This window comes from Salvelinus fontinalis, chromosome 18 (assembly GCF_029448725.1).
Source record: "Salvelinus fontinalis isolate EN_2023a chromosome 18, ASM2944872v1, whole genome shotgun sequence".
Classification (NCBI taxonomy): Eukaryota; Metazoa; Chordata; class Actinopteri; order Salmoniformes; family Salmonidae; genus Salvelinus; species Salvelinus fontinalis.
In genome coordinates this window covers 21803895-21938510 of record NC_074682.1, presented here as the reverse complement: position 1 = coordinate 21938510, position 134616 = coordinate 21803895, and the positions used below count along the sequence as shown (strand labels likewise).

At 44.2% G+C, this 134616-nt stretch overlaps 2 protein-coding genes across 5 annotated transcripts; both read left to right on the top strand.

Moving 5' to 3' along the window:
- Nucleotides 1-23737: 23737 nt before the first annotated feature.
- Nucleotides 23738-83236, top strand: LOC129815146 (plexin-A2-like). 4 transcript variants are annotated; one of them, XM_055868576.1, is made up of 32 exons: nucleotides 23738-24225; nucleotides 36440-37783; nucleotides 38944-39126; nucleotides 50844-50978; nucleotides 55949-56049; nucleotides 61246-61369; nucleotides 61861-62014; nucleotides 62210-62306; nucleotides 64561-64675; nucleotides 64841-65041; nucleotides 65584-65680; nucleotides 66018-66217; nucleotides 66955-67106; nucleotides 67949-68066; nucleotides 68217-68353; nucleotides 70236-70403; nucleotides 71199-71292; nucleotides 71451-71690; nucleotides 71804-71947; nucleotides 72762-72996; nucleotides 73136-73278; nucleotides 73420-73688; nucleotides 75159-75225; nucleotides 75445-75591; nucleotides 76241-76400; nucleotides 76543-76646; nucleotides 77781-77877; nucleotides 78008-78201; nucleotides 78306-78475; nucleotides 78589-78801; nucleotides 79444-79594; nucleotides 79805-83236. In XM_055868576.1, the coding sequence occupies exons 2-32, from the start codon at nucleotides 36563-36565 to the stop codon at nucleotides 79898-79900; spliced, it is 5727 nt and encodes a 1908-aa protein (XP_055724551.1). In that variant the 5' UTR covers nucleotides 23738-24225; nucleotides 36440-36562; the 3' UTR covers nucleotides 79901-83236. The 4 variants fall into 4 exon arrangements, 2 of the variants coding, with proteins under 2 accessions (XP_055724551.1, XP_055724552.1); XM_055868577.1 differs by lacking the exons at nucleotides 61861-62014; nucleotides 62210-62306; nucleotides 64561-64675; ... (21 more) ...; nucleotides 79444-79594; nucleotides 79805-83236 and adding an exon at nucleotides 61517-61850; XR_008753398.1 differs by lacking the exons at nucleotides 55949-56049; nucleotides 62210-62306; nucleotides 64561-64675; ... (21 more) ...; nucleotides 79444-79594; nucleotides 79805-83236 and having other exon boundaries at nucleotides 61861-61950.
- A 33007-nt stretch (nucleotides 83237-116243) lies between these two features.
- Nucleotides 116244-134391, top strand: LOC129815145 (hematopoietic progenitor cell antigen CD34-like). The gene is made up of 8 exons (XM_055868574.1): nucleotides 116244-116389; nucleotides 127030-127137; nucleotides 127294-127505; nucleotides 128007-128087; nucleotides 129872-129992; nucleotides 130086-130138; nucleotides 131583-131732; nucleotides 133320-134391. The coding sequence occupies exons 1-8, from the start codon at nucleotides 116302-116304 to the stop codon at nucleotides 133464-133466; spliced, it is 960 nt and encodes a 319-aa protein (XP_055724549.1). The 5' UTR covers nucleotides 116244-116301; the 3' UTR covers nucleotides 133467-134391.
- The last annotated feature ends 225 nt before the right edge of the window (nucleotides 134392-134616 follow it).

Sequence of the window (134616 nt, the reverse complement as noted above, 5' to 3'; positions counted from 1 at the left end):
TACTTCAGGGAGTGCCTCACATAAATACATTACATGACTAAAAGTATGTGGACACCTGCTCGTCGAACATCTCATTCCAAAATCATGGCCATTAATATGGAGTTGGTCCCCCCTTTGCTTCTATAACAGCCTCCACTCTTCTAAGAAGGCTTTCCACCTGATGTTGGAACATTGCTGCGGGGACTTGCTTCCATTGAGCCACAAGAGCATTAGTGAGATCGGGCACTGATGTTGGGCGATTAGGCTTGGTTCAAAGTTGGCCTTCCAAATAATCCCAAAGGTGTTCGACGGGGTTGAGGTCAGGGTTCCGTGCAGGCCAGTCAAGTTCTTCCACACCGATCTCGACAAACCATTTCTGTACTGACCTCGCTTTGTGCATGGGGACATTTTCATGCTGAAACAGGAAAGGTTCTTCCCCAAAATGTTGCCACAAAGTTGGAAGCACAGAACCGTCTATAATTCTGTAGCTTTAAGATTTCCCTTCAATGGAACTAAGGGGACTAGCCCGAACCATGAAAACAGCCCCAGACCATTATTTCTCCTCCACCAAACTTTACAGTTGGCACTATGCATTCCTACAGGTAGAGTTCTCCTGGCATCCGCCAAACCTAGATTTGTCCGTCAGACTTCCAGATGGTGAAGTGTGATTCATCACTCCAGAAAACACATTTCCACTACTCCAGAGTCCAACACCACTCCAGCCAACGCCATGGAAAGCCATTTCATGAAGCTCCGTGATTAACAGTTATTGTCCTGACGTTGCTTCCAGAGGCAGTTTGGAACTTGTTAGTGAGTGTTGCAACCGAGGAGAGGCAATTTTTGTAACTCCTAGACATTTCCACTTCACAATAACAGCACTTACAGTTGACCGGGGCAGCTCCAGCAGGGCAGAAATTTGACAAACTGACTTGTTGGAAAGGTGGTGTCCTATAATGGTGCCACGTTGAAAGTCACTGAGCTCTTTAGTAAGGCCATTCTACTGCCAAGGTTTGTCTATGGCGATTGCATGGTTGTGTGCTCAATTTGATACCTGCCAGCAACGGGTGTGGCTGAAATAGCCGAATCCACTAATTTGAAGGGGTGTCCACATACTTTTGTATACATAATGTAGATGCTTGCCTTGCATGGCTCAAAACTACAAAGCTCAAGCTTGGTCTGTCTGCAAATTCAGAGTGGGGTTCACAAATTACTACATACGATACGAAATGTAACATATCATTCTAAATGGAGTGTCACGGATTTACGTACAGAATAATATGCAGGTTGTTCTACGAGCAATACACAGGAGTTATACATTTATAAACACACATAAAAAGATTTCCATCTCTTTGGAGATTGAATTTAATCTGCACTGTGAGATTCTGGAGGCGTTATCTAAAACCTCTTAAATGTAAGTAAATGTAATCGAAAATGTAATCTAAGTAAACCCCAAAAGTTATTATTTATTATGAGAGGGCCATAAACAATAACTAGTAATGCTACCTACTCCAAGAAAGTTTAAAATCTCACGTTTCTGGTAAAAATAGTTATAAATTGCTGAGGTGTATTCACGTTTGAGGTGCACAGTACAACTATGATAAAAATATGAAATGTTTTATATGATGTATTTCATATTCAACAAAACTGCATGAATAAGTCTTGAAATGACTTTTTTCCCCAAATATACAGTAGTATAATCATTTTATAAAATGACTAACTGTAAGATTTCACCCTCTTTATCACTGTAAAATACATATTTGTATATTTAGTGTTAGAGAAAATGTACATACTACAGTATTTTCTAAAGGTCTCTCTTGATCAAAACGTCTGCACCCATCACTGTGAATGTCTCACAGAGCTCTTGCTTGGCTTCCTGAATTCGTTAGAAACTCTGTCTATGACAAACAGAAAGTGTTTTCCATTTAAAATCTATGAATTATTTCAGATTACTGGCTATAAATCGATCTCTGAATGTGCTACAGCAACGAAACCACTTTCTTCTACTGCGTTACGATGTAAGGATTCCAGGCACATGTGTTGTTAGTGGTTGTGATGTAGGGTCCAGCTAGGAGTTGATGGACAGTCAGAAGAGCAAATTAAATGGTAGGAGGGACATCTCAGCTTCAAATGGTGTCAGATTTCACATCCTGCTTCATACAGGCAGAATAGACATACTCCAGTGTCATGAGAATCATGGCTACCGCTCAATGCAAGCCATTTCAATCCAAGGTTTCCACAGATCGATTTATAAGCAAAAATGTTGGTCAGAACAGGTACCAGAACCATGCAGATCCCCTAAACAGGTTTTAATATTTACCCTTTTCATACCTGGACTTTCATGTGCCGCTTAAGCACTGTGCCTTTGAAACAGTGCTGTAGGTACTCTAGTTGAACACCTTCCCTGCCAATAGGCTTTACAGGGGATTAAGTAGAGGACAAAAACAAGAGCACAAAGCTAAAGAGCCTGCACCGTTCCAAGGCTGCCTGCTTCATTAAACAGACTCATTCTGATAGCGTCTCTACATAAGAGGCTTATTCTGACTCAGTCCAAGGCTGAACTCACAGGAGCATTCACAGAAAGTTTTCTTTGAAACCCAAGATGATTATGCACACTTCATAGGTTTGTTGACTGTGTGAAGAGTGTTAGGCATGGAAATGGATCACAAAGCTGCCTCCTCACTACCTTGCCCAGTGGAGTGAGAGTTTTAAGCCTTATTTATTCAAGGTGATTTTTCCCTACTATAACTCAAAAGAAAGAGAGACAGAGTGCACGAGAACAGTGCAGCAACTAAAGGATTACCAATAGTCTTTGCAATCCGGTCTTTAGGACACACCTGAATAGGAAACACCTCAGTCATGTTCTGTTGAAGTCAAGCGTTGTGAACACTATGAGTTGGACGCCATTATCCAGATACCTTTGCAATAACATGTTATAGACACATGTAGGCCTACATGTACAGTGTTTGCCCATCTCAACTGAGCTAAGCCACATATAATAGATTATATTAACTGGTTTTGGTTGTCTTTGTGCTGCGTGTCTAACCTAACTAATCTTGATGGCCGACTAATCGCTCTTCACCAAGATGCTACACTAATAGCCATGAACAGCGTGGGGTTGAAGATCCTGAGCTTGACTGACACATCTTGAAATAATGACTGCTATTCTAATTCTGGTTTATGTGCCAGATATGCTTGTACTCCTCCTTACCCCTTACTATGGCAGAGCCACACACTAGCTTAGAGCACACTGTTTTGTTGTTGCGCATAGAAGCACTTCTAGGATCTCCGGCAGTCAAAGAGATAAAACACACTTGAGGGAATCTTGTTAGAATGTCAAATCAAATCAAATTTGATTTGTCACATGCGCGAACACAACAGGTGTAGACCTTACAGTGAAATGCTTACTTAAAGCACTGTAGGTTAGGGGCTTGTAAGTAAAAAAAAGTAAAACAAGTGTTCAGTAAAAAATAAAAAATAGGTAAGTAAAAAAATTGAAAATAGAAAATAAAAGTAACAAATAATTAAACAGCAGCAGTAAAATAAAAGCAAGGCCATATACAGGGGGTACCAGTAGAGTCAATGTGCGGGGCACAGTTTAGCTGAGGTAATTGAGGTAATATGTACATGTAGGTAGAGTTAAATTGACTATGCATAGATTATAAACAGAGAGTACAGCAGCGTAATAGAGGGGTCTGGGTGGCCCTTTGATTAGCTGTTAAGGAGTTTTATGGCTGTGGGGTAGAAGCTGTTAAGAAGCTCGACTTGGCGCTACGGTACTGCTTGCCATGCAGTAGCAGCGAGAACAGTCTATGACTAGGGTGGCTGGAGTCTTTGACAGTTTTTAGGGCCTTCCTTTGACACCGCCTGGTATAGAGGTCCTGGATGGCAGGAAGCTTGGCCCCAGTGATGTACTGGGCCGTACGTGCTATCCTCGGTAGTGCCTTGCGGTCGGAGGCCGAGCAGTTGCCATACCAGGCAGTGATGTAACCAGTCAGGATGCTCTCGATGGTGCAGCTGTAGAACCTTTTGAGGACCTGAGGACCCATGCCAAATCTTTTCAGTCTCCTGAGGGGGAATAGGCTTTGTCGTGCCCTCTTCACGACTGTCTTAGTATGTTATGGACCATGATGGTGTGTTGGTGATGTGGACACCAAGGAACTTGAAGCTCTCAACCTGCTCCACTACAGCCCCGTCGATGAGAATGTGGGTGTGCTCGGTCCTTCTTTTCCTGTAGTCCACAATAATCTCCTTTGTCTTGATCACGTTGAGGGAGAGGTTGTTGTCCTGGCACCACACGGTCAGGTCTCTGACCTCTTCCCTAAAGGCTGTTTCATCGTTGTCGGTGATCAGGCCTACCACTGTTGTGTCATCGGCAAACTTGATGATGGTGTTGGAGTCGTGACTGGCCATGCAGTCATGAGTGAACAGGGAGTACAGGAGGGGACTGATCACGCACCTCTGAGGGGCCCCCGTGTTGAGGATCAGCGTGGCGGATGTCTTGTTCTCTACCCTTACCACCTGGGGGCGGCCTGTCAGGAAGTCCAGGATCCAGTTGCAGAGGGAGATGTTAAGTCCCAGGGTCCTTAGCTCAGTGATGAGCTTTGAGGGCCTCATGGTGTTGAACGCTGAGCTGTAGTCAATGAACAGCATTCTCACATTTGTTCCTTTTGTCCAGGTGGGAGAGGGCAGTGTTGAGAGTAATAGAGATTGCATCATCTGTGGATCTATTGGGGCGGTGTGCAAATTGGAGTGGGTCTAGGTTTTTTAATTTTTTTATTATTATTTTTTCACCTTTATTTAACCAGGTAGGCGAGTTGAGAACAAGTTCTGATTTACAACTGCGACCTGGCCAAGATAAAGCATAAAGCACCTCCCGACTGATGTGGCGTACTCCTCAATGCCATCGGAAGAATCCTGGAACGTATTCCAGTCTGTGCTAGCAAAACAGTCCTGTAGCTTGGCATCTGTTTCATCTGACCAGTCATTGGCAGCAGAGAACTGGAAGGAAAGGCGGCCAAAGGAAGTGTTGGCTTTGGGGATGACCAGTGGGTGGGTGTTGCTATGGTGACCAGTGAGCTGAGATAAGGCGAGGCTTTACCTAGCAAATACTTATAGATGACCTGGAGCCAGTGGGTTGGCGACGAATATGTAGTAATGGCCAGCCTGACGAGAGCATACAGGTCGCAGTGGTGGGTAGTATATGGGGCTTTGGTGATAAAACGGATGGCACTGTGATAGACTACATCTAGTTTGCTGAGTAGAGTGTTGGGGGCTATTTTGTTAAAGACATCGCCGAAGTCAAGGATCGGTAGGATAGTCAGTTTTACGAGGGTATGTTTGGCGGCATGAGTGAAGGAGGCTTTGTTGCGAAATAGGAAGCCAATTCTAGATTTCATTTTGGATTGGAGATGCTTGATGTGAGTCTCGAAGGAGAGTTTACAGTCTAACCAGACACCTAGGTATTTGTAGTTGTCCACATATTCTAAGTCAGAACCGTCCAGAGTAGTAATGCTAGTCGGGCGGGCAGGTGCGAGCAGCAATCGGTTGAAGAGCATGCACTTAGCATTTAAAAGCATTTGGAGGCCACGGAAGGAATGTTGTATGGCGTTGAAGCTTGCTTGGAGGTTTATTAGCATAGTGTCCAAAGAAGGGCCAGATTGTACAGAATGGTGTTGTCTGTGTACAGGTGGATCAGAGAATCTCCAGCAGCAAGAGCGACATCATTGATATAAACAGAGAAAGGAGTCGGCCCGGCTATTGAGTCTGCCGATGAGAATGCAGTGATTGGCAGAGTCCAAAGCCTTGGCCAGGTCGATGAAGACGTTGCACAGTACTGTATTTTACCGATGGAGGTCATGATATCATTTAGGACCTTGAGCGTGCCTGAGGTGCACCCATGACCAGCTCAGTTAACAGATTGCATAGTGGAGAAGGTACGGTGGGATTCGAAATGGTCGGTGATCTGTTTATTAATTTGGCTTTCGAAAATTTTAGAAAGGGAGGGCAGGATGGATATAGGTCTATAACAGTTTTGGTCTAGAGTGTCTCCCCCTATGAAGGGGCATGACCGCGGCAGCTTTCCAATCTTTGAGGATCTCAGACAATACGAAAGAGAGGTAGAATAGGGGTTACAACAATTTCGGCAGATCATTTTAGAAAGCGAGGGTACAGATTGTCTAGCCCAGCTGATTTGTAGGGATCCACATTTTGCAGTTCTTTCAGAACATCAGATGTCTGGATTTGGGTGAAGGAGAAGCGGGGGGCGGGGGGGGGGGGCAAGTTGCTGCAGTGGGTGCTGAGAAAGGGGTAGCCAGGTGGAAGCATGGCCAGCTGTGGAAAGATGCTTATTGAAATGATCGATAATCGTAGATTTATCGGTGGTGACAGTGTTTACAATCCTCAGTGCAGTGGGCAGCTGGGAGGAGATGCTAATATTCTCCATGGACTTCACAGTGTCCCAAAACTTTTGGGAATTAGGCTCAGTCAGGGACAGGTTGAAAATGTCAGTGAAGAAATTTGCCAGTTGGCAGCGCATGCTCGTAGTACACGTCCTTGTAATCCATCTGGCCCTGTGGCCTTGTGAACGCTGACCTGTTTAAAGGTGTTATTCACTTTGGTACTGAAGAGCGTAATCACACAGTAGTCTGGAACAGCTGGTGCTCTCATGCATATTTCAGTGTTACTTGCCTCAAAGTGAGCATAGAAGTTATTTAGCTCGTCTGGTAGGTTCTTGTCACTGGGCAGCTCGTGGCTGTACTTCCCTTTGTAGTCTGTAATAGTTTGCAAGCCCTGCCTGTACGATTCAGTCTTAGTCCTGTATTGATGCTTTGCCTGTTTGATGGTGCGTCGGAGGGCATTGCGGGATTTCTTATAGGCTTCCGGGTTAGTGTTAATGTACACTCCTCTACCCTTTAGCTCAGTGAGGATGTTGCTTGTAATCCATGGCTCCTGGTTGGGGTATGTACGTATGGTCACTGTGGGGACAACGTCATCGATGCACTTATTGATGAAGCCAGTGACTTTTATTTATTTATTTTTTATTTCACCTTTATTTAACCAGGTAGGCTAGTTGAGAACAAGTTCTCATTTGCACCTGCGACCTGGCCAAGATAAAGCATAAAGCACCTCCCGACTGATGTGGCGTACTCCTCAATGCCATCGGAAGAATCCTGGAACGTATTCCAGTCTGTGCTAGCAAAACAGTCCTGTAGCTTGGCATCTGTTTCATCTGACCACTTTCTTATTGACCGAGTCACTGGTACTTCCTGCTTTAGTTTTTGCTTGTAATCAGGAATCAGGAGGATAGAATTATGGTCAGATTTGCCAAATGGAGGTTAAGGGAGAGCTTTGTACGCATCTCTGTGTGTGGAGTAAAGGTGGTCTAGAGTTCTTTTCCCTCTGGTTGCACATTTAACATGCTGATAAAAATGAGGTAAAAATGATTTCAGTTTCCGTGCATTAAAGTCCCCGGCCACTAGGAGCGCCTGTTTCCTGTTTGCTTAAGCCTGTATACAGCTGATTGAGTGCCGTCTTAGTGCCAGCATCGGTCTGTGGTGGTATAGGGACAACTACGAAAAATATAGATGTAAACTCTCTTGGTAAATAGTGTGGTCTACAGCTTCTCATGAGATATTCTACCTCAGGTGAGCAAAACCTCGAGACTTCCTTAGATTTCGGGCACCAGCTGCCCCTTGTCTCACCAGAGGCCGCTGTTCTATCTTGCCGAAAAAGCTTTAAACAGCTTTATGTTAATCATATCGTTGTGCAGCCACAACTCGGTGAAACATAAGATATTACAGTTTTTAATATCCCGTTTGTAGGATATACGTGCTCGTAGTTCGTCTATTTTATTATCGATTGATTGTAAGTTGGCTAATAGGACCAATGATAAAGGTAGATTACCATCTCGGCAACAGAATCCTTACAAGGCACCCGGACCGTCGTCCACGATACCTCAGTCTTTTCCTCCTGCGAATGACGGGGATGAGGGCCTTGTCAGGTGTCTGTTGTACTGTACATCCTTCCCGTCCGACTCGTTGAAGAAGAATTCCTCCAGTACGGGATGAGTAATCGCTGTCTTGACATCAATAAGCTCTTTTCAGTCATAAGACACAGTGGCAGAAACATTATGTACAAAATAATTTACAAATAACGCGAAAAAACATACACAATAGCACAATTGGTTACGGGATCGTAAAACCATTATGACATGTGATGTGGTGGTGGATATTGAGCAAGGCAAATGCTGTAGGTTTAAAAGGCTCTCCTCTGCATGGAGTCAAAGTCTTAAAAAATGTGTCGTCACTGTCTGTAGGATAACTCTCCTGTAATATTACTATTACTTAACCTATCTGCAATGTAGCCATGGATTAATTAGTCCAAATAAATGACAGAAGAAAATGAGAGAATTGGCTCCCTCATGTACTAATATGATGTTCAGAGACAACATTAGTTGAAATGGAATGAAATATGAAGACGTTTGTGGATTTTTTTTCTACATCAAAGATACATCATATTTCTCCAATGTACACTCCCGTTCAAAAGTTTGGGGTCACTTAGAAATGTCCTTGTTTTTGAAGAAAAAGCAAATTTTTTGTCCATTAAAATAACATCAAATACAGTGTAGACATTTTTAATGTTGTAAATGACTATTGTAGCTGGAAACGGCTGATTTTTTTATGGAATATCTACATAGGCGTACAGAGCCCCATTATCAGCAACCATCACTCCTGTGTTCCAAAGGCAAGTTGTGTTAGCTAATCCAAGTTTATCATTTTAAAAGTCTAATTGATCATTAGAAAACCCTTTTGCAAATATGTTAGCACAGCTGAAAACTGTTGTACTGATTAAATAAATAATATAACTGGCCTTCTTTAGACTGGTTGAGTATCTGGAGCATCAGCATTTGTGGGTTCGATTACAGGCTCAAAATGGCCAGAAACAAAGACCTTTCTTCTGAAACTCATCAGTTTATCCTTGTTCTGGGAAATGAAGGCTATTCCATGTGAGAAATTGCCAAGAAACTGAAGATCTGTGTACTACTCCCTTCACAGAACAGCGCAAACGATCTCTAACCAGAATAGAAGGAGGAGTGGGAGTCCCCGGTGCACAACTGAGCAAGAGGACAAGTACATTAGATAGTCTAGTTTGAGAAACAGATGCCTTGCTTGTCCTCAACTGGCGGCTTCATTAAATAATACCCGCAAAACACCAGTCTCAACGTCAACAGTGAAGAGGCGACTCCGGGATGCTGGCCTTCTAGGGAGAGTTCCTCTGTCCAGTGTCTGTATTATTTTGCCCATCTTAATCTTTTATTTTTATTGGCCAGTCTGAGATATGGCTTTTTCTTTGCAACTCTGCCTAGAAGGCCAGCATCTCGGAGTCTGATGTTATTTTAATGGACAAAAAAGATTTCCTTTCAAAAACAAGGACATTTCTAAGTGAACTCAAACTTTTGAACGGTAGTGTATGCATCTGGTGAATTTGACATGCTATAGCAGTAAATGTTGCATTCAGCACATACAACAAATACATACAATCACAGTAGGTAGCCTATTGGTAATGAGGGTACATTGATTGCCTGAAGCTTTCAATCTCTGCCATACATTGTGGTTTTCTTTCGCTGAAGGGAGAGGAGAGGCCACAAATTATAACGGTTGAGAACATTCCCCATGCGGTGTCCAATGAGCAGCAGCAAAAGTTCAGGTGTTCCAGTCAGACAATAACAATAGCACTGTCACAACAGTTGCTTATTATAAACTTGACCCAAGTCCTCTCGGGTCAGCGGTGCTGTTCTTCTTATTTCCTCTCCTCATTCCCCTGACACACATACCATTACACCCTCCATCCATGCCCACATAATCCTTGTCAGCATTTAATTTATTGACCAGTTAGACCAGCACTAATGTCTACCTTCCAGATGCCCGTTGTGACCTCCACTGAGTCGTTAGTCTTTATCTCCCTTATCACGAACTCCTACTCCAATCAATACGATGGCAGGCTCTTAATCACAAGTAATTAGACAAGGTAACTTTGTCTTTATCACATTCAACTTGGGAAATGCTCTTGTGTATCTGTCAGGGCGATTTCATTTTGTGTGAACATTTTACCGTAAGGATCCAGCAATCACCAGCAGACACTGTTATGGTAAATGAGCCAAAGCAGGGATCAGGACCCCTTCACAGCACAGGATCGAGATAGTGACTAAAGGTCAACATAGAAAGTCAACATACAGTATATTCACTGCATGCTGAGTACAGTACCTATCTAAAACAAGCATTTTATGGAACACATTCTACTGACTGTTCTCTCGCAGAAGAAAGCAATCTCCTAACATCTGAAGTAAGGTACAGTTTTCTAATCTAAACCACAACTACACAATGTTGTCTGTTAACTCTGAGTGAGTAGAGTCAGAAACTAGAATGATAAAGTCTAAAGACGAATCGATTGGAAGGTATTCTCATTGTCACAAACCATCAATTGGTCAGACACTTAGACCTGGTTACAGACAATACATTGAGAGATGATTACTCTTTCACTGGAGATACTAAGCTTTTGCTGTGTGTCACTATGTTGTGCTTCATATGTTTGCACTGACGAAGACCTCAACGCTCCCATTTTAAATCATTTTTGATGGAGAGGGATGAAAGTATATTTCCTTGGAAAATACCACAAACTGGGTTAAATCTCAAAGCTGCCCAAAATCTGCCCAGAGACCAATGAGAGATACCAGAGACACTCCCAACTGTCTGGAAACAGCATGTTATGGATAGCACAGCAAGATGAAAATGACAGCCAAAAAATTGCAAAATAAAGTATGTACCATGTCTCTAATATTACATTCTCACTATGTGTCATTGCATCTAACGTCATCCTTTCAGAGAAAAATGATGCTCCCTGCTGGAATCCATTATGAAAGGTTGCAAATAGGCTAATTTGTAGCTCTGACGGCAGTGACACTAGACTTGGCAATGGGAACCGTAATAGAGGAGCTGCAGCAGTGCCAGTCCACTGACTGCTTTGATGAGAATACCATGGCTGAGAAAAGGGGTAGGTACGTTTTCTCTGTAAACGTTGACAAATTAAGAACAGAGAACCTTTGACTTTTTATCATGCTAGGGAGATGCAAAGGTCACTGCACACAGCAGTTTCTTTCCATTTCTTTTCCCCTCCCCTCAAGACATATTTTGCTGTAATAGCTTATTGCACCGGGAAAGGATATTAGGTGCCAGCAACACACACATACTATACTATTACCTCTATGTGAGCCTGTTCATATGAAAGGTCACTGTAGAACGAAGGCACTGTAAAGAGATAGTTGTTTAAATTATTTTATATGAAAGAAATGCATCTCAAAATCACTTGGTTCCGTTGAACTACAGTAGGCATATATACATGTTGTGGAAATTAATAATCATTATCATGTTTGAAATAAGGTTCACATATTCCTCTGTTGCTTTGCTGTCTGTGGCCTGTCTCTGTGTCATATCTGCATTCTTTCTTTCGGATGTTTACTTTAATCCTCAGAGTCAAAAGGGACAAACTGCAAATAGCCTGTAGAGCAGATTAGTTAAAGGATACAAGTTTTCAAGAGGATGTGACTGTGTAAAATACTACCCCAAGCATGTCAATAATGAAGGAAGTAAACAAAGTCATTGTGATTTTATTGCCGTATTACATCTCGTAAACACTGGCAGAGCATGACTGTCTCATTTAAATGTTAATATAATTCCCATCATTCATAATGTAATGTGGTCTCTGGCATTTTCTGTTCATATCTGTAGCATTGTATATGACAAACCAATTTACAAGGATTTGGACACATTGCTTCAGCATTGTATCACACTACTACAATATAATAGATCCAATATATTTCTCAGGTCACAGAAAGCTATTCATATTCAGCACAGTATCTTCTTTCTGTCTGTTCAATTGAATCCCTGATATCATCTTCGCTATGGGAGTTTTCCTTTGAGCAACTATAAAACTATAGTGCACCCTAACCAATCATCATACCTACTGTATGTAGGAAAGTGCCTGTGAGATTCTCCTCTGCTGCCCATCCTCCCCAAGAGGTGAAATAAGTGGAGCATTTAAACAGAAGGAGATGAAACCAGTGGGGTGGGAGGCCATGCAGTAATAGCCTTGGGGAAAATACTTCTGACAGATGACAGCTCTGAGGAGACAGAGAGGCAGGCTTAATGTTGGTATCTCTGGGACCTTTCCAGGCATTACCAGAGTGCCCAGAGTGTAGCACGTGATACTGATTCTCTGCTGTCTGCAATGTTTCCCTCCAGATCTCTACAAGGCCTCTGTCGTTCCTCCAGACCGACAGCTCTACCGTCATCGGACTGTAATTCAGCCCCTAATGCCCCAATCTCTTCATCTGACATGGGTATAGCTGGTGACTAATGATCCCTACTCTCAATAATGCATTGAAATGGTTCCCTCGCTGTTGGGTGGCTTAACCTTTGATGAGGCTCTGGCAGATCTCAGGGCATAACAAGGATTAGTTGATTCATGAAAGCCATTGTAAAAGAAAGGTTGCATCAGAGGATGGTCATTATTTAGGGAATTTAAACAAATGCACAAGCCCAAACAAATGAGAAATGAAAGCTTGAAGAACAGTAGTCTGATTCAATTTCAACATCTGTTTAACAAGAGTGCAAATTGTATTATGTCTCAGAGAAACTGCCAATTTAGAGCTATTTAGAGACTGGCATCCATAATAAATATTACAACTTACAACCATTGTTGCAACTGTACAATGTCATGTATGCAGACATCATACTCTGAGTAGGGCAACAACAAGGCTTCATAGCTACTGCAAAAGACTATGAATGTGCACAGATATTTACATTAAGTCAACTACATATCATATCAGCCCCCCCCAAAAAGTCCAAAAAGTATCAATGCATATTCAGTTGAACAGACACAACTCTGAAAATGTGTTGCAAAGCTAAAAAAATGGTCAAGTTGATATCACAATGAGTCTCCTGGCTGTAAACCAGAAGCACTATTCGAAAAGTGCATGTAGCCCTTTCCTGCAGTGACCTAGTGGCCTAATTGGTTGAATGTTATTAATATTTTTCAGAATTTCATAATTCATAGACATTCTTTTTTTTAAACCCGCTGAAAATCCGGTGTTTATATGTCAAACGGTTTTGCTATATTTCAGTCTTTTGTGATGTATATAAAGTGTAATATTTGGATGTAAACTCAAAATGGAATACATTTCAACTCTATATCTGACATGGTACAAGTGTCTTCTTTTTTAAAGCCCATAACCATGTGTGTGAGGTGTATACTTTTGTTTCAAAGTAGATTTGTTTAAGACTACCAAAAACAATCTGTGTGAACCTGATTTAGCCCACTGCAGTAAAAACACACCTAACAGAACTTTGTTTTCTTCCCCCCCGATGGGAGGTTTTATAAATTCATGACAACACCGTGTATATGTTTTCACTCCCATCGTCCTCCATATCTGACGTCCTCCAGACGCACCTCTGGACAGATTGTGTTTTGAATGACAGATGAGAGGAAATGATTCATTTATCAGACAGGGCCCAGGCTGTAATCCCAGGTGCCCTGGTGATCAGACGGCTGATATTACACATCCTCCCCTGGCTGACGGTGGAAGCTGTTAATAGGCCTGTCAATAGATGTGCAGCGGCCTGGCAAAATCTCAACCTCTTCTATAGGTTATCTTTCCTCCCTCCATCCCTCCTCGACTTCTCTTGATGACAGCAAACAAGCTGGCTACCTTTGAAAAATTGACATCCTGTCCTAAAGGAAAGGGGGATATTTAGTCAGTTGTACAACTGAATGCCTTCAACTGAAATGTCTCCTTCACATTTAACCCAACCCCTCTGAATCAGAGAGGTGCGGGGGGTTGCCTTAATCGACATCCATGTCTTTGGCACCCGGGGAACAGTGGGTTAACTGCCTTGCTCAGGGGCAGAACGACAGATTTTTACCTTGTCAGCTCAGGAATTCGATCCAGCAACCCATCAGTTACTGGCCCAATGCTCTAACCACTCGGCAGACTGGTCATCCACGCCACCTAATTCAAACATCAGTTCAAAAAGCTGAGCGAAAGGTGGGCAGTTTGGAATGAGGTGTGAACAGGCCTAACAGATTTCAGGCCTATAATGTTTTATTTGGAAATGGAAATATGTGTTTGCACCCCTGGAGATATGTGTTTGCACCCCTGGAGTGAGGATTTTCTTCAGCTTTCTACAGCATTATATGTGTGAATACATGTTGTGTGAAACATCTCACGTTTCTGGCCACTGTACCAGTTTTGTACATATACAATTATTACAGTGAACAGACAGGTAATTTCAGAGCAAAAGTAACAGGAAGTTATGTCGACAAAGTGAGCTGTTGTCCATGGTGCTGAAAGGGAACATGTGCTAAGTGCACTGTTTTCCCTCACCAAAACACAATTAGAGCCACAGAGGGAGTCAGGCTCTCTACCTTATGGCAGAAATGTGACCATGACAGACACATTGGTATGTATGTCTTCCAATACAAGGCACCCAGCTTTCGAAACCAGGTGTATTGAAGCCAAACTTTAGAATGGGTAGACCTCAATTATGGAGCAATGAAATAATCTAATAAAAAGGCTGAAGGTGGGCGATAATAGACAGCAGTTCAATCAGAGAGCCATTGTCAAACTGTAGGTTTTTTATACAACACAAAATTAAAATCTCCTCCAACTCTTCAGCTTTCAGATTTCTGTGGATGACCTTAGTCACAATTTGCATTGGAGCAATTTATAGTCTCAATGATGGGAGATGGAGGTTAAATGAGTCTTTACAGAAAGCAGCTTCCCTTCCATTACTTTCCAACATGGCAATATTCTATAAACCAGAGTATCTATCTTTCACCACATTTATTTACAGCCTGAGGTGTGTTTCCCTCAGTCCTGTAGAATACACTTCTTTTATTTGAAAAAAAGGCAAATTTACCAGGCAGACGCATTTGCTTTTAACCAATATGCAAGATGCAAACGAGTTCCAGGAAAGAAGGTTCATCGCTTTTTAGTCCCATTTGAAAAGGTCTGGATGTTGCTAGTTTATAATGGAAGAGGAAATTGAAGTGTCTTCCTAACTCATGACATACAAACAGAAAAAGGTAATTTTATTATCCCAAAGTTTATATTATCTGAAAGCACACGATAAAGTATTCGAAACCTTTTTCAACATCTTCCCTGAGGCCATTCCATGAAATGGTCAGAACTAAACCATGTGCATTAGGCAAGTCACCAAAACCATTTGGCTTCTGATCACAAACCACTCTGCAGGATGTGGGGATGTGCTGACTTGGCTGCTCTGTTCTAGTCCACCTGTTCACCAGGGAATGACCTCCAGACTCAGGTAGCAGATCACAGGGGGACTCATCAGCATCATGAGCCTATTCCAGATGAGAGGAGGGGAAAGGAAACATTTGATAAAATAGTGATGAAAGGATAGAAGACAGGTGGAAGAGGGAAAAATAAGTATTCTAAAGTATAAAGTCAACCTTACCTTTTTACACTTAGCTTATTGCCAGCTTTGCCCAACATTTACTGAAATTATGAACGTTTGAGTACCATACATGGATTATGAAGGCAGGAGAACATTGATGCCAGTACTCCAGCCATTCAGAAACACTTTAAACAGAATTAATGCATCTTTTGTTTCATTACCGTCCTCCAGATCTGTATTTACTCCTTTGCTGGGCACAAAATATCAGCTACATTTCTGCTGTTGAAAATGCACGAGTGACGGGAGAGAAGGCTGTTTGAATATTACATTCACAGATCATTGGTTCTCTTTCTTCCCCTCTGGAGCCAATGGGGTGTCATGTTATATCATGATAGGAGACAGGAGCAGGAATAAGAAATAGTTGTTTTTATTCTCTACCCAAAATAGAGTACGTCATGAACATGAAGCCCAAAACAATGCCAAGGTACGCGTGAGGTGAAGGTGTGCCACCAGTACCACCAGTGTGCCACCAGTACTTCTCAGTCAGGCAGGCGATGGTACAGTCTATCCCAGGAGGACCCGACACAGGCGCCATGTGCGCCCAGGTAAGGAGGCGGTCCCGCACACCTGTGGGCACGTAGGCGCGGTTCTCTGGGCACTGTGCAGGTGCGGGTTTCATACACAGGGTCTCCCGTATGTCGGTGTTCACGTCCCACACCACTGGTGCGATGATTCGGAATGGAGGGATGATGGGGGTCTCCTCTCCCTGCCTCTCCTCTGCATCATAGAGGCGAGACAGGGTGTCCGCCTTCATGTTCTTCGAGCCTAGCCTACAGGAAAACGTGAATTGGAACCCGGCGAAGAATAGAGCCCACCTGGTCTGTCTCGGGTTTAGTCTCATTCGCTGGCCTGATGTACTCCAGGTTGGGGTGGTCCGTCCACACCAGGAAAGGATGTTTGGACCCCTCAAACCAGTGCCTCCACGCCTTCAGAGCCTTCTTGAACTCCAAAAGTTTCCGGTCCACTATGTCGTAATTCCTCTGGACGGGGCTCGGCTGTTTGGAGTAGAAGGTGCAGGGCCACAGCTTTGGAGGGGTTCCGGTGTGCTGGGACAGCACTGCCCCGACTCCTACTTCGGAGGCATCCACCTCGACGATGAAGGGGAGTGAGGGGTCTGGATGTGCCAGCACGGGAGCAGTGGTAAAGCGTGCCTTCAGCGTCTCGAACGCCCTCTCCGCCTCCGTCGTCCAACGAAGCCGCTGGGGACCTCCTCTCAGCAGGGAGGTAAGAGGCTCGACCACTGTGCTGAAGCCCCGGATGAACCTCCGGAAATAGTTGGCGAACCCCAGGAATCGCTGGACTGCTTTCACGAAGTTGGTGATGGGCCACGACCTGACTGCTCTGACGTGTTGCTCTTCCATTCTCCACTCCCTCCGTGGATATGAGGTAGCCCAAAAAGGACATGGACCGCTGGAAAAACAAACATTTTTCTTATTTAACATATACAGTTGAAGTTCGAAGTTTACATATACTTAGGTTGGAGTCATTAAAACTCGTTTTTCAACATCTCCACAAATTTCTTGTTAATTAACAAACAATAGTTTTGGCAAGTCGGTTAGGACATCTACTTTCTGCACGACACAAGTAATTTTTCCAACAATTGTTTACAGACAGATTATTTCACTTATAATTCACTGTATCACAATTCCAGTGGGTCAGAAGTTTACATACACTAAGGTGACTGTGCCATTAAACAGCTTGGAAAATTCCAAAAAATTATGTCATGACTTTAGAAGCTTCTGGAGCTTCTGGCTAATTTACATCATTTGAGTCAATTGGAGGTGTATCTGTGGATGTATTTCAAGGCCTGCATTCACACTCAGTGCCTCTTTGCTTGACATCATGGGAAAATCAAAAGAAATCAGCCAAGACCTCAGAAAATATTTTGTAGATTATCCTTGGGAATAATTTCCAAATGCCTGAAGGTACCACGTTCACCTGTACAAACAATAGTATGCAAGTATAAACACCATGGGACCACGCAGTCGTCATACCGCTCAGGAAGGAGACGCGTTCTGTCTCCTAGAGCTGAACGTACTTTGATGCGAAAAGTGCAAATCAATCCCAGAACAACAGCAAAGGACGTTGTGAAGATACTGGAGGAAACAGGTACAAAATTATCTATATCCACAGTAAAACGAGTCCTATATCGACATAAGCTGAAAAGCCACTCAGCAAGGAAGAAGCCACTGCTCCAAAACCGACATAAAAAAGCTAGACTACGGTTTGCAACTGCACGTGGGGACAAAGATCGTACTTTTTGGAGAAATGTCCTCTGGTCTGATGAAACAAAAATAGAACTGTTTAGCCATAGTGACCATCGTTATGTTCGGATGAAAAAGGGGGAGGCTTGCAAGCTGAAGAACACCATCCCATCCGTGAAGCATGGGGGTGGGAGCATCATGTTGTGGGGGTGCTTTGCTGCAGGAGGGACTGGTGCACTTCACAAAATAGATGGCATTATGAGGTAGGAAAATGATGTGGATATATTGAAGCAACATCTCAAGACATCAGTCAGGAAGTTAAAGCTTGATCACAAATGGGTCTTCCAAATAGAGAATTACCCCAAGCATACTTCCAAAGTTGTGGCAAAATGGCTTAGGGACAACAAAGTCAAGGTATTGGAGTGACCATCACAAAGCCCTGACCTCAACCCTATAGAAAATTTGTGGGCAGAACTGAGAAAGCATGTGTGAGCAAGGAGGCCTACAAACCTGACTCAGTTACACCAGTTCTGTCAGGAATAATGGGCCAAAATTCACCCAACTTATTGTGGGAAGCTTATGGAAGGCTGCCCGAAACGTTTGAACCAAGTGAAACAATTTAAAGGCAATGCTACCAAATACTAATTGAGTGTATGTAAACTTCTGAGCCACTGGGAATGTGATGAAATAAATAAAAGCTGAAATAAATCATTCGCTCTCTCTCTATTATTCGGACATTTCACATTCTTAAATAAAGTGGTGATCCTAACTGACCTAAGACAGGGGATTTTTACTAGGATTAAATGTCAGGAATTGTGAAAAACTGAGTTTAAATGTATTTGGCTAAGGTGTATGTAAACTTCCGACTTCAACTGTAGATGATGCTCTAACAGTCTTCCCAGCACAGACCTAGCCAACGAGACATGCTGGGTGTGGTCAGCAGAATAGACCAAAATGTTGTTATAAACCACAAGGCCCCATCCCAGCATGTCCCGGAACACTTAGTTCATAAAGGATTGGAGGACTGAAGGAGCATTAGATTGTTGGGATGCGGGGTAAAGGATAGCTGAACTCAACAGTGGCTTTATTCCGTTTTCGATAGTCAATGCAGGAGCGCAGTGCCCCATTTTTCTTCTTAACAAAAAATAATTTTGAGGAGCCTGGTGACATAGAGGCGGCTGATAAAACCCTGCTGGAGGCTCTCCTGTACGTAGTTCTCCATGGCCTCGATCTCCGCATAGGCGAGGGGGTAGACATGTCCTCTCGGGAGGGCTGCGTCAGACAGCAGGTCAATGGCACAGTCCCAGGGGCGATGAGGAGGCAGGCGTGTAGCCTGGGTCTTAGAGTAAACTCAGTGCAGATCCTGGTATTCCTCTGGTAAATCCCCTTGAGGGGCGTGGTCCGAACTTTCCACCATAGTGCTGTTGACAGACACCGCGAGACACCTCCCCTAGGTTGGAGCAGGGGAATTCCCTGGCTTGTCACCTCCTCGCCTATTAGTGAATAGAGGGCAGGTTGGGGAGAAATTACAATTTTCTCCACAGTAGGAGCAGTGGCCCAGATTCCTCCTTCTCCTACACGCTGCCTCGGGCAGGTCTTCGTCTGGACCTCAGGACGTTGTCCAACCGGATCGCCATGCTGATGAGCTGGCCGAGTGACAGGTTGTCATCCCGGCAGGTTAACTCCATCTGTACCTCCTCCCGCAGTCCGCTGCGGAAAATGGTGACCAAAGCCGACTCGTTCCATTCGGTGGAGACCGCGATGGTCAGAAACACCAGGGTGAATTCCGAGGCAGTCCTAGATCCCTGGCGTAGTCAGAGTAGGTGCTCACCCCCCTCTCAGGAGGGTGAAGCGCTCGTAGGACTCGACCTCGGGTCCTCCTCTTTCCTAGTCCAGTGCCTGTCCAGTCAGTGCTGAGATGATGGTGGCAACCCTGTCTCTCCCGGAAACAGCCTCGGCGTAGCGAGCGAGGTACAGGTCGCATTGCAGAAGAAATTCCTTGCATCTCGCTGGAGTGCCGTCAAAGCGCTCCGGGAGGGACAGGGGTATTCCGCAAACCGGCTCAGATGGGACGGAGGCAGGTAGTGGTGGTGTGGGGCCTGGTGCCAGAACCGGTGCTGGAGACTGAGGGGACTGCACATGCCCCTCCAAACGCAGGATGGTTGCCAGTAAGCTGTCCATGGCGCTGCCGGGTCAGGAGAGACAGTCCTTGTGATGCTGGATTGTCCCTACGATGGTCGCCAGCTCGGCCTTTCCCGTTGTCTCCATTAGATGGGTTGATTATTTTGTCACATTGTATAATGATAGGAGACAGGCGCAGGAATACGAAATTGTTTTTTACATTTCTCTTCCCAAAATAGAGTACATCATGAACATGACGGGGATGAATCACAAAACAAACAAGTATATATATAACACAGGGCTGTAACCCAAACAAAGCGCTAGGAGTAAACCTCTAATAAATACACGGGATGAGACCCGTAATAACAAGTGCACACTAACACGCTAACACGAAAGCCGTACAGGTACTCACAAGACCAACAGACATGGAACAATAATCAACAAGGACAATGGGGAACAGAGGGCACATATATACACATACTAGGGGGAATGGGAACCAGGTGTGCATAATGAGACAAGACAGTCCGGGGCTGGTGGTAATGATCCAATTCAGTGACGCCTAGAAGGGCGGTGACGTAGACCTCTGGAGCTGGTGAATGGAATGAGCAGCAGTACCGGGGGAATCCGTGACATGGGGGTAGTAACATGAAGATGGATTAGATGCTGGATCCTAAAATACCTTACTACTGCAGGTAGAGTATGTTTCCCACAAAGTGTCAATAATCTTGAGAATGTCTTATTCTCAAGCTGCAGTTTTCTTAGTAGTCATTGTTTACGTGATAATGCCCGATAAGCCGGTGTTTGGAGGATATATTGGCATGGGTTTGTCTCGGGACGGCAAACCGTGCAAATGTGTCCTCTAAACACCGGCTTTGAGGGCATTATCACTTTTATTTAACGGGTTACCAACCATTCAAATAATGATTGACATATTTTAATTAAAAACTTTATTTTTATGAATTTATTCATACTTTTTCATCCATATATCCATGAAAATGATGTCAGCTGATTCATGATTTCGACTGGATGAGAAAGGTTGCCTGCCTGTCTGTCTCGTCCCGACTCCCGACATGTTCAATACTATGGGACAGCTGGAGATCGAATTTGAATATCGAAACAATGTTGCAAATGTCGGAGAGACAGACAGCAAGGTTTATACAAATCTCCACTGTTGAAAACTAAATGTTAGTCTAAAAGAAATGTGAGATAATATAGATGCTTTTTATATGTCTAGATGCTTTTTATAGTGGAGATCAAGTTTATAACTGCCCTGGCTGGGCTGATGAGACAGTGGATTGTGCAGTCAGATGGAACAGAGTATATAGGCATTATAACGTCATAGATTTAGCTGGTGGTAACTTGTGGAATAGACACTGGCAGGAATGCACTTTTAACCAATCAGCATTCAGGATTAGACCCACTCGTTGTAAAAAAAAGTTTATACATACGTATGTATACGCTGGATACAGTGCATTATTACCATAGTTCAGGTTCTCTCTGATGTGGTAAGCTCTTCGTGTTCACAAGGCAGCTTCATGAATATTTAAATGTCATATGTAGCTGTAAATAATGCAAACAAATAAAAACACAGTACACATTTACTAGGCAGCCAACAGTAAAAAGCTGTGTCCCCTTAAGGTACAGGTAACTGCCAAAATAAAGAAAACACTTAAATGAGCGATACAAAGTATATTGAAAGCAGGTTCTTCCAAAGAGGTGTGGTTCCTGAGTTAATTAAGCAATTATCATCTCATCATGCTTATGACAGTTGCCCATTATTTTGGCTACAAGAAGAGATCTCAGTGACTTTGAAAAAGGGGTCTCAAAGTAGCATAGGGGGTTTAAAAGTGTGTGTGTGTCTCAGTCGCCAGATCTCAACCAAATTGAACACTTACAGGAGATTCTGGAGTGATGCCCTAAACAGCGTTTTCCACCACCATCAACAAAACCCCAAGGGATGTAATTTCTCATGGAAGAATGGTTTTGCATCCCTCCGGTAGCATTCCAGACACTTGTAGAATCTATGCCAAGGTACATTGAAGCTGTTCTGGTGGCTTGTGGTGGCCCATGCCCTATTAAGACACTTTCTTGGTGTTTCCTTTATTTTGGCAGTTACCTGTAATTGCCTTCACTATGACCGCAGTACAATTGTTTTCAAACATGGCAGTACAGTACAGCTTCCTGCTTGGTACATGCATTTCATTAGGTTATCAAGTTTATTAAAGTAGATTACTTTTCAAGTAAGTCTCAGCATGTTTGAGTGACCATAGATAATTGTTTTCCAGCTGTTTTCCAGTTTTCCAAGATTCAAGTATCATTTTTATAAATGTCTTGTTATATTCCTAAAATGATGGATGTGAAGTGAACAAAGTATGAAACTAATTCAGTGTGTTGGTTTAGCAGTCCTCTTAGTCTTGTTCATTTTAACAGCTCAGGTTTTTCTTGTTATTATCCATCTGTTATGACAGCTTGATTGAGCAGCCAGTCAGTTCAATACAATTCCATTGTACCCCCTTCGCTTTTCTCTTTTATGATAATATATTTCCATGCAGTAGATTGCATCTAGCTGTTCAATTCTGTCACTACACGTGAATGGGGTCATAAGCAAAGACATCTGAACAATGCTTTGTATGGCAGACACATAATAACAGTATTAATGACCAACATGATCACTTTGCTGGGCAACTGAATTACAAACCATGATGAAAATGCATGATGTACTTCTTGTTGTCCATGTTTTCCCCCTTTGAATTCAAAGACCTCTCACATCACCATGATGGGTTTTTGATACAACAATGGAATATTCAGACACAATGACTAAAATAACTCAAGTACCAGTCCTGTCCAGCTCATATTCACAGGTTATATTAAACAGGCAGACAGTACACAATTGATGCGGTTGAATTTGATTATTATTATTCTCTCTATTCCCTATATTCACTCTCTTGTTACTCTGCCAACCAGCTTTGTACTGAATAACTCGTTATATGTTCAACTCCTTCCTGTTCTGAAACCTTTGTGTTTTTAGAGTGCTCTGGCTGTCTGTTTTTCTCTGTGTAATTGGGGCTCTTGGCTAGTTCACCTGGAGTGGGCCAGTGGGGGAGTACCTGCCATCTGTACTGGTGTGGGGGAGCCCAGCCAGCCCACCGGCCACCTAGGGGCCGCTCAGCACCACCACGAGGGTCTGACATCTCTATCGTCAACCGCTGGGTAATGAGGGCCAGACAGCTGGCCGACTGACAGGCTCTGCTACTGCCTCAAGGAAAACTGTCCGAAAGGCATTCTGAGCTTTTCAGCAATGTAAGCAGTTCTCTGGTCAAGACACTCTGGGTTTGACTTTGAAGTGTATACAATGGCACCCACTGCCTGTTTATTATTTAAACCATGGTTGATTTTACCTCAAAATGTGACCTTATTCTGTATTTGATTAATATTGTTCGGGTTATGTCCTCTCCCAGGCTGTGTCTATAGTAGAATAACTCCACAAGAAATGTTATCTTATTCACAAAATTGCCTCTGAGGGTAGTTTATGTACAATTTCAAAAGAGATATTCTAGATGGTCTCTACTAGTCTGATTAGAAGCAAGGAGAAAGAGTACATTGAACAAGTGTGGTTGCAGCAATGAACCTACAGATGTCAGTGTTTTAAAGGGAAATGTGACATTTACATCTCCATATAGAGAATGCAGTAAAAACATATATATTCGAACTTGCTCTGATATTAAAATAATTCACACACCCCTCCCCTCCAGTTTATCCTCGATAGACACACTTGAGAACAAGAAACAAAGAAATATGAAATGTATTGATTGATTCTGTAATTGCAGTCTTTCTAGCTTTTGTCACTATACGCATGAAGTAAAACACGCAATGCAACTGAGCACAGTATGTGAATGTGAGAGCATGAAATGACTCGGTCGTGTGGACAGACTTGTCGATGAAGCCAACGCTCACTGTCTCCCGAAAAAATATTGCACTGAGCCCTCGCGAAAGGATGACGCGAGGGAGGTTTGGTTCAATCCGCACACACTGTACGTGAGATGAAAGTTAACTGATGAGAGTCCTGTCTTGAAGCATACCACCGGCATTCAAACACCGAATGGAAACGTGAAGAGTCTTTTGAAATGTGCAATTGGGGTTGCGAGTTTAGAAAACACGTAGGCTAAATGTCCATTGATCAAATGAGAGAACTGTTTCAGCGTGATACATGAGAATCAAAATTGTCGCATCCTCAACGTTTTTTTCTCGGTATATGGACATTGCGCGCATCACAGCTGACTGTGCCATTGTGGGGCATTTTCCAACCCCAAAGGAAGGACACTGAATTCAGCAGATCCTTTATTCATTCAACACACTAGACACATCATGACTGAGACTTTCTACTCCTCAAGGTGAGTACAATACTAAGATTGATAATTGCAACCCATGAGGACGAAATTGCAAAGTTGTGTTACTTTACGCGACCAGGGCGCATTGAAATGACAAGCGCGCGTCCAAAATAAATGAGCTACCGGTACATTCTTATTGTTCGAAATGTATTTACATACCGGTATATTATTTCAGGGTGTAGGCTATTCAAATGGTAACAATTCCGTAGATGTCATGTTGAATTGAATTATAGGCTACTGTGATATCATCTCGTTTTCCCAGACAGTGAGCAGCTGATGGGCACATAACGCACGCAGCACGCATATGCTTCATGACTTATTTATATGGATATAACGTATCTGACTATCTGGAATATCTCAGATTCTGATAAATTCTCTATGGAGTCGCTCTTTAGTGGTACTGCACAACCATGGACAGATTTCTCTATAGTGGCATCATCTGGTATGATCATGAGAACACCAAGATAAGACCTCTGTGGGAAATGGGTTTTTGAGGCAGGCACTTTACTTGATTGCCAACTGTCAGGGATTCTGGGTTTAGGCAGCAGCAGCACACACAACCTAAATATCCTTTCATGAGACATCATTGTAAATACGAATTTGTTCTTAACTGACTTGCCTAGTTAAATAAAGGTTAAATACAAATAAATAAAATCATCATACTCATCATCATCCTTAAAGGGCATACATCAAAATGTGCATCCTCATAGAGATAAAGGCATCAGGTACGACCAAACCAGCTGTGGAGAGAGTTATCTAATCCTGTTGAGAGGTGTTTGGCCATTATCTGTAGTTGTATGTTGTTTACTGTAGCTTCGGTACACATAGCCAGCCTTGGCACAGGAGTGAGAGCAGAATCATTGGGTTGATGGAGACAAAGTGCAAAGCGGAGAAGAGCTGGAGCCTAAACAGCCAGAGTAGATGCAGCCGCAGTGCAAACTTCCACAATGATGTTTACCAAGCTCATCTCATCTTTGTTCTGTGTGTGTGTATTTGGGAGAGGTATTGGATTTGGTGCCTTTTAGACTCTCCCAGTCAAGCAAACCAGATGGACCCAGGGCTCTCTGTGTTCCTGCTTATCTCACTGGCCAGTTGGACTGAATTTATTCAGATGGTCCCACCAGAGCTATAAAGCTTCTCACAGAGAGGGAGATTGGCCTCTCTCTGTTTGCTCACTAATGCCAGGCCGCTACTTTATCAGTTGCTTGCTAAATTTAGAATTTAAATGGGTCTTTATTTTTGTTCATTTTTTATTGCTACACTGTAATATAATGAGATTGCATTTTCCTTTGGAGGTGACTCAGAATTGCTTCCATTACTGTATTTCTCTATATATTTATTTGCAAGTGCCAATGGCAAACAGAGTGCTATTTTGCTGCAGCACAACTTTCTGTAATGTATTGATTAAATTAGACTTTCTGTAATGTATTGATTAAATTAGACTTTCTGTAATGTATTGATTAAATTAGACTTTCTGTAATCTACTGATTAGATAATATGTAATATCTGTCATGGACTCTTTCGTTTTCATTGCCTTTCATCAGTCATGAGTTCCCTTCATATCTTTAGATTCAATGTTGCAGCACTGCCTAGTGTGTTCTTTACCGAGGTGACATGATCCCCCTTTGGGAAGGATTATTAATTTAAACAAAGAATATAGATAAAAGAATGCAGTTCACTCACATATGAGATATATTTAGCGTGGAGTGATAGCCTGATCAAATGTTGACATTATATAGCTATGGTTGTTGTGTGATCAAAACATCATCAGGAGCAATGTGGGTCAGCGGCAATGCCCTGTACTCTAGTTGCAGTAGTAAGTCAGGCAAATTAGTGTATGTAAAACAATTACACGGTGTGTGACTGCACAGCAGCTCACTACCCAGAGCTGGAAACTCCCCCGTTGCCCACGGAGACACTGATTAAACACAACTTCTTAGATGCTACAGCCTGAGGAGAAGAGCATATGTGAAAGAGGGAGCGTCACAAAGAAAGGCAGGGAGAGAGAGTATGAGAGTAAGAAAGATAAATAAAATCCCCCAAATGAACAACCATTTCTTGTAGCTGTTGTGCTCCCTCTTCTCTTCTCTCCTCAGTCCTCCCTCAAGCACCTGTTTATTTAGAGCCTGAGCCAACATTGAGGTAAAACGACTGCACATGTATATTCAAAGTAGTGGAGAGTGTGGGAGGAGAGATACAGTTGGAGGGAAACAGGGAGCTCACCTGCCATATGGTTCCTTTGGCAGTACACTGCATGCAGGGATTGCTATCTTGCAATATGGCACAATGCCTCCAGATTGTTATCACTATTGTCAAATGCTGCTGTCATAGTGCTATTGTATTGGATGATCTCTTACAGGCTACTTCCATGTTGATTTGTAATCTCTGGCACTTTGTGATGGCATTGTGCCAGTGTAAATGGGTGAGCATTTTAGATATTAAGTGAGACACACTGATGAATTAGTGAGAGAACGAGACCAATGACAGGAGATTGAATAGATGAGCAGGGTTGAGAACTAAGAGATAAGAGCAGAGATAAAGAGATATACAGGACTCTAGGAGGGAATTTGACAGTGTCAGACATGTAATGTGAGGAGGAAGCAATTCCGTATATAGGGGAACGTGATTTGTGCAGCAAAGTCAGTCTCAATGCTTTTATTCCCTGTACCATGCCCTTGACTCAGGCATTAGTGCAGCGTTTCAAGGTAGGGGCAGGATGGACCCTCCATACCATGGGAAGAAGCTAGGCTGATGCTTTTATTTGCAGAGCTCTGTGTGAGCCACCTCCTTGGCCTTATTTACACTTAGGATTAAATCTAGAATGGGGGCTGCCGGTGCACCGGAGACTCCAGAGAGGAAGTTGTGAATAGTAGACAGCATGAATTGTCTCTCCTCCTCTTCCCTGTTTGCTGTGTTTCTCTCTGGGCTTCCAGCGATTTTTGTCAGCAGTGAAGGTAGCAGATGCTCTGTAAATCTTTGATCGTAATTATTCGTGCCAGCTACCTCCATCATTGGCGTCCTCCTCCCTACACAGCCATATGGGCCAGTTGAGGGAAACTGAGGAAACATACAGGCTTGGTCTGAATCAGTTATTATTGGCTTTGTGTGCATGTCCATATAAGGGTGTGTGTGCATGTGTGAATTTGCGCTTCATGTGTTTCGTTCTATTGTGTATGTTATTTCCTCCTCATATGCTGTATTCTGTACTTGGAAGCCTACTTTGTATATGGAAGTCTATTGTCTATCAGTTGAGAGAGCAACATCTGCACTGCTATGTTTCACTTTTCTATCCTGAAGGATTGATGCCAACAAACCTTACACAGTATAGCAAACTATACAGTCATACCTGATCTACAGGGACAGTTACAATAACTGTAGGATGTCGTAAGCAATACGATAGCAAAACTCATGGCAGAAACGGACTGTCATATTGTACCAGCACAAAACTGTCTGAGTATCTAGCTGAGGGAACACATCCAAACAGAACTCTATAGTTGTTCCTTGTCCCTGTCCCAATCACACTGGAGAAGAGAGCTTGTATTTCCCTGGCCTTATTCCACATTCCCATCAGCTGTTATGCCAACAGTGCACTCGTAGCCTTACTCTTCTCCTTGTTCTTTTTCTAGTCACTACCAATGGGCGTGTCGTAGCAGCGTACAGACGTGCTCTGGCTACAGCAGAACATAGTGGGTCTCTGTCTTTCACTGAATGCTGAATTCTAGAAGACCTGGTATTGAACTTGGGCTGCACAGGTCACTTTGACTTCCCCCTTTGATTGTTATCATACAGTACATACAACATGAGCACACCCTGATTCAAAAGCCTGTTTCAAGTCACCATTAGCCAGTAGAGATCTACAGTGAAAGGTACGGAAGACAGAGCCCAGGGAAGTTAATTTATGAATGAATCTGACTATGGCAATATTGGGATGCTCTATATTTCCATACGGACCCAGAATTCTGCAGTGTTGCAGAAATGTCTATTTTATCGCTGTGCATAATGCCATGCATTGTCAGAGGTCACTGATTGTGTTTTGGCAATATGCTTGCAGAGATTCCTTTCTCCAACCTTGGTTCACCACCCTGTGGTTTTTATGAGCATAACATTCTAGATTGATAGAGTGCTGTTTTATGGTTCCCCATAGATGTCCTCTGCTACCCTGCCATCATTCTTAATGCTTGGTCTCTAAAGCTAGCAATCTGAGAATTGTTCACTGAACAACACAATTGATATAAAAATGATTTTATGTGTTAACAAACAATCCAACAAACTATGCTATCAAATACAATTATGAACAGCCTGAATTTATTTGAAGAGGGATATGGTCACTAAATGGTAGAATTCACTGCTTGTATGCCTATCCAATAATCACAGTATTGAGTGGTTTAAATGAACATCCATGTGTCATTATAGCCATTTTAGAGCCGAATGTGGGTTTGTAAGAAGACCAATAAAAGCAGAATCTATAGCCCCGGGCCTGGCCCTCCAATGAGACCACAAATAAGACACGGAGGAGTGATCACAAAACATTTATTTTACCATAAACCCCACAGGTCCCATGTGATTAAATCTGACATTCGTTTAAAAGTCATCGTTAACAAAGAAGGCATTTTCATGTCCTAATTCCTCTTCCCCTCACTGTAGGTACCAGTGTCAGCCTCCGGCTCTGGCTCGCTCTCCCCCCATCTCCACCACGTATGACCTACTTCTGTCTCCGCATCATTGTAAACAGATCTACTAATTGCTTTCATTTATTCATTTGGAAGTCAAGTTCTGTTGGGGCTGGCGCCCTCCCAGTTCATTCATGTGTGACGTGTACAATTCTCCCCTCCCCCCATGACTCATCCACATGGATTTGTGGCAGACACCACGGCAAAGGTATCCCATCAGGCCTTGTGATTTAGCCAATGATTAAATGAGTGCCATTTTGAGTGTGAGACATTTTTGCAGTGTCCCATTGTGACTAACCTAGAAGTGTGGCACATGACAATATATCCAACAGAATGCATTGACAAGCTCATAGAAGGAATGAAGATATCTTTATGGGTATATGGCTTTGTAAAGTTTTTGTCAACGCCCCTGATATTCCACCCTAAAACCTAGAAGTGGGGAACATTGATGTTGAGCAATTCTCTGGAGGCAGTGCAGGTTTGATATGACCAGATCACATACCGATGTTAATTTGATCACTCTTTTGTTTGTCCTTGTTGCTAAAATATGCAGAAGAGTTTCATGATTTACATAACATACTTTTACATAACATACTTTTCATGTAGCCTACCTTTGACCAGCTAATAGCCTAACCATCGACCAAGCAACATTAAGGCCTAAACCTGTTCAAATCCTGTTGCTGCAAGATCATTTTGCTGTGAAAATATTGGTCAAATGAAGATTCTATATCTGTACACTCCTGTGCCTCCAACCTGTGTTATTACTCTGTTTTGTCCAGCCTGATCAGACTAGGCCACAAGACACACAATTTTCATCACATCTGATGTAATAACACAACGCTATTGTTGACTCAGTGTGAGAACATTGTGTCTGTCCTGCAGCCTGAAAGATGGTGTCAGAGTCTGTCTGATTCCAATCTTCTCACATGTTATCAGCCTGTGCCCAGCAGGAGCCTCAAAGGCTGCTGCAAATGGAACGCATCACACATAAGACACTGCAGAGTTTATGCCAGAATGTCACCCCAAAGCTGAAAACATAGGCACAGCCCTGTGGATCTTGGCGGGGGTCTTAAGGTCAAATAAAAAATGGTGGCATGAAATTTTGACTCAGATTGGTGCCCGCCACCGTAGCCAGAGGCCTGAGCATGTTCTTCTATGAGTTTGTGTGAATGAGTCACGTCTGGGGCTGAGGCTGGGGTTGGCAGGAGCGTATCTGACTGACGAGGCAGTGTATTCAGCAGGGAGGGCTGCAACCAGCAAGATGCTGTCTCTATAATCTAGGGTAAACAGAGCAGCATTACTGCACGCCTCAGACGAGACTGAATCGAGAAGAAAATAAATAGATAGGCTGCTGTTGCTTCCTGCTTCTCGCCCACCTTGTTATGTTTAACTTGATCTTCACAACACTGAATTCACCTCTGTAGGTCTCTGTATTGCGGAACTAAAATTGAGGGATTACCTATCATTTTGCACAGAGACAGGCACAACACTTGAGGCGCAACTAACATCTTAAAGCAAATTATGTTGAGGTTCATAACACTGAAGTTTGTCATATGATTTTGTATTGGAATGATTTAGAATAAAATATTGGATTTCCCAAACCACTGAACACAGCAACTCAAGGTGGTCTCCCATGATATTGTAAACTGGGAGCTTAATATAGAGTTTGAAATGGGGTGTACTCCTGGGGGGATAAAAATGATTAGTGACAATCCATTTGCTTGCGGAACCTGTTAATGGAATTCACTCTGCATGTACAACAATTAAATGCTGCATAGAGACAAACCAGATTGCCCTGAAGCCATCATAAAACAGAGCTACGACTCACACCTGTGTGTGAATCCTGTAGCAGGGCCCAGTGACTCACTAGGCTAAGGTTATTTATTATATTTCACTACAAAGACCAACTGAATACAGTATGTTATTATATCAGAATAGAAACTAGATCAGGAAAGTCTCAGAGTTAGGGTTCCAAAATGTCAATCAATTCCCTGGTTTTCCAGAAAATCTGGAATTTTCCAACCCTGTTCAGAGTGTACATCATGTAGATGTGAGAAAGGCATTGTCAGGAGTTAGCATCTCTTGCTCTCCCTCCCAGGGGCCACAGGATTGAACTGTTATGTGGATCCTGCACAGTACAACCTGCCAGGGCAATGACACATTTTCTTTTTTATCTGGATATAGAGAGTTTTGACATTTTCCTTCTAACATCCAGCCTTAAATTTGTAGCTGACATGTATTACAACCAAATAACTGCACGATGACAGGATGACAACATAACAGGGCAGCAATGCCGGTGACAGTATGTACATAGTGCATAAAACACCTTCCTAATATTGAGTTGTGTCCCCGACCCCATTTTGCCCTCAGAACAGCCTTAATTTGTTGGGGCATGGATATCTCCAAGGTGTCTAAAGCGTTCCACAGGGATGCTGGCCAATGTTGACTACAATGCTTACCAAAGTTGTGTCAAGATGGCTGGATGTTCTTTCGGTGGTGGACCATTCTTGATACACATGGGAAACTGTTGAACCGGAAAAACCCAGCAGTATTGATTGCAGTTCTTGACACAAACCAGTGCACATGGCACCTACTACCATACATCATTCAAAGATACTTACATTGTTTGTCTTGCCCATTGACCCTCTGAATGGCACACATACACAATCCATGTCGCAATTGTCTCAAGGCTTAAAAATTGGATTTGGATTTAACAATTGACAAGGGATCATAGCGTTCACCTGGATTCACCTGGTCAGTCTTTGTCATGGAAAGAGCAGGTGTGCCTAATGTTTTGTACACCCAGTGTATAATTGTCATCAGTTTGAGAGTGAGTATATAATTGGATATATGTTGTATGTTGTAGAGAACAGGGAGAGAATACACAGTGTCTGCCTGCCAAAGGGACAAGAGGAAACAGGGACACTCCAGTGATTTCCCCCCTGACGTCTTTGAGGGAGGGACAGATGGAGAGGAGATGCTGGAGTGGAGCTGGAGAAAACCCAGACACCACCGTGTCAGTCCTCCAGTTCTGTCTGTCCTCTCCATCCCTGGCTCCTACACAACACACCCTGCCGGACACCCTGTTATTAGTTAGCAATAGAGTGTAGCCATGGCCACTGCTGTTCACTGCGAGGACACAAATTACCATTTTTATTTAAACTTTATTCTAAACAGGAAGTCTCATTGAGGTAAATTATCTTTTTTCCTATCTTAAGGGGACCTGGTACAGAGAAGGCAATTGTCTCGTGTTCTCGCACACCCCGAGAGCTTCTGGTCAGCGGGGTGGTGGCACCGGGATCCTCATCTCTCCCAAGTGGTCATTCTCTCTTTCTCCCCTTACCCATCTGTCTATCGCCTCCTTTGAATTCCATGCTGTCACAGTTACCAGCCCTTTCAAGCTTAACATCCTTATCATTTATCGCCCTCCAGGTTCCCTTGGAGAGTTCATCAATGAGCTTGATGCCTTGATAAGCTCCTTTCCTGAGGACGGCTCACCTCTCACAGTTCTGGGTGACTTTAACCTCCCCATGTCTACCTTTGACTCATTCCTCTCCGCCTCCTTCTTTCCACTCCTCTCCTCTTTTGACCTCACCCTCTCACCTTCCCCCCCTACTCACAAGGCAGGCAATACGCTTGACCTCATCTTTACTAGATGCTGTTCTTCCACTAACCTCATTGCAACTCCCCTCTAAGTCTCCGACCACTACCTTGTATCCTTTTCCCTCTCGCTCTCATCCAACACTTCCCACACTGCCCCTACTCGGATGGTATCGCGCCGTCCCAACCTTCGCTCTCTCTCCCCCGCTACTCTCTCCTCTTCCATCCTATCATCTCTTCCCTCTGCCCAAACCTTCTCCAACCTATCTCCTGATTCTGCCTCCTCAACCCTCCTCTCCTCCCTTTCTGCATCCTTTGACTCTCTATGTCCCCTATCCTCCAGGCCGGCTCGGTCCTCCCCTCCCGCTCCGTGGCTCGACGACTCATTGCGAGCTCACAGAACAGGGCTCCGGGCAGCCGAGCGGAAATGGAGGAAAACTCGCCTCCCTGCGGACCTGGCATCCTTTCACTCCCTCCTCTCTACATTTTCCTCTTCTGTCTCTGCTGCTAAAGCCACTTTCTACCACTCTAAATTCCAAGCATCTGCCTCTAACCCTAGGAAGCTCTTTGCCACCTTCTCCTCCCTCCTGAATCCTCCTCCCCCTCCCCCCCCCCTCCTCCCTCTCTGCAGACGACTTCGTCAACCATTTTGAAAAGAAGGTCGACGACATCCGATCCTCGTTTGCTAAGTCAAACGACACCGCTGGTTCTGCTCACACTGCCCTACCCTGTGCTTTGACCTCTTTCTCTCCTCTCTCTCCAGATGAAATCTCGCGTCTTGTGACGGCCGGCCGCCCAACAACCTGCCCGCTTGACCCTATCCCCTCCTCTCTTCTCCAGACCATTTCCGGAGACCTTCTCCCTTACCTCACCTCGCTCATCAACTCATCCCTGACCGCTGGCTACGTCCCTTCCGTCTTCAAGAGAGCGAGAGTTGCACCCCTTCTGAAAAAACCTACACTCGATCCCTCCGATGTCAATAACTACAGACCAGTATCCCTTCTTTCTTTTCTCTCCAAAACTCTTGAACGTGCCGTCCTTGGCCAGCTCTCCTGCTATCTCTCTCAGAATGACCTTCTTGATCCAAATCAGTCAGGTTTCAAGACTAGTCACTCAACTGAGACTGCTCTTCTCTGTATCACGGAGGCGCTCCGCACTGCTAAAGCTAACTCTCTTTCCTCTGCTCTCATCCTTCTAGACCTATCGGCTGCCTTCGATACTGTGAACCATCAGATCCTCCTCTCCACCCTCTCCGAGTTGGGCATCTCCGGCGCGGCCCACGCTTGGATTGCGTCCTACCTGACAGGTCGCTCCTACCAGGTGGCGTGGCGAGAATCTGTCTCCTCACCACGCGCTCTCACCACTGGTGTCCCCCAGGGCTCTGTTCTAGGCCCTCTCCTATTCTCGCTATACACCAAGTCACTTGGCTCTGTCATAACCTCACACGGTCTCTCCTATCATTGCTATGCAGACGACACACAACTAATCTTCTCCTTTCCCCCTTCTGATGACCAGGTGGCGAATCGCATCTCTGCATGTCTGGCAGACATATCAGTGTGGATGACGGATCACCACCTCAAGCTGAACCTCGGCAAGACGGAGCTGCTCTTCCTCCCGGGGAAGGACTGCCCGTTCCATGATCTCGCCATCACGGTTGACAACTCCATTGTGTCCTCCTCCCAGAGCGCTAAGAACCTTGGCGTGATCCTGGACAACACCCTGTCGTTCTCAACTAACATCAAGGCGGTGGCCCGTTCCTGTAGGTTCATGCTCTACAACATCCGCAGAGTACGACCCTGCCTCACACAGGAAGCGGCGCAGGTCCTAATCCAGGCACTTGTCATCTCCCGTCTGGATTACTGCAACTCGCTGTTGGCTGGGCTCCCTGCCTGTGCCATCAAACCCCTACAACTCATCCAGAACGCCGCAGCCCGTCTGGTGTTCAACCTTCCCAAGTTCTCTCACGTCACCCCGCTCCTCCGCTCTCTCCACTGGCTTCCAGTTGAAGCTCGCATCCGCTACAAGACCATGGTGCTTGCCTACGGAGCTGTGAGGGGAACGGCACCTCAGTACCTTCAGGCTCTGATCAGGCCCTACACCCAAACAAGGGCACTGCGTTCATCCACCTCTGGCCTGCTCGCCTCCCTACCACTGAGGAAGTACAGTTCCCGCTCAGCCCAGTCAAAACTGTTCGCTGCTCTGGCACCCCAATGGTGGAACAAACTCCCTCACGACGCCAGGACAGCGGAGTCAATCACCACCTTCCGGAGACACCTGAAACCCCACCTCTTCAAGGAATACCTAGGATAGGATAAAGCAATCCTTCTGCCCCCCCCCCCCCTTAAAAGATTTAGATGCACTATTGTAAAGTGGCTGTTCCACTGGATGTCATTAGGTGAATGCACCAATTTGTAAGTCGCTCTGGATAAGAGCGTCTGCTAAATGACTTAAATGTAAAATGTAAATGTAAATGTCTCCGAGCTAAAGGCTTTGAGCTGGTCAGAGGCTTCCGTACCATTCCACTGGGAAGTTGAATGTTCTGTGAAGCAGTGAGGCTACAGTAGAGAGCTATTGGTCTGGCATCAGACAGGGCAGAGCATGTGGCGTGTGGCGGCTCCACAGCCTTAGAGAGACAGCTTGGCTAAGTCTCTAGAGCTGCTGGGACTCAGACAAAAGAAGCGGGTGCACGCAGATGTGGGCTCCTAATTTACAGTCCTCTCCTCCTCGCATGGCACTTTTATTACTACTATAATGGACTGGGATGAAGTGAGTGCATGTATGAAGCCAACAATTCTACCTCATTGTGATCAATGTTCCCTACCATAGATTAATAAGGACTCATATAAAAAAGGTAAAAGTGCAATTTGTTCTCCAGGTCCAAATTTACTAACAAGGTCATCTCATCGGTGTGAGATTTTTATTTATTTAGACAGATGCAAACTCAAAGCATACAGCACATGATGAATAGATTGTGAAAAGAAAGAAAGTCATGAATAAAGATTTTTTTTTACAAGGCTTTCACTCTCCTTTCTCTAATCCACTCATCCATCCATCCATCCATCCATCCATCCATCCATCCATCCATCCATCCATCCATTCCATGTAGTATTCTAGGGGCATTGTTTGTCCCCTGGTTGAAGTAAAATATGCTAATGAAGTTAAAAGGGGAAATGAAAGGGTTGATGCTGTCCGACTCTGAATCCTTAATGATTCACCGCCAAAAGGCCTGATTAATTTAGGAATGTCAGCCGTCCTGGAAAGAGTGATTAATTCCTGGAGGATTTAACCATTTAGGAGAACAAGAGGGAGGGAAGGAAAGAAAACAGGCAGCTGGAAATATGTAAGCATAATTAATACATTTGGATCCTATTTAATTCGCTGTCTAAACAGTATGTAAAGCACAGAGTCACTTTTTGTCACTGCTTTGTATAAGTAATAGGCTACAGACCTCCCTGGTCGTCACAGAGAGATAATGAGCCCCTGCAGATAGGGAAAGCAGAGAGACCTCTCCTGCTAATCTAGCACTCTGTATTGATTGCAATGGGGATGGAGATCTACACTGCTCATGTGAAGTGATTACTGGAATGACATGTTCTGTTGATGTATGTTGTGTCTGAGAAAGCAGAGTGGGAGGGAACAACAATGGTGAAACCATTTCAAGATGCTATTTATCAGTGTGATTTTGTTCTGTCTCTGGCCTGTATCTCTTCTTAGCCCTGTCTTTTATAATGGAAAACACTTGTTAAAATGTCAACCATGTAAAATTGGAGGGAGGTTATTCATATATTTATTTGAACCAAAACCTTATATGAATAAAACCCTATTTTATGAGTCCTTGCTAAAGATTTATGAAATGTTTATTATAACGCCTTTGATTTGTTTCTAAATCATTCAAAGTATTCTAGGTCATCTCAAGTCTAAAACAAACCATTTATTTTCTCTTTCAGGATAATGTGAAGACCATTGTTGCGGATATCAACTAGAGTGCAGCCTGACTGAGAACAGTCTTATTCATTCCTGCCCTACAGCACTAGACATTTAGTCTGGACTTGCCATCTCTTAGAAGTCCTATGGGGATGGGGACGTGTTTGGATATAGGATGCATTTACAGCGGAGGTACTAAGGGGCAGTCATGGTCCCTGACGTGGTGGCTGTTGGTCTTGATGCCCATCTCCCAAGCAATGTGCCAAGGCCAGTCCCAGTCCCTCAACACCTTCCAGTCAGAGAGAAGGGAATGGACCCTGAACCACCTGATTGTGCACAAGACCACTGGCGCTCTCTATGTTGGTGCTGTGAACCGGATCTACAAGCTATCTGCCAACCTGACCCTCCTGGTCTCCCATGACACAGGACCTGAGTACGACAACAAGGCCTGCTACCCTCCTCTTATAGTGCAGCCCTGCTCTGAGCCCCTGGCCTCCACTGACAACATCAACAAACTGTTGCTCATAGACTACTCCCACAACCGCCTGCTGGCCTGTGGCAGCCTCTACCAAGGCGTCTGTAAACTAATGCGACAGGACGACCTGTTTATCCTGGTGGAGCCCACCCACAAGAAAGAGCACTACCTCTCCAGTGTCAACCAAACAGGCACCATGTATGGGGTCATTGTGCCCTCCTCTCAGGGCCAGGACGGCACCCTGTTCATCGGCACAGCCGTGGGTGGGAAGCAGGACTACTTCCCTACCATCTCCAGTCGTAAGCTGCCCCGTGACCCAGAGTCATCTGCCATGCTGGACTACGAGCTCCACACTGACTTTGTATCCTCTCTCATTAAGATCCCCTCTGACACGCTAGCTCTGGTGCCACGGTTTGACATCTACTACATCTACGGCTTCGCCAGTGGGAACTTTGTCTACTTCCTGACCGTGCAGCCAGAAACCCCAGAGAATGGGATGCCTGCTGGCAGTTCCCCAGGTGACCTGTTCTACACAAGTCGCATCATACGCCTCTGCAAAGGGGACAAGAAGTTCCACTCTTATGTGTCTCTGCCAGTGGGCTGTGTACACAAGAGAGAGGAGTATCGACTCCTACAGGGCGCCCACCTGTCCAAGGCAGGGAAAGTACTGGCCAGGTCCCTCAACATCAGTGCCCAGGATGACGTCATCTTTGCTGTGTTCACCAAGGGCCAGAAGCAGTACCATGAGCCCCTGGACAACTCAGCCCTGTGTATCTTTACCATACGAGACATTAACGCCCGCATCAAAGAGCGCCTGCAATCCTGCTACCAGGGAGAGGGCAACCTGGAACTACATTGGCTGCTGGGAAAGGATGTGCAGTGCACCAAGGCGGTAGGTACCTGTAGCTACCTGAAGAGGGCTTTGCAACCAGTCCCTTCATTAGCATCCAGCAAGCCAGGGGCTGACCAGCACTGGCTCCTCTGATGTGGCATACAGACACATTGTTCAGACAGTGAAGGTGACAGTTTAGATAATTGAATATTTAAAGCTTTTTGATTACCCCACAGCCTTGATTACACCAACAGTAGCTGATAGGCCGAAAGGTAGCCGAAATCCAGTTACAGAGTCCTTCAACGTTTTTATATTCCACAAGAGCAACAGAGAAGTAAGCGGGGGAGATTCATTTATAATTCTAATCAGAGGAGTTTTATATGCGGTTTTGATTCCATTCAGAGGTTTAGGCTCTCCCTACGTGGCGCAGTGGTCAGAGCAGCATGCTTCTCTTCCGAGCATCTTGAGTAAGCGCCAGTGCTGGGTCATTTATTTAAAACATTTTGGTGAGTGCAGAGGAAGGCGTTCTCAGGACCTTTTCAAACGTCCAAAATTGAAGTCAGCCTTCTCTCTCTCTCTGTTTCTCTCTCTGTCTCTCTTTCTCTGTTAGTCAGTATGATAGGAGTATCTCAGCATTCAGAAAAACAGGTAACAAGGACATCCATCAAGGTTGTTATTCAGCAACTCTCACACATTACTGCCTCTTACCCCTATCATCACTGTTCCAGTGCAGAAGAAAGAAGATTCTCTCGAGAGGTGCAAGAAATAAAGTACAAATGTGTTGCCCTAAAAAGTGAGATTTCTATTCTGCCTGACAGGCCATTAGTGGAGGTTTGAGGTGGGTTGTGCTAGATGTACTGTAGCAGGACTGCTTAGCTTGTGAGCCTCTTTGATGCTAAATCAAAAGCTGACATCTCTGGGGCTGTGTGTTTGTGTGATGTCAGATCAAGCGATTTAAAATCACAGAAACCGGCACCAAATACATAGTGTTTTCATGTTTGCCAAGAGCAATTAAAATGATCAACAAACACACTCTCCTGGCATTGTTGACAAATTTAACAGCCCCAATATCTTTTGAAGTCGCTGCCTTGAATACCATGGTAATTGCGTGTAACAAATGTGAAGATTATTACAGTAGTCTTTTTGAGCTTTCTTACTCCTTCTCTTGCTCTCTGTCGTCTCACCCATCTCTCCCCGTCTTTCCCCATCCCTCTCTGCAGCCTGTGCCTATCGATGATCACTTCTGTGGGCTGGACATCAACCAGCCCCTTGGGGGCTCCCAGCTAGTATCTGGCCTGACTGTGTACACTGAGACCAGGGACAGGCTGACCTCGGTCATCTCTTACGTCTATAACGGCTACAGCGTGGCCTTCCTCGGCACCAGGAGTGGCAGACTGAAGAAGGTAAGCATGGGAAATACACTGACAGATATAGCAGGGGGATTCTTTCTCCACAGTCACATACAGTAAGCAGCCAACAGTTAGAGACCAATGAGGGTTTATCAACAGGAAAAATAAACCAACAGCCAAGACTAGCAATATCATAGATTCTAGCCCCCTGGGTTTAATCGTTATGCAAGAGGCACAAAGCAATTTTGACAGTATTTCGTTTCTTCAAGAGTCTCTCTTGATTTAGGCCTACCGAGTGGCGCAGCAGACCCTGGTTCTTTCACAGGCTGTGTCACAACTGACTGTGTTCAGGAGTCCCATAGGGTGGCGCACAATTGGTCCAGCGTCGTCCGGGTTAGGGGAGGGTTTGGCCAGGGGGGTAGACCGTCATTGTAAATACAAATTTGTTCTTAACTGACTTGCCTAGTTAAATAAAGGTTAAATAAAACATGTATATATATAACTGTATTGACATAAATCAAGATAGGGAAAGATTATTGTATGGATGAATGGGAACATTGTGACATTAGCCAGTGTGCACAGTGTCAGCCTGTCTGGCACACATGCAGGTGGACTTGGAGCAGAGGCTCACATAACTAGACAAGAACTCCTCTGCTTTCTCTTCCCTCCCTCTGTGTGTGTGTGTATGTGTGTCTACACCTTGGGTCTATGTAAGGACAGGTTTTGTCATTACACTGACATGATGCAGACTCCATGGTTCCCCCATGGAACATCATGTCTGCACTCCTATTCCATCATTCCGAGTGGAAATGGGGCATGACAATAAATGCCATTAGGAGATCAGTCAGGCAACAATGCCATTGGAAAGGGCAGGCTCACTTGACATGTCTTTTATCAATGGATTAGATATGTCTGTATGTTTGTTGTTGGAGTGTGGTCTTCTTGGGTAATTTCCTTCTAGATTGGCTTCTGTTGTTCCATTGTCTAGCCTACTGTGTTTTCCTGGCTCAAACTCAACACCAATGCCGAGTATGCCAGTAATCCACCAGTGTATCACCAGTGACAGTAAGGCTCCATTCTAATAAGATGAAATAGTATAATGCACCTTTGTGTCAGCATGTTATGGCTTACTTTGGCATAGTTATGCCCTTACCAAGACGAGGGCATTGACCTCTGTAATATACAGTAGGTGTTGCATGGCAAAACACGAGAAGGACATGAATGCATCCAATATTCTCCTCAGTGGTCAGCTATAATCACTTAGTAGTATTTCCTTTGGATTAATATGATAAGCACACAGCTCTCACGAATGGTCTCAAGTGCAGATACTGCATTCATTATAGCTTTTTGAGAACTGACCAAGTGAGGACACTTTCCAATGGGTATGTACTAAATTACTTGAGCTTTTCAAAGACAGCTTCAGAACGGAAAGGAAATATTTGGTAATTGAAGTGATTAGTGGAGAATCTCAGACAGGAAGATGGGGACTGGCAATGAAGGTGTGTTTGAGTCTCTATTGAAAATATTTTCATAACGGCATGCTTTGAACAGTAGCCTCAGTAAAGATATCTTCACAGCAGATAGACAGTTCACCACAAATTAAGTTCTAAATAGCAAGAGACAACATTCATGTTTAGATCCACAACATCTCAAATACAAAAAAAAGATTATAATAATGATAGAAAATATATATATAGTAACACGAGGAATAAATACACAATGAGCAATGATAGCTTGGCTATGTACATGGGGTGGCAGTACTTTGTCAATGTGTTGGGGTACGAGGTAATTGAGGTAGATATGTACATATAGGTAGGGGTAAAGTGACTAGGCAACAGGATAGATAATAGACAGTAGCAGCAGTGCATGTGGTGAGTGTGGAAGTGTGTGTGTGTGTGTGTGTGTGTGTGTGTGTGTGTGTGTGTGTGTGTGTGTGTGTGTGTGTGTGTGTGTGTGTGTGTGTGTGTGGCGAATGTGTGCACATGTAATGTGTGAGTGAGTGTGTGTGTGTATATGTGTTGGAGTGTCAGTGTCAGTATGTGTGAGTGTGTGGAGAGAGTCCAGTGTGTGTGTGTGTATGTATTGGAGTGTCAGTGTCAGTATGTGTGAGTGTGTGGAGAGAGTCCAGTGTGTGTGTGTGTATGTATTGGAGTGTCAGTGTCAGTATGTGTGAGTGTGTGGAGAGTCCAGTGTGTGTGTGTGTATGTATTGGAGTGTCAGTGTCAGTATGTGTGAGTGTGTGGAGAGAGTCCAGTGTGTGTGTGTGTATGTATTGGAGTGTCAGTGTCAGTATGTGTGAGTGTGTGGGGAGAGTCCAGTGTGTGTGTATGTATTGGAGTGTCAGTGTCAGTATGTGTGAGTGTGTGGAGAGAGTCCAGTGTGTGTGTGTGTATGTATTGGAGTGTCAGTGTCAGTATGTGTGAGTGTGTGGAGAGAGTCCAGTGTGTGTGTGTGTGTGTATGTATTGGAGTGTCAGTGTTAGTATGTGTGAGTGTGTGGGGAGAGTCCAGTGTGTGTGTATGTATTGGAGTGTCAGTGTCAGTATGTGTGAGTGTGTGGGGAGAGTCCAGTGTGTGTGTATGTATTGGAGTGTCAGTGTCAGTATGTGTGAGTGTGTGGAGAGAGTCCAGTGTGTGTGTGTGTGTGTATGTATTGGAGTGTCAGTGTTAGTATGTGTGAGTGTGTGGGGAGAGTCCAGTGTGTGTGTATGTATTGGAGTGTCAGTGTCAGTATGTGTGAGTGTGTGGAGAGAGTCCAGTGTGTGTGTGTGTATGTATTGGAGTGTCAGTGTCAGTATGTGTGAGTGTGTGGAGAGAGTCCAGTGTGTGTGTGTGTATGTATTGGAGTGTCAGTGTCAGTATGTGTGAGTGTGTGGGGAGAGTCCAGTGTGTGTGTATGTATTGGAGTGTCAGTGTCAGTATGTGTGAGTGTGTGGGGAGAGTCCAGTGTGTGTGTATGTGTTGGAGTGTCAGTGTAAGTATGTGTGAGTGTGTGGAGAGAGTCCAGTGTGTGTGCATAGAGTCAAAAAGAATCAATGCAGATAGTCTGGGTAGCTATTTGGTTAACTACACACTAACTATTTAGCAGTCTTATGGCTTGGGGGTAGAGCTGTTCAAGAGCCTTTTGGTCCCAGACTTAGTGCTCCGGTACTGTTTGCCATGTGGTAGCAGAGAGAACAGTCTATAACTCGAGTGGCTGGAATCTTTGACAATTTTTAGGGCCTTCCTCTGACACCGCCTGGTATAGAGGTCCTGGATGGCAGGAAGCTTGGCCCCAGTGATGTACTGGGCCTTACGCGCTACCATCTCTAGTGCCTTGCGGTCGGATGCCGAGCAGTTGCCATACCAAGCGGTGATGCAGACAGTCAGGATGCTCTCAATGCAGTTGTAGATCTTTTTGAGGATCTGAGGGCCCATGCCATATCTTTTCAGCCTCCTGAGGGTGAAGAGGCGTTGCCGTGCACTCTTCGCCACTATGTTGGTGTGTTTGGACCATGCTGGCTTGCTTCTGAATCTAAGCAGGGTTGGTCCTGGTCAGTCCCTGGATGGGAGACCAGATGCTGCTGGAAGTGGTGTTGGAGGGCCAGTAGGAGGCACCCTTTCCTCTGGTCTAAAAACATTATCCCAATGCCCCAGGGCAGTGATTGGGGATATTGGCCTGTGTAGGGTGCTGTCTTTCGGATGGGACATTAAATTGATGTCCTGACTCTCTGTGGTCACTAAAGATCCCCTGGCAATTATTGTAAGAGCAGTGGTGTTAACCCTGGTGTCCTGGCTAAATTCCCAAGCTGGCCTTCATACCACCTAATCATCCCCAGCTTCCAATTGGCTCATTCATCTCCCCTCTCCCCTGTAGCTATTCCCCAGGTCGTTGCTGTAATGAAAATGTGTTCTCAGTCAGCTTACCTGGTAAAATAAAAACATTATGTGATGTGGACACCGAAGGACCTGCTCAACTACAGCCTTGCCGATGTGAATGGGGGCGTGTTTGGCCCTCCATTTCCTGTAGTCCACAATAAGCTCCTTTGTCTAGCCCACATTGAGGGAGAGGTTATTGTCCTGGCACCACACTGCCACGTCCCTGACCTTCCTATAGGCTGTCTCATCATCATTGGTGATCAGGCCCACCACCATCGTGTCGTCGCCAAACTTGATGATGGTGTCGTGGGCGGCCATCCAGTCATTGGTTGTTACGCACGCCTCTGAGAAGAGGGAACGCAACTCCCTGCTACAACTCAACTCTCTGAAGTGCAAGAGGTATGGACTGTAGGTGCGAGTAAGGATGACACAAAAGCAGAATTTACCGTTTACTAGGATTTATTTCCTTACACGGTAATATGGGGAAAAGGGGCTGGACGGAACCAAAGCAAAGAAAGTAAATATCAAAGCTCCCCCTCTCCTATCTAACCTGCCTACCCACTTACTTACCTAACTTAGCACCACCTGGTGCCCTAACCAAAATACAGGGGGTGGTCCGCCCAGGTCTTACCTAGTGTGCCTAGACAGTAAATATACTACGGGTATATGTATGCCCGCGGGCCTCTTGCCTAAGCACTCCCAAAGTGCCTTCCCCTTCCCCCCTGGGAACAAATGAAACAGAATAATTATTAACAATTTCACAAACACAGGACATAGCAAAGCTCCTACCAACAACAACTAACACGGTACATAACAACACTTTCTGATACACAACCAACACTATATCACAATCTAATTCTCCAAAATATTCAATCTCTCTCTCTCTCTAATCTCTTTTCTCCAAAATATTCAATTCTATCTCTGATCTCCAAATCTCTGATCTCCAAATCTCTACTCTCCAAATCTCTACTCTCCAAATCTCTACTCTCCAAATCTCTACTCTCCAAATCTCTACTCTCCAAATCTCTACTCTCCAAATCTCTACTCTCCAAATCTCTACTCTCCAAATCTCTACTCTCCTCTTCCTGGGCAGAACACTGGCTTTTATCTTCAGGTGGCAATGGTGATTAGAGTCAGCTGCTTCTTGACGAGGGGGCGGGGTCAGCTCCAATCACCAATTAGCCTGGGGTCGACCAATCAGCTGGTTGGGGAGTACTTCCGGAAGCCATCTCCTGAAACACACACACTAAAATACAAAACACAACACAGAAACTGGGGAATGTAACATTGGTGAACGGGGAGTACAGGAGGAAGACTAAGCACGCACCCCTGAGGGGCCCCGCTTGGAGGGCACTATGGTGTTTAACGCTGAACTCTAGTCTATGAACAGCATTCTCGCGTAGGTGTTTCTTTGGTCCAGGTGGGAAAGGGCAGTGTGGAGTGCAATAGAGATTGCGTCATCTGTGGATCTGTTGGGGCGGTATGTGAATTGGAGGGGGTCCAGGGTGTCTGGGATGATGGTGTTGATGTGAGCCATGACCAGCATTTCATGGCTGCAGATGTGAGTGCTATGGGGTGGTAGTCATTTAGACAGGTTTCCTTGGCATTCTTGGGCACAGGGACTATGGTGGTCAGCTTGAAACATGTAGGTATTACAGACTGGGTTGAAAATGTCAGTGAAGACACTTGTCAGCTGGTCAACGCATGCTCTGAGTACGCGTCCTGGTCATCCGTCTGGCCCTGTGGCGTTGTGAATGTTAACCTGTTTTAAGGGCTTACTCACACGGGCTGTGGAGAGCGTCATCACACAGTTGTCCAGAACAGTACTCTCATGCATGATTGAAGGGCAGCTATGTCCATATATCCTCTGCTTCTCTTGAGCTTGCTTGCATTAGGACACTGAAACATGTACTGCACTTAGTACACACCCATGAGCATGCAGGCTAAGACATGCACACGTGCAAAAATACACACACACACACACACACATACACACACACACACACACACACACACACACACACACACACACACACACACAAACAGGATGCATCCGTTAAATAGCGGTTAAGAAAATTAAGTCCAGGCCAGTGCCTGAATTGCCCCCCAAAACAAAGGGAATGGAGGAGGGGGTATAGAGGAGTACAGGAACAAGAGAACAGGAAGCAGGGCCCTGAACGAGAGCCCAAAAGCTCTTAAGGGAAAACACAGAGACCTAGATGAGCCTGTGGTCATGTCGTAGAAATGGTGTTATGGGGGCTTGGAAGCTAGCCACAATGTAGAATGTTAAGTTCAGGGAAAAACTCAGGGATCATTCAGCAAACCTCATACCTTTGGGCCAACACAGACACACAGGCTGTAAGTTTTCTTTTCTTTGTCAGACGAGCCCTCTCACACAGCACATGCGTATGCACGTACGCACAAACATACACACACACAAACACAATTAGAGTGCATTAAGCCTAGTAAGTAATCATCTTTGGCAATTGCATTTGCTAACATACAGCTTGTTCAATGTCAGGGATCAATACAGCTCTCTTAGTAGCAGTGATGAGATGTCTGACTGATTAGAGCAGGTGTGTAATACAGACCTCCACCTCACTAAGCACTGCAGCACCATCCTGTCTTAACAGGACAGACACACGCTCCTCCTCATCAGCATTCAGCCAAAGTCATGATGGATACGGGTTAATCAGTGTCCACTCCAGTCTGTCAGCTAGAATTTGCCAAAACACACAGCCGTTCAACCCTGAAGGTTACCAGACGTACTGGCTTTATGTCACTGTATTTTCAGTCAGTTAGAAAGATATTTTGTAAAGTTTGGAGTTTGGAAAATGTCATGAATCTTTGTTGCTAGTGTCCCTACTACCATACTGTATCTGGCAAAGGAATAAGGGAGACTGGGTGAATACTAGACTAAAACGTATAGGCTAGCTGAAGAGTTTGCTCCCAGTCTATTATCCATATGGTAGGATACACTTAACACACTTTGCCCATGCTAGTCACATCTGGTCACATTTAGTGGGAATGGCAGGCCAACGACATGTACTGTAAACTGATCACCTTTGACACAAACCTCCAGGGAAATGGAAAGCTAATAGGAACATTTATGTGCAGTAATGTGTACCTCTTCCAGAACCCTTTTAAATTGATTCCTTGATCATAATAATCTCATAATCAATCCTGCATGTTAATTGTTAAAGGAGGAGAAATTAGAAAGATGTGACTCGGGGTAGCTGTCTTGCAACTTTCAAACTACCCCATTAGGCCATTTTTTTTAATGACATCTAAGCCTTAGGTTTAGTGTTTTTTGTTTTAAGGATGGAAGTACAGACAAACAACCACTGAAAACAAGCTGAAAAAGCAGCAAACCATGCCAATAGAGCTGGGGGGGAACAGGTTGTTTTCATTACTAAGAATTACGTGGGATCATATGAAATTCCAATAGTTATTTGGGTTATTTGACTTTCTTGTTTGTATCCAATGTTGGTCTCTAAGGGGGTTAAGATTCATTTCCTCCATCAGTATCAGGAAGGAAAACACACCATTGTAGGTATAAATATGATTCGGGAGTGAAAAGCATTTCCTCTTATAGGTTAGTTTGGACATTTAAAGGGATAGTTCACCCAAATTAGAAAATTACACATTGTTTCCTTACCCTGTAAACAGTCTGTGGACAAGGTATGACAGCAGTCTATGATTTGATTTAGTTTCCCTGGCAGTAGCTGGCGCTGTTTCCAAATGCTAACGTTTTAGTGACTATAAGTGACTTTGGTGAGCTTCACATGATTCTTGAAAAATGCTAACAGCGGTGCCATAACTTGAATGGGATTTGTGCCACAAATGCTAAACAGTTAGTATTTGGAAACAGGGCCAGGTAAACTAAGCTATTTCTCTAAGTGAAAAAAAAATGTGGGAGGGGCCTCATTAGCATATTTGCCAGCATGCTTTGTTGAAAGTTGATTCTGAGAATAGTTTGTTTCAATACCTGTGTTTTTGCATGCACATTGATTGATTCGTTGATCTTATACTATACAAAGATAAATAAAACATTTCTAAACTAATCCAATCTGTAAGGTTACTGAGATGGTTATTCCAGTTGAGATTGTTTTTAAATCCTTCCACATAGCAGTCATTCTGAATGCAGGTTGTGTGTGATAAAATGTTCCAATTGTTGGATTTCCTCCCTCTGGCTGGATTCCAATAGGAATTACTAATCACTTCACAAACCAGCATATTGTGACTTGAAAGTCTGATGTGGCCCATGACCCAGTATTTTCAGACCACAATGTTGGGGATAACTAAGCCATAACTGAAGGCTTTCAAATGTATAATATATGGTCATAAAGGGCTTACTTTTCATTTAAATGCATCCACTTACTGTAGATAGTCACTTGGTGAAGGCGTCAGGACTAAAACTTCTTGAATGCAACAACCATGTCTCTGTCACCAACAAACACAGTCATGGGTGGGTGTCTCTCAAATTCACTCCATAAAGGCATGCTGGGAAATATGCAAACAAGGCTTTACACTCTAAAGTGTTTAAACAACACCTCCCCCCAAAATACTGTAACACTGCATGTGTTATTCCATAACACAAAAAAATTAAGTCAGAATTTGCAACACCCATAGTGTTAGGAAACCAACACTTTAGGGGTGTTAGTTTGTTAAAACTTTGAAAAGTGTAAGTTTAACACTGTGGATGTTGAATCCTGATCTCAAATTTGCTGTGTATCCTTCTATCCAGTAAAATCGACAGCACACAAAGAGAGAGCTTTGTGTGCACATACAGTAAGAGCCTTGAAATTAAATAACTTGTGGTTTGGGGTTCATATGTTCTGTTTACAAAACATTTTCTTCATTACATGACTAAGGTTGATAGGACAGCAGTCATCAGTTGATCCTTGTGAACTAGCCACTTTTCGTCATGTACATTACTTCTACCACAAACTCTGGCTGAACTAGGACAGCTTCTAGATACTGTGCACATGTCAGCAGCTACCAGCAGGCTCATTATAAAACCAGTGAAATGCTCCTCCTCTCATTACGGACTGTGGGCTTAAAGACAGATTGAAGACCTGTTGTAGTCCCACAGGGCCAGAGCCCGTAACAACCCTGTTTTAGATTATAAACCCATGTATAAATGGATTGAAATCAAACTCTGGGCCGGTCAAAAGGTCAACATTTCATCTGAGCTCATAAATTGGACTCTGTCCACCATGGTGGCCCCTGGTCAACCTCCTAATGCCCTGCTAAATATCTCTATGGACAATTTAGGATTTATTTACGATAACATTTTGCTAAGGGAACTCGTACAAGCTTTGGTTTCTATTTATGAAATATGGAGTGTGGGAAATGGAATGGAAGCCGACTCCACTTTGCGTGGGATTGTGGTAAGAGAGTCCGAGGATGAGGGGGAAGACAGGGAAGGATTGTGGTAAGAGAGTCCGAGGATGAGGGGGAAGACAGGGAAGGATTGTGGTAAGAGAGTCCGAGGATGAGGGGGAAGACAGGGAAGGATTGTGGTAAGAGAGTCCGAGGATGAGGGGGAAGACAGGGAAGAATTGTGGTAAGAGAGTCCGAGGATGAGGGGGAAGACAGGGAAGGATTGTGGTAAGAGAGTCCGAGGATGAGGGGGAAGACAGGGAAGAATTGTGGTAAGAGAGTCCGAGGATGAGGGGGAAGACAGGGAAGGATTGTGGGAAGAGAGTCCGAGGATGAGGGGGAAGACAGGGAAGGATTGTGATAAGAGAGTCCGAGGATGAGGGGGAAGACAGGGAAGGATTGTGATAAGAGAGTCCGAGGATGAGGGGGAAGACAGGGAAGGATTGTGGTAAGAGAGTCCGAGGATGAGGGGGAAGACAGGGGAGGATTGTGGTAAGAGAGTCCGAGGATGAGGGGGAAGACAGGGGAGGATTGTGGTAAGAGAGTCCGAGGATGAGGGGGAAGACAGGGAAGGATTGTGGGAAGAGAGTCCGAGGATGAGGGGGAAGACAGGGAAGGATTGTGGGAAGAGAGTCCGAGGATGAGGGGGAAGACAGGGAAGGATTGTGGTAAGAGAGTCCGAGGATGAGGGGGAAGACAGGGAAGGATTGTGGTAAGAGAGTCCGAGGATGAGGGGGAAGACAGGGAAGGATTGTGGTAAGAGAGTCCGAGGATGAGGGGGAAGACAGGGAAGGATTGTGGTAAGAGAGTCCGAGGATGAGGGGGAAGACAGGGAAGGATTGTGATAAGAGAGTCCGAGGATGAGGGGGAAGACAGGGAAGGATTGTGGTAAGAGAGTCCGAGGATGAGGGGGAAGACAGGGAAGGATTGTGGTAAGAGAGTCCGAGGATGAGGGGGAAGACAGGGAAGGATTGTGGGAAGAGAGTCCGAGGATGAGGGGGAAGACAGGGAAGGATTGTGGTAAGAGAGTCCGAGGATGAGGGGGAAGACAGGGAAGGATTGTGGTAAGAGAGTCCGAGGATGAGGGGGAAGACAGGGAAGGATTGTGGGAAGAGAGTCCGAGGATGAGGGGGAAGACAGGGAAGGATTGTGGGAAGAGAGTCCGAGGATGAGGGGGAAGACAGGGAAGGATTGTGGGAAGAGAGTCCGAGGATGAGGGGGAAGACAGGGAAGGATTGTGGTAAGAGAGTCCGAGGATGAGGGGGAAGACAGGGAAGGATTGTGGTAAGAGAGTCCGAGGATGAGGGGGAAGACAGGGAATGGGGGCAGGGATCCAGTAAATAGACGAGGAGTTAAAGGGAACAACTTTCTATTGAGTGACTGGTTAGGAGGTTGAAAGTGTCAAATCAATGGTGGGCAGAGCTGGTTAAATGACAAACGGAGCAGAGTGGACACCATGATCCTCTGGTGATCCTGCTGAGAGAATCCCCTGACTGTGTCCCTAAATTACTGCAGCTCTGGGGCTGCTTGCAGGCGTTGGTCTGTTTGTCCCAGAGGGATTGTCCTTTAGGATTCTCCCATCTCAGCCCAAGAGATGTTTTTCTCTGTATTCCCCTTTGTTTTTGGTGGGGAGCCCAGCTTGCAGGAGAGGACTTCTGACTGGAAGGTGGAAGGGTTGATTGGTGCAGTTTTGGAGCCCAGGGGATCCAATCATGCAATCCGTTTGTATTGATTGCTGCTGTGTCTATTGAGAGAGCATTGTGAGTCTGCCAGTGACTGTGTGTACTGGCCTGGCACGCAGGGAGATTTTCTGCAGTCCAACCTGAGCTTGGTGCTGGAGATTTGTAGTGTCCAGATAACTAGAATGAAGGATATGTTGTTTATTATGGGGTTCTCACGTCTCAATGTCTATTCCTCTGCCTCCTCTCATACTGCATTTAGAGGATTATTGTCTTTATCTAAAAAAGTACATTGAATGATATTTTTGTGCCTGATTTCTTAGCAGCCATTAAATTTGAGATTGTACATCTAATGAGGATATTTTCTCTTGGGTGTTGAACTTGAAGGTTTATAAATTTTGTCTGTCAAGACTCAGGGTAGATGTGATAATAATGTACTGTGATGTATGAAGCAATTCAGATGTCTGATACAGCCTACTAATGAGGGCAGTGTTTTCTGTGTATTGATGAAAATGTGGCCTGTGGACAGAAGGGGGTAGGGGAAGGGAATTCAATTCTGTTTGGAAGTAGACGCCTATCCGCCTGCATGCTTTTAATGAGCTCCAAAAAGATGGTGGTTTGAAAGTCATGCCAAAGTCAAATCTTTAGAGTCTGGTTTACTTGAAAACAAGCCAGAAAAATGCCACCACCAGTAACAGCATTAACTAATCCTGGAGTAGGGACAGCATTACAAAGCCAAGCTAAAACCACAGTAATCCATAGGTATGTTTGGTCAAAACCATCCCTTTATTTCATATTCAAGCAAACAGATGTAATTGACCAGACCTATGTCTGTCTTTCTCTCCTTCAGATCCGAGTGGATGGGCCTCCTGAGGGCGGGGGGCAGTATGAGACCCTGACCGTGATGACAGATGGCAGTCCTATCCTCCGAGACATGGCCTTCACTCTGGACCGCAACTCTCTCTACGTCATGTCTGACAGTCTGGTGAGGAATCTCCCATTTCCTGCTGTATCAGAAGCAAATGTTTATAGGTTAACAAGACCCTTAACTATGAACAGGGTGTACAAATTGTCTGTTCTTGGTTGCAACACTCACTAGCGAGTTCCAAACTGCCTCTGGAAGTAATGTCAGCGCAAGAACAATCGTCGGCTGGAGTGGTGTAAAGCTCGCCACCATTTGACTCTGGAGCAGTGGAAACGCTTCACCATCTGGCAGTCTGACAGACCAATCTGGGTTTGGTGAATGCCAGGAGAACACTATCTGCCTGAATGCATAGTGCCATCTGTAAAGTTTGGTGGAAGAGGAATAATGGTCTGAGGCTGTTTTTCATGGTTCGGCTAGGCCACTTTGTTCCAGTGAAGGGAAATCTTAACGCTACAGCACACAATGGCATTCTAGACGATTCTGTGCTCCCAACTTTGTGGCAACAGTTTGGAGAAGGCCTTTTCCTGTTTCAGCATGACAATGCCCCCGTGCACAAAGGGAGGTCCATACAGAAATGGTTTGTCGTGATCGGTGTGGAGGAACTTGACTAGTCTGCACAGAGCCCTGACCTCAACCCCATCAAACACCTTTGGGATGAATTGGAATGCCGACTGAGAGCCAGGCCTAATCACCCAACATCAATGCCCAACCTCACTAATGCAAGTCCCCGCAGCAATGTTCTAAGTGGAAAGCCTTCCCAGAAGAGTGGAGGCTGTTATAGCAGCAAAGAGGAGACCAACTCTATATTAATGCCCATGATTTTGGAATGACGTTCAATGAGCAGGTGTCCACATACTTATGGCCATGCAGTGTATATAACGAGAATTGAAAATCGTAAAGATGAATTTGATCCGAAATATTTGATCTTGTGCTCTCCTTCATACATTGTGATACCACTGTACATTTTAAATTCTTCTCTGATATTATATTATACGTACACTCCATGTTGGGTTGTGTGTAAAATATGCAGGGCATGTTCAGACAGAATGACAGATGCTCTAATTACTCACCCATGTGCACTGACTAACATGTATCTCATACTACACACATCCCATAGAAACCACTAGACTAACATGTATTTCATACTACACACATCCCATAGAAAACCACCAGACTAACAGGCATCTCATACTACACACATCCCATAGAAACCACCAGACTAACAGGCATCTCATACTACACACATCCCATAGAAACCACTAGACTAACAGGCATCTCATACTACACACATCCCATAGAAGACCACTCGACTAACAGGCATCTCATACTACACACATCCCATAGAAACCACCAGACTAACATGTATTTCATACTACACACATCCCATAGAAACCACTCGACTAACAGGCATCTCATACTACACACATCCCATAGAAACCACCAGACTAACATGTATTTCATACTACACACATCCCATAGAAGACCACTCGACTAACAGGCATCTCATACTACACACATCCCATAGAAGACCACTCGACTAACAGGCATCTCATACATGCCACACACATCACACAGAAAACCATTACAAGTCCATTCATCCACACACATCCCATAGTAATGACTTGCCTTCGATGTATCTTCTAATCTACATGCTACACACATCCCATTGAAAACCAAACATTTCATTGGTTTGTGGATGTTTTTGGTGTTCTCCAGTTGGGCCAGCATCACAGCAGCTAGCAGAGCAGTTGTTGTTGGCAGATATCCTCTGGCCTCTTTGGAGATAAGAGGGAACAGTGGTAATCACTTTCAACTCCCATCAAGTGATTTTTCTGGCACAGTCACATGGCGTTGTGTAATGGGATTAGATTTCAGTACGGCCAGAAGGCCTGCTATCACTGCTACACTCACTTGTCTCCCAACTGTTGGAATATATTTTTTTAACTAAACTGATGGACAAAGAGGCAGAGGGCGTTTCAACAACACAGGCGGCATAAATTAGTTTAATGTGTCTCGAAATAATCTCTAAACATCAAGTGAAGGAATAAATTAGGTTGTCTGTGAGAAATGAGGGAGAAACGGGCCCAGGCATTGTACATAAGTGTCTCTTGATACAAATGAAGGAAGCACTTCCTAGAGTGTGATAGACTGGAAGAGACAGGACATTACTTATTGACGAGCCCTGGTTGTTCAAGGAGACACACATGCTTCCTTCAAGGAGATACTCTTCCCATTTGGACTGTAGTATGAGAACATGGACGCATGTAACCAACCAAACCAGCCCATGGCCATGCACTCGCTCTCACCTAATATTGGAATCATACAGTCTGCTTGTGGCTTTTGGCCCCTAGGGACCAGGAAAGGAGTGAAGCCTTCCTCCCTTTCTCTTATTCCAATCAGACCTTCCTAGAGCTTTACAGAGGAATTCCAGGAGGAGAGGGGCTTCCTGGGCTGCTCTCTCAGATGTCCTGCTTTCCCAGCCGATCCCAGAGTATGGGGATTTGGGGATTTCTCTGAGCCAAACAATAGAGAAATTATGTGAAATGAGGAGCGAGGCACAAACAGATTTGACTGCGATCAGGCGACCCTCGCAGAATAACAATGAGCCTCTCTGTCTCCTGCCGAGCATGATGATGCAGAGTGGAGAGGAACGAAGTGTGTGTGTGTGTGTGTGTGTGTGTGTGTGTGTGTGTGTGTGTGTGTGTGTGTGTGTGTGTGTGTGTGTGTGTGTGTGTGTGTGTGTGTGTAAGTAGTCTAAGAATCTACTTTTTTATCCTACCAAGCGGCTTTATAATAGTGGATCAGTTTGGATCAGTTTGAAGTCCTTGATTATTTGTTGAAGCATCTATCTATCCCTGCTTTATGTTGAGAATTATTGTCCAAAAATACACAATTTTCATTGAATTGTAATGGTCTGATGTAGCATGGGGTCATAGGTTTAAAGCTCTCCCATAACAAGTGTTATTACAGTTATTCACTTAGAGGGAATACAACCTGCATTGGCTACAAGGCAATCTCTCTACAAGTGCTGCACTGTAAAATGTGAAATACTTGCTAAAAGTTTCACATTTGCTGCTTCACAAACTCAATTTCTGAGAGTACCATTGTTAAGGACACATTAGATAATGAATTCCCCTCTTATTCCCGTGTTAGTCAGTATAATTAACCTGAAGGCAATAGCTATAACCCGGGTGAAACGTAACATCATCATACAGGCTACACATCGTACATTAACAGTATAGGCTGCCTGTAGTGCTTATAGAGCAGGGCTCTCCAACCCCGTTCTCGGAGTGCTAACGTCCTGTAGGATTTCGCACCAACCCAATCTAGCGCACCTGATTCTAATAATTAGTTGGCTGATTAGCTGAATCAGGTTAGTTACAACTGGGGTTGGAGCGAAATCAACAGGAGGGTAGCGCTCCAGGAGCAGGGTCGGAGAGCCCTGTTATAAAGGCACCCATGACCCGAATCGTCAAGGCACAAAGGCAGAGGAGGAAATACTTCGTATCTGGGCATTTTGTTGATGGTTTGTGTGAGGTTGTTTGGACAGGAAGGGTTATTAGTCTCTGTCCTGGCTTCCCCCTGACCCGTCCTTGAACCTTTTGTTATCCCTGTCAAGGGGTCAGCAGTTGTGAACACAACAGGTCAGGGAGGAGAGCAACCTCTCTCTGTCCTCCCAGCAGATCGACTAGTCACATAATAAGCTGATGGTTGATGGATAGGGTCAGTTGAAGAAAGATAACAATCTGAAGCGTTCATCAAGTGACTGCCAATGATTTCAATCTGAAAATTATTTTTAGTTACATTTCTATGGATTTTCTAGGGCTGTACATTTGTGGGAGAATGTGGTCCTAAAAAAAGATTCTGCTGTCAATGTCATCTCACTGTAATTCACAGCTATGCCTTTATGCTCAGGTAAAATCCGATGGACAAATAAACTCCCATCATCTGAGCACCAGAGGCACGCTGTTGGCACAGTGACACCAAGGCCCACCATGTCTGTCTGCTCTTTCCCCTTCTCAGCTAGTTTAGAAGAGGCTGATCTGAGTTGGGTTGGTTTGGTCGATTACTCCTCCTGCATCAGATTTGCCCGTCCATCCCTTCTAAAATAAATGTTCTAATGGAATGCACTGTGTTCTGAACACTTAAAAAAATAGAAACTGATTTTGCGGGAAGTGGCAGATAATCAGTTTTGCTAACACAGACCTGGGAGAGAACCCACTAATGCTATCAAGTGCAGCAGAGATGTTCTAATCCATAATTCACTCTTCATTTGTGATTGCTTACATCAAGAAATTGCTTGCATTGTCCGTCAAAGGGGAGAATAATAGCAAAGTATAAAATAGCCAAGCTTCAACCTGTTTGTGTATGTACTGGCTGCTGGCGCTGCCCACTCAACAGCAACGTCTGTCACAGCGACTAATGGGAGCGTATGCTTTGCCAGGCGTCCACACAGAGAGGAGGTGTGTGTGTGTGTGTGTGTGTGTGTGTATGTGTGTGTGTGTGTGTGTGTGTGTGTGTGTGTGTGTGTGTGTGTGTGTGTGTGTGTGTGTGTGTGTGTGTGTGTGTGTGTGTGTGTGTGTGTGTGTGTGTGTGTGTGTGTGTGTGTGTGTGTGTGTGTGTGTGGGCTGATCTAGGCTGTGAGCTCACCGATGTAGATCAGGCTTATCTTTGCTGTGGCTTTACTCCTTTCTCAGCCTGTTTGCCAGAGCCACTTCCTCTGTTGAACCCTCCCACAATCAATCAGCTGAATCAATCTGATTTCACAGACTACCAGTCTTTTCTCAATTTCCTTAGATCATGTAAACTGTGTTTCATTGGTCAAGCCAACAGGAAATGCACTATTTCAATGAATACATGACATTTATCACATACCACACACAATTAACCAGCTAAAAAAGTAATGAAGCAATTATATAGAGCAATATGTTTTACACTTATTGTAAATCATATGCTACTCATATCTATGTGAATGTTGTAGCCTCCATGGCCTCTGTGCTGCATCTAAGCCATCCTCTGTTGTGTTGTAGGTGACCAAGATCCCAGTGGAGGCATGTGAGCAATATGGGACCTGCGGAGAGTGTCTGAGCTCTGAGGATCCTCATTGTGGCTGGTGTGTCTTGCTCAACATGTAAGTCCACTACCACACTATTCTTAAAAGGCACAATGGCCATGGTTTAACACACCAATCACATAACTTACCAACAGCTGGAATTTAGATGGAAAAAAGGAGTAAGAGTTTATAGAATCCCTTGAATAGAAAATGATGCTATTGAGCACACAGATACAGACAGACAAACTGTCACTGCTGGTATGGGGGGACAGAATGAGACAATGGGGACAGAGTACAGAAGGATTACAGGGAGTAGACAGGGTAACACACAGGGCTGCTGCAGACTCTATAACATTTTGGTCTTTGAGAGACTGGGCTTACATCTTAATTGTCTGACCGGCATGGTAGCTTACGTAATAGAACAGGACAGACCAGAAGGGATTCAGAAGATTAAAACCCAGGCAGTGTTTCTGAACATTTACAGAAACAGACCTCAGAAAGAATTTAATATGCAGTATTATATGGCATTTGCATTTCAGCAATCTCTACGATCATCATTATCTAAATTGCAGCTCTTGGAGTGCACTCTTATCATCCTACTTGACTAGCAAAACACAGAATGGATTTATCCTAATTATACAGAACAAAAATATAAATGCAACATGTAAAATCTTGGTCCCATGTGTCATGAGCTAAAATAAAAGATCCCACAAATTGTCCACATGCACAAAAATCTTATTTCTCAAAAATGTTGTGCACAGATTTGTTTGCATCTCTGTCATTTGCCAAGATAATTTTTCCACCTGCCAGGTGTGGCATATCAAGAAGCTGATTAAACAGCATGATCATTACACAGGTGCACCTTGGGCTGGGGACAATAAAAGGCCACTCTAAAATGTGCAGTTTTGTCACACAACACAATGCCACAGATGTCTCAAGTTTTGAGGGAGCGTGCAATTTGCATGCTGACTGCAGGAATGTCCACCAGAGCTGTTTCCAGAGAATTTAATGTTCATTTCTCTACCATAAGCCACCTCCAACTTCGTTTTAGAGATTTTGACAGTACGCCCAACCTGCCTCACATCCGCAGACCACGTATAACCATGCCAGCCCAGGACCTCCACATCTGGCTTCTTCACCTGTGGAATCGTCTGAGACCAGCCACCCGGACAGCTGATGAAACTGTCGGTTTGCATAACTGAAGAATTTCTGCACAAACTGTCAGAAACTGTCAAATCAAATCCAATCACATTTTATTGGTCACATACACATGGTTAGCAGATGTTAATGCGAGTGTAGCGAAATGCTTGTGTTTCTAGTTCCGACAATGCAGTAATAACCAACAAGTAATCTAACAATTCCACAACTACTACCTTATACACACAAGTGTAAAGGGATAAAGAATATGTACATAAAGATATATGAATGAGTGATGGTACAGAACGGCAAGATGCAGTAGATGGTATAGAGTACAGTATATACATATGAGATGAGTAATGTAGGGTATGTAAACATTATATAAAGTGTCATAGTTTAAAGTGACTAGTGATACATTTATTACATCCAATTTTTTATTATTAAAGTGGCTAGAGATTTGAGTCAGTATGTTGGCAGCAGCCACTCAATGTTAGTGATGGCTGTTTAACAGTCTGATGGCCTTGAGATTGAAGCTGTTTTTCAGTCTCTCGGTCCCAGCTTTGATGCACCTGTACTGACCTTGCCTTCTGGATGACAGCGGTGTGAACAGGCAGTGGCTCGGGTGGTTGTTGTCCTTGATGATCTTTTTGGCCTTTCGGTGACATCGGGTGCTGTAGGTGTCCTGGAGGGCAGGTCGTTTGCCCCCGGTGATGCGTTGTGCAGACCACACTACCCTCTGGAGAGCCTTGTGGTTGAGGGCAGTGCAGTTGCTGCACCAGGCGGTGATACAGCCCAACAGGATGTTCTCAATTGTGCATCTGTAAAAGTTTGTGAGGGTTTTAGGTGTACGCCGAGGAACTTAAAACTTTCCACCTTCTCCACTACTGTCCCGTCAATGTGGATAGGGGGGTGCTCCCTCTGCTGTTTCCTGAAGTCCACAATCATCTCCTTTGTTTTGTTGATGTTGTGTGAGAGGTTATTTTCCTGACACCACACTCCAAGGGCCCTCTCCTCCTCCCTGTAGGCCGTCTCGTTGTTGTTAGTAATCAAGCCTACCACTGTGGTGCCGTCTGCAAACTTGATGATTGAGTTGGATGCGTGCATGGCCATGCAGTCATGGGTGAACAGGGAGTATAGGAGAGGGCTGAGAACGCAGCATTGTGGGGCCCCAGTGTTGGGGATCAGCGGGGTGGAGATCTTGTTTCCTACCCTCACCACCTGGGGGCGGCCCGTCAGAAAGTCCAGAACCCTGTTCCACAGGGCGGGGTCGAGACCCAGGGTCTTGAGCTTAATGACGAGTTTGGAGGGTACAATGGTGTTAAATGCTGAGCTGTAATCGATGAACAGCATTCTTACATAGGTATTCCTCTTGTCCAGATGGGTTAGGGCAGTGTGCAGTGTGATTGCGATTGCGTCGTCTGTGGACCTATTGGGGCGGTAAGCAAATTGGAGTCGGTCTAGGGGGTCAGGTATGGTGGAGGTGATATGATCCTCGACGAGTCTCTCAAAGCACTTCATGATGACGGAAGTGAGTGCTACTGGGTGATAGTCAATTAGCTCAGTTACCTTAGCTTTCTTGGGAACAGGAACAATGGTGGCCCTCTTGAAGCAAGTGGGAACAACAGACTGGGATAGGGATTAATTGAGAGAAGCTGATGAGCTCAGAGAAGCTCATCTGCGTGCTCATTGTCCTCACTCGGGTCTTGACCTGACTGCAGTTCGGCATCATAACCGACTTCAGTCGCCAAAAGCTCACCTTCGATGGCCACTGGCACTGTAGAAGTGTGCTCTTCACAGATGTCCCAGTTCTTCCATGGCCTGCATATTCATCAGACATGTCACCCAATGAGCATGTTTGTTATGCTCTGGATTGATGTGCACGACAGCATGTTCCAGTTCCCGCTAATATCCATCAACTTCCCACGTCCATTGAAGAGGAGTGGGACAACATTCCACAGGCCACAATCAACAGCCTGAACAACTCTATGCGAAGGAGATGTGTCGCGCTGCATGAGGCATTTTGTGGTCACACCAGATACTGAATGGTTTTCTGATCCACGCCCTTAAATATTTTTTTAAGGTATCTGTAATCCCACACATGTGAAATCCATAGATTAGGCCCTCATTTATTTATTTCAATTGACTGATTTCCTGATATGAACTATAACTCCGTAAAATGTTGCATTTATATTTTTGTTCTGGTACTTTATTCGTCATTTGTTGACTTTAGTTCAGTTTCCACTCCAAGTCCCAGTATTATACCTGTATGTATGCTACTTCTGTAACGCTCATCTACTTCGTCCTCCTCCTCAGACGAGGAGAGGCGAGAAGGATCAGAGGACCAATGCGCAGCGTGATAATTTGACATACTGATTTATTAAATGATAGACGACTCTGGCTGGTCATGGCTGGCTGACGGCTCTGGCTGGTCATGGCTGGCTGATGGCTCTGGCTGGTCATGGCTGGCTGACGGCTCTGGCTGGTCATGGCTGGCTGACGGCTCTGGCTGGTCATGGCTGGCTGACGGCTCTGGCTGGTCATGGCTGGCTGACGGCTCTGGCTGGTCATGGCTGGCTGACGGCTCTGGCTGGTCATGGCTGGCTGACGGCTCTGGCTGGCCATGGCTGGCTGACGGCTCTGGCTGGTCATGGCTGGCTGACGGCTCTGGCTGGTCATGGCTGGCTGACGGCTCTAGCTGCTCCTGTCTGGCTGACGGCTCTGGCTGCTCCTGTCTGGCTGACGGCTCCTGAACTGCCCGTCTGCCCAACGTCGTCTGAACTGTCCGTCTGCCAAGCGCCGCATGAACTGCCCGTCTGTACTGAACCTCAAAGCTGCCCGTCTGTACTGAGCCTTCAAAGCCGCCCGTCTGTACTGAGCCTGCAAAGCCGCCCGTCTGCCATGAGCCTTCAGAGCCGTCCGCCAGACAGGAGCCGCTAGAGCCTTCCGCCAAGACAGGAGCCGCTAGAGCCTTCCGTCAGACAGGAGCAGCCAGAGCCTTCCGCCAGACAGGATCAGCCAGAGCCTTCCGCCAGAGCCTTCCGCTGTGTATGTTGCACCACACGGGACTGTTTTGGTTTGTCGTTCGTGTATGTAGTCTGTTCCTGTTCGTGCGTTCTTCGTATTTGTAAGTTCTCAAGTCCAGGTCTGTCTACATCGTTTATTTGTTTTGTAGGTTGTTGAAGTGTTTTCGTGTTTCGTCTTTCTTTAATAAACTTCATTATGTCATATAACAACGCTGCGCTTTGGTCCGCTCATTCACCACAAGACGACCGTTACAAGTTCCATGAGCTACTATTCACTATATAGCTAATATTGCCTGAATTAAATACTCAACTTGTCTCTCAAGAGTAAAACAAGGAGTTAGAAAATGCAACATGCAATCACTGTATATGCCCACCCAAAGCATGTGGAGGTAAAGCCCCATGTGACCTACAGAAGAGTGTGTGTGGTGTGTTAATGTCTAAGGGGCTAGGACAGGAGAACAAACAGCTCTATCAGACATGACATGGAGGGGGAGATGAGATAAAAGGGAATGAAAGGGCGTCTGGAATGAAATAGCTGTCCAGAGGCACTTCAATTAATGAGAGGCCAAGAAGTTAGTGTCTATTCTCCCTGTGGGTGCAGGCTGTATCAAGGAGACGGTAGGAACAACAACCATCCATTCTGCCTTCATTGTCTTGCAATTACAGTTGAGGTCTCTGTGCGCTTTGAAGGCTCTCATGAGATGTCACCCTCGACAACATCTGAGAGTTCATTAAGCACCGTCTCATCCCGCAGTGGGCATTACAAATGTAAAAGAGAGACACGCTCTATTGTCAAATCCTCGTCAAGAGGAAGCGTGATCGCTGAGAGAGGCAACCTTGAGATCCTCTCATTGTCTTACATGCATTTGTTTTGTGTTTGTGTGCATTTTCTAAATCTCCACGTCCCAAGCTATCACAATGTCTCGTTTAAAGAGACTGATTATATAACCCCAACATAAAACCCAATTTATCACATCTTACAACAATCCAGAACAATCCAATCACACTGATATGGGCTCACTTTCCTTAGTTGACCTTAATTGCTTTGATGTTGCAGCAATGTTGTTTAGATGTTCCTTAACATCTTGAATAATGTCCTGGTTCCCATCCATAGGTGTGCAAGAAGAGACCGGTGTCAGAGAGCAGAGGAGCCTTTCCGGTTCGCCACTGATATCGAACGTTGTGTGAAAATTATCGCTCACCCAGACAGCATTGCCGTGTCAGCACACAGTGTGCCCGTGAGTCAAATCTTAACCGTTCGTTCTTTACTTCTGATCAAACTGATTCTTACATGTTCTGAGTTTGATGGTGGTGACTTGGTCCTGAGTTTTTCATGACAGACCAGACAGTTCCAAACCAGCTATCCCTCTCCGCCTCTGCTATAGCTCCTGTTGGAGGTGACTTGGTCCTGAGTTTTTCATGACAGACCAGACAGTTCCAAACCAGCTATCCCTCTCCTCCTCTGCTATAGCTCCTGTTGGAGGTGACTTGGTTCTGAGTTTTTCATGACAGACCAGACAGTTCCAAACCAGCTATCCCTCTCCTCCTCTGCTATAGCTCCTGTTGGAGGTGACTTGGTCCTGAGTTTTTCATGACAGACCAGACAGTTCCAAACCAGCTATCCCTCTCCTTCTCTGCTATAGCTCCTGTTGGAGGTGACTTGGTCCTGAGTTTTTCATGACAGACCAGACAGTTCCAAACCAGCTATCCCTCTCCTCCTCTGCTATAGCTCCTGTTGGAGGTGAGCAACGTGCCAGACCTCTCAGCTGGGATCAGCTGTGCCTTTGGAGAGCAGGCGGAGATGGAGGGTCATGTCAACGGCAACAGAGTCATGTGTCTGTCCCCGTCTGGCAAGGAGGTCCCACACATACCTGAAGGACAAGGTGAGAAAAGATATAGCTCCAGTATACAACCTATTTCTCTGTGTTCCTCAGTGATACAGATGTGACCTCTTTTTCAGAGGACCAACAGCCTGAATAAAGTTAAGCACTGTATAACCAAAAACCTGGAAATCCATAAATATACTCAAAATCAGATGTATCCTTACCCCCCCCCCCCCCCCCCCCCCCATCTATCAGATTGGTTGAGTGTGGAGCTGCGTTTGAACTCTAAGGAGACAGGTCAAATGCTGGGCAGTGCAGAGGTCAAGTTCTATAACTGCAGCGTGCATCACACGTGAGTACAACACCCTCCGGCCCACACATGATCTGATCCATTCAATAGATAGTAGAGTACAACCTCATTAAGGACATTGATGTACGCAACCCCACTTAAGTACAGGCAGGTAGGTAACCTCTAAATTCCGATTTAAGTCAACCTTAGGCAGTCAACCCCGCATTGTTAGCTTATTTGGTTATACTTAGTGTTTCTAGAATGGTTCCCTGAGGAACAGTGTACATCATTCAGTGTACATCATACAGCCATTTTGAGCCTGTAATCGAACCAACAAAGGCTGATGCTCCAGATATTCAATTAGTCGAAAGAAGGCCAGTTTTATTGCTTCTTTAATCAGGACAACAGTTTTCAGCTGTGCTAACATAATTGCAAAAGGGTTTTCTAATGATCAATTAGCCTTTTAAAATGACAATCTTGGATTAGCTAACACAACTTGCCATTGGAACACAGGAGTGATGATTGCTGATAATGGGCCTCTGTACGCCTATATAGTTATTCCATAAAAAATCAGCCGTTTCCAGCTACAATTTCTAAGTGACCCCAAACTTTTGAACAGTAGTGTATATACAAAAGTATATGGACATCCCTTCAAATAAGTAGATTCGGCTATTTCAGCCACACCCGTTGCTGACAGGTGTATCAAATCGAGCACACAGCCATGCAATCTCCATAGACAAACATTGGCAGTAGGATGGCCTTAATGAAGAGCTCAGTGACTTTCAACGTGGTATCATCATAGGATGCTACCTTTCCAACAAGTCAGTCTGCCAAATTTCGAGCTGCCCCGATCAACTGTAAGTGCTGTTAATGTGAAGTGGAAACATCTAGGAGCAACAACGGCTCAGCCGCGAAGTAGTAGGCCACACAAGCTCACAGAACGGAACCACTGAGTGCAGAAACATCTGTCCTTGGTTGCAACACTCACTATCGAGTTCCAAACTTCCTCTGGAAGCAACGTCAGTACAAGAACTGTTCGTCAGGAGCTTCATGAAATGGGTTTCCATGCCTGAGTAGCTGCACAGAAGCCTAAGATCACCATGCAAAATGTCAAGCGTCGGCTGGAGCGGTGTAAAGCTCGCCATCATTGGACTCTGGAGCAGTGGCAACTCGTTCTCAGGAGTGACGAATCACACTTCACCATCTGGCAGTCCGACGGACTAATCTGGGTTTGGCGGACGCCAGGGGAATGATACCTGCCTCAATGCACAGTGCAAGGAGGAATAATGGTCTGGGGCTGTTTTTTATTGTTCAGGCAGGGGCCTTAGTTCCAGTGAAGGGAAATATTAACACTATGCATACACTGACATTCTAGAAGATTCTGTGCTCCCAACTTTGTGGCAACAGTTTGGGGAAGGCCCTTTCCTGTTTCAGCATGACAATGCCCCCGTGCACAAAGGGAGGTCCATACAGAAATGGTTTGTCGACATCGGTGTGGAAGAACTTGGCTGCCCTGCACAGAGCCCTGACCTCAACCCCATCGAACACCTTTGGGATGAATTGGAATGCCGACTGCGAGCCAGGCTTAATCGCCCAACATCAGTGCTGACCTCACTAATGCTCTTGTAGCTGAATGGAAGCAAGTCCCACAGCAATGTTCCAACATCTAGTGGAAAGCCTTCCCAGAAGAGTGGAGGCTGTTATACCACCAAAGGGGGGACCAACTCCATATTAATGCCCATGATTTTGGAATGAGATGTTCGATGAGCAGGTGTCCACATACTTTTGGTGATGTAGTGTAGCTCTCTGGCAGGTACAGTCAGTTCAACTTTAACATATTACAATAATACAAATGCAGTACAAAGCCTCATCACATCCAATTCATCAGAATGAGGTGTCCATTAGCAGCTAGCGACCCTCTCTGGTCTATAGTGTGATTAATATGTCAGCCTCCCCCTTCTCTCCCCTCCCTTTTCGCCTCACACAGCACAGCAGCATCACATCAGCCTCCGTGATTAATTATCCTGTGTTTGAAACGACTTGGCAGGCCAGTTCTATTAATACAGAGCTGTTACAGAACATACTGACTTACTGTTGCTCGTGGCCTTTCTGATACACTGCTGTATTAACATTATGCGTTAGTGGTACAATGTTGAGGAAACTAACTATGCTCTCTTCATGCACTGTATCTTGGATGGATCATTAGAAATGTGTTTGGCCACAGAGTCTCTGGAAGCATTTGGATGTCTGTTGGCTGGTTGGTCATATGATGTCTGTAACGTGTCCATCTGTCCCTCCTTCTGTCTTTGCCCTGCAGGTGTCTGTCCTGTGTGAACAGTACCTTCCGCTGCCACTGGTGTAAATACCGCAACCTGTGTACTCACAACCCTTCCAGCTGCTCCTTTCAGGAGGGCCGGGTCAATGCCTCAGAGGTAGCTACATGGCTATGGATTAACAAACACCAGATTAACAGTTTTGTCTCTATAATACATATTAACACATGTTTACATTAACCAGTGTTTAATCTATCTATATAATTGAATGGACCTTGAAGCTTTTTGATGTCTGACCTTTGACTCCTGGCGTACGTTCTACAGGACTGCCCCCAGCTGCTGCACTCTGGAGAGATCCTGATCCCAGCAGGGGAGGTGAGACCCATCACCTTGAGGGCCCGGAACCTTCCCCAACCCCAGTCTGGCCAGCGGGGTTACGAGTGTGTGCTCCACGTCCAGGGAAACAACCACCGCGTCACTGCCCTGCGCTTTAACAGCTCCAGCGTGCAGTGTCAGAACAGCTCGGTACGTACCATGTGACCCTCTCTAACACTCCCGCCGGAACCAGCCTCAATCTGGCTGTGCATTATCCAGGACCATTATCTCTAGTCCAGTGAATTACATCTGAGGTAGTCTCTGAGCGTAATCTGAATCTGATCTCATCCCACTGAAATGATCTGTCATGCGGTGTCTTGATAAAATAAGAAGTAGGTTGTCTGCAGTGGAAGGAGTAAAACAGACATCTAAATTATGTCTGAAACCTAACATGTCCCTGTCATTCAAACATACATCTAGGACCTTGTAATAGGGACATAATAGGTTCCCTTGAGACTCAAGTTTCAGTGGAGACCAACTTCTCAGATAGTTGAGTGAGGAAGAGTGGCAGACAGGGCTACACAGACTACATGACATTTTAATGTATCTATACCTCACTCTCCTCTCTCACGTCCAATGAACAGCCTCTCTAGTCCCCGCAGAGTCCTGGGCACGTCCCAGTAGAGAGGAGCAGACAGTGATCATAGAAATGACAGGTGGTTAAAAGCCTCATCTCTCTCTCTCTCTCTCAGTACATCTATGAGGGTGTAAGGATCAGTGACCTGGCGGTGGAACTTTCTATCGTTTGGAACGGCAATTTCATCATCGACAATCCCGAGAAGATTAAAGGTGCCTGTGACATCCATCATTGCCTGCAATTGCTGAGGAGTGGAAAACAGTCACTCTGTTGGGATGGATGGGGTCTAGCCCATGTCAAAGCTTCCCCTCTGCCTTCAGACAAAGTTCACATGGCACTCACGCTCTACTGTGTTATTATTAAGTACTGGCCAATCATTTGTGCTGTGAGGGTGAAGGGTGAACTTTTGTGTTTACCATTTTGGTTTCTGACTGTTAGAACTCTTTCCATTATGTATTTGGTTGTAGAATAGTGCCATTCAATATCTAAATACTGTGAAATATACAAGCACTGAATATAATTCAACTGCGGTCCTCCTCTATCCCACAGTGCACCTGTATAAGTGTGGTGCCCAGCGGGACAGTTGTGGCATGTGTCTGAGGGCCGAGAGGAAGTTCCAGTGTGGCTGGTGCAGTGGAGAAGGCCGTTGCACCATGAAGCAGCACTGCTCACCCATCAGCCCCTACGCCAGCCGCTGGCTCAACCTGTCCGCCAGGAATGTCAGGTGTACCAACCCACGCATCACCGAGGTTAGTTAATCAGTGAGACCCTTACCTTTTCCTGCAAACCTCTACTTTAACCTTCATCATTATCCATCATAGGGCCTTAGTAATAAGAGGCCTTCTCAGAAATAACCAGTAAAAACACTGGGATCGGTCCTTAGACATGAGCATCATATCCTCCTTCAAATCAGTAGAACACAATTAAGGAAGGACTATACGAGACACAGTGTGTGCCATATAGAGGTCAACATTATCTCTGCAACCAAATGAATGCAGCCATGAGCCATGCACTATGCAGCCTATTTTGTGAGTCTTTTTGGCCCTAACACCTTCTTTATTACGAGAGACATAGTGGGTCAGACAGACATATAACTAATGCTCCCACTTCAAAGAGCCTTTGAAGTCCCTGTCACATTATTAGTGTTTCAGTGGCAGTCTGGGAGGGAATTGATTCAGACCCGGGCTGCTACTACTGCCTGCTGCTGGGAACAGGGATAGAGCTGCACTACAGACCTGAGGGGTGTTTGTGTGTTCAAGCCATTTTAAGGAGAGCTTCTGAATAATTATCTTTGTACATAGTGATGCAGTGCTGCTACAAGGCCTACGCATGGAATATTACTTAAAGGCTGTATTTAAACCGCATGATTTCTGATTGATATGTTTTCTACCTATTATTTGATCCTCTCACTTTGAAACACTAATATACAGTGTTCTGAAGTGTTCTAAGTCTCACACTTCTCCATGCCACTGTCTCCTCCCTGTAGGTGAGCCCAGTGGCAGGGCCTCCAGAGGGGGGAACACTGGTCACCATACAGGGAATGAACCTGGGCCTGTCCTTCTCAGAACTGTTGGGGAACGTGGAGGTGGCAGGGGTACATTGCACTCCACAGGAAGAGGGCTACATCACTGCAGAACAGTAAGAACCAATACGCACAGAAGCACCCAGACACACATGCATGCACACACTCAGGCACTTACACTTAAACACACACACACACACGCACACACAAAGAATACAACCAATGATAGAGATAGAGATAAACAGCTTGCAGCAGGCTTGCTTTAGTGTACTGAGGAGTAGAGAGCAGAGCTGTTTTGTGTGTCTTCGTGAGGCTGACGGCACCGCTGTAATTGAAATGCGCTGCATGTCACTGAGTGCAGAGACAATCTGTTAGCCATGGGTTTCTCTCACAGCCATGCCATTCAATTGGTCCATGGCTGAGGGCACCTTATTTATATCCTTGTATAAAGAAACATGCCAGCAGGAAATTGGAAAACTCGCCCGACATAGCACAGGGGGGGCGAGAAGAGGATTCATTGGGTCCTGTTCTTGTCGGGTGAAAGGTTAATCCCTAAAACATTTCTGGGACTACTCATTTAGGCCCCACACAGTGCTTTAAAGCATGGCATTACAACCATTATTTTTACTGTCGGTCAGTTTTTATAATGACTTATTCATTGCATACTTTATCTTATTGACCTGACACGCTAACACATTTATGGAGAACACACTGTTGCCATGGTGACCGAGTTAATGGTGGGTGGTAGAGATGGGATGTAGTTTAACATTGCTATTCTATTGGTGCTATTGGTTTTCCATTAGGAAGAACGATGGCCTTCCATATTGACCTACCACTACTTTGAAAGCCACAATCACATTGAATGGAGAGACCAACAGAAAATAGCACTTTCTGTTCACTTGAAAAACGTGTACAGCAAAGTCTCTCTCTCTCTCTCTCTCTCTCTCTCTCTCTCCAGGATTGTGTGTGAGATGGACTCTACGTCTCAGGGAAGGGCACCTGGTCCAGTCCAGCTGTGTGTTGGTGAATGTAGACCAGAACTACGAACTCAGTCCTCCCAGCTCTACTCCTTTGTGGTATGATATGCATACATAGTACACATCTCTCTACTACAGTATTATTGCTCTGTAACAGTTTGTTCTCATACACTATCATATGAGTCATCGACAACAGAGTTGACAAAGTAACATGCCATGTCTAATATTGAGAAAATACTATTTTCCCAGACCTCTAACCTGGTGGGACTGACCCCTGGCCGAGGGCCTGAGTCTGGTGGCACTAAGGTCACCATCGTGGGGGAGAACCTGGGTGCTGGTAGCAGAGTGAATGTTACCTTTGGAAACCAGACCTGTGAGCTGTACAGGTGAGTGCAGAGGAGAAGGCCAAAAGAGAACCCTCTACGGAAGTTCCTACAAAGTTCCTTATATAAAAGTGTGGACTTGATGAAAGTGCCAACTGTTATTTTTTCGGGACCTATTTTAAAAGGTCCTGTGCAGTTAAATATGTGATTTTCCTGGGTTTTATATACACAACATGACCAAAGGTATGTGGACACCTGCTCGTCGAACATCTCATTCCAAAATCATGGGCATTAATATGGAGTCGGTCCCCCCTTTGCTGCTATAACAGCCTCTACTGTTCTGGGAAGGCTTTCCACTAGATGTTGGAACATTGCTGTGGGACTTGCTTCCATTCAGCCACAAGAGCATTAATGAGGTCGGGCACTGATGTTGGGCGATTAAGCCTGGCTCGCAGTCGGCATTCCAATTCATCCCAAAGGTGTTTGATGGACTTGAGCTGAGGGCTCTGTGCAGGCCAGTCCAGTTTTCCACACCGATCTCGACAAACCATTTCTGTATGGACCTCACTGTATGGACCTCAAGCACAGAATCATCTAGAATCATCTAGAATGTAATTGTATGCTGAAGCATTAACAGTTCCCTTCACTGGAACTAAGGGGCCTAGCCTGAACCATGAAAAACAGCCCCAGACCATTATTCCTCCTCCACCAAACTTTACAGTTGGAACTATGCATTGGTGCAAGTAGCTTTCTCCTGGCATCCCCCAAACACAGATTCATCTGTTGAGCTGTTTCAACGCGTTTCCACTGCTCCAGAGTCCAATGGCGACGAGCTTTACACCACTCCAACCAACACTTGACATTTTGCATGGTGACCTTAGGCTTCTTTGCAGCTGCTCGGCCATGGAAACCGATTTCATAAAGCTCCCGACGAACAGTCTTATGCTGAAGTTGTTTCCAGAAGCAGTTTGGAACTCGGTAGTGAGTGTTGCAAACGAGGACAGACGTTTTTACTCATTACACACTTCAGCACTCGGCGGTTCCGTTCTGTGAGCTTGTGTGGCCTACCACTTTGCGGCTGAGCCGTTGTTGCTCCTAGAAGTTTCCACTTCACAATAACAGCACTTACATTTGACCGGGGCAGCTCTAGCAGGGCAGAAATTTGACAAACTGATTTGTTGGACAGGTGGCATCTTATGACGGTGCCACATTGAAAGTCAGAGGATGCCATAGTCTTCAGTAAGGCCCTTCTACTGCCAATATTTGTCTGTGGAGATTGCACGGCTATGTGCTCGATTTTATACACTTGTCAGCAACGGGTGTGGCAGAAATAGCTGAATCCTCTCATTTGCATATATACTTTTGTATATATGCATTTGTATATACAGTGTATCTTTCCACACTATGAGGTTGGATTAATTATGATAATGCTATTTTAGTGTAAGAGCTGTTTGAAAAGACTCCCTGAAATTGGTGGGATGGAGTTTTGGCCTGTCTGGTAACAGCACCAGGCATTCATTTAGTTAGTAGACCAAGAAAATGAATAAGAAATTATTTATTGAGAAATTGCTAAGAAGCCATTTTTGTTTATTTTTGACCATTTTAATTTAAAACAATCCCAGAAGGTACTTAATTGTTACCCAGAAGAGTTGCTATTTGATAATGAAAAAAAGACAGTATTGGACCTTTAAAGATCAAAAAGGCCCTCGTTGTGAGAGTCAGTAGGGTGAAGAAAAGGAACCATTAGCTATAAATCCTCTAATTACCACTTTTCCTCTGTAACATGTCTCTATTGAGGAAGAGGCAGACAGTAATGCTCGCTCGGCCTGCATGGTAATGTGCATAACTCACTGTAGTAGAGTTAAGATTCCCACGCAGTAAAGAGTAGGCACAGACAGAATCAAAGGAATTTAACCTTGTTGGTATTCCCTGTTGGTTTTCCCAGACGGACCATGTCGGAGATTGTGTGTTTCTCGGCACCCTCTGTGACGGGCGCTGGCCTGGTGCAGATCAGCCTCATTGTGGATCTGGCCAAGGTGCCAGGAAACCTCAGCTTTGAGTACATTGAAGATCCCACAGTCCAGCGCATCGAGCCAGAGTGGAGCATCACTAGGTACAGTAACCCCCCCAGTAAAGAATAAACTGATATTTTAATAAACTATTGATGTTTTTCCCCTATTTGGTTCAGCTGTATATTACTGAGGGATAAGGTGAGTGAAGATGCAAGGCACCACAGCAACCTGCTCTGCTGGCCTTCCTGTCAAAGATTATGCATGATAGTTGGTGCAGTGTGGGGTGTGACTCGAGGACACAGAAGTAGCCAGCCAGGGACAAGTTGTGCAGTGGAGTGGCTAGTGGCTTTCTACTCTGTCAACTGACAGAGGATTTCACAGACTTATAATTAAAGTCCCATCGTCTCATCATCTGTGTGCAGTCACACTATGTGGCCACCAAAGCTTAGGTATCCTTTGAAGTGTGGGAATGACTGGATCCATCTCAAGCTGACTAGACAGATGTTCCACTTTTCCATTTAGTTTCTCTCTTCTCTTCACGTCGGTCTCATTTTATTCTGAGCTCTATATGTAGTCCTAGTGATATCACGGTTAGTTTGTTTGTGTTAATACATATAACACAATCAGGTAGCATTCAGGAAATGCCCGTCTTGAATACCTGATAGATGAATAAACAGGAAGCCAGCTGGCAGAACCGTTCCACTTGGCTCTAACTGGCCAGAACAGTTCAATGTTTTCCTGGTACCAAAGATGCATTTATGTTGAAAAAAGTACAATTCAATACAAATCAGGTGGTTTTGATGACGACAGGAAGAGGAAACTGCCATTTATCTCCCGGATCACCTATTCAGTGGCCAATATGGAGGTGTAAATGGTGTATGTGTTGTGTTTTCTAGTGGACACACTACCCTGATGGTGACGGGGACCAACCTAGATGTGGTGCAGGAGCCGAGGGTCAGGGTCAAGTACGCCGGTCAGGAGTCTGTCAACGTGAGTCTGTCCACTGATAACATATTACTGTATCTCTTTCCCCTGTCCTGTATATTGTCTTGTCCTGAGAAATGGTGGCCAATTCTAACTGTCATTTCAAAAGGGTTGACAAGTATTTCTTTGTGCTTGTCTGTCTCTGTCCGTGGATCTCTCCCCAGGTATGTAAGGTGGTCAACACCACCACGATAAGCTGCTTTGCTCCCTCCCTGAAGGCAGAGTACACACCGGAGCAGGAGTCAGTGAAACACGTGGAGGAGTTTGGTTTTGTCTTCAACAACGTGCAGGCCCTGCTCACCTACAACAGCACCAGTTTCATCTACTACCCCAACCCTTACCTAGAGCCCCTCAGCTTGTCTGGGGTGCTAGAGCAGAAACCTGGCTCCCCCATCATACTCAAGGTGGGACCACCCAGCCCAACCTAAAGCAGCCCATAACTCTGTAGCACTACTGTCATAAGATGAGTTCTATCTACTGACCTGACGGATGTGGGGTTTCCCTCTCTGTGTTGCAGGGGCGTAACCTGGTGCCCTCGGCATCTGGAGGGGCCAGGTTGAACTACACTGTGCTGATCGGGGACACACCCTGCTCCCTCACCGTCTCTGACACACAGCTCCTCTGTGAGCCACCCAACCTCACAGGCCGGCACAAAGTGCTGGTCAGTTTGTCTGTCAGACTGTCTGTGTCCAGTTCTAGATAAACTATTAAAGGGCCAAAGCAGCCGTTTTTGTATCAAATAATTTCTGTGTAACAATTAAGGAAGAATTTTGATAAGACAGTCTGTGAGTGGTCTGAATGGGGAGGGGAAAACTGAAAACTAGCTGTTAATGGTAGACAGGTTTGGAACTCTCTATATTATTGGTCTATTAACTTATTTACCACTCGGTGATGTCACCAAGCAAGCCAAAACTCCACCCATGCAAAACCTGCTGATTAGAATTTTTGAGTAGATTGTATTTTCAACCAGCAACTGGTTGGAAATAACACTGATCAAATTATTTCAGACTTTTACACTGTTCTTTTCATTAGCTGCTATACAATATGATACAAAACACCGGAAAACTGAATTTTGACTGCACTTGGACTTTAAGTCAAACAAACATATAAAAAGGAAACTATTGATCAGTATAGTTTACCTATGTGTTACATTTTGCACGAGGGCCTATGTACACGTGTGTTTATGGTTTATTGTCTATGTACACGTGTGTTTATGGTTTATTGTCTATGTACACGTGTGTTTATGGTTTATTGTCTATGTACACGTGTGTTTATGGTTTATTGTCTATGTACACGTGTGTTTATGGTTTATTGTCTATGTACACGTGTGTTTATGGTTTATTGTCTATGTACACGTGTGTTTATGGTTTATTGTCTATGTACACGTGTGTTTATGGTTTATTGTCTATGTACACGTGTGTTTATGGTTTATTGTCTATGTACACGTGTGTTTATGGTTTATTGTGTATGTACAGGTCCAGGTGGGTGGTCTCCACATCTCTCCTGGTGCAGTCCACATCCGCTCAGACAGCCTGCTCACCCTCCCCGCCATCTTCAGCATCACGGCTGGAGGAGGCCTGCTGCTCATCATCGTCTTCATCGTCCTATTGGCCTACAGACGCAAGTCACACGAGAATGACCTCACTCTCAAACGCCTGCAGATGCAGATGGACAACCTGGAGTCGCGAGTGGCTCTGGAGTGCAAGGAAGGTGAATCTGACCAGCACATGTTATCAGACAATCTCAACTGCCCATACAAGAGAACAATAAAATGCTAATAACTCACAAAAAGCTTGAATATGGACTAGATTCCTCCAATCATGCTCTCTCTCTCTGTAATTGCGCCTAGCTTTCGCTGAGCTGCAGACTGACATCAACGAGCTGACCAGTGACCTGGACAGGGCTGGGATCCCCCACCTGGACTACCGCACCTATACCATGAGGGTCCTCTTCCCTGGCTTCGATGACCATCCTGTACTCAGGGAGCTGGAGGTAACCAACCATTACACACCTGGCAACACCTGACCCCTTGCCATCTACTGTATCTGTACATAATTTGTAGAATCATATGATATACCCCATATGCAAGATCCCTCTACTCTCTGAGGGTTCTGTGTCTCTCTGTGTGTGTAGGTGTCTGGGAGCGGGCAGCAGGGTGTGGAGAAGGCTCTGAAGCAATTTGCCCAGCTGGTGAATAACAAAGTGTTCCTGCTGACATTTATCCGTACTCTGGAACTCCAGCGCTCCTTCTCCATGCGTGACCGCGGCTATGTGGCCTCGCTCATCATGACCGCGCTGCAGGGCCGCCTGGAGTACGCCACAGACGTGCTCAAACACCTCCTCTCTGACCTCATCGAGCGCAACCTGGAGAGCAAGAACCACCCTAAACTACTGCTGCGCAGGTACAGACAACGCTTGTTACCTGTTTTTCCTGAATGCTGAAAACATCATATCTCACACACACAGAGAGAGAGAGAGAGAGAGAGAGAGAGAGAGAGAGAGAGAGAGAGAGAGAGAGAGAGAGAGAGAGAGAGAGAGAGAGAGAGAGAGAGAGAGAGAGAGAGAGAGAGAGAGAGAGGAGAGAGAGGAGAGAGAGAGAGAGAGAGAGAGAGAGAGAGAGAGAGAGGAGAGAGAGAGAGAGAGAGAGAGAGAGAGAGAGAGAGAGAGAGAGAGAGAGAGAGAGAGAGAGAGAGAGAGAGAGCCCACAGAAGCGATATGTGACCTGTTGCCACAAGAAAAGGGCAACCAGTGAAGAACAAACCCCATTGTAAATACAACCCGTATATATATTTTCCCTTTTGTACTTCCACAATTTGCACATCGTTACAAAACGTTATATAGACATAATATGACATTTGAAATGTCTTTGTTCTTTTGGAACTTCTGTAGTGTTTACTGTTCATTTGTATTGTTTATTTCACTTGCTTTAGCAATGATAACATATGTTTTCTATGCCAATAAAGCCATTGAATTGGGAGAGAGAGACAGAGAGAGCGGGAGGGTAGACAGCCATTGTCAGTCTGACTTATGCTCTATGTGGCACTCATGAAACATTCAGCTGTAGCTCACATTTCCTCCCCTCCACCTCACTTTATTCTGCACAGCACATTGTTTTCCCAGGACTGGAAGAAGCCTGCTAAATCTTTCATAGGAGGCACTCAATCTGAGACACACTCTTTAAATATAAGGATGTGTTAACATGGGAGCCAGCAAGGCTGACCTTGTTAGCCCAAACATTCTGCAGTCACAAAAACAATCCCAAAGATAATGGAATGCAGGTAATGGGAAAGAAGTGACAGCCAGCTATATGTATGAGAATGAGCATTGAGTAGGAGCTAGAAGCAGAGCTGCCATGTCTACCGGCACCAGCTTTCGAGAAGGAAAGAGATGAGCAAGTTAGGAAGCTGCAATGGAGCTATACTGTAGTATTACCTCTAAAGGGAGGCGAAAGGTTCATATTTAACAGTTAGATCTTTGAATGTTTTATCAGATAGAACATTCAAGTATGTTTTAGTGTATCTATTGAAACATAATAAATCACAATCTTGCCCATACAGCGTTTGATGATGGGATGAGCACGGCTGACACAGTGAAAGGAGAGAAAGTGGTCAGATAGTAGCTTTTGCACAATTATGTCATGACCCAAATAGGTTCCATTCTATAGCAGCAGCACTCAGGTTCTGGTGTTAGTCCTCTGAGACCATGCAGAGCAGCATATTACTTTTACATAAACTAACTCACCATGTTGTTTTTTACACAACACTGGGCTGTCTACCGTCCCTCTTAAGCAATCTCTCTACCTAAATGGTCAGACCCCTCTACGTTCCGACATCTCCCTCTTAAAAATGTATCCGTCTGTTCCTTTCTTGCAGAACCGAGTCAGTTGCAGAGAAGATGCTGACTAATTGGTTTGCCTTCCTACTTCACAAATTCCTTAAGGTAATATCAATGACTTGGAACCTCATCACTGCAGATGTCACCATGATATATAACTACAATCCTCGAATGATTGTTATTGATTATACACCAGATGGATTTCTATGTGCGTTGGGATTACACATGTGTGATATGGACGTGTTTTATGAACAATGTACATCTCCTCTCCTTTCCTCTCTCAATCCTCTCCTCTCTCACACTTCCTTTCCTTCCTGGACAAAGGAGTGTGCAGGTGAGCCTCTCTTCATGCTCTACTGTGCCATCAAGCAGCAGATGGAGAAGGGACCTATCGACTGCATCACCGGGGAGGCGCGCTACTCCCTCAGTGAAGACAAACTCATCCGCCAGCAGATTGACTACAAGACCCTGGTGAGTCACCATACCATACGACAATATGTCTTAGATGTCAGATTCTGGATTGGAGTATTTCCTTAATTATATTTACCACCATAAAAGTGAGAGGCTTGCTTACACCACAGTTGGTAGGTGCCATGCTGTGCGCGCCTCTGTAAATATTAACTCATGGTGCCCTTATGTTAAAGCTCTGAATAGGAGAGAATTCATTGGCTACTGTAGATAATACAACAGTAAAGAGCCAAAAGGATGATACAAATAATGTTTGACATGCTGTTCAGTGACACAATCAGCTAAGAGTTAAAACTGATGATGTAATCAAGGCTTGGCCACTGGGAGAACTTGTCCGTAGCTAAAGCAGAAGTTGGATGCAGCAGCAGTGTGGCTCATCCCCCAGGCATTAGCCTGAGGGCAGCCCAGTTACAAGATTACATGTCTCTGGTCACCCTGTGGGAGCGGTTGTGTCTCATTATCCATTTAATGCCCCACTAGAGCTGGCAACCCGACATCCAGCTGAAAGTGTGAAATTACATTTCTGGCCAAAGCTGTGAGAGAGATGGCACACAAGGAGAGGAGAGCCTTTTCCATGCAGCCAGGAGGCCAATTTAAAGAGAGGGACAGTGAATACTAATAACAGCACTCTCTCTTTCTGGTCCCTCCTCAGACTCTGAGCTGTGTGAACCCAGACAACGAGAACAGCCCTGAGTTCCCCGTCAAGGTGCTCAACTGTGACACCATCACCCAGGTGAAGGAGAAGATTCTGGATGCTGTCTGTAGGAACATGCACTTCTCCCAGAGGCCTCGGGCTGCGGACATGGACCTGGGTGAGACAGACTGGCTCCAGTCAGAATGAATGGAGGACATACAATAACTAATACAGTGGTTATTCACTGTCTGCTTGTGTCTGACTTATTGAACCTTGAAAAGGGACTCATAGATGTACACCTGTGTTTTTCCCCCCACCAGAATGGCGCCAGGGGAGGACGGCACGTGTCGTCCTGCAGGATGAAGACATCACCACTAAGATTGAAGGAGACTGGAAGAGACTAAACACCCTCATGCATTATCAGGTCAAACCACTCAATCCCCAATCCCCATCACACAGTTCACTAACATGAATGTACATTCTGTTGTCCACAATGCTGCCTCTGGCCATAGTAAACCAAACTGATCCACCACTCTCATCTCCTGTATGAGTCAGCTGCCTCCTGCTATGGGTAGATCATGGGGGGTGTTCATGTTAAACAGCTTTAAATAGAGCACTAGTGTAAACACATTAAAGTCCATCTCACTCTGCACTCACACATTTTCTGACTATGGGGTGTAAAACATGTTTGCATTAAGCCAAGAGACAAAGACATCCAACTTTAGCTGCCACACCAGGAGGGGGGTTTGAAAGAGATGAATGTGTTGATAAAATCTATAAAGGAAATGAACAATTTCCCTCGATTACTTTTAGTCTCTCTGGGGGGAAATGCTTCCCTCTGCTACGTACCTGGTTCTGTGACAGCCCGGTCTGTGGCTCCTCTAGAGCAGCAGTGAATTTCACTCATGCTGGGAGACTGCTTTACTGCAAAAGGCATGCACACCTCTCTGACCTTCTCCACTACCAATCCACCACAGGAGCCTGCTGAGGGGAGGGTGGCTCATAATGATGGCTGGAATGAAGTGAATGGAATGGGTGCCAGCCATTATTATGAGCAGTCTCTAGTGCTGGTTTGGTAAGGGAGAAGAAGGGTCAGAGAGGATTTTAATTACCATTCCAATTATTCTGTTCCATCCATTATGAGCCCATCCTCCCCAATTAAGGTGCCACCAACCTCCTGTGCAACCCACACACTCACTCCATTCTACCACAGCAGGTCAGCTTGTGACTCGTGTCCAGGTCCAAGCTTCAACACTTCAGTGACAGCATCTTCTCTAGGGTTGCGCAGAGGGTCTGGAACTCCCTCCCTCCAGCCATATGTGACTCTGAGTTCATCACTATCTTTCAGTCCCGCCTAAAAACCCACCTCTTCACCATTGCCTACCCCCTAAGTTCAAGTTCATTATACTGTATATCACAAATTGTAAATTGAATAACTTCTATAGGTCTTCATCGGGCCAAATTTCTCATATCAATGTCATGTTCTGACCCAATAATGTGGATTTGGGAGTGGGTCAAACTGACATGAACCCTTGTGTTTTCCGTATGAACCCTGCAGGTGTCAGACCACTGTGTGGTGGCCCTGGTGCCCAAGCAGATGTCCTCGTACAACCTGCCCTCCTCAGCCAGCTTCCCACGCAGCATCAGTAGATACGGTCAGTCAATCAGGCCTGCCCTGGAGCCACTCTCAGCACCAAACCACTCACTTACCTATTCATTATTCTATCGGACCGACTGAGATAATATATCGTGACCGTCTGTCTGGGACCCTCTCTCTCTCTGCAGATGTACCGTTCCGCTCCACCCCCACCAGTCCTGACAGCCCTCACTCCCGCGTGCCCATGCTCACCCCGGACATGGAGAGCGGGGTGAAGGTGTGGCACCTGGTCAAGAACCACGACCATGGGGACCAGAAGGAGGGTGAGCGCGGCTCCAAGATGGTGTCCGAGATATACCTGACCAGGCTACTGGCTACTAAGGTATTCCCTTACTCTCCCCCCAGAGTATCTTAGCAATTACAGATTCAGTAATTTTGTTCCAACGCTATGGTGTGTTTTTAACATTGCTGTGTTTTTTTCTTTAGGGCACACTGCAGAAGTTTGTGGATGACCTGTTTGAGACGTTGTTCAGCACTGTGTGCCGGGGCAGTGCTCTTCCGCTCGCCATCAAGTACATGTTTGACTTCTTGGACGAGCAGGCTGACAAGCACGGCATCCATGACATGGATGTTCGCCACACATGGAAAAGCAACTGGTGAGGGAGTGCAGATTTAATGTGCTACTTGAAAGCAATAATGATTTTATGCTGATCGTCTCAATATATAGACGGTCTATAAACTGTTCTTTCTCATCCTCCCTCTGTCCCAGCCTGCCTCTGCGCTTCTGGGTGAACGTGATCAAGAACCCGCAGTTTGTGTTTGACATCCATAAAAGCAGCATCACAGACGCCTGTCTGTCTGTGGTGGCCCAGACCTTCATGGACTCCTGCTCTACCTCAGAACATCGCCTGGGCAAGGACTCCCCCTCCACCAAGCTACTCTACGCCAAGGACATCCCCAACTACAAGAGCTGGGTGGAGAGGTGAGATGAGTGTGTGTTTTACTTACATCACTCAACTGTAATATTATTAATGGATTCGTAGTTATTCTTTTACACTGAAATCACAGAGCAAGACTGACTTCAGTGTCCAGACTACCTTTATAGCTTACAATCACAGGTGGTGGACCACCTCAGTGCCATCGGCAGAAAATCGGAGACATCTGCTTTTCAGGGGAAAGGAAGAGACCTGTGACACGGCTTCCGCTTTTGGGCATGCGCTTTTTGTTAACAGTCCTCAGTGAAACATATACCCACTGGGCACACACTAGTTGAATCAACATTGTTTCCACATAATTCAAATTAAATGATGTTGAACCAACGTGGAATAGATGTTGAATTGACGTCTGCGCCCAGTGGGTAGCAGCTAGCTATGACATGTTTGCCAGTTTGCACTCTGAAGTTGTTACCACCCAGAATATTAACAAGGCAACACTCCATCTTAACTTGTCCTCCACATTTACTGGATTGGTTGAACAGTGCAGAAGAGAACTTCTCAACAGTTTTTTTATTTCGTCATGTCCAGAATGTGGGGTGTGTAGTTTCAGGCGTTTCTTTTATGCATGCTATGTTCAGGTTACATGTTGGCTGACAGAACATCGTGTGTGTGTTTCTGTCTCCCTCTAGGTACTACGCGGACATAAACCGCCTACCTGCCATCAGTGACCAGGATATGAATGCCTACCTGGCCGAGCAGGCCCGTCTTCACTCCAATGAGTTCAATGTGCTGTGTGCCCTGCACGAGATGTATGCCTACGTCGGCAAGTACAGCCAAGAGGTGAGGCCCTATACCTCAATGTCTTCCACAAAATACAGTAGGGGGCTAGGGTGGCATCCAAAACAGGGGCATCTAGATTCAACGTAAGTTAAAGTACCCCTTAGCCTGCCTATTTGTAGTAACAGGAGGGTATTTGCAGCACAAAGTACAGTAACCTTGTGTTTCCCTGCCTGTTTTGCTGATTTCGTGTCTGTCTTGTGTGTGTGTCAGATCATTGGGGCCCTGGAGCAGGATGATCAGGCCCAGAAGCAGAGGCTGGCCTACAAAGTGGAGCAGATCATCTCAGCCATGTCTGTGGAGAGCTGAGGCAGACGTGTGTACTCAGAGACACACAGACAGACAGACAAGGCCCAGGACACAGGGCACATGCTACCAGCAGAGCAAGTAACCCCACAAGCAGTAGGTGAAGGAAACTGAACAACAGAATAACTCAGCCCGAGTGCTCAACAAGGGAAAAGCACAGATATACAAGCAAATTCACCAAGCACTGCTGTCCTCTCTCTGTCGGCTGCAGTGAGGCCACATGTGGAGGTGTAAGGGATGAGCAGGCAACGAGAGACTACTAAACAGTACCACAGAAACTAAATACATGCATATCATAGCCTTGGCCTTGGACTGACATTTCCTTTTCAGTGGACAAGTCTAATGTTGCATCATAAAGCCTTCAGGAAGCCTTATGAAGGCTCCTTGAAGGTTTCAGTTAATGAACTCTGCGATTAGGTGACATTAAAATGTAATCTCCAGATCATCCAAGGTAGCAAAATATTTTTGTTTGGTTACCGCCCTGCCAGACACTCAATTTACCAGACACACTCTATCATAAAAACCCACACAAAGCTCTTATTACAGGGGGGGGGTTCAATTCTATTATGGCGTACTTTGGGCTGGATTCAATCAAATCTGCCTTAGTAATGTTTACACAGTAACTCTGCCTACTGCCTGTGCAAACATGTGCCTAAATCTGGGAACAGGATGCATTGTGAGGGGAGGTAATCTGGTGCCCAAAACCTTCTATGAGTCTATTTTAATTTATTTATGCTGTTGTGTACATACTGCAGTCCAGATTTAATTGAATTAAGACAGAATTCAGTACATTTGTAAAGAAAACAAATCTGAATAGAAAACCATTCCAAATATACCCCTTATTTAAAATGATCACTTGCTCTTAGTCCTAAAAGTTTCTCATGTTTCATACTATGTAAAATGCCCTGTAGCCAAAGTAGAAATTATATTTAGAAAAGTTTAACAAGGTGGTCTTAAGTTATTAAGGCACTCTGGGGATGACAGAAATGAGGGAAGTGGGTTTCTAGACCATTTATTTAACCAACTGTATATTAGCAGTGACCCAAAGTAGCTTTGGGAATCATTCCTTAGAGTTGGAAGATTAATGACACTTCCTGTGGGTCAGATCAGTTTCCTCCTGGTTTATGAGACCCCTCAGCCATCAGTGAATGTTTACATTGAACATGATACTTGAATTTCAGTAGATCATTGTGTTATACTTTCAGAGAATCCTCAGGTTTCTACATAGCATACTTTCAAAGGTGGAAACTCAATCTTTTAAAAAGATTTAACCTTTATTTAACTAGGCAAGTCAGTTAAGAACAAATTCTTATTTTCAATGACAGTGGGTTAACTGCCTTGTTCAGGGGCAGAACAACAGAACCTTGTCTGCTTGGGGATTTGAACTTGCAACCTTTCGGTTACTAGCCCAACACGCTAACCACTAGGCTATCCTACCACCCCAAGATTTCTGTTGTATCAAGTAGACTGTACCTTTCTTTCTATGTCCCATTAACATTTTTAAAATATGAGGTCAAGATGAGAGAATAGCCTTTTAAATGGTTTGAATTTAACATATTCAAATGACAAATTATTTTTGCTGCTGCATTCACTGAGTGTCATCTTAAAGATTATCATTCTAAAACTAGACTCTCCATAGGATTGCTTTAATTCAGGGTTTCTGTTTGATATGTTTATCTGCACTGAAATCATTCATTACCCTCTTGATGATTTCTCCATTATTCTACAGTAATTTTGACCAGTTACTTGTCCTGGGCCCGGTTTCCCAAAAGCATAGTTCATCGTTAGACCCTTCTTCGTAGGAACATTATTACATCTCCAAGCTGTTTCCCAAAACCATCGTTATTGACGTAGCACTTGGAAACAATCGTAATCTAATGCCTGTCTCAGACAATTCGTAGAACAGCTAAGTGCGTCCTTAGATGCTTTTTGCCTCCCGCGTCCCATTATACACAGAGGATATCCACTAACATTAGAATCACATGGTTTATCCGTTTCTGTGCCCGCCAATAACTTCAGAACAAAGCTGACTACAAATCCAAAGTTACCAATGTCTTTGCAATTGATACAAACATGCAACGTATAAAAATATGCTTCAAATGAAAACTGAGATGAGTACATTAAAATATAAACAGTAGGCTATAGGCCTGTTTCATTCATATAGAAATACATTTAATGTTACATTTTTTTTATTTCACCTTTATTTATCCAGGTAGGCCAGTTGAGAACAAGTTGTCATTTACAACTGCGACCTGGCCAAGATAAGCAAAGCAGTGCGAGACAAACAACAACACAGAGTTATACATGAAATAAACAAACGTACAGTCAATAACACAATAGAAAAATATATATACAGTGTGTGCAAATGAGGTAAGATTAGGGAGGTAAGGCAACAAATAGGCCGTAGTGGTGAAGTAATTACAATTGAGCAATTAAACACTGGAGTGATAGATGTGCAGAAGATGAATGTGCAAGTATAGATACTGGGGTGCAAAGGAGCAAAAAATAAATACATTTAAAAAAGAACAATATGGGGATGAGGTAGTTGGATGTGCTATTTACAGATGGCCTATGTACAGGTGCAGTGAGCTGCTCTGACAGCTGATGCTTAAAGTTAGTGAGGGAGATATGAGTTTCCAGCTTCAGTGATTTTTGCAATGTTCAATCAATTGAGTTCTATTTTGCTAGTTGTAGGCTACTGTCTGTATTTGTCTCTATATATTTAATGCTGTGTAGCATAACGTACACATTGATATGCCAAATCGGTGATTTAGTGCATTTTCATAAATGTAATTTGGTAAGCGTTATAATAATATTTGCAGCCATAGGTGGTAATATCTCTCTAGAAACTGATCCGTCATCAGTATTGTTAAATAATTATAATGTTAAGGAAAGATTTGCATGGAGAAAGCTGATCTGAGAGCCTATCAGTAATGGGAAACGCATGTTATATCTTTGGCAGTTGTAGGAAAGATGCCTTATTAAAACACTCTTAAGCCTAAATTCCATCGCTATCGGGAAACCGGGCCCTGGTCATTTTGGTCAACATTGGAGGGCACTCCACAAATAGATATTCGTAAAAGAGTTTAAAAAAAGTAACAATTAAATCAAAATAAGAAAATCCATGTCCTGTTTAAGTGTTAAATGTTTCATGTGTGACGTTTTTATGATGATAATTTATAAATGTGTGGTGCAATAAACTGTAATACATTTTACCATTGAACCTTTTTTAAATGATAAATTATTGTATAAATATTGTACATACAAAACATTACTATTTTGCAAGCAAACGATTCACTTTGTACTGTTGCTATACATTAAAATGTCAACTGATGGAAATACATTTGTCTGGATTCTTTTACAGCAACAATGTGTTTTTAATTAGCATAAATTAGTCATTGCCAGTATGTGTAGGCCTTGATTATATGTTACACTTGTAGCTTATGGATATGCATATTATTCTTTAAAATATTTCAGACCAATAGAATAGACGCCTTGACGCTGACTTGGCCCTTCTGCCTCACAATGAAGCTAACATGCAGTGGATTTTCTACTGAAGCATCTTGTGTTTCATAATTCATGGCAACTCCACTTCATGTTCCCATTCTTACATTGGAGCCAATGTCTGATGCGATTATTGGGTAGGTGATTTGTCTGCCGGCGTAAGCAGCACTAGAACCGAACCAGCCCTGTAGCCTACTCTACTCATCATGCTTTGGCTGCATTAGCATGCAAATTGAATAGTGTTGTAAATTGGTATCGGTTTTGCCTGGAGTGGTTCTCTGAACAGGGCTCCCACAGTCTGATGTCAGAGGTCGACACTGATCTTTGGGATATTGTTCAACTGTTGTCCATTAATCTGGGTAATTGCTAACATTGATTTGGCTATCTCCATTATTGATGCCTTTAGAGCTCAGAAACCAGAGCTTGGAAAAGTAAATAACTTCAGGCCTGTCTTATTTTCTCGAAAAATTGTCCTGAGTATTTTATTGAGCTAAGATAAATCATTTGAGCAATTGAAAGAGGGATTGGATTCTCAGAATCTCTGAAAATCCATTTGTGGAAAATAGAATGAATTAAATACGAGCTATATTTGAACAAAGAATATGTTTTGAATTAGAGATGGTACTTGACCAATTGTCCTACAGCCAGCACACAATTCTACAGTATGTAGGTACAGTAGAGAGGGCCTCAAGGGTACTTACCATAGGAGTAATTAATTATTCATACTAACCCTCTGGGGCTCTATGTAAAGGAGTGGGGGAGACATACCTTGCCTTTAAGACCCTATACTGTACCTGTCATATCCAGGCAGAGGGGCCTTTTTTAGTACTGACAGCCTGACTTCTCTGCCTGTCAGAGAGCCTCCACCTTCCACCCAGCAGCTAGCATTCAGCTTACCTCCCCGAGAAACACTGGGGAGCATCATTCGAGCTCACACCTTCTCCACCCACAGACAGACAGACGGCGACAGACAGACAATCAGCCTACAGGAAGTCCTATTATTTGGCATATGGCTAGAAACCAACTGGATTTATTCACACTACAGTAGAGCTACAAGAAACACACTGTGGCACTTTAATCACAACCCAAGAACCATACAATCTGAGAGTGCATTTCCCCTGCTTGATGGGAACATAAGTAAGCCTACTTGATTATATCTAGTCACAATATGGCTGCTTCAATAGTCCATATCTCGTCTTCCTCCATAGCCCTTGCTGCATTATGTTTGAGCCAGGCAAAGCAAGACCTTGCTTTCACTGCAGATCTTGGAGAATACTTCAGTTCATAGCTATTACTGTGCAATGAATACTAAATGGGAAAGACCTTGGAGTCTCTTTGGACCCTGAGCAACAGAACAGTCAATGTAAAGTGTAGCTGTTCTCTACGCACACATAGAAATCATAGTAGTATCTACTATTTATCACTCAATATCTCACTTCACTTTTTCTCACGCGCATATTACATTATGCAGGTGCACATTTACAAACACACATTCTGTCATAATGTAGTTAAAAATGATTGTTTATGAAAAAAAGCGCTAAGTACAGCCATCATAGTCAGTGTTGATGGATAGATGGATAGTCTAGACTGCTATACCTATAATGTTTGTTGCTCGTTAATCTCCAGTCTGGTGCCCAGACTACCTCTTCAAAATGTACAAACTGGTCATATCTCATGTTAAGAACAAGGTGATTACTTGTAAGTCTACCTAACCTTTTTTCAAACACTTATTCACAAGTCATATCTGCATAAGATTCATGCACCCTAGTCAATAATTCATTTTCATGCCACTAGACGGTAGGCAACAATCAGATGGCAACAATCATTTAGTTCTTAGGCTGGGAGGTGTAAACTGCATTACAGGAAACTTTCAACCATGCCTGAAAAGTGCTTTTTCAATGAAATGTCCATATATCTGTAACGTCCTGACCAGAGTTCTTATGTGTTTTGCTTGTTTAGTGTTGGTCAGGACGTGAGCTGGGTGGGAATTCTATGTTGTGTGTCTAGTTAGTCTGTTTCTGTGTCCAGCCTAATATGGTTCTCAATCAGAGACAGCTGTCAATCGTTGTCCCTGATTGAGAATCATATATAGGTGGCTTGTTTTGTGTTGGGGATTGTGGGTGGTTGTTTCCTGTCTCTGTGTTTGTATTCTGCACCAGATAGGACTGTTTCGGTTTGCCACATTTTGTTATTTTGTTCGTTGTAAGTGTTCACTGTTTTTTGTTTAATTAAACATGTTGAGCACTGGCTACGCTGCGTGTTGGTCCGATCCCTGTTTCACCCTCTCTTATAGTGAAGAGAGGGAAGGCTGCCGTTACAATATCAGAGTATTGATCCAACCTCAGTGAGAAAAAACCAAGGCTGGCCAAAACAACTCCCTCTTGAGTAGGGAAAATACTGCAGAGACCTGGATAGAGAGAAACTGTGCCCGTGGCCGGACTATTCTATTCAAAAGTCACCATTAAATGTTAGACTAATGACTTACTGCAAAAGCATTTGTGTCAGTCTATTTGTCTTCCATTGTTTTATTCTAGTTAGCTATAGGGCTATTATTGGCAACGATAAGAGTTTTACGCTGTGGCATCTCATATTGAGTGACAATTACATATTCCCTTAACATCATATATGTGGAGGTACACAGTGCCATTTTGCTGTATCCAGTGGCAATTTTAGCATGTAAATCTTGGTGGGGCAAACTCAAACTGTTTTTCTTAGATGCATGCCAGCAAAGACCTACACAACACAACACTGAAAACAATAAATGAATTGCACTATAATGGTGATAAGAGGTGCCCACAAACTGTTAGGGCCTACATAAAGCACAATGGAGTGAATCCTTACTACCAATACGCCTGGCTATCAGCAGAGCCTTGTTTGGCAGCGAAACAATTAATTCAGCCTTGTTTACTGCCTTTTTAAAAAACATAGCTGATATGGCCGACTTGCTTAAACAAATGTGGTTTCTACTAACAATTGAGATGTACAAACAATGGCATAAGGGAACGATGAGCGGACAAGAGTCTTTCCGTAATTTCGATGAAGACATTAATGAGTGAGCGACGACGGACGTAGTCAATATAACTATTTGTTCAGCACTTTTGAAATGTACAGTGACAGAATACAGAACATGGGCTGCTATTACAGAATTTTCTCTGTACACCAAGTCAGAACCGTAGGATAAATAAAGGGGGCATATAAGCAGACAATGGAACCTCTTACAATATTAGATGACGTTTCTCAAAAACAGGTTATAGGCTACATGTGCAGCACCACCGAGTCAGAACAGTAACGTTAGGCGAAATTAAGGTGAAAATAGACCAAATGATTAGGGTGACGCACACTGGCTATTAACAGCTTACTACACAATATAAACTTAGTATTACTTTCTTAGCTACAGTATACATATCTCCCTTGCATATTACATAATGTAGGCAGCAGTATACAATACATTTTTGGACTCACATTGGCTTGTGATCTGCTCACTTAAACATGAAGGTGGTGCGGCGGTATTGTTATCAAACTTTGTCATCAAAGTCTGGCATTCTCTGGATTCATGGTGGAAACTCGGAAAAAAACACACACAGCCACTCCATTGAATAGCAGGCTACTGGTTGCTTTGCACTGCTTGCAGTTGGCCACTGATTCCTTCCACACGACTCATTGTTGAATTTGCGATTTCCAACTTGTTGTGGAATCTTTATGTCCAATGACCGATGAGCACCGATATGTTTTATCTATAATTTATCTTCATTATTTCTCTTCATATGACAAGGATTAAAAAGGATTTGCCAGTAGATTGTCGACTTGATTCATGATGATGACATCTAGCTAAGACTTTGAAAGTAAGATATTGACATGATCTGTCCAATCAAAGCTACTGTACATATGACGTGATTTGACGTAATTATATCTGTGGCCAATGACCTTGAGCCTTCTTTGAAGGGAACTTGTAATATAACTCTATGGCAGGACCCAAAGGGCTGACATTTTGGATATCTACCCTTACTAAGGACATAAACTTTGTGATGAAGTAGTGTCCCCATGAGTGACAGAACACTGAGCCAATCACGGCGCAATGCTCCTATTGTTTGCTGGCTCGCCCCACTACCACAGAAAGCACTGAGCTAGGCTGAACACCTGCATTTTGGAGCTGCCTTACCCAAGAAAACAAAAAAGAGACCATGTGTGTATGAGGCTTTATTAACTCAATGATATACAGTGGGGCAAAAAAGTATTTAGTCAGCCACCAATTGTGCAAGTTCTCCCACTTAAAAAGATGAGAAATGCCTGTAATTTTCATCATAGGTACACTTCAACTATGACAGACAAAATGAGAAAAAAAATCCAGAAAGTCACATTGTAGGATTTTTAATGAATTTATTTGCAAATTATGGTGGAAAATAAACTTTTGTTATTGACCAAATACTTATCTCAATACTTTGTTATATACCCTTTGTTGGCAATGACAGAGGTCAAACATTTTCTGTAAGTCTTCACAAGGTTTTCACACACTGTTGCTGGTATTTTGGCCCATTCCTCCATGCAGATCTCTAGAGCAGTGATGTTTTGGGGCTGTTGCTGGGCAACATGGACTTTCAACTCCCTCCAAAGATTTTCTATGGGGTTGAGATCTGGAGACTGGCTAGGCCACTCCAGGACCTTGAAATGCTTCTTACGAAGCCACTCCTTCGTTGCCCGGGCGGTGTGTTTGGGATTATTGTCATGCTGAAAGACCCAGCCACGTTTCCTCTTCAATGCCCTTGCTGATGGAAGGAGGTTTTCACTCAAAATCTCACGATACATGGCCCCATTCATTCTTTCCTTTACACGGATCAGTCGTCCTGGTCCCTTTGCAGAAAAACAGCCCCAAAGCATGATGTTTCCACCCCCATGCTTCACAGTAGGTATGGTGTTCTTTGGATGCAACTCAGCATTCTTTGTCCTCCAAACACGACGAGTTGAGTTTTTACCAAAAAGTTAGATTTTGGTTTAATCTGACCATATGCCATTCTCCCAATCTTCTTCTGGATCATTCAAATGCTCTCTAGCAAACTTCAGACGGGCCTGGACATGTACTGGCTTAAGCAGGGGGACACGTCTGGCACTGCAGGATTTGAGTCCCTGGCGGCATATTGTGTTACTGATGGTAGGCTTTGTTACTTTGGTCCCAGCTCTCTGCAGGTCATTCACTAGGCCCCCCCGTGTGGTTCTGGGATTTTTGCTCACCGTTCTTGTGATCATTTTGACCCCACGGGGTGAGATCTTGCGTGGAGCCCCAGATCGAGGGAGATTATCAGTGGTCTTGTATGTCTTCCATTTCCTAATAATTGCTCCCACAGTTGATTTCTTCAAACCAAGCTGCTTACCTATTGCAGATTCAGTCTTCCCAGCCTGGTGCAGGTCTACAATTTTGTTTCTGGTGTCCTTTGACAGCTCTTTGGTCTTGGCCATAGTGGAGTTTGGAGTGTGACTGTTTGAGGTTGTGGACAGGTGTCTTTTATACTGATAACAAGTTCAAACAGGTGCCATTAATACAGGTAACGAATGGAGAACAGAGGAGCCTCTTAAAGAAGAAGTTACAGGTCTGTGAGAGCCAGAAATCTTGCTTGTTTGTAGGTGACCAAATACTTATTTTCCACCATAATTTGCAAATAAATTCATTAAAAATCCTACAATGTGATTTTCTGGATTTTTTTTTCTCATTTTGTCTGTCCTAGTTGAAGTGTACCTATGATGAAAATTACAGGCCTCTCTCATCTTTTTAAGTGGGAGAACTTGCACAATTGGTGGCTGACTAAATACTTTTTTGCCCCACTGTATATAGTTGTTGTTGTTTTTTTTACATTGTTTGCAAACTGATATGTGACACGTATTAATGCCAAAATAACATGCAAAACAGGCCCCCCAAAATCTATATATTTATATCAAATAAATGCAAAAAATGTGGGGCTCAAAACAGCCCCACCTGTCCTGAATGACGTGTCGCCACTGGCTGTATCAGGTATAATAGATGGCGCCGAAGGGTAGGGCTGCCGTCTTATTGGCTCTTAACCAACCATGCTATTTTGTTTGTTTTTTCACGTTGCTCGTAACCTGTTTTGTACATAATGTTGCTGCTACCGTCTCTTATGTCCAAAAAGAGCTTCTGGATATCAGAACTAGGATTACTCACTTCAAATTGGACGAGGAGTTCTTCTTCAATGAGTCCGACGCGAAGGATATACTACGGACACCAGACCAGGCCCAGATCCCCGTGATTCGCTGGAAAAGGAAATGTACGTTTTGTGGAAAGAGATCAGATGACATGTGAGGATCAGGCGACGAGTGGCTAATCTGCCCTTGCCTTCCGTTCTGCTAGCTAACGTTCAATTGTTGGAAAATAAATGGGACAAACAGAAAGCAAGCATATCCTACCAACGGGATATTAAAAACTGTCATATCTTATGTTTCACAGAGTCAAGGCTGAACGACGACATTAAGAACATACAGCTGGCAGGTTATACACTCTATCGGCAGGACAGAACAATTTTGCTCGCCCAAGGTAGAGTATCTCCTGATAAGCTGTAGACCCCACTGTCTACCTAGAGAGTTTTCATCTGTATTTTTCATAGCTGTCTACATACCACCACAGACCGAGGCTGGCACTAAAACCGCACTCAATGAGCTGTATTCTGCCATTAGCAAACAGGAAACCGCTCATCCAGAGGCGGCACTCCTAGTGGTCGGGGACTTTATTGCAGGGAAACTTAAATCAGCTTTATCTCATTTCTATCAGCATGTTAAATGTGCAACCAGAGGGGAAAAAAATTCTAGACCACCTTTAATCCACACACAGAGACGCGTACAAAGCTCTCCCTTGCCCTCCATTTGGCAAATCTGACCATAACTCTGTCCTCCTGATTCCTGTTTACAAGAAAAAATTCAAGCAGGGAAGCACCAGTGACTCAGTCTATAAAAAAGTGGTCAGATGAAGCAGATGCTAAACTACAGGACTATTTTGCAAGCACAGCCTGGAAATGTTCTGGGATTCTTCAGATGGTATTGAGGAGTACACAACATCAGTCACTGGCTTTATCAATAAGTGCATTGAGGACGTCGTCCCCGCAGTGACTGTACGTACATACCACAACCAGAAGCCATGAATTACAGGCAACATTCGCATTGAGCTAAAGGGTAGAGCTGTCGCTTTCAAGGAGTAGGACTCTAATCCGTAAACTTCCCACTATGCCCTCCGACGAACCATCAAACAGGCAAAGCATCAATACAGGACTAAGATTGAATCGTACTACACCGGCTCCGACACTCGTCTGATGTGGCAGTTCTTGCAAACTATTACAGACTACAAAGGGAAGCACATCCGAGAGCTGCCCAGTGACACGAACCTACCAGACAAGCTAAATAACTTCTATGCTCGCTTCGAGGCAAGTAACACTGAAACATGCATGAGAGCATCAGCTGTTCCGGTTGACTGTGTGATCATGCTCTCCGCAGCCGATGTGAGTAAGACCTTCAAACAGGTCAACATTCACAAGGCCGCTGGGCCAGACGGATTACCAGGATGTGTACTCCAATCATGTGCTGACCTACTGGCAAGTGTCTTCACTGACATTTTCAACCTCTCCCTGTCGGAGTCTGTAATACCATGTTTCAATACATGTTTCAAGCAGACCACCATAGTCCCTGTGCCCATGAACACTAAGGTAACCTGCCTAAATGACTACCGACTCATAACACTCACATCTGTAGTCATGAAATGCTTTGAAAGGCTGGTCATGGCTCACATTAACACCATTATCCCAGAAACCCTAGACCCACTCCAATTTGCATACCGCACCAACAGATCCACAGATGATGCAATCTCTATTGCACTCCATACTGCCCTTTCCCACCTGGACAAAAGGAACACCCATCTGAGAATTCTATTCATTGACTACAGCTCAGCGTTCAACACCATAGTGCCCTCAAAGCTCATCACTAAGCTAAGGACCCTGGGACTAAACACCTCCCTCTGCAACTGGATCCTGGACTTCCTGACAGGCCGCCCCCAGGTGGTAAGGGTAGGTAACAACACATCCGCCATGCTGATCCTCAACACGGGGGCCCCTCAGGGGTGCGTGATCAGTCCCCTCCTGTACTCCCTGTGCAATCATGACTGCATGGCCAGGCACGACTCCAACACCATCATTAAGTTTGCTGGTGACACAACAGTGGTAGGCCTGATCACCGACAACGATGAGAGCCTATAGGGAGGAGGTCAGAGACCTGACCGTGTGGTGCAAGGACAACAAATCTCTCCCTCAACGTGATCAAGACAAAGGAGATGATTGTGGACTATAGAAAAAGGAGGACCGAGCACCCCCCCATTCTCATCAACGGGGCTGTAGTGGAGCAGGTTGAGAGCTTCAAGTTTCTTGGCGTCCACATCAGCAACAAACTAACATGGTCCAAGCACACAAAGACAGTCGTGAAGAGGGCACAACAAAATCTTTTCCCCCTTAGGACACAGAAAAGATTTGGCAAGGGTTCTCAGATCCTCAAAAGGTTTTACAGCTGCACCATCGAGAGCATACTGACCGGTTGCATCACTGCCTGGCAACTGCTCGGCCTCCGACCGCAAAGCACTACAGAGGGTAGTGCGTATGGCCCAGTACATCACCGTGGCCAAGCTTCCTGCCATCCAGGACCTCGATACCAGGCGGTTTCAGAGGAAGGCTCTAAAATTGTCAAAGACTCCAGCCACCCTATTCATAGACTGTTTTCTCTGCTACTGCACGGCAAGCGGTACCGGAACGCCAAGTCCAAGAGGCTTCTAAACAGCTTCTACACCCAAGCCATAAGACTCCTGAACAGCTAATCAAATAGCTACCCAGACTATTTCCCCCCCCCCCCACACACACACATGCTGCTGCTACTCTCTGTTATCTATGCCTAGCCACTTTAATAACTCTACCTACATGTACATAATTACCTCAATTACCTCGACACCGGTGCCCCCCGCACATTGACACATTGACTCTGTACCGGTACCCCCTGTATATAGGCCCACTGTTGTTATTTACTGCTGCTCTTTAATTATTTGTTATTCTTATCTCTTACTTTTTCAGGGATTTTCTTAAAATGGCATTGTTGGTTAAGGGCTTGTAAATAAGCATTTCACTGTCAGGTTTACACCCGTTGTTTTCGGTGCATGTGACAAATACAATTTGATTTGAGTTCAATTGAATATTGACAAAAACTTTTTCACACATTTCATAATTGATTATGGAAAAGTCTGATGGCGCCATCACCTGGCCAAATGCATTATCACAGCCTCAGGGAATAAACAACTCGGAAAGGAATAGAAATACCCACACAATGTGGCATGCTCCCTTTATTGTAACATTTCGATTAGGTGGTCTTCTTCAGGCTAGCAACCAAACATATGGGTGAATGCTGTGTGTGGGTAGTTCTTTCCTTTCGCGTGACTTTCTTCCACTCTATACCTAGACATTTGTTGGATGTGCAAACACTGTGCTATAAAATCATCAAGATTGGGAATGTGAACTTGTCTGTGTGTTGACATGAGTTGCTCTGGATACATTTGTCTATTTGTGAGTATGTGTGTGTAAATGCATGCCAATGTCTGTGTGACAAAAAAAGCGTCTGTCTCATCAGAGGGTTGCCTAAGTGTAGCTGCTGAGCTGCACAGGGTGCTGAGCTGCACAGGGTCATACAGCCATAAGATTAAAGGTCAAAAGCCTATGGTAGCACAGCCTCAGTCAGTTCTCTAACAATGCACAGTCCTCACCTCAACTCATTCCTCAACTCCCATTTGGTTTTCCTCTGTCTTCTCTCCCTCTCTCCTCTTTCTTTGTTCTATCCTACCCTCTCCTTCTGCTTCCTCCTCACCACACACCACGCAGATAGATTGGGGTTGAAAGCTAAATTGGGGTTGGCTTCTTGTTTACCTAACATTCAACAGCTCAGTCTGAACTGAAAGCCCTCCCACTCTAACAATCCCTCCCTCGCAACACTTGGGAGGGAGGGGTTGTTAGAGTGCAGCAGCAGAAATCACTTCAAGACTTGTTCCCTCCATTCCAGCCAATCACAGATGATTGTGAGATTTATGGTTCCTGCTCTAAAAGGTCCAAAAAATGTGTGTGTGTGTGTGTGTGTGTGTTTTGCCTCATACATTCAAATAAATCAACAAACACCCACTCAGTTTGTGTCATTTACAGAAGAGAGATGGATAGTGTATCTTTGGTCTCAACTAATTCATGAATCACTCAAGCCACTTGTCAGTAACAAACTGTGTGCCAATTTATTTTCTTCCCACAAAATGATGTCACATTAGTAAAGAGTCTCCATTTACAACTTCCTGTGGAATCTGGATTCTGCCTCAGGCTCTTCTAATTACAAATAATTATCTGACGAAAGTTCTCTCTCCCAGTTCAAAAAGAACAGCGCTGTGGAACACCAGAGGTACAACAACATGGATATTCAAACAGTTTCAACAACAATTCTGTCAGATTTTTGTTCACTTTTTTCCCCAGTCTGCCACAAAACAGCTTTAAATGAATCGTCTACAATGAGCAGTGTATGTGAAAAATAATTCAAAACATACTTGTGGTCTGAAATCCCTCATAATGTCTACTGAAATTGTCACCTTACAATGAGGAAGATTTCTCATTAATTAAAAAGGGAACTTGTATTTCTTACATTGCAACAACAACAAAAATTGTCACCCATTGCATTCCAGTGCTAGCCTTAATAGTGACTGTAACAACCCACTTCAAGAAAATAATATGCTTTTGGAGCCAATCCCTGATGACATTTTCTGCCTCATTAAGACCTGAGTTGTGACATTACAGTCAGAACAAAGGAGCTTCGTCTTTACTCAGCTTTTATATAGGAAGATAAAGCACAGATATAATAAAAAAGGTCTACATATTCATCATCACATTCTGATGTCCAACGCAGGACAAGGTTAGCGTTCAACTCCACTTTATCTACCTTCAAAACTTGGGCGTGGGGGGAGAGAATTAGCATTATTATCCTACCTTGTTGGCAGAGGAGGTTGGTGGCACCTTAATTGGGGAGAACAGACTTGTGGTAATGGCTGGAGCGGAATCAGTGAAATGGTATCAAATACATCAAACACATGGTTTCACATGGTTTCCTTACACAATGTATGGGGATGGAATACGAATATGTACATGTACATTTATGGATGCGCTATGGCCGTGCGGCATAGGCAAGATGCAATAGATGGTTTAAAATACAATATATTCATATGAGATGAGTAATGTAGGATATGTAAACATTATCAAAGCTGCATTATTTAAAGTGACTAGTGATACCTTTATTAAATCCATTTATTAAAGTGGCCAGTGATTTGAGTCTGTATGTTGGCAGCAGCCTCTCTAAGTTAGTGATGGCTGTTTAACAGTCTGATGGCCTTGAGATAGAAGCTGTTTTTCAGACTCTCGGTCCCAGCTTCGATGCACCTGTACTGACCTTGCCTTCTGGCATCTTTTTGGCCTCCCTGTGACATCGGGTGCTGTAGGTGTCCTGGAGGGCAGGTCGTTTGCCCCCGGTGATGCGTTGTGCAGACCACACTACCCTCTGGAGAGCCTTGTGGTTGAGGGCAGTGCGGTTGCTGCACCAGGCGGTGATACAGCCCAACAGGATGCTCTCGATCTGTAAAAGTTTGTGAGGGTTTTAGGTGACGAGCCAAATTTATTCAGCCTCCTGAGGTTGAAGAAGCGCTGCTGCGCCTTCTTCACCACTCTGTCTGTGTGCGTGGACCATTTCAGTTTGTCCGTGATGTATACGCTGAGGAACTTAAAACTTTCCTCCTTCTCCACTACTGTCCCATCAATGTGAATAGGGGGGTGCTCCTTCTGCTATTTCCTGAAGTCCACGATCATCTCCTTTGTTTTGTTGATGTTGAGTGAGAGGTTATTTTCCTGACACCACACTCTGAGGGCCCTCACCTCCTCCCTGTTGGCTGTTTTGTCGTTGTTGGTAATCAAGCTTAATGATGAGTTTGGAGGGTATGGTGTTGAATGCTGAGCTGTAGTCAATGAACAGCATTCATACATAGGTATTCCTCTTGTCCAGACGGGATAGGGCAGTATGCAGATTGATGGCGATTGCATCGTCTGTGGACCTGTAGACCTATTGGGAGTGGGTCTAGGGTATCAGGTAACATGGAGGTGATCCTTGTGTCACGCCCTGGCCTTAGTATTCTTTGTTTTCTTTATTATTTTAGTTAGGTCAGGGTGTGACATGGGGAATGTTTGTGTTTTGTCGGTTTTGGGTGATTATATGGTAAAGGGGGTGTTGGGTGTATTGTATGGGTTTGTGTGTAGTGCATGTGTCTAGCGTTGTCTATGTTGGTTTAGTTGTTTAGGAGAGTCTATGGTTGCCTGAATGAGTTCCCAATTAGAGACAGCTGATTTCTGTTGTCTCTGATTGGGAGCCATATTTAGGGTAGCCATAGGCTTTCATGTGATGTGGGTAATTGTCTATGTAGAACGTTTGTAGCCTGTATGTGTATGTGCACAACGTTATTTAGCTTCACGGTCGTTTGTTGTTTTGTATAGTTTGTTAAAGTGTGTCGTGTTCGTTCATCTTCGTCGTTAATAAAAAGAGAAGATGTATCATTATTCCGCTGCATCTTGGTCCGTCTCTCCAGTACACGATCGTGACAGAATTACCCACCAAAGGATCAAGCAGCGTGAATTGGAGCAGTGGCCTGCTACACAGGATTATTGGAGTTGGGAGGAAATATTGGACGGAGAAGATCCATGGGCACAGCCGGGAGAATATCGCCGTCCCAAAGCTGAGCTGGAGGCAGCGAAAGCAGAGAGGCGGCGATATGAGGAGGCAGCACGGAAACAAGGCTGGAACCCCGTAAGTCAAACCCAAACATTTCTTGGGGGAGGGCTCTCGGGTAGTTTAGTTGGGTCAGTCGGGAGACGTGAGCCAACTCCTCCTGCTTACCGTAAGGAGCTGGTGAGGGCGGATTTGGAAGTGAGCGACGCAGAGACAGTAAAGGAATTAATGGAGAAATTGGAGGAGAGAGTTATGAGGGATGTACTGGTTTGGTGCATGAGGCACGGCATCCGTCCGAATGAGCGTGTTGGTGAGTTAATGTCACCGGGAACAGCTCTCCATACTCGTCCTGAGGTGCGTGCTAGCCGTCTGGTTAAGACAGTGCCTACAGCACGCACAAAGCCTCCTGTGTGTCTCCAGAGTCCTGTGCGTCCTGTTACTGTTCCTCCACGTACTAGCCCTGTGGTGCGTGTCTCCAGCACATTACCACCAGTGCCTACACCACGCACCAAGCCTTCTGTGTGTCTCCAGAGTCCTGTACGCACTGTTCCTTCTCCCCGTACTCGCCCTGATGTGCGGGTCCTCAGCCCGGTACCACCAGTACCGGTACCACGCACAAGGCCTATAGTACGCCTTGAGAGTCCAGTGTGCCCTGTTGTTGCTCCCCGCACTAGCCTTGAGATGCGTGTCCCTAGCCCGGTACCACCAGTTCCGGCACCACGCACTAGGCCTAATGTGCGTCTCCAGGGTCCAGTATGCCCTGTTCCTTCTCCCCGCACTAGCCCTGAGAAGCGTGTTCCCAGCCCGATACCACCAGTGCCGGCACCACGCACTAGGCCTAATGTGCGTCTCCAGGGTCCAGTATGCCCTGTTCCTTCTCCCCGCACTAGCCCTGAGAAGCGTGTTCCCAGCCCGATACCACCAGTGCCGGCACCACGCACTAGGCCTAATGTGCGTCTCCAGGGTCCAGTATGCCCTGTTCCTTCTCCCCGCACTAGCCCTGAGATGCGTGTCCCCAGCCCGGTGCCACCAGTCCCGGCACCACGCACCAGGCCTACAGTGCGCCTCAGCCGGCAGGAGTCTGCCGTCTGCACAGCGATGCCTGAACTGCCCGTCTGCCAAGCGCCATCTGAGCCATCCGTCTCCCCAGCGCCATCTGAGCCATCCGTCTCCCCAGCGCCATCTGAGCCATCCGTCTCCCCAGCGCCATCTGAGCCATCCGTCTGCCATGAGCCTGCAAAGCCGCCCGTCTGCCATGAGCCTGCAAAGCCGCCCGTCTGCCATGAGCCTACTGAGCCGTCCGCCAGACAGGAGCCGCTAGAGCCGCCCGCCAGACAGGAGCCGCTAGAGCCGCCAGCCAGACAGGAGCCGCTAGAGCCGCCAACCAGACAGGATCTGCCAGAGCCGCCAACCAGACAGGATCTGCCAGAGCCGCCAACCAGACAGGATCTGCCAGAGCCGCCAACCAGACAGGATCTGCCAGAGCCGCCAACCAGACAGGATCTGCCAGATCAGTCAGCCAGCCATGAGCAGCCAGATCCGTCAGCTAGCCATGAGCAGCCAGATCCGTCAGCTAGCCTTGAGCAGCCAGATCCGTCAGCTAGCCATGAGCAGCCAGATCCGTCAGCTAGCCATGAGCAGCCAGATCCGTCAGCTAGCCATGAGCAGCCAGATCCGTCAGCTAGCCATGAGCAGCCAGATCCGTCAGCTAGCCATGAGCAGCCAGATCCGTCAGCCAGCCATGAGCAGCCAGATCCGTCAGCCAGCCATGAGCAGCCAGATCCGTCAGCCAGCCATGAGCAGCCAGATCCGTCAGCCAGCCATGAGCAGCCAGATCCGTCAGCCAGCCATGAGCAGCCAGATCCGTCAGCCAGCCATGAGCAGCCAGATCCGTCAGTTAGCCATGAGCAGCCAGATCTGTCAGCCAGCCATGGGCCGTCCCTCAGTCCGGAGCTGCAGTCCCTCAGTCCGGAGCTGCCATTCCTCAGTCCGGAGCTGCCATTCCTCAGTCCGGAGCTGCCATTCCTCAGTCCGGAGCTGCCCCTTATCCTGGTGCTGCCCCTTATCCTGGTGCTTCCCCTTATCCTGGTGCTGCCCCTTACCCTGGTACTGCCCCTTACCCTGGTACTGCCCCTTACCCTGGTACTGCCCCTTACCCTGGTACTGCCCCTTACCCTGGTACTGCCCCTTAGTCCGGAGCTGCCCCTTAGTCCGGAACTGCCCCTTAATGCTATGGGGTTAATGTGTAGGGGGGTCATTTGGAGGAAGCTAAGGAGGCGGTTAGGGACTATGGTGACGTGGGGACCACAACCAGAGCCGGAGCCGCCACCGTGGATGGAAGCCCACCCAGACCCTCCCCTAGACTGTGTAATGATGCGCCCGGAGTTCGCACCTTAAGGGGGGGGTTATGTCACGCCCTGGCCTTAGTATTCTTTGTTTTCTTTATTATTTTAGTTAGGTCAGGGTGTGACATGGGGAATGTTTGTGTTTTGTCGGTTTTGGGTGATTATATGGTAAAGGGGGTGTTGGGTGTATTGTATGGGTTTGTGTGTAGTGCATGTGTCTAGCGTTGTCTATGTTGGTTTAGTTGTTTAGGAGAGTCTATGGTTGCCTGAATGAGTTCCCAATTAGAGACAGCTGATTTCTGTTGTCTCTGATTGGGAGCCATATTTAGGGTAGCCATAGGCTTTCATGTGATGTGGGTAATTGTCTATGTAGAACGTTTGTAGCCTGTATGTGTATGTGCACAACGTTATTTAGCTTCACGGTCGTTTGTTGTTTTGTATAGTTTGTTAAAGTGTGTCGTGTTCGTTCATCTTCGTCGTTAATAAAAAGAGAAGATGTATCATTATTCCGCTGCATCTTGGTCCGTCTCTCCAGTACACGATCGTGACACCTTGACTAGTCTCTCAAAGCACTTCATGATGATAGAAGTGAGTGCTACGGGGCTATAGTCATTTAGTTCAGGTACCTTATATTTCTTGGGAACAGGAATAATGGTGGCCATCTTGAAGTATGTAGGGACAGCAGACTGGGATAGGGATTGATCGAACATGTCCTTAAACACACCAGCCAGCTGGTCTGCGCATGCTCTAAGGACGCAACTAGGGATGCCGTCTGGGCCAGCAGCTTTGCGAGGGTTAACACATTTAAACGTTTTAATCACGTCGGCCACGGAGCAGGAGAGCCCACAGTCTTTGATAGCGGGAAGTGTCGGTGGCACTGTATTGTCCTCAAAGCGAGCAAAGAAATTGTTTAATTAGTCTGGGAGCAGGACGTTGATGTCCGCAACGGGGCTAGTTTTCTTTTTGTAATCCATGATTGTCTGTAGACCCTGCCACATATGTCTCATGTTTGAGCCATTGAATTGCGACTCCACTTTGTCTCTATACTGACACTTAGCTTGTTTGATTGCCTTGCGGAGGGAATGACTACACTGTTTGTATTCGGTCATTTTTCCGGTCGGCTTGCCATGATTAAATGCGGTGGTTTGTGCTTTCAGTTTTGCGCGAATACTGATATCTATCCACGGTTTCTGGTTAGGGAAGGTTTTAATAGTCACTGTGGGTACAACATCTCCAATGCACTTCCTAATAAACTCACTTACTGAGTCAGCGTATTCGTCAATGTCATTGTCTGAGGCTACCTGGAAAATATCCCAGTCCACGTGATCCAAGCAATCTTGAGGCGTGGAATCCGATTGGTCAGATAGCGTTGGATAGACCTAAGCATGGGCACTTCCTGTTTTAGTTTCTGCCTATAAGACGGGAGCAACAAGATGGAATCATGGGCAGATTTTCTGAAGGGAGGGCGGGGGAGGGCCTTGTATGCATTGCGGAAGTTAGAGTAGCAGTGGCCCAGTGTTTTGCTCGAGCAGGTACTACAATCAATATGCTGGTAGAATTTAGGTGGCCTTGTTCTCAAATTAGCTTTGTTAAAATCACCAGCTACAATAAATGCAGCCTAATGATATATGGTTTCCAGTTTACATAGAGTCCAGGGAAACTCTTTCAGGGACGTCAAAGTATCTGCTTGGGGGGGGGGGGGGATATACACGGCTATGACTATAATCGAAGAGAATTCTCTTGGGAAATAATGCGGTCGGCCTTTGATTGTAAGGAATTGTAGGTCAGGTGAACAAAAGGACTTGAGTTCCTGTATGTTGTTATGATTACACCATGAGTCGTTAATAATGAGGCATACACACCCACCCTTCTTCTTACCAGAGAGATGTTTGTTTCTGTCGGCGCTACGCATGAAGAAACCCGGTGGCTGTACCGACTCTGATAACGTATCCCGAGTGAACCATGTTTCCGTGAAACAGAGAATGTTACAATCTCTGTCTCTCTGGAAGGCAACTCGTGCCCTAATTTCGTCCACCTTCTTGTCTAGAGACTGGACATTGGTGAGTAATATGCTCGGAAGCGGTGGATGGTGTGCTCGCCAAGTCTGACCAGGAGGCCACTCTGTCTGCCTCTACTGCGGCGACAGCGTTGTTTTGGGTCGGCCTCTGGGATTAGATCCAATGTCCAGGGTGGAGGTCCGAACAAAAGATCCTCTTCGGGAAAGTTGTATTCCTGGTTGTAATGTTGGTAAGTTGACGTCGCTCTTATATCCAATAGTTCTTCCCGGCTGTATGTAATAACACTTAAGATTTTCTGGGTTAACAATGTAAGAAATAATACATGAAAAAACAAATTACTGTATATTTTCCTAAGGACTTGACGCGAGGTGACCATCTCTGTCGGCGCCATCTGCATCTGTAAAATGCAGCCACTGCTTGTTAGAGATGTGTATAAGTGTGGTGTAGGAGGTGTATATGTTTGTGGGTGGGTGCATGCATGAGAAGCGGGCATGTGCCTGTATACATTGTGCCAAAGTATGTGTGTGTAAGAGGCATGTGTGTGAGAGTGTTTTAGACTTGGGTGTGTGCATGCATGTGTCTGTGAGATAGTTGGCACACAACTTGAGAGTTTGTGGTCTTTCAAGTAGAGGTTGAATTTAGAGGGCTCCTCATGGAAAAGCAGAATGAAAAGATATGCTGTTTAAATCAAATCCTGCTGTGTACTATTACTTATCCCTTTACTATTCTCTTATCCATTTCACCCAGCATTTAACACACACACACACACACACACACGATCAAAAGAACAACAAACAAAGCTAACAACATAACCCCAAAAGCTGCTTGACACACACAGGCTACAAATAAATACACAAAGCTGTCAGAAATCAAATACAACAAGAAAAGATGAATAGCCTACTCAATTTACACTGAGTATACAAAACATTAGGAACACCCGCTTACACATGCGGACTTGATCTCGCTCACTTCTCTCTCTCCCTATCTCTCTTTTCTATTCTCTTCTCTCCCTCTCTCCCCTCTCTCTCTATTGTCGAGAACTGTTCTATAATTTCATATGTTTCTTGTTTGTTTATCTTTTCTATGTCTTTGTCTACATGTTAATATATGTTTACAACAACCTAGGGGAAGATATCAGAATAGTGACATTGGGTAATAATAACACATTGTACGGATACATTTGTACTGTTGTGAAGCCGTCTCTATAGTAATGCAAGGTCTCTTTCATGATGTTGTGAAACGTCAATTGCTATGGAAATGCTGGTGTGTTTTTAAAAATTATGTTTAAGGTAATTATGATGCAACTATGATGGGGATACAGTATGGATTACAATTATCATCATGAAAATTAAGGCTACACACACTACATGTTACACACAGACACTCAAGCATGCAAATTGTTGGGGTTATTTATTTATTTGGACATCACACATTATAGTCTTACTCTAATACAGACATTGTACACAATCTCACCAAATCACATCCAATATCATAAACATCAACCTACTCAGATTTACTATCTTGTCTCAATTTTCTAACATCTGTGACATTGGATCACAGGCAAATAGGCAAAGGAATAAAACAAATATTGCTAGAACCTATTTCTTGAATTCTAAATATCAGACATTTGAAAGCTCTAGTTTTGACCTTCATAATACCTCTTATAGCAGTGACATTACAAGCACTAATTATGGTCAATTTAGACTGAGAATAGTATCTAGTTATGGTAAGGGGTGAAATAAGTATAGCCAGTTACATTTGTAACGGTTTAGCAGATTATAAAAAAAGAAGATCTGTCTTTAAGTGCCTAAAAGAAAAGGAATATAACATATACTGGTCAACAATGCGGTCAACAATGCTTGACTCAGGGAGGAAGACGCCCCTGCCATGCATAGTCCCATGGGATGTTGGCTATCAACAACAAGGCAACTTCTATGACTAATTGGGAATGGGACGCAAGCGTAGGATTGATCACCCTGTCGCTGGCCTCCTTTGGGGAGGGTGTATAGTGTGAAAGGCCGAAACACCCTAGGAACCAAAGGTACACTACCGACGATGCGCTCCCCAAATTTCAACAGTCTCACTGTTCATGAACGCTTGGAAGTGCTTGCACAAAGGATAGTAACATCTCATCCTGTGTTCTTGAAATCTGAATATCTGGACTAGTCCAGTGACTGCTGAAAAAGATCAGCTGACAACAGGGGAAAGTCCTTGTGGCGGCACGGAGAGACGGCTGACAGGAGGGAATAGACCCCACTGGGACAGTCATGGGGTAGCTTCCCATTTCTGTAGTTTCCCATACTTCGCAGTATGTTGAAAACACCCGCTTTTAGCTACAGAAAGTCAACATACGAGAATACCCCTAGAGTCTGCGAGAGCGGGGGCGGAAGATGACTCATTGGCTGACAACATGGTAACGACTGGACCGGAAACGACTACGACTAATGAGAGCACAGCACAAGAGAACACCACAGCAACTGTCACAAGTTCCGCTGCAACAGCGGGCCACAAAAAGATGCAGGTATGTGTCTGTGGTTGGAGGAAAGTTACATCACACCATGGGTTGAGGATCCACCAGGGGAAGAAGGGGTGTTTGGGTAAAGAGAGACAGAGGCCTCGCATTGATCACTTTCTGCGAAAGCGATCAAATAAGTCGAATGAAGCACAGCAACTGGACGCAAACCATAGTTTGCAGTGCATCAGTACCACTGCCATGGAGGACGTAAACTCAAGCACCGAAGTAACAACTGAGGTGGAACCAACAACAGGAGTGGAACTCACCCAGCCTCCCAGACCTGCAGTCAAGAGGAGACTACCAGGGCACAGACCGTATGTGAAGTGGCCTGGCGCCAGTGACAAGAAGTTGTGGGAAGCAGTGAATACTGACCTTACCTTGACCCTCGAGAAACTTCGAGGCACAGTGGAGAAGAAGTTGGAGAGGATGGGGGACATCATCTATGAGTACGGGGCAGAAAGCTTTGGAGTGCAAGAGGCAAAAGGCGGGAGAAAGGTTCCAACCCCACCAGTTTCCAGGAGGCAACAAGAAATCAAGCGCCTCGTTCAAGAAAGGAGACAGCTTAAGAAACAGTGGAAGAAGGCCTCGGAAGTGGAAAAGGAGGGCATAGAGGCACTTCAGGCTGACATTAAAACCCGGTTGGCATCCCTCCGTAGAGCAGAGAACCTACGGAAACGCAGAAGGAAGAAAGAACAAACTAGAACTCGATTCTATAAAGATCCCTTCAAGTTCCTTAAAAGTCTCTTCACAAAGGAAAAAAGTGGAGCTCTAAAAACAACAAAGAAAGACCTAGAGGAGCACCTGATAACAACAAACTTTGACTCAAAGCGACATGAACATCTGGCCATCCAATCAGATATCCCACCCATTGAACCCCCGGAACATCATATTGAGACCAGCCCTCCGACATGGAAAGAAGTGGAAAACACAGTTCGACGGGCAAGAACAGCATCAGCCCCGGGGCCAAATGGAGTCCCGTACAAAGTGTATAAGAACGCACCAGACGTCCTGAGGGTCCTCTGGAGGCTTATGAGAACAGCTTGGCAGAAGAAGATAATACCCAAAGTGTGGCGTAGGGCAGGTGGGGTCCTGATCCCTAAGGAGAAGGATGCAGTGAACATCAGCCAATTCCGCCCAATCTCCTTACTGAATGTCGAGGGTAAAATCTTCTTTAGGGTCATTGCCCAGAGGATGTCCGAGTACCTGCAAAGGAATGCGTACGTCGATACATCTGTACAGAAGGCAGGCATATCAGGGTTCTCTGGCTGCTTGGAACACTCCAGCATGATCTGGCACCAGATCCAAATGGCCAAGGTGGAGAAAAGGGACCTCCACGTAGTCTTCCTCGACCTCGCCAATGCATTTGGCTCTGTGCCCCATGAACTCCTGTGGTCTGCCTTCAGATTTTTCCACATACCGGACACCATCACAACGCTGGTGAAGTCGTACTTCAAGGATCTGCAGTTCTGCTTCACCACCTCATGGCAGTGCCTGAATGTAGGTATAATGGCGGGATGTAGCATTTCTCCGTTGGCATTCATAATGGCAATGGAGGTTATCATCAGATCCTCAAAATGGGTTGCTGGTGGACAGCGAGTCGACTCTGGTTTCCGCCTCCCTCCACTCAGAGCCTACATGGACGACATTCAACATTGACCACCACTGTCCCATGCACCAGGAGACTGCTCAGAAAACTCGAGGAGAACATCAGCTGGGCCCGTATGAAGATTAAACCATCCAAGTCACGCAGCATCTCGATTGTAAAGGGAGTACTCTCTGACCTGAAATTCTTCATCGGAGATGACCAAATCCCAACAGTGTCTGAGCAGCCGGTAAAAAGCCTTGGAAGGTGGTATGATGCAAGCCTGAAGGACAAAGACCGGGTGCAACAGCTGCGCAAAGACATCAGTAGTAGCCTACAGTCCATCGACAACACCCAGCTACCTGGAAAGTTAAAGGCCTGGTGTCTGCAGTTTGGTCTCCTACCCTGGGTGTTGTGGCCCCTAGCAGTGTATGAGGTTCCAATCTCTACAGTGGAGAAGATGGAAAGAGGAGTCACAGGCTACTTAAAGAAGTGGCTCGGAGTTGCACGATGCCTTACCACCATAGGCCTCTATGGAGATGGTGTCCTCAAGCTGCCCCTCACCAGTCTAACAGAGGAATTCAAGTGTGCAAAAACCAGGCTCCAGATGACACTGAATGAATCTCGAGACCCAGTGGTGAGCAACAACGCGCCGACCTTGGCAACTGGGCGCAAATGGAGGCCAGGAAAAGCAGTCCAGGAGGCAACAGCAGCTCTCAGACATGCTGACATTGTGGGTCATGTTCAGCAAGGGAGAGGAGGCCTTGGGCTAACTAGCCGTGCTGCTTGGAGTAAGGCCACTGCACCAAAGCGGCGGAAGATGGTAGTGCAGGAAGTACGCCATCAGGAGGAGGCTGCAAGGTGGGCCAAGGCAGTCTCTCTTGCCAAACAGGGACAGTAGACTCGATGGGACAGTGTGGAGAAGAGGAAGATCAGCTGGAAGGATCTGTGGGCCATGGAAGCGAGGCGGTTGAGCTTTTCCATCAGAGCAACATATGACGTCCTTCCAACACCAGTTAATCTTCACCAATGGTATGGTGAAGATCCGGACTGTGCCCTCTGTCCCATGCCAGCCAACCTCAGGCACATTCTCACAGGGTGTAAAACAAGCCTCACCCAAGGACGCTACACTTGGCGTCACAACCAAGTCCTTAAAAACCTTGCGTCCGCCCTGGAGGACAAGCGAGCTGCCACCAACTCCCTACCACCCACAGCAGCATCACAACTCTTACGGACGACCTTTGTCCGCGAAGGGGCTAAACCACCGAAGAGCGGCTCTACACCATTAGAGCGAGACCAGCTGCGCTTGGCCCGCGACTGGAAAATGCTAGCTGACATTGGCCGGCAACTTGTGTTTCCTCCGGAGATCGCAACCACCACCCTAAGACCTGACATGGTGCTCTGGTCCCATTCGCTCAAGAAGGTCTTCATCATTGAGCTCACAGTACCCTGGGAGGACTCAGTAGATGAGGCTTATGAGCGGAAACATCTGCGCTATGCCGATCTAGCTGCCGAAGCACGGCATCATGGCTGGAACACAGAAGTCCGACCAGTGGAGGTGGGCTGCAGAGGTTTTGTGGCAACATCTACAACCAGACTGCTTAGAGACCTGGGAATTAAGGGCCAGAACCAGCGTTCGGCAATCAAAGCTGTATCAGAGGCGGCAGAAGGCAGCAGTCAATGGCTCTGGATGAAGAGGAAAGACCCCAGCTGGGCCCCGAAGTAAGAGGGCCAGGAGGTATGCGGTCAACAATGCTTGACTCAGGGAGGAAGACGCCCCTGCCATGCATAGTCCCATGGGATGTTGGCTATCAACAACAAGGCAACTCCTATGACTAATTGGGAATGGGACGCAAGCGTAGGATTGATCACCCTGTCGCTGGCCGCCTTTGGGGAGGGTGTATAGTGTGAAAGGCCGAAACACCCTAGGAACCAAAGGTACACTACTGACGATGCGCTCCCCAAATTTCACCAGTCTCACTGTTCATGAACTCTTGGAAGTGCTTGCACAAAGGATAGTAACATCTCATCCTGTGTTCTTGAAATCTTACAGGAAACTCACTCTACATCCTTAGATGAAGTTGCGTGGAAAAAGGAATGGGGAGGTGAAATATTTTTCTGTCATGGACAAAGGAACTCAAACGATAATATGTGACAATATTAATTAACAAAAATGTCGATCTGAATGTGCAAATAGTCAGGAATGATTCACAAGGAAGGTGGATCTTTTTGAAAATGAAAGTGGACGAAAAAGAGATTTGACTCAATCTATATGGTCCAAATCAGGATGATCCATACATCTTCAAAAATATTTATACCAATTTATTGAACTTACAGGCAACAAATTATCAAAACATTATGGTGGGAGACTATAACATGGTGTTAAGTACCTCAATGACGCGTAAAGGAAATCACTCTACAAACTATCATCACCGTGCGCTTAAGGAAATATTATGGACACATTAGAAATAGTGGATATTTGGAGACTTAAAAACCCCGACCTAGTGAGATACACATGGAGAAGACTTAATCAAGCTAGCCGCCTTGACTACTTTGTCTCCTCTCTTGCATCAAAGGTTAAAAAAGGTTTAATAGGAGACAGAATGCGATCGGATCATCATCTAATTGGCCTTCACATAACTCTTATAGAATTTACACTTGGACGAGAATATTGGAAATTTAATCAAAGCTTACTGGAGGACAACAGATTTTTAACTAAGACAAAATCATTTAGAACTGAATTTTTCCAGTATAATATAGGTTCAGCAAATCCCCTTATTGTTTGGGACACCTTTAAATGTACCTTCAGAGGTCATTCAATTCAATTTTCATCAATAATAAAAAGCAGTTTCTGGCTAAAGAAACAGGAATAGCAAGGGAAATACATGAACTAATAGTATAGGTAGATAGCAATAAAAACTATACTACAGAGATACAAAATAAGTTAGAGGAAAAACAAAAAGAACTTGAGGAACTTATTCAAGAACAATCTAATGTAGTCTATTACAAAAATAAAGCAAACTAGATGGAATATGGAGAAAAATTCATCTCCAACACAGGAACGCTAGCAAACATTTTTTGCAGAAACTTGTTACTGAGGATGGAGTCATCTAGGATTCTCTGAATGATATTTTAAAAGAGGAAGCTAAATATTTTAAGCAGATTTTCTCTTTTCCGTCTCATCCTCTCCCACTGAATGAAGATTGCAGTAAGAAATTCTTTCCAAATAATAAAAAAATGGAAAATTAACAAATGTACAGAAAGATCAGTGCGAAGGCCAAATTACAGAGGAATAACTTTTTGAGGCTATTAAATCCTTTCAGTTTGGGGGAACCCCAGGGCTTGATGTCATACTGGTAGAGGCATATAAAGCCTTTTTTAATATGCTAAAAGATCCATTGTTAGATTGTTTTAACTACTCCTGTAGAAATGGTACTCTGTCAGGTACTCAGCAGGAAGGTTTAATTTCACTATTATTAAAACAAGACACAGATGGCAAATATAAAGATTCAGTCTATCTAAAAAAACTGGAGGCCCCTTACACTTCAATGTTGTGATGCAAAAATACTAGCGAAATGCATAGCACTCAGAATTAAAAAGGTTTTATCAGGTATTGTTCATCCTGATCAGACAGTTTTTTTTACATGGACGATACATTGGAGACAACAACTAGAAATAATAGAACATCATGAAACATCTAAGAAGCCAGGACTGGTATTTACAGCGTATTTTGAAAAGGCCTTTGATAAAGTAAGACTGGATTTTACTTATAAATGCCTGATATTTTTCAATTTTGGTGATTCTCTTATTAATTGGGTAAAGGTAATGTATAGCAAACCCAGGTGTAAAATAGTAAATAGCGGCTACTTCTCAGAGAGTTTTGAATTGTCAAGAGGAGTTAAACAAGGGTGTCCGCTGCCACCATATCTATTCGTTATGGCCATCGAAATGTTAGCTATTAAAATCAGATCCAACAACAACATTAGAGGATTATAAATCCAAGGCTTAAAAACAAGTGTCCATGTAAGCTGATGACTCAAGTTTTATATTAAGATATACCTGCTAGGTCAGATTGAAGATCTAGATAACTTTTCTGGACTCTGGACTAAAACCTAATTTTGATAAGTGTACGATATTACGTATTGGATCTTTAAAAAATACAACTTTTACATTACCCTGCAGTTTACCTATAAAATGGGCTGACGGTGAAGTAGACATACTTGGCATTCAAATCACAAAAAATGTAAATGAGTTCTCCACAATGAATTTCAATAGAAAACTAGTAAAAATAGACAAGATCCTGTAACCATGGAGAGATAATTACCTGTTTATTTATGGAAAACTTGCCCTGATTAACTCCCTAGTCATATCTCAGTTTACTCACTTACTTATGGTGCTGCCTACTCCTGATGATTCATTTTTCAAGTCATATGACGCAAAAATATTTAGCTTTATCTAGGATGCTAAACCAGACAAAATAAAGCATGCCTATCTATATAATGAATATGAATTGGGTGGGTTGAGATTATTAAATATAAAAGCACTAAACCTCTCTCTAAAAGCTTCACTTATTCAAAAGTTTTACTTGAACCCTAAATGGTTCTCAACTAGATTACTAAGAAAAGCTCATCCATTGTTTAAAATTGTATTTTTGCCATTGTGCAGATTGCCATGTCTTATTTTCTATTAATTGAAAATTATACTTTTTTCAAAGTATCTTTCTTTTTCAAACAAGCATTGCAGTGCTGGCTACAATTTCAATTTCATCCCCCTGAAAAGATAGAACAGATATTACAACAAATATTATGCCTGAACTCAAATGTGCTGGTTGATAAAATACCTGTATTTATGGGAAAGATGTTTGTAAAGGGTATTTTGTTCTTATATGATATTGTAAATTGGAATAGTAGAGTTATGTCTTTCATGGAGTTATCAGAATTGTACGGGAAGATCTGCTCAATCCAAGAGTACAACCAATTGATTACAGCATTACCCCCAGAATGGAGGAGGCAAGTGGCAGCGTGAGGAGGTAGGGAACTGGTCTGTCTGCCCAATATAAAGGATTAAAACTTGCGGAGGAATAAAAATAGCATAAATAGGAAAGTATACCAGTTTTTGAGGACCAGGGTGTTGACAACTGTGCCATACAGATTGCAAAATAGTTGGGAAGAGATTTGTCATGTACCGATTCCATGGTACATGGTGTATAGGTTGATACGTATATAAAACGATTCAAGACTTCATGCTTTTCAGCTAAAGTACATAGGATTTTTTGCCACCAACAAAATGGTCAATATTTGGAGCATAAAATCATCAAAGCTCTCTGTGAGGATACAGAATCAAAATGACCCTAGAAATAGTACTGATGGGAGATCTGGAGAGACCGGGTCAGTCAATTACTAATACTCTTGGTAAAAGTATTTAACTTGAACTCACAATCTGTGGATTCTATTCGATTAGATAGATTGAAATTGTATGTTAAACATCACAGCATAGTTGAAAGATATACACTACCGTTCAAAAGTTTGGGGTCACTTCAAAATGTCTGTCACGCCCTGACCGTAGATTGCTTTGTATGTTTCTATTTTTGTTTGGTCAGGGTGTGATGTGGGTGGGCATTCTATGTTTGTATGTCTAGGTTTTGTATTTCTATGGTTTTGGCCGGGTATGGTTCTTAAATCAGGGACAGCTGTCTTTCGTTGTCTCTGATTGAGAACCATACATAGGTAGCCTGTTTTCCCACTGTTAGTTGTGGGTGGTTATTTTCTGTTTAGTGTTTGTATCACCTGTCAGAACTGTTTCGGTTATTCCTTTTGTTATTTTGTATTTAGTGTTCAGTTTTGAATAAATAATATGAACACGTATCACGCTGCACCTTGGTCCTCACCTTCTTCTTCTGAATGCCGTGACAATGTCCTTGTTTTCCATGAAAACATACATGAAATTAGTTCCAAAATGAATGGGAAATATAGTCAAGACGTTGACAAAGTTATGAATAATGATTTTTAATTAAAATAATAATTGTGTCTTTCAAACTTTGCTTTTGTCAAAGAATCCTCCATTTGCAGAAATTACAGCCTTGCAAACTTTTGGCATTCTAGTTGTCAATTTGTTGAGGTAATCTGAAGAGATTTCACCCCATGCTTCCTGAAAAACCTCCCACAAGTTGGATTGGCTTGATGGACACGCTTTGGGTCATTGTCCTGTTGTAGGATGGAATTGGCTCCAATTAATCGCTGTCCACAGGGTATGGCATGGCGTGGTAAAATGGAGTGATAGCCTTCCTTATTCAAGATCCCTTTTACCCTGTACAAATCTCCCACTACACCACCAACAAAGCACCCTCAGACCATCACATTGCATCCACCATGATTGACAGATGCGTCAAGCACTCCTCCAGCATCTTTTCATTTTTTCTACATCTCATGAATGTTCTGCTTTGTGATCCGAACACCTCAAACTTAGATTTGTCTGTCCACTTTTTTCCAATCTTCCTCTGTCTAGTGTCTGTGTTCTTTTACCCATCTTCATCTTTTCTTTTTATTGGCCCGTCCGAGATATGGCTTTTTCTTTGCAACTCTTCCTAGAAGGCCAGCATCCCGGAGTCGCCTCTTTACTGTTGACGTTGAGACTGGTGTTTTGCGAGTACTATTTAATGAAACTGCCAGTTGAGGACTTGTGAGGCATCTGTTTCTCAAACTAGACACTCTAATGTACTTGTCCTCTTGCTTAGTTGTGCACCGGGGCCTCACACTCCCCTTTCTATTCTGGTTAGGGCCAGTTTGCGCTGTTCAGTGAACACAATATTGTACGATATCTTCAGTTTCTTGGCAATTTCTCGCATGGAATAGCCTTCATTTCTCAGAACAATAATAGACTGACAAGTTTCAGAAGAAAATTCTTTGTTTCTGGCCATTTTGAGCCTGTAATCGAACCCAGAAATGCTGCTTCAAACCCTAGACCCACTCCAATTTGCATACCGCCCAAACAGATCCACAGATAATGCAATCTCTATTGCACTCCACACTGCCCTTTCCCACCTGGACAAAAGGAACACTTATGTGAGAATGCTATTCATCGACTATAGCTCACTGTTCAACTCCATAGTACCCTCAAAGCTCATCACTAAGCTAAGGAACCTGGGACTAAACACCTCCCTCTGCAACTGGATCCTGGACTTCCTGACGGGCCGCCCCCAGGTGGTGAGGCTAGGTAGCAGCACATCTGCCACGCTCAACACTGGAGCTCCCCAGGGGTGTGTGCTCAGTCCCCTCCTGTACTCCCTGTTCACCCACGACTGCATGGCCAGGCACGACTCCAACACCATCCTTAAGTTTGCAGATGACACAACAGTGGTAGGCCTGATCACCGACAACGACGAGACAGCCTATAGGGAGGAGGTCAGAGACCTGGCCGGGTGGTGCCAGAATAACAACCTATCCCTCAACGTAACCAAGACTAAGGAGATGATTGTGAACTACAGGAAAAGGAGGACCGAGCACGCCCCCATTCTCATCGACAGGGCTGTAGTGGAGCAGGTTGAGAGCTTGAAGTTCCTTGGTGTTAACATCAACAACAAACTAGAATGGTTCAAACACACCAAGACAGTCGTGAAGAGGGCACGACAAAGCCTATTCCCCCTCAGGAAACTGAAAAGATTTGGTATGTGTCCTGAGATCCTCAAAAGGTTCTACAGCTGTAACATTGAGAGCATCCTTACTGGTTGCATCACTGCCTGGTATGGCAATTGCTCGGCCTCTGACCGCAAGGCACTACAGAGGGTAGTGCGTACGGCCCAGTACATCACTGGGGCTAAGCTGCCTGCCCTCCAGGACCTCTACACCAGGCGGTGTCAGAGGAAGGCCCTAATAATTGTCAAAGACCCCAGCCACCCCAGTCATAGACTGTTCTCTCTACTACCGCATGGCAAGCGGTACCGGAGTGCCAAGTCTAGGACAAAAAGGCTTCTCAACAGTTTTTACCCCCAAGCCATAAGACTCCTGAACAGGTAATCAAATGGCTACCCAGACTATTTGAATTGTGTGCCCCCCCAAACCCTCTATTTATGCTGCTGCTACTCTCTGTTTATCATATATGCATAGTCACTTTAACTATACATTCATGTACATACTACCTCAATTGGGCTGACCAACCAGTGCTCCCGCACATTGGCTAACCGGGCTGTCTGCATTGTGTCCCGCCACCCGCCACCGCCAACCCCTCTTTTACGCTGCTGCTACTCTCTGTTCATCATATATGCATAGTCACTTTAACCATATCTACACGTACATACTACCTCAATCAGCCTAACTAACCAGTGTCTGTATGTAGCCGCGCTACTTTTATAGCCTCACCACTGTATATAGCCTGTCTTTTTACTGTTGTTTTATTTCTTTACTTACCTATTGTTCACCTAATACCTTTTGCACTATTGGTTAGAGCCTGTAAGTAAGCATTTCACTGTAAGGTCTGTTGTATTCAGCGCACGTGACGAATAAACTTTGATTTGATTTGATACTCAACCAGTCTATAGAAGGCCAGGTTTATTGATTCTTTAATCAGAACAACAGTTTTCAGCTGTGCTAACATAATTGCAAAAGGTTTTACGATTGATCAATTAGCCTTTTAAAATGATAAACTTGGATTAGCTAACACGGCGTGACATTGGAACACAGGAGTGATTGTTGCTGATAAATGGGCCTCTGTACGCCTTTGTAGATATTCCATAAAAAATCTGCCGTTTCCAGCTACAATGGTCATTTACAACATTAACAATGTCTGCACTGTATTTCTGATCAATTTGATGTTATTTTAACGGACAAAAATGTGCTTTTCTTTCAAAAACAAGGACATTTCTAAGTGACCCCAAACCTTTGAACGGCAGTGTATGTTGCGTAGAAATCCAATGAGGGTGGCCAGCAGAGATAGTTGGGATGGGTTGAGGGAAGCTGAGGGTTGGGATGTGGAATTGGAGACAAGTGGGAGTGGAGTTGCTGGGCGGGGGATAGAATGATGGTCAAAGATAAAAGTATAAAAAATAAAGTCAAAATAAAATATAATAAAAGGTACGTTTGAATGACACTGAGGGGCACTGTTTTACAGCTAATGCCAGTTCGCCTGAAGCCGATGCAGTGCAGGTGTTTGTACACATGCATATACATACACTCTAATTCAAATGCACACATACACGGACACACATGTAAATAGTGCCAGACATGGACTCAAACATACACAATTGGCCTTGCTGTTATGATTTTAGATGTCCCTTGATGTCCTTTGTTTTTTGCATTGTTGTTTTCTATTTTGTTTTGTCTTTTTCTTTTTTCTCTTTAGTTCAGTTTCTTGGTTGTTGGTGCATTGGGGTGTTTCTTGGGGGGAATGGAATTATTATTATTTATATTTTTAAAACAATTCTTGGCGGGGACTGTGGGAGAGGTCTCAGATGGTTGAGGGGCAGCTCTTGGGGAACTGTGGTGAGATCTTGGGGGGTTCGGGTCCCCGTTTTTGGCCTTGTGGGAGATCTGTCGACCTGCCCTTGAGCAGGGCGTTGACCCTGGATGCTTCTGTGTGTCGCTCTGAATTGGAGTTTGTTGAATGACTGGTGTGGTATAGGTATGACTGGTGTGGTGTGGCAGTATAGGTATGACTGGTGTGGTGTGGCAGGTTTTCCTGCTCTCTCATGGAAAGAGCAGGAACACCTGCTCTTTCCATGACAGACTGACCCGGTGAATCCAAGGTAACCTGTTAAATCCACTTGAATCAGTGTAGATGAAGGGGAGAAGACAGGTTAAAGAAGGATTTTTAAACCTTGAAACAATTAAGACATTGATTGTGTATGTGTGCCATTCAGAGGGCGAATGGGCAAGAAGTGTCTTTGAACGGGGGATGGTAGTAGGTGCCAGGCGCACTAGATTGAGTGTGTCTAGAACTGCAACACTGCTGGGGTTGCAGTTCTTCTCGTTTGTATCAAAAACAGTCCACCACCCAAAGGACATCCAGTCAACTTGACACAACTGTGGGAAGCATTGGAGTGAACATGGGCCAGAATCCATGTGGAACACTTTCGACACCTTTTAAAGTCCATTTCCCAACGGATTGAGGCTGTTCTGAGGGAAAAGGTGAAACTTAATATTAGGAATGTGTCCCTAATGTTTTGTACACTCAATGTAGGCCTATAAATATTTACATGGCTAAAGGGACAGAGACTGTGTTTTCAAACTCCTTAAGCTACAACAGATTTGGCCAACAGTCAACATACTGTAAACAAATAAAAGCTATATTTAATGCCTAGGCGTTAAATCCCAGCTAAATGTAAGGAGGAGAAATGCCTTCCAGATGAGCTTTTTCACAGGCTGGAGAGGAATGCACATGCTGTCTGTATTGGTTTCCTGGGCTGAGAAGATGACAGACCGGGCTGCAGCACGCCATCTAAAGACAGACTACAGCTGGAGTCAGAAAGAGAGGGAAGGATAGAGCGCAGAGAGAGAGGAAAGTAAAAAGAGACAGAGTTAGAGAGACCGTGAGAGAGAAACAGAGAGAGGAATTTGCCATGGCACTTCCAACTGCTCTTTCACAGTGGAAAAAAGGGAATTCTGTGCTTTTACTGCTATATGAGAGGAAGTCATGATTCACTGGGAGACCAGCAGCCAAAATGCCTCTAACTATTTAACAGCCTAAGTAGTGAATGTTTTACTGCTGTGACATAGGCGGTGTTCGCCAGCTGTGGTGTGTCCATTCCCCAGTTACCCATACTACCCCATCAACCCCCCAGTCATACCCCATCAACCCCTCCAGACCTCCTCCCAGGATGAGGGCAAAGCTCAGGCTGAGAAGCAGCAAGAAGCCAACTATCCACTTCAGCGGCCGCTGTTTTCATTGAATGTTACTGATATGGGTTTGGTTAGGGGGGTGGGGGATGAGGGATGAGGGAAAGGGAGGAAATGGATGAAAGGAGAGAGGGGAATCGAGGCCAAAACAGGGACGGGGACATTAGGTATCAGGTTACGGGCCTGTTTCTCCAGCATCAAAAAATACAAATGTAAAGGCTTGTGTAGGAAGGTCTTATTTTAGCTTAACAACAGGTCACACCAATGTTTTGGCTAGCATCTTAAAAATGTATTTTACTTCAGTGCATCTGCATAAGGCCATTAACACACAAATGGCCCACAGGCTACCTTCCATTGTGTGCAGAATGACTGCTTCCATACAAACCCTTTAAGGAGTGATCTGATCTCAATAGAAGTGAACCACTTCACAATGTGAAGTTATAGCCACTCATGATAGACATTTCATTTTATGAACCGCAGGCGTTCTAACTTTGAAGTTATTAATTAGTCAACATAATCTGTATAACAAAGTAACAGATTTTCAAACTACATTCAACTATACACCCCATTTTTCTCTTCTCCCTCCTTCTGCCTTGCGCCCCCCCCCCCCCCCCCCAGTAGGGGGCACTAAGGAAGGGTTAATTAACCAGTGAGAGAAGGGGTGTGGGGTTGAGCCTTAGCGTGGGAGGAGAGCCATATAAAAGTGCCAGAGCAAAAGTGGCGCTTTATCCGCCCCGCTCACGATAGGAGGAAACGCTCCTTCTCTGTCACACATTCACACTGGACAGGAGGAGAATGTTAGCAGCAGCATCCAAAAGGAGAATGAAGGAGACCCACAAAATGATAGCTTTCACTTTGCTTTTCATCGCCACACTCCTTCACGGTAAGTAAAAACTCATACATCCAGGCTTTCCAAGCTGAAGTTGAAAGAAAGCATGGCCATCTGCAGAGATAGGGAGGGTCAGGGTAGAGACTCTTCAGAAGTATCTTTGCATTCACTGTGCCTAGAGTATAGACTAGTATTTACATGGCAGAATATAAGCTATTGTCTGGAACATAAACACTGGAAACATGCTTGATAGCAGGCTAAACCTCAATCCTGTACTATCTCCATCTGATCTATCACATTTCCTGCCAATGAGAAGAGACTTCACTTGAACTTTGAGCCATGTGTCTTTGTTCTGATGGCAACACCAAACTGCACGAACTAACATTACAACAATAGCAGTTATTTATGTAACACTTAATTGTGTGAGACTTTTGTTGCCGTGGAGGATGACATATTGAGATAGTAATTTGTTTCATCTCAAACTCATGCCATGTTCATGGGATGTATTACAAATGATGTCAATGGTAGTGGAAGTATCAGATTATATTTCTGCGAGTAGAAGACAGCTGGTTCAGCTATGGAAAGTACCTCGATCTGAGGAACACATGCATGCACATTAATGTTGAAAAGGAATCATTATACTGTACCAGTCAAAAGTTTGGACACCTACTCATTCAAGGGTTTTTCTTTATTTTGATTATTTTCTACATTGTATAGTGAAGACATCAAAACTATGAAACAACAGATATGGAATAATGTCAACCAAAAAAGTGTTAAACAAATCCAAATATATTTTAGATTTTAGATTCTTCAAAGTAACCACCAATTTGCATTGACGATAACTTTGCACACTCTTGGCATTCTCTCAACCAGTTTCACCTGGAATGCTTTTCCAACAGTCTTGAAGGATTTCCCACATATGCTGAGCACTTGTTGGCTTCTTTTCCTTCACTCTGTGGGCCCACTCATCCCAAACCATCTCAATTGGGTTGAGGTTGGGTGATTGTGGAGGCCAGGTCATCTAATGCAGCACTCCATCACTCTTCTTCTTGGTCAAATAGCCCTCACACAGCCCGGAGCTGTGTTGGGTCATTGTTGTGTTGAAAAACAAATGATAGTCCCACTAAGCGCAAACCAGATGGTATCGCTGCAGAATGCTGTGGTAGACATAGGGCTATCTTCTGTATACCACCCCTTCCTTGTCACAACACAACTGATTGGCTCAAACGCATTAAGAAGGAAAGAAATTCCACAAATGTACTTTTAACAAGGCACACCTGTTAATTGAAATGCATTCCGGGTGACTACCTCATGAAGCTGGTTGAAAGAATGCCAAGAGTGTGCAAAGCTGTCATCAAGGCAAAGGGTGGCTACTTTTAAGAATCTCAAATCTAAAATATATTTAGATTTGTTTAACACCTTTTTGGGTTACTACATGATTCCATATGTGTTATTTCATAGTTTTGATGTCTCACTATTATTCTACAATGTAGAAAATAGTCAAAATAAAGAAAAAACCCTTGAATGAGTAGGTGTCCAAACTTTTGACTGGTATTGTATCTTACAAAATCTTGAATCTTAAGAATGTGTGGACACTTATTTAATATAATTCACCATTCAATGAAAAGCTCAAGCTCGCTGACATAAATTACTGGTACCAGAATTCCTTACAGTTGTTCCAAGCAGTGTGAGGGAGAATGCATGGGTGCAAGAGGTTGAAAAAGCAACAGGAGAAGCAAGAGGTACAGTAGGGACAGAGAAACAGAGGGAGAAAGATGGCGAGAGTGAGAAAAGAAGGGAAAAGGACAAAACAGTCTATAGTTTGTTTAAAGACCGTATTTCCTGAGAAGAGCCAAGTCTTTTTGTTTTCAAACAAATTCATATTTATACCATTTGTTTTATTGCTGGGTGCTACCATCAACTTTAGAGATGTGGAAGAGAGAGGGCTGTTTTATGTTAGCACTACGCAGAATTACTGTAGTACGCTGGATTGAGTCAGAACTAAAAGACACTGGCATACAGTAGCTGTAGTAGGAGGTGCTTGTGAGAGATGGGGTTAGAGAAACGATCCAAACAGCAGGATGAGGGAATCTACTAAGGTGTTGTGGGACCCCAAAACTTGATGCAATTGTAAGTTTTGAATGTCACCTCTAAAAGTTCAATTAAACAAAACAGTGAATAGATGGATATCATCTGCAATCGCTCCATCTACAGCTTCACATGAGGAGATTGTAAAAGCCTGCCGATCTGAGTTTGAATTTGAATAAAACCACCTTGGTTTTCTTAACTGAAGTCTCTAACTAACATTTCTAGAGGTTGTGTTTGTAAACAGGATTTAAGCCATATGCTTTTCCTTGGTTAAGGAGGCTTACTAGTTTCAGAAAGAACTCGACCTGACCTCAGGGCCTGTAATTATGTGAATCAAAGATATTGTTTTAGCAACATCTACTGAACACTCACATAGGAACATGTCCAACAAAATGGCCTACGGCTGAAAACCCAGCACCCAATCTGAGCCAGAGGTTGCTTGTAAATACCTACTCAGGTATACACACATTTATTTTACCTTTATTTAACTAGGCAAGTCAGTGAAGAACAAATTCTTATTTACAATGGGTGGGTTAACTGCCTTGTTCAGAGTCAGAACGACAGGTTTTTACCTTTTCAGGTAGGTAAAAGTCATAGGGTTCGATCTAGCGACCTTTCGGTTACTGGCCCAACGCTCTAACCACTAGGCTACCTGCCGCCCGTAACAGAATTAAGCAGATTTGTTTTTATCTCAGAGACAACACATGGACTTGTGATAATAATGGTGGGCTATTCCTAATGAGAAGCAGGCTGCTTTTCCACCCAGTTCTCTCCTCAGTACATAACTATATATTTCACCCCCCGTTTTTTGTTACAGTCTGGCACAGAATAAAGTAGTAATAACAGTGGTAATACATGTTGCTCTCTCAGATCCACCCCAAAAAAAATTGACCAAAATAAATGAATCATTCTAAATGTAAAAGCATTCTGTTTTTTGTTAAAGGCAAGCCCACCTTTCCATTTGCGTGTCCTGATGTTGTTTAGTCCAGTCTGGACATGAATGTTATTCAATATCACCTCCAGAGGCATGTTAGTAATTAGTCTGCAGGAGATATGAGATCTCCTTGTGATTCTCTTAGAACTGAATCTATGTCCAAACTTTTTCTTATTTACTCTGTCCAGACAGGAACAGTTAAGGTAATGTATACAGCAGTGAAACTGTAACGGACAATCGGTGGAGTGAAATACATACACAAGTAGAAACAGATGTCGTGTGTACTGAATCCTGACTGAAGTCCCCAGCACTTAGCTGTCATAACCCCAGGGTGGGGCAGCCATGGGTGCTGCATTAGGGCCTGATTGAAAACATGAGATCCTCCATCCTTTTTCTGGGTTTAATGCCAGGGAAAAGATGGCTGGGTTGGTTCTGGGACAGAGACAGAGATCAAGTTGGCAAGTCAGGATTCTGCTGTTTCAGAGGCAAGAGCTGCAAAGCTGTGTTTATACCCCGAGGGACTGAGGTCCAATGTCACATTCCTCAGCCACTAAAAGCAGCACTTTCAGACGCAAATTCCTTAGGTCCATTAGGAGAGGTGTACTATAGTGTCATACACAAGAGAAACCTGAAGAGTGACTAGAATCGCCAGTAGAATGAGGTTTTATTCAGCATCGTTTCACCTCTAAAAGCACAAGAAAAAGGATTGACACCCACCATCTAAGATTGTTCTGAAATCATTTCTGTTAAGATTAGCATTCATGCAACATTATTTTGTTGAAATATATTTTGATCTCTGAGAAATTAAGCCAATTGATTGCATCCAAAAATTGGCAATTTTAATTTATACGATTCCAATAATATTCAATAAATATAGTACCTAACATCCAATTTGGACCAAAAATATTTTAACAATGGGCTAGACATGAAGAATCTAAACGAATGCCCCCCCCCCCCCCCCCCCCGAGCCAATCCCACCTCAACAACGAGTATATAGTATCAGTTCTATGTCTGACAAGTAGTATGGAGCTGTGGCTCGGAGTATTGTTTCTCATTCTATGTAGGCAGCTTCATTAAATAGCACCCACAAAACACCAGTCTCGACCTCAACAGTGAAGAGGCAACTTCAGGATGCTGGCCTTCTAGGCAGAGTTGCAAAGAAAAAGCCATATCTCAGACTTGCCAATAAAAAGAAAAGATTAAGATGGGCAAAAGAACACAGATACTGGAAGGAGGAACTCTGCCTTGAAGGCCAGCATCCCAGAGTCACCTCTTCACTGTTGAGGTTGAGACTGGTGTTTTGCTGGTATTATTTAATGAAGCTGCCAGTTGAGGACTTGTGAGGCGTCTGTTTCTCAAACTTGACAATCTAATGTACTTGTCCTCTTGCTCAGATGTGCACCGGGGTCTACCACTCCTCTTTCTATTCTGGTTAGAGCCAGTTTGCGCTGTTCTGTGAAGGGAGTAGTACACAGCGTTGTACGAGATCTTCAGTTTCTTGGCAATCTCTCGCATGGAATAGCCTTCATTTCTCAGAACAAGAATAGACTGATGAGCTTCATAATGAAGTTATTTGTTTCTGGCCATTTTGAGCCTGTAATCGAACCCACAAATGCTGATGATCCAAATACTCAACCAGTCTAAAGGCCAGTTTTATTGCGTCTTTAAATCAGAACAAGTTAGTTATGCAGTTATGGAACCGCCACCTGTCCCAGACCTGTTGTTTTTCAACTCTTAATGATCAGCTATGAAAAGCCAACTGAAAATTATTCATGATTATTATTTGACCATGCTTGTCACTTATGAACATTTTTGAACATCTTGGCATAGTTCTGTTATAATCTCCACCCGGCACAGCCAGAAGAGGACTGGCCACCCCTCATAGCCTGGTTCCTCTCTAGGTTTCTTCCTAGGTTTTGGCCTTTCTAGGGAGTTTTTCCTAGCCACCGTGCTTCTACACCTGCATTCTAGCTGTTTGGGGTTTTAGGCTGGGTTTCTGTACAGCACTTCGAGATATTATCTGATGTACGAAGGGCTATATAAAATAAAATTGATTGATTGATTGATTGAACAACAGTTTTTAGCTGTGCTAACATAATTGCAAAAGGGGTTTCTAATGATCAATTAGCCTTTTATAATGACAAACTTGGATTAGCTAATATAACGTGCCATTGGAACACAGGAGTGATGGTTGCTGATAATAGGCCTCTGTACGCCTATGTAGATATTCCATTAAAAATCAGCCGTTTCCAGCTACAATAGTCATTTACAACATTAACAATGTCTACACTGTATTTCTGATCAAGTTGATGTTGTTTTAATGGACAGAATATTTGCTTCTCTTTCAAAAACAAGGACACTTCTAAGTGACCCCAAACTTTTGAGCGGTAGTGTATATACATATTAGGAACACCTGCTCTTTCCATGACAGTAAACTGACTAGGTGAATCCAGGCAAAAGCTATGATCCCTTATTGATGTCACTTGTTAAATCCACTTTAATCAGCGTAGATGAAGGGGAGGAGACAGGTTAAAGAAGGAATTTTAAGCCTTGAGACATGGATTGTATATGTGTGACATTCAGAGGGTCAATGTGCAAGACGAAAGAATTAAGTGCCTTTGAACGGAGTATGGTAGTAGGTGTCAGACAACACCTTGTAGAGTCCAAGCCCGACAAATTGAGGCTGTTCTGATAGCAAAAGGGCGTGCAACAGAATATTAGGAAGGTGTTCTCAGTGTTAATACAGTGCCTTCAGAAAGTATTCACACCCCTTGACTTTTTACACATTTTGTTGTGTTACAAGGTGGGATTAAAATTGATTTGTCATTTTTTGTCAACGATCTACACAAAATACTCTGTCAAAATGGAATAAAAATTCTTACAATTGTAAAAAATCTAATTATAATAATAATTTGAAAAAATAACACAAATATACTGTATCTTAATTAGATAAGTATTCAACCCCTTGAGTCAAGACCTTTGGCAGCGATAACATCTGCAATTACAGCACATTATACTTTTTTTTATTCTTCAAGCTCTGTCAAGTTGGTTGTTGATTATTGCTAGACAGTCATTTTCAAGTCTTGCCATAGATTTCCAAGACACAACTCTAGCTAGGCCACTCAGGAACATTCAATGACATCTTGGTAAGCAACTCCAAAGTATATTTGGCCTTTTAGGTTATTGTCTTGCTGAAAGGTGAATTTGTCTCACAGTTTATGTTGGAAAGAAGACTGAACCAGGTTTTTCCCTAGGATTTTGCCTGTACTTAGCTCTATTCCGTTTATTTTTATCCTAACAAACTCTAGTCCATGCCGATGACAAGCATACTCATAACATGATGCAGCCACCACCATGCTTGAAAATATGAAGAGCAGTACTCAGTGATGTGTTGGATTTGTCCCAAACATAATACTGTGTATTCAGGACATAAAGTTATATGTCTTTGTCACATTTTTTGCAGTTTTACTTTAGAGCCTTGTTGGAAACAGAATGCATGTTTTGGAATAATTCTTATTCTGTACAGACTTCCTTCTTTTCACTCTGTCATTTACGTTAGTATTGTGGAGTAACTACAATGTTGTTGATCCATCCTCAGTTTTTTCCTATCACAGCCATTCAACTCTGTAACGGTTTTAAAGTCACCATTGGACTCATGGTGAAAGCCCTGAGCGGTTTCCTTCCTCTCCAGCAAACTGAGTTAGAAAGGACACCTGTGTCTTTGTAGTGACTGGGTGTATTGATACACCATCCAAAGTGTAATTAATAACTTCACCATGCTCAAAGGGACATTCAAAGTCTGATTTTTTACCCATCTACCTAGGTGCCCTTCTTTGCGAGGCATTGGAAAACCTCCCTGGTCTTTGTGGTTGAATCTGTGTTTGACATTCACTGCTTGACTGATGGACCTTTCAGATCGTTGTATGTGTGGGGTACAGAGATGACTTAGTCAGAAAAAAATCATGTTCAACACTATTGTTGCTCACAGAGTGAATCCATGGAACTTATTAAGTGACTTGTTAAGCAAATTTGTACTCCTGAACTTATTTAAGCTTGTCAAAACAAAGGGTTTGAGTACGTATTGACTCGAGACATTTTATTTTTTCATTTTTAATGAATTTGAATTTTTTTCTAAAAACATCATTCCACTTTGACAATATGGGGTATTGTGTGTAGGCCAGTGACACAAAATCGAAATGTTATCAATTTTAAATTCAGGCTGTAACACAACAAAATGTGGAAAAAGTCAAGGGGTGTAAATACTTTATAAATGCTCTGTATATATATTTTTAACTAAGTCCCTTAAACGAGACTCTAAGTCATTCAAACAAGATAATTAGTAGTCTCCTCTTTTTTTGTCTTGGGCTTCAGGGCATCCATTAGTAAACACAATTAAATTGCCACAAAATTGCAGGAAAAACCAAACTCAAGTGACACGTGTATTAACAGTTGCTAGCCTACGTATACCAGTGTGAGAACCTCCCTCAGTACTGTTGACTCACCTGTTTACACGACACACTGACTGTTTGACACTTGTGGCACCTGCTCATCATACGGATTTAGCCAATCCAATCAATGCAACACACAGCATTTAACACACTGCAACAACTGACCGTAAATGTTCAATTCCATAAGCAAACACGGTAGAAAGACAGTCGGAAATGTCCAACCTAGTGATACAGTAGCCTATCCAAAACCCTGCCAAATTCTACACACTTTTATTTTAGAATGGCTATGACCTGTTCTTGCTTGGACAAGACTTATGTGTCTTTAACTAGAAAACAACAATGTGTTACTGTATGGGGAAATGACAGGGAGGGAGGAGAGAGTCGTAATGAGATCTACAGAAATGTCATAATGCCTAGTGGGTGAGGTAATGACGTTGTGTGAGAGGAGTGGAAAGGAGGGGGCCATTAGTATCTCAGTAAACATGTTCAATCTCAGGAAAAAGAGTCAGACGCATGGCTTATTAGTGTTTTTTATACCAGTACTATGTCCAGTTTAGTCTATTAAACATACACTGCCCAGCATGGTATCCACTGTATTAGCACTGTCCGTAGTAGCTGACAATAGTAGCATTCAATAGTACAAACTGTTAAGTCTGAACTTGATTCAACCCATAACAGTAACTTACTTGAAAATATAAATTGGCACTTCACGTAAAACAGGCTTTCACCTCAGAGGGCCTGATGGGTAGAAGTAGTAAAAAAACTTGTTTTTGGAAAAAAATGTATTAATTCAATATCACTGTGAGCCAACAATTTCAGTAAATCAGTAGTATATTTCAATAAGGAGTTCAGATGTTTAACAGGCTAGCTAGATGGAAACTTAATTCACCTAGATGATTTGATATTGTGTATTCCACTGACTAATGAGTCTGAAACGGGCACTGGTGTTGTCTAGGGAAGCACAGCTCTCCTATTAATTCTTCGTGGCATGTGAGAGCTGGGACTGAGATGGAGTCAGTATCAAATCCCATTAGTTTAAAAGACAGCCATCCCCAAGTAAGGGTATCAGTGATATATCAAGACCCCCGTTCAAAAGGCCCCACTTACAGGCACAAGGGACTTATATTTCACATTATATTTCACTTTAAAACTTACCATGGCGTTTATATGCCCATGGTTTCACCCTGTTGGAGGATAATGGGTGTTACACACTGGAGAGATATCCTTACCCTCTTTTAGCAGTGAGTGGCACCTCTCTTATAGCATAACGCCTGGCAAAGAAGACTTTAGACATACCATATTTGATGGTTGGTTTATTGAAATATCAAATGCTTCAAGGGTTTAGAAATTATAAGTTAGTTTTGGAGAGTGTGAAAGCGGTGCAGGTGTTATACTGAAACAAATATAAACGCAACATGCAACAATTTCAAAATATTTACTGAGTTACAGTTCATATGAGGAAACAAGTTAATTGAAATATATTCATTAGGCACTAATCTATGGATTTCACATGACTGGGAATACAGATATGCATCTGTTGGTCACAGATACATTTAAAAAAATGGGGCTCACAATGGGCAACAGAATCTCATCACTGTATTTTTAAGCATTCAAATTGCCTTCAATCAAATGCAATTGCATTCGTTGTCCGTAGCATATGCATGCCCATACCATAGGCCCACCGCCATCATGGGACACTGTTCACATTGTTGAACATCAGCAAACCACTCGCCCACACGACACAATGCACATGGTCTGCAGTTGAGGCTCCTGAAACATGGGACAAACACGTTACATGTTGCATTTATGTTTTTGTTCAGTGTATATTAATCCACATGAGTAGTTATGTAGTTTTGAAGAAGTAAGAATCTTATCTGTCTGTCCAGCCACATAGCTAACTGGGTATGAGGACATGAATGCACATACTAAGACTTTAAGGAGTGTAATAATATAACTTCCATTTCCAGTAAATGACACAGAGGCCTATGTATTAAAGCCAGTGTACTTGCTACATAGGTCCCATAATGTCTGTCATTAGACCAGAGAGAAATTTCCCTGAGGGGCTCGTACCTACCATCCCAGCGGGAGTGTGTCTGGAGTCAGGCTCCTGGCTGTCGGCGACAAGAGAACGTTTATTTGCACTGGGGCCGTGTTCCCACGCATCCAGGACATCTACTTGAAACAATTACTGAGGAAGTCCCGCAGCATTATCAAGGACCCCACTCATGAGGTGTTCACTCCCTTACCATCGGACAGATGGTATCGGAGCATGGTCTGCAACAGTTTCTATCTAAAAGCCATCAGACTGCTGTACACTTGAACTGGACTGACGACCTGCACTGACTCTCCGTCCCTTAGCACACATGCATGCTCACACACACACACATCACAATTGCTGCTACCAGACTCTTATTTACTATTGCTAATAGTGCACAATTTAAACACTTGGCCCACAATCCCCCCTTTTCTGATACATGTGTAAACATTGTACTATAAATTGTGCCTTCCTGTATTATACTGATGCTAAATTGTTTATTCTATTCTACTGAGCCATTGACTTTGTTGGTATTCTTGTATTTTATTATTGTTGAGGAGCCTGCAAGTAAGCATTTTATTGGACGGTGTCTACCATGTTTATTCTGTACATGAGACTAATAAGACTAGAAACTTGAACTTGGAACAGGCTGAGCTGAAGACTTATCCCACAGTTAGGCTATTAATTACAGGTCCTTCTTTAGTGCTGCATGGGGCCTAATTGATTTCAGGTCAGGCCCTGGGTGGAGTCTATTAGAGACGGGCTCCATTGGTTTAACAAACACCTCACTCTAGATTACATTCACAGCCCATGAGACCCCCCCCTCCCTTGGGATCACTGCTAATACCAGAATATATTGGTGTGGCAGGATTGCTATCAGTTCTGCGAGTCCAGGTGCTAAGTGAAGTCTGTTTGCACACATGCTGTAGAATTATGTGGTGGTGATATAAGCCAGGATAGGTCTGGGCTCAGTTGAGCATAGCTTGGAAAAACAATGTCATGTAAAAATCAATACAAATGACCATGTAGCTTGGTGTAAATTAGAATAGCAACCCTCAAGCTAAGTGACACAGAAGACTCTACTCTTTCAGGATTGGACATCATTGTTGTGACAAAGTTGTCATAGTAGCTACAGTACATGTTGGGATGCAAGTGTTATACTATAAGTTATCCAATTGTTCTCTTCCAGGTGGCGTAGTTGCAGAATATGAGGTTGTTACTGGGCCCACACGGCCAGTGAATGATGCTGGAGTCATTCGTGGGGACGACATTGATACTACACAACTGGCAGATGAAGGTAAGAAACTTATCCATTAGCAGATTATCTCCACAGAGCCACTATGGGTGTTGCTGTATTTATATACCAGCCTATAGGCTCATCCCATCATTTTTTTGTCAACAATTAATTAAATACAATTGGACATAGGCCTAAAACCCTAACCCTTTTTTTCAGAGGCAGATACACCCTTTCACCAGATCACTGTATTCCCCAGTATGCCTGGACTGGATTCCAACCTCTCAGACATTTTAGATGACACCACAGCGGCTCCAGTCACCGAGGTGGTAGAGGAGACCACAGACATGAGGGAGGCCACAGGGAAGGAGACCCAGGCTCCCCAGCAGATTCTTACCTCCCACTCAAGTGACATTGTGCTCATCCCAGAGGTGATCCTAGAGTGCAGTGACAATACCAACCAAATTGGGCCTCCCGAGTGGCGCAGCGGTCTAAGGCACTGCATCGCAGTGCTAGAGGCGTCATTACAGTCCCGGGTTCAATCCTGGGCTGTGTCGCTGCTGGCCGCGACTGGGAGACCCATGACGCGGCACACAATTGGCCCAGTGTTGTCTGGGTTAGGGGAGTGTTTGGCCAGCCGTGATGTCCTTGTCCTATTGCGCTCTAGTGACTCCTTGCCAGGCACATGCATGCTGTCTTTGGTCACAAGTTGTTACGGTGTTTCCTCTGACACATTGGTGTGGCTGGCTTCCAGGTTAAGCATGCACTGTGTTGCAGCGATGGGACAAGACTAACTACCAATTGAATATCACAAAATTGGGGAGAAAAATGGGTAAAAAGTACAAAAATAATATTATTTGTATTTTTTATACTATCCAAATCACCCAATCCAAGTTCCGAATGAATGATACAGGTCTGATCTCTCTCCACAGGCTGGTGTGATGTGTGTTGATAAAGAAGCGGTCCAGAACAGAGATGCAGTGAGTCTGAAAATAAAGGCCTCGTCCAGCTGTGTAAGTACTGTCCACGCCACAGGTACGCGCGCACATGTATGGACACACACCTCACCAAAGGAAAAGCCACTGCATTCCTGATCTGACATTCAGAAAACCCTCTCTGCAGCAGTGTCCACCTCAGTTCAAACTGTATCCAGAGGGTAGTCTCAAGGTGGAAAATGTGAGCGGAAGCTAAGATGGTCAGAGTAAGAAGTTACAGGTGACTGGGTCTTGAAGCAAAATCATAACAGGAAAAAGGAAAAGGAGTTTGTTTACAGAGATGCCACTTTCAATTTCCCCTTTTCAAACCATTGCACATGAGCTAAGAAGGAAATTCCTCTTCATTAAATCAGCAGTGATTAATATGTCTCCAGTGGGCAGTTTTCGAGGAGGCAAGTGGCACACCAGCCCTTCTCCTCCTTAGTTATGCCTGCCAGGTTGGGGGAGTCAAAAGTGTGTTACAACTCAAGGTATGCCTTCAGGAGAGAGGTCCAGAGAGGGCGAGAAGAACGTGTTGAAAGGTTTGGCGTGAAGGGTGGCTGGGCGGTGGTGGGGCTGCTGCTTTAGCGTATGTATCAAAGTGATTCCTCAGCGTCTTGGGGCAGTGCCGGTTGGGCTAACAGGAATTCTGCTCCGTGCAGGTCAGGCCAGGTTAGGGAAGGGATGTCTGGCATTTCTCAGCTGTGTCTGTCTGCCCGCCGTCTGGAGCTCCAGCTCCTCTGATCTCAGTCACGATTAAATTGTATTAAATGGTTCCTGGGAATAGAGGAGTCTATCCCCCATTAAGGGGCCTATGTAACAGTATTGAATGGGACCGAGCTCCCCCCACTCTTTCTCCATTTAGGCTTGCATGGGAAAGCCCCTGCAGCATGGCATGTAATCAGTGACACGCTCACTCTTACACCAGACTAAGCGTTATGACTTGATTGGCTTCATCCGTGTTAGACACCACATTTCCTTTGAAGTGGGGGAACTTTAATGACACATCCATGTATGTTTCCAATTATATGAGGATCATATTTAGATATATAAAAAGTTTTCAATTATAAACAAATTACTGATACAAAATGGTGCACTACACAATATAGCTGCACCAGAGGCTGGAGGCAAAACATGTTTTACCTTGAGCTAACAGCAACTACTCAAACTTCTAATAGAACATTCCTGAATGATAACATAAAGTAGGCTATCAAATACATGTCATCCAATGACCCCTCACCCCTCAATTCTAACCCCTTACAGAGAGTACTCGAAAATAAGTTGATTCAGGGAAAAGAGAAGTGAATAAAACTGTTTTCAACATAAAGATTATGGTTTGTGTGCTGTACATGCATTATATTGTACATGCTCTGAGTGCCATAGCAGATGAGGCCTTGAGAGCGGTCTAGTTTCCTTGGCAGAGCCCGTGAGCTTTGTAATGAGGCCAGCTGTCCACTCTGGGGCTGGGATCAAGGGTTTGAGCAGAGCTGTCTGTGGGGGCTGGTGGCTCTATTTGGATCATGTTACATAGGGTGGAGTATAATTGCACAAGGTTTTGGTATCATTTTTTGGCTTATGGGAAGGAAAGAAAGAAAGAAAGAAAGAAAGAAAGAAAGAGGGAAATATGGGATGAGGTAGGTTCCTTTCAGGGTATACATTTCTAAAGAGCCATAGTTGTGAATGTGAATGCACAATAATGTACTGTATGTGAGCACACTTCGGGAAGACAATTCACACTTCAATTATCTAAATGACAAGGACTAACCAGAAGTTCTGTAGCCCCAAGTGCAAACACTTTATTAATCCAACTAGTCTTTCCACAGGAAGAGACCAGGTCTAAAATTGAAAGTGTTCTGGAGCACCTGTGTGGGGTCGACTGTAAACTGGAGGTCTTTCAGGAGGACAACTCTAAAGAAATCCTGATCTTTGGCCAATACATAGAAGGTTAGCCTCCTCCTCTGCTTTTTAATAATGTGGGATGACTCCGATAGTCTTGTTGAAAAAATATTAACCAAATCACATTTTCTCTTCTTACAGCTGATGCTAAAGGAATGGCAGAGAAGTTCAACAATGACAATATAAAAGACAAGGTAGAGTCTCACGTCTCTTTATTTCTAATTAAATACCAGGAAAACACATTATTCCAATTACACATATGAAGTTCACATAATTCACACCACGTACACTTCCATGCCTGAGTCATGAGAAAGACATTATGTTCAGTGGCCACTGCAGTCACACCTACAATAAAGGGCTTTAATTTGTGGTAAGTGAGGAAAAGTCACAGTGCTGATTTGGCTCCTGATCTAACCACAGTGAAATAAACAAGGAGACACGCCTCCAGGCTCCAAGCTGCTGGGAAGATGTTGCATGACAAACAGAAGAAGAAAAAATACGCTGGAATTCCTTTTTTCCCCAGTGGACATGGTGTTGAGTGTTCCCAGCGGGAAGGAGGAATGGGTGATTCCTTCTCCAACCATGTTGTCCTTTTGACATTAGACACTCTGTGCTCCATCTCTACACCCGTCCTTACACCCCTTGCAACACTAAAAACAGTTAAGTGAGCTGCACCCAGCCACACTTTTCTCATTATGTTGGTCAGTCAGTTCAATAGCACCTTTGTGTTCAGACTTTGCTGTGGAGGGTTGGGAGATTATGCCCTTTCTCCACTCAGTCAGTTATCTCTATACTGTATAGCCTGGGTACATAACGCCTAGTCATCCTCTACAGCAGGGATGGGCAACTTTGATGGGGGCCACAAAAAAAACATAACTCATGGGGGTCTGCGTTTGTAGTTTTACAGCTATTTTACTGCAGTTCTACACACTTTACCACAGTGTGGAGGCAAATGTTTGCAGTTTTTAATATGATAACTGATGATCAAATGGGCAGTACCCTGGTTAGTACTTCAACCATGCTTACCACAAGTTTAGATAGCTGGCCGCTAAACTAATTTACCAATCTAAAATAAAATTGCTGACATAGGCTAATTGAGTTTTATTTGTTTTATTTTAATTTCACCTTTATTTAAGCAGGTACAGAAGAAGAAGTTGAGAAGAAGTTCAAATTTACAACTGCGACCTGGCCAAGATAAAGCAAAGCAGTGTGACAAAAACAACACAGTTACACAACCAAATTTTAAAATTGCACCTTGTATATTCTATCTCTCAACAGGAAGTTGAGACCCTGACTGTTTTAATTGATTCATGGTCTACTGAAGGGGGCTGCCAGTTGCCTATCCCGGCTCTACAGTCTAGGGGTAAAATATCCTGATCCAGATGGCATCAGAGGCCCTGCTATTACTAGTGACAGTATACAATCTATACCAGAAAAATGCAGATGACTGCTGTAATTCACACAGGGTATTTTGTAAGAAAGACCATGTACAGTTCCAGCCATGCAGAGATTGTGGATTCTTTGCTTGTAGAACTATTTAGAACTTTTTTCCCCCTCCCCTCTGTGTCCCCCTTACATTTATTTATGAAAACCCTGAATTCCTGATATTAACATGTATAACTCTCCTCGTCTCTCCAGATTGATTTTGAGGAAGCTGTTCCTCGCTGGGGGAAGAACTCCAAGCTAGTGCTGGTCTCCCTGCTGCTCACTGGACTGCTCCTGGCTATTCTGCTCATCGCAGGTTACTACCTGAAAACCCACCGCCCACCACCCAAGGGAGCGAGACTGGTGAGTGGTCATGATATGAGAGAGACCCATAGAAAACTAAAACAGTGTAAAGGACCAAGTTCACTGGGAAGATTGGGTGGTTGATGCACCTCTCGCTTGTCTATTTAAAATGTTATGACTGGATTTGAGGAGAGGTTATCCTTTGGTTGCTTCCTCACTAAAAACCCACACTCACATAAACAGCTCTAAGTCTTCTCTGCTGTTTCTATTTCATCCTCATACCAGGTGGCCAGATATGTAAAAAAAAAAAAAATCCTACAAAAGCCTCATGAGATTGTCCGAAATAGAGAACGTTCAGCACTGTTGCTACTCTCCTTAGGAGTGGCACCCAGCAAAAATGACTGCAAGAGCACAGCGCAGAATGCTCAATGAGGTTTAGAAGAATCCTAGTTTCAGCTAAAGACTTAGAAATTTATGGAACATGCTAACATCTCTGTTGACGAGTTTACTATATGTAAAACACTAAACAAGAATGGTGTTCATGGGAGGACACCACGGAAGAAGCCACTGCTGTCAAAAAAAAACATTGCTGCACGTCTGAAGTATGCAAACGAGCACCTGGATATTCCACAGCGCTACTGGCAAAATATTCTGTGGATGAAACTACAGTTGAGTTGTTTGGAAGGAAGGAACACACAACACTATGTGTGGAGAAAAAAAAGGCACAGCACACCAACATCAAAACCTCATCCCAACTGTAAAGTATGGTGGATGGAGCATGATGGTTTGGGGCTGCTTTGCTGCCTCAGGGCCTGGACAGCTTGCTACAGTATCACTAACAGAAAAATGAATTCCCATGTTTATCAAGACATTTTGCAGGAGAATGTAAGGCTATCTGTACGCCAATTGTAGCGCAACAGAAGTTGGGTGATGCAACAGGACAACGACCCAAAACACAGTAGTAAATAAACAACAGAATGGTTTCAACAGAAGAAAATACACCTTCTGGAATGGCCCAGTCAGAGTCCTGACCTCAACCCAAATGAGATGCTGTGGCATGACCTCGAGAGAGGTTCACACCAGACATCCCAAGAATATGACTGAACTGAAACAGTTGTGTAAAGAGGAATGGTCCAAAATTCCTTCTGACCGTTGTGCAGGTCTGATCCGCAACCACAGAAAACGTTTGGTTGAGGTTATTACTGCTAAAGGAGGGTCAACCAGTTATTAAATCCAAGGGTTCACATACTTTTCCCACCCTGCACTGTGAATGTTTACACGGTGTGTTCAATAAAGACATGAAAAGTATAATTGTTTGTGTGTTATTAGTTTAAGCAGACTGTGTTTGTCTATTGTTGTGACTTAGATGAAGATCAGATCAAATGTTAGGACCAATTTATGCAAAAATCCAGGTAATTCCAAAGGGTTCACATACTTTTTCTTGCCACTATATAAAACATGTCCTAAACTCAATACAAACTGTATGTGATGTGCCGTTGTTTGCTATTCCTTCAGTTGAATCTGTACTGTTATCACAATATTTCAGTATTAAGTCCAAGCTCTATACCTCTTAACACTTATGGCCCATCCCAGCCTGCCATCAGTTTCTTTAATTGAATCTATATGGTTCCTCTGTTGTGCCTGCAGGCCGAAGAGGGTTTCCAGGTGGATGAGGAGAACCAGGCCAACACCCTGGTGTCTGTGGCCCCTCTGCAACCACAGGAGCCCCTGGACAAGCCCCCCACCAACGGCCACGCCGCCACCCAGACTCCCGTTGCCGACACCGAAATGTGAACAAGCTCTGAATGACACCCCCCACGCCCCATCACCACATTCCCAATACCTCTCCCCCTCAGTTACCTGGGGATACTGCACTCTGACACAGATTCAACATCCAACCCTCCACCCCCAGGATGATGACAATGAGGAAACTGATGATGACGATGTCTGTAATGTGAAAAAGAGATTGTGATCACTGGCCTCTATTAGGTTTCAGTAGCGTCAGAGAAGGAGCCCAAACTCTGAGTTTGGGGGACTGGACAGCTGGGACAGACTGCAGTCCAGAAACAATAATCACAGCAAAAAAAGGGCAACAGATCACCGGAATTGACAGTTTGTGTTGCTGTATCCAAATTCAAGTATAAATCAAGGTATATGCTATATCTTAAACACTTGCAGATCTGAAATATACTAATTTGAACTAAAGGGTCATCGTAGTTTAAAGTATTGATTGCTTGGTTCATTTGTTTGTATGATCTTATGTGATTGTTTGCTTGGTTCATTTGTTTCAGAATGATGTACAGTAGGCTTAGTGCGTCACTATTTCTATCAAGACAAACTTTCTATTGTAGTTTTTTTAAACATGTTTTTTCTGTTCTGACTTACCACTGTGTCTTTGAGAATGTTGAACCAGGTAGACTCATTTTATCATTCAGGAAAACAAACAGACAAGTTTTGTGTGGCGAATTTGATCAATAATATTAGTCTCTATGGTGCACTGCCATTAGATTGACAAAACCCCTAATAACATATTCAACATTCCAAAGACACTTTATGTCCTCAATAAATCAGTTCATCATGAAACATACATGGATGAAAGTAAAGCTGTATTTTAGCTATTGTTTTTTAAGGACTGATTGTTTTCATACAATATTGCATGTGTACATATGCCATTTTTCTCTGTTCGTAATATCTGTCCCATAAATTGTGATTGTGTCAATGTTGCTACTGTTTTTTGTCTTTCTGACCATGTCACACTAGCCTTGTCACGATCGTGTGGGAGTGAGACGGACCAAAACGCAGCATGTGGAAAATAAGCCATCTTCTTTTATTTGTGAAGAAGGCAAAACGAAACAAAACACTTACAAACTAACAAAACAACAAACGACCGTGAAGCTATAAACGTAGTGCACACACACAGGCTACAAACGTTCAACATAGACAA

Coding starts and splice junctions, on each gene's coding strand:
- LOC129815146 (XM_055868576.1), top strand. CDS start 36,563: ATGGGGATGGGGACGTGTTTGGATATAGGATGCATTTACAGCGGAGGT. Junction 62,015..62,209: donor ACACATACCTGAAGGACAAG/GTGAGAAAAGAT, acceptor CCCATCTATCAG/ATTGGTTGAGTGTGGAGCTG. Junction 71,293..71,450: donor CCGGTCAGGAGTCTGTCAAC/GTGAGTCTGTCC, acceptor ATCTCTCCCCAG/GTATGTAAGGTGGTCAACAC.
- LOC129815145 (XM_055868574.1), top strand. CDS start 116,302: ATGTTAGCAGCAGCATCCAAAAGGAGAATGAAGGAGACCCACAAAATG. Junction 128,088..129,871: donor TAAAGGCCTCGTCCAGCTGT/GTAAGTACTGTC, acceptor GTCTTTCCACAG/GAAGAGACCAGGTCTAAAAT. Junction 129,993..130,085: donor CTTTGGCCAATACATAGAAG/GTTAGCCTCCTC, acceptor CTCTTCTTACAG/CTGATGCTAAAGGAATGGCA.